The following is a 128,177-nucleotide window of genomic DNA, read 5'->3' as shown; positions in this document are numbered from 1 at the left end:
CATCATTACATAGAAAAGAAGAAGTACAATAATATTATCAAATATTGAATTAAATCATGCAATGAAATACATTTGTAAGTCTGTCTTCAATGATCATCATTGTATCTACATAGAAAAGAAGAAACGTGAGTAAAAACAAACCTCAAAGTCAGCCATAGGCTGGTTTTGGGGCCTTATAAAGTACAAAAAGAAGTGAAATCCACACAAAAACAGCCAAGCTGTGAAAAAATAGTGTGGCCTTAAAAAGCCTGGGTGAAAGAAGTTGTGAAATCAAAGGTGGCGGCCAAGAAATGGCTACAATGATGTTAATGATAAAAATTTTAATAATGGTTGTGTGCATTGTTAAAATTTATTAGCATTAACATCATTGCAGCCATTCTTGGCTACCACCTTTGATTTCATAACTTTTTTCACCCAGGCTTTTTAAGGCCGCACCGTTTTTTCATAGCTTGGCTGTTTTGTGTGGATAGACTTTTACCATTATGACACAGACCTTTGTCATTTTTGCCATTACGACATAGACCTTTGCCATTATAACATAAGACTTTTACCACTATGACAAAATGACATAAACTTTTGCCATTATGACATAGTTCTTTGCCATTGTGATTAGACTTTTCATAGACCTTTGCCATTATGATAGACTTGTAATAATGTGATATAGTTACAGTGGTAGATCTTGGGGGAACTGTTACTCCAGCAACCAATAAGCAGTGGTATTTACTTACTTGATAATACTATCTAATAGAGCAGTCAGGTATATATTCTCCAATTGCAGCAAACAATTAAGCCAAAATCTAGCTAAAGTATTTTTACTGTAGCAAGAGCAAATCAGATCTAGGATTTTATAAATGGGTGCTCACAATGGCAATTAAAATAGGGAGGAGGGAGTGGTAGCTGGTAAATGCACCTGGGTAGTACAGTATGCAAAGCAAAAACTTCTGATGCTTGTAACCATGGCAACCACAAGCTCTACACTCTTCTTAATTACCCACATTATAATCTTGACCCTAGCTTTCTTGCTCCTCCTCAAAGTGCTTGCCTTAACTGTCATCAGAAAGTTATATTATGTGCTTCATACTTGTACTGTTCTGGACACCACAGATAATAGGTGTCTATTTTCAGTTATACCCAGCCATACCCCCTCCCCAGAATCATATGGGACAATAAAGACAAATTATATTGTCAATCTCCCCAGTACTGGAGCAAAGTCTAATCCCCACTATGTTCCTGCCTCCTAAGAAGTATTTCTATAAGGAATTTGGTCAGCCTATAGAATTATTGAACTGTTGTTGCTCCAGGGGTGGAGTAGTCTTGCCTAAGGCCACAAGGATCTGGTGACATGTAAAATACAAGATCTTGGCAGTGACCACAATGACAAGAATTGAAGGGGTCAGTGGAAAAGGGGACATGTGCCATTTTAGATTTTTCATTTCTAATGGTTTGTTTTAGCCATGTGAATAATGTTGTCACTAAGTAAACAACAGAATTTACAAGTTCAAGGCAGTCTCAAAATAATTTTTAGCAAATATTACAATTCGATAATGTCCCAAAATTCTGTTTAATGCCCACCACATAGTCGCTTACTAGTAAGGCACTTGCAGTATTTACACCCAATGAAAATTTTCACCATACTTTTCTATAGGGAAGCTATAAAAGTGTAGTGTGCATTGCAGCCCCTTTCTGAACTTGTAATGGAACCAAACCATAGTGTCTGTTTTTTGACACCTTTACTGTCACCACTAATCATCTGGTTGGCTGAAATGTTAACTCTCTTGAGAAAAAATACATTTTTAATTTTTAGCTGTTCTTCAGGATCCAGCTCAACTTGTACATACTATAGGTAGGTGGCCCTATATTCTCCTTTCTCCACGTTTTCAAATACACTTATGTAACAACTTTAAACATGCTGTAGGACCAGGTGTCCTACAGACCTTCAGCACTTGTGCCGTAAAGCCTTAATAAATAAAAAATAAATATTGGGAAGTTTATTAAATGGTGTTAAGATCAATACTAGTACTCAACTATACTGATGTGAATGGGTGACCCAAAGTCATGGCAGTGCAGTGGAGTGTGTCTTGATGTCCGTCCAACTGTATACCATCCACCTTAGTAAGCTACCAACCTACATGATGCAACTACTGTACAACACCTTTGTTGAAGGAAAATCTGACCAGTCCATACATCATCAGGCTTTGATGAAACAGAACAGCAATCATGTTTTTATAGATCTGACAGGTACACATGTACCATACTTATAGCTATACTCACACAAACACAAACACATTCACACGCTACTTGTACACATCTCATTGAAAGTTGGATTGCCGATGCTATCGCTGCTGCTACTGGCATTACCACTATTATTGCTCATGCATCTTTCAGTCAGGTTACTGTCAGGAGGAAGGATTACATATACACACTACACCACACACAGCAATTTTGTATGTCTTAACTTGTAACTGTGAAGTCAGGAGTTCTTTTTTAACTACTACATATGTGAAATCCATAGCTATTAGGAAAATCATACTAGAGCTGAATATAAACAAAAACATATCCTTGTATATAAGGTATGCAAGCATGTGTGTGGTGTGTATGTGAAAGCAGCCCACCCAGCTGTATCATCAATGGGTACCTGGGGCTGCAAATTGATTTTCCATATGTCATAATTATAGTGGGTGAGGTTCAGGTGGGATTTCGACAGCCCACCATTCACCTATGAAACATATGGGTACATGCAGCCTACTGCAGGCTACTAGTCCTACCTAGGAGGATTTGCTTCCCGATGCTGACTCACAGTACCCGAGTAGTGAACAGGTGTCCCAATGCTGGTTCACTGGGTAGGTGTGACCGTGTCACTGAGTAGGTGTCACTGGTATTACTGGGTAGGTATGGTGTGACCTTTTTGGCAGTGCTTGGCTGCTTATGTAGACCCTTGATCACTTAATTGCATTTTGATCCTGGGTTCAAGCACTGGCACAAAACCTAAAGAAGTGACTACCCTTTAATTATTTTGAACTCTGATCCAAGAGACAACATTGCTGCTAAGGAAGAGAATGTCACACTAACTCTTGCGGTTTAATAGTTAAGCTTACACTGCAGTTGTTAATTGCATTAACCACTGATGAGCACTTAATGCATGGTGCATTACCTTTTATCACTGACCATCTTCATACAAGTACTAATAACTACATCTTGGATGGTTGCTTCTTTATATTGCTTTATTAAATTTTATTAGCAGACCAAAAATTCAATTTTTTGATGATTTAAAAAAAAATACTATTAGCATTTGTATTGGGTTTTGTGTAGATTTAACACATTAGATGATACAATCCGTTAGGTACTTTTTGCCACTGTGTGATGATCTTAACATCAAAATTGATGATTGGTTGATAAATTTCCTTGATGTTTATCAAAGTGACCCCATACATACTAACTCAGTTCCAGTTGGTAGACTAAGTGGAGTTATATTATTACAATGACTCACCGTCTTACACAGTACCAAAGGTGTCACGGTCAGAGCAAGTCTTGAAAATATACCGTATTCTTGATTTTGTGACTACACCGTGTTATTAGAGGGGTGAGCGCTATTCATTATTGGGGAGATCTCTACTAAACAATACTTGTTTGATATGTAGGAAGGTCAAAAAGTAGTCAAACAAGGAGTGTTAGTCCGGTAGATTTAGCTCAAAAAAGGGGTGAACCCAGAAAAAATTCGAAGAAAGCTAATTTTGGTATTGTTGGAAAGGAAATTTTTTGTAGAATAACATATCCAAAATCCCCAAAAATCCCCCCTTGGGGAAAACTTTTTATACCCAATTTACTTTAGGACATCTATAGTAGCTACATAGCTATTATTAACTCTTGCTATTAAGACCTCAAAATGCAAAAAACTTTTCACATAATAAATTAAATAAAACACAAAAATATTTGTAGCATCAATATAATGGACTCAATGCGACTGCCACTTATCCACAGATCATAGAAATCATATAAGTGGCTCTCACATAGAATCTGAAAAAATGGAATTGTCAATGTCATTGTAAACGGGTTCTTCGGCATTTCTGCAACTTTCTCCCCTGCAATCACCACATGCTGTTACACACTTTAGTCCATGCTTACGGCAAGAACATATATTACTACCACATGGATTTGTAGTAGAAAGCTTGCATTTACATCAAACAAATTTAAGTAAGCTCTCTGGTGCTGGCTCTAAATCTGTCATAATTGGCTGCAGCTTTGAACCATCTAGCTTCCAGCCCCATAGTAGGGGATTAAGAGAGTCAGTGGCAATCTTCCTTCCAGTTAAAGGGTGCTGTAGCGGATCGTAATCTCTTTGCCCTTGGAATTTCATCAGCAGCAACAGGATTTTGAGGACTGGGCCTTCTCTTGTCAGTAAATTTTTTACGGCATTCAGGATGTACTAGAACAGTTTCAACTGGGTCAGTACTGTTACATTCATCCAGATAGATATAAAGGTCATCTCTTCCATATTTCTCACAACACTCCATGATGGTTAATATTCCCTTCTTTGTTACACGAACTGATTCTTTATTTACAAACCCTAGCTTGCATATTACACAGTGATCCTTCCTGAAGGCACTAGTAGAGTGCCCTTCAGCCATTTGAATCTATACCAAAATGAGTAGAAACTATAGATAACCTAGTTGTAGCTTCAACATGATGTGTAACAAACCTCAGTTTCCAGCAGCTCAACACATGGCTTCCAAACCTCACAAAGGTACACTTTTCATCAAAGAACTGCTTAAGTAACTGAACACATGGCCCACAAACTTCAAGCAAGTTTTAACTTGTTCCCAAAAACTGCTGAGTCATTTCAAAATTGGTTAGCACATTTTTTACACAAGTATAAACAAAAATTCTGCTCATTTTTAGGGATTTCATATGCTTCAAACTAAATTGGGTATAAAATATTTTCCCCATAGGGGATTTCAGGGGATTTTGGATATGTTGTTCTGTAAAAAATTTGCTATCTAATGATACCAAAATCAACTTTCTTCGAATTTTTTCCAGGTTCAATCCTATTTCTACTGAACTATGTTGCCGACACCTGAAGATATACTAGTGAACATTTAATCCCTACTTCAGTCTATATACTCATGGCTGAATTAGGGAATAAATATCCACTAGTATAGTTTCACTTTCCTTGTTTCACTACTTTTCTTTCTATTATTCCTAATTGAACTTAAATTCCTAATTTATCCTTGTACTTGTTTGTTTACCTCCGGGTGAACACATGCATACCGCATCAAAGAAGGAACAGGACCACACTTAATATTTCGTCTGAATGTGTGCCGAAACTATCAGTTACTGAAAAATGACTCATGGCTGTTTCACTTTGTTTACAGTATTACAAATTAAGAACAGTACAAGATACATCTTTTCAACCAATCTAGTCACTTCAGAAAATACGGACGATTCCCTTCATAAATGTAGGGAAACTTACTACAAATTGACACCTTACATTGTCAGGAAAGAGAAGTGAGACACAAAGGAGGACAAAGGCAAGTCCACGATGGGCGCATTGTATGTACTGCAACAACCTGTCAGACTGAAGTGACATTTCCCCTAGTCTTTGCTATTAATGAGTTATGCTTGTCTGAAGGCATTACAGTCAGGAAGAAAATTCCATTAAATAGTTTTTTAAAATTGTAGCAACATATTGGAAGTATTTCAGGTTGTACTGAAGGTATTTTTGAGCTTGGTTATACCTAACCAATACTGCCAAGCCACCTTGAAGGTATTGTGAGGCTGGTTTCTGGTCAATATTATTTGTGAGAAAGTGCAAACCCCTAATATACAGTACCAGAGGAGGGTGGAAGCAGTTTAAGCAATGTTATGCAAAAGTCTTGATTTTTGGATGGGCTAAAATGTGTGGACGATGTACATAACAAAGTGTGGCATGTTTAGAATATACGTACATACTATATAGAATCACTACTGGTGAAAATATTTCATCATTTTGCCTACGGAACTAACCACTATTACAACAGACAGTACACCATCTTAATCATTATATGAAGCACAATTGAAAGAGCTACTAACAATTCCTAGCAATCCCCACCATTTACTGGTTTTTGTATTTGACTATTGGGATTCATGTGATAGTCCAAACAAACTATACAATTAACATTATATATTCAAGTAGCACCTAAAATGCTTCCCCCCTCCTCTAATAGTACTGTATGATAGTAGTAGAAACATATCGAGTGTCAGAAAATTGTATGATATAACAAGTTTTGAAAAGAGACTGTTATTTAATCATGCATTGAATGTAATTAATTACTTACAATGATTTTAAGAACTGTAGTCTTTCTGTAAAAGAGTGTTTAATACAGCTAAGCAGTGTTTGCTTTCTTCAGCTATACTTTTTAACTTCTAAAGTACCGTACGCAAGGAAATTTTGACGTCAAAAAAATTTGACGAATTTGACGAATCGGTTTAATTCGTCAAATTTAAATTCGTCAAATGTTTATAAGCGCCCTTAAAAGTACAGGTTTTGCCTACAATTTCTTGATTTTCGTCAACATTTTATTCGTCAAATCTGCTGAAGTCTGAATTCGTCAAATTTTTCTTATGTCAAAATTTCCTTGCGTACGGTATCATATTACATTCAAATACACAGCACACAAAGAATTGAATAGATTTCTCAGTCTTTACACAACATATGCCATATATTGGGAATCAATTGTGGATGAAAAAATTGCAAATTTCACAATGTTAGATACATTTGTGAAAATTTTCTCCCATCATGATAAAAATAAAACCTTTTCTATAGTAGCCCTATAGCTGTAACTACAACACAGAATCTCCAGCTCCTCGCACAATTCATGCCCTAGTTCAGACATAATATTGTGTACCACACTCTTTTAAAAGTCTGCACAATATCCGGCTGTATAATGATCCATATATGTAAATCCTCGTAAGACCACTATAGTTATATTTTGTTGCAATTCTGTTTTATCAGCGCTTATATGTAATTTGATGTCTCCATCTTTACTATAGGCTTGTCATAATAGCTAGCTACCTAATGAATGTGCACGCGCTGTGTTGTCAATCCTTATAAGTACACATTTCAATGCTAATCATTGGCTGCCACTGGCCTTAACACATGGATGATGATAATGACTGGAAAAACAGAAAATCAACAACTATGATGTTAAAACTTGTTATCATGATTGCTGCTCACTTAGCTACCATTTTCCTTAACTGCTTCAATGATTTTTTCACACCTGGCTGAACATAGTAGTCACTAAGCAGTGATTATATTTAATAGTTATAGTTAGTTACTATAATCTGCTTTTTTTGTTGTAAAATAATTGTCGTATGCAAAACTTGACGAAATTTTTACACAAGATCGAACTACTCTAATAGAGCAGTCATTCACAAAAATTTGCTTGCACGAAAATAAAGTGAATTACGGTAGTGAGAAGACTAAGAAAGTTGCTCTATGTCATGTGGGCTAGGTAAATTATATTGCTACAAGTTCCATCAGTCTGCTACCGCATATAACACATAAGACTGTATCTAGGAAAGTCATAATTATTCTAGTGTTAAAATCATTGAAAACCGCACCCTTTTTTTCAAAACTGGCTGTTTTGGTGTGATTTATCACCTACTGCATGTTGATAACACGTGGGCAAAACTAATCAATATAGATGAATAAATTAAAAATTTCAAAAGGAGAACAGGGATCACCATGAAATAAGAAGGCTTCGCTGGAGCGTGATAACTCAGGTTCTAAAGGCAGGAGCGACTCGTCGGGATCACCACGTTGATGACTGATAGAATTAAAGCATGTGACATACACTAGAGTACAAGCATACATACGCACGTGTTCTAACTAAAGTACATTACATAATTATTCTAAATATAGTTCACAGTTCTAGACAGCTGGGGTGGTAATGTAAACTGCAAACCCTTCTCCTCTGTCATAAGATTTTAGTTACGTACATGCTCCATAATTTTGAGATGAGTCAAAATAGGGACATTACCACCTCAGAAAACCCTTCTTGTTTCATGGAGCAATCCCTATTATCCTTTTGAAATTTAAATTTTTATCCATCATACAGTGTTTCGGTACACATGAAACTGATCAAATTGCAATGTGCATGCAGAGTCTCCTAATGCGAGTTAAAATTTATTATGCTAGTAATAGCTGTCGAATTCAACACAAACTTTGGTGTTATCAGATACACTTTACTGCATTATTAGGTGTAAGAATAAAATTTTAGCCCCTAGTAGAGGTCATAGTAAAAATGCGTCTGGTATGGTTGGTTGTATTCAGTAAACTAAGCTCAAGCGTGGCCTTATAACAACCTGAGATAAAATATCTGTGATCAAGTTTTCTAATTACATGACTGATTGATGCTTTCAGAAGGACTACAGCTATACCTATTCACTTTAACAAACATTTTCTTATTCGGTAGAGATGTACACCATGGTGTGTCAGTTGAATGTAATGTGTGTGCTATGGTCATTTATACCTGTTGCTTGAACTGTTTTCCCTTTTCATATCTACATTATTTACTTGTCAATGACATCATCTGATAATGTCCATGTAGAATGTAATTAATTTTCAAACATTTTGTAATCTCATGGAATACCCTAACAATTTCCACGATTGAGCATTATAAACAAGTGTCATGTATTGTAATCAGTAGTGGCTCAATACATGAAATTAAATACACATTTTATTTGGCGAGAACTCACCAAGTAACCAGTTACATAGGTTACAAGGTTACACAACACTATTAACAAAATATCACTTTTAAATAGGTGGTTAAATTAACATGACCTGTAACTATACTGTAGTACCACATTGTCTTCAGTATATATTATAATAAATCATGTTTTATTGTAAATGATTTTAATTGATTTAAGGTTATCAATAATAAGTTTACAACTGAAAGATAATTTTTGTGTCCTCCTCAGTCTAACAGAATGTTGTGTACTCAAAAGATAATGTTATGAAGTTCTACATAAAACTAGCCTAGTTAAGGTATTGTGCAACTGGATGTATTGCAAAATTACAAGGCTGTTGCTTGTTCATGATACCAGAGGAAAAGCTAAAGACAGAAGATAATTCAACAAATTACACCAGGGGTAGCTAATCATTGTTTGTCAAGACCATAAGTGGTTTATGTATTAAATATTTAGTTATATAAAGTACTTGAACAAGAGAATCAGGGGGGGTAGGTCATGACGCATTCAAGCCCACGTCCACTATGAAGTGTTAGTTGAAATAGTTTTATTAAACGCTGTGATACTACCTGTTGGAAGTACTAGATCGTACATCAACTAATCATCTATAATTTATTGTTACTGTTGGCGTGAAAACTGTGACTGCCATGCATGTCATTACCATAATGGCTGGGTTTATTTGATCAAGAATCACACCGTTGCAAACAACAATGTAGAACTGAAATATGTATCGTGCCCCATCGTGCCACTTCCTCTACTTTTTGTACAGAGGACTATTGACTCACATAATTCAGACATGAAATTCTTTCAGTGCTTGTACAATATTATTCACATGGGCTTGTCCTACCCCCTGCAAGAGAATCGTCACTTGAAAATCCTATTAAACATCATTTCAGGCCAACAGGTGCCTTTTCACATGCTGCAGTACACACAACACATGTATCATGGACACTAAACAAGTGTATGGGAAGTAAGGAAAAAATATAAGCTTGTAATGTAAGGATCTTTACACTAAAGGGTGCTTACACAAAAGGAAATCATCACCTGATGTCAAATTTATCCCTACTTTTGCATAATTAAATATTTGCAGAGTCAAGATTGTAGCACCAGCCATTATTGAGTTAGGTAATGTGTGCGTAGGTGATGCCACATGAATATATCACTTTTGCTTTAACCTATTAAGGATCAGCATCATGAGAAAAATGAAGAATACCGATTGTGAGTGTGCAGGAAAAGAAAACAAAAGGATCTATTTGACACCGTACCGGCATGTTTCATTTAGTATCCGTGCCAGATGCATCTAAGTGAGTGTCATGTTGGTGGATAGTGCATGTCTTTCTACAATACCACCACAAATTCCACATTGTGGTCAGCCTGTAAACTCACAAGTGTCCTCACCACCAAACATGTACATGTTGTGTGACCATTTCATCAAACCAAATAATGGATACTGCTTCAATCATTGTAATAACAAAATTTTAACATGTGTACATGGGAATGAGATGTATATACACAAATGTACACTTTAGTAGCTAACACTATACCACCATTTAGTCAATGTATATTATGTTGTCATCTCTTAGTAAATGTGACATTAGTTTCTTTGAAATTCTAATCAAGTGGATGTAGTTACATATTAACCAAATGACTTTTCTTATTTATTTGTGTTTGTTAGAATGTCCACTGTGTGATTGTATTAGTCTATAGGGATGTACCGATACCACATTTTACATACATCCAATATCGATATCCGATATTTATTGTCCGCCGCTATTTCCGATACAAGTTTTCTAATGAACCGATATCATATACACAGCCGATACTTTAAAAGTCAAACCGATATGCATTACAGCATAATAGAGTATGTAGCATGATCACTATGGTTGTGTTAAATTACTACAATTCATATGCTTTTCAATGTTTTCAACAATGTACTCCTTTTATTTGTTGGTACTTAGGACTGTTCATAAAAAGATTTTATGTCAGTGTAAATCGTAGAACAAAAAAACAAACCAATCACTAAAAGTGGTACAAAAAGCCTAATGTGGGATCTGAACCCAAGCCTCCCCATGCTAGGTAAGAACTTGACCATTTGCCACAACCTGACCATTTGACAACTAAGTCACTTTGGCCAATAAAGCACTTTTCATGGTACTTATACTACTTTTAATAGTGCATATAACTTGAGTGAAATGTCTGTATTGTAGACTTGAAATTGACCGACACCGATACTCGTGATACTCGTAATATTGGTATTGCTATATATTTACTGATTACTTCTCACCCACTAGTCCATTATTAATGGGATGTGACTAACTCAATTCACAAATTCCATTGTGGCATACACTGACACATCTGTGGTATGTAAATACAGGGAGCCAGAATATCTTCATATCAACTTCTGTAAAGTGTAAAAAGTCCCAAAGACCACTAGTGGCTTAATCCCACAGCAACATAAAGTTTAGGCATGTTTATTAAGGCTTCGAGTACAGCACAAGTGCTGAAAGTCTGTAGGACACCTAGGCCTGGTCATACAGTCTGTTTAAAGTTGTTACATAAAGTGTGTGTGCTGCCATGTGAACCTAAAAGGCACAAATTGCTTCCTTTTACAAGTTACATAAGGAAAAATATACCCTAGTTGAGGTCAAGATCTGTCAACACCCCCACACCACTCCATGGTGAAACTCACAAATGCCAGTCAACTATATAGACGTAGAGACCTTGGATCCTGTTCTCATCATCCTGAAGTAATTGAGACCTTGGAATTACAGTTTTTTAACTGTGACATAAGCCAGTACCCTGCTATAGCACCACCTTCTGTTAACACAACCTAGGTTATTCATTGCCACAAATTACTTTACCAAGAATATGACCGGATAGACAGTAGACACACTACCAGGAAGAACACAAGTGACCTGATACCAAGAATTCTAAATTATGAGATGAATATAATATCAACTCTTATACATGCCATGTCCTGACTCAACATGCTAACTTGCCAGTATTCATTGTGATCTGCCATGCATGTTGTAGACCTGTCTATAGTCAGGAGTCCATGAGCCCATAAGGAGCCCAGAAGTCCACATGTTGTGCCTTGCAGCACTTATAATTGACCCATACTGTAGTAAATGAATTTATTAACCGTTTTCACTTTAGAGCCTTAACTTGCTAGTGATTTTTCGTTTTTGTGTTGTTATGGGATACGATGTGTTGCAGTGGTTTACCTTCACCTTAATTTTGTACAGTGTACAATGTACATGTGTTTCTAACTCATGTATACTACGCAAAATTGAGCTGATCTACTTAGCAGGCATGACATGATGTGTCTCTGAGAAATACCCATTGGTTGTATGTATTTTAATGAAACCATCACTACTTTGCAATAACAAAGATCTATATAGTATAGATGAGGTCCACAATGCAAAGAACAGTGAAGAACATGTAGAACACAGTAAATGCATCATGATATTCTTTATGGTATTCATTTGTGTTACCACAGATTACTATACTACCACAAATATTACTACCAAGAATACAGGCAGAGTGGACTAAACAAACCATACCAAGAATTACACTTAATGGACAACAATAAGTTAATACCAAGAATTTTAAGCTATAGGTTATTAAATGAATACTATAATTATATTTCAGCTCATTGAGATGTTCACACTATTCGGTATAATTATTTGTCATGTCTATCATCATTCTATGGGCTGATGTCCAGTAATAATACATCTAACTTTTACTGCAAGTAACTTACTTATGAATTATTCTACTCTTTAATTCAGTACACTGGACACCTTAGTATCATGTACAGTTAGTTTATCAACTTGAATATAACGCAATGAAATATTACAACTACTCAAATAGAGTATATATTAAACATAGTTCTGTTTTTCTGTGTAGAAAATCAATATTAAACTTTGCCCAGAGTTGCAGGTGTAGATGCTAGTGTTGCTAAACTATAAGAACATTGAATTATTAAAGAATTCTCTGGTGCGTGTATACATTATTGTGGGAAGGTTGAATATGCTTCTGGACCTAGATTTCCTTCTTTTCACAAAAATCGCTATAACAAAAGCCCTTTACTCAATTACCTTGAAATCTGGCACACTTAAAGAACATGTAAATGTGAATTCACATACTGATCTGATAAAAAATTTGCAGCATGAACACTGCTGCTGACAGATTTTAAACATCAAAATGTAGTATATTTCAATTTCCATGATTCTATGGACGATACAAAGAACTACTCTAGGCGAGAGTAAATGACACTCCATTACTCTTAGTGATAGTACCAAGAGTTCATAATATACAGAGGGAGGGAGAATATCCAGCGTACACTGTATTACCTGGTCAAAATGCACTGTGTTCAAAGATTGTGCAATGACTATCAACCCTCCCTATATATAATGAACTCTTGATGAACACTCTACACATTGTATAAGTTAACACTGTATATGTAACAGCTATGTACAGTACATGCAAAAATACAAGAGGGGAACAATGTTACAAACCAGATTATTTACACTATATAAGCATGTGACTATAGGCTCTTAAAAGTAATAGCACACTTACATGTAGTTGTGAACCCACGTTATAACTCTCTCCACTTTACATTGTGGTTTATGTATGGTGATGATGTCTATAGGCATCACTATACAGAGACAGAGGAAGGTGAAAAGGTTGGGAGGGGGGTTAAAAATTATTTTAGCTGACACTTGTATGGAAACTGGAGGCTTGTTCATGGTTGCAGTGATTACAAATGTGTGCAAAGGGGGTCTGGGGGCATGCTCCCCTAGAATTTTTTTGAAAAACATTGGTGGCACTCTGCAAAAGTATAATAAATTAAAATCTTTCATGTATGACATACGTACATTCCACTATATGATATATAGCAGCCAGTTTGGAAATCATGGCGATATTTAATCACACGATACATTTGTGATGTCATACAAAGTAGATTGTTGGGGGAGCTCTGCCCCTCTCATCTGAAAGTTGGGTGGTTCTAGCCCCCACCTTCTGCTGCCACTGCTATACAATGATGCTGTACACTCAAATATCAAAAGAAGAATTCTGCTAAAGTACGAGTATTTGTGTGACCGTTCAATTAGAGTACAGTTTATACTGCTCTAATAGTGGATCATGATCTTTATACAGATTTTCTTCCTTGTAGCCAATTGTGGACACATTTATACTTGCTCCCCCTCTGGATATACCCCATGAGAAATCAAATGTGAAGTCATTCAAGTCAGTTACGCTATAGAGTACTTACACTACACTTTTCTTTATAGCTACTGCTAAAAATTAGACTGCAGTGTGCAATTGTGGACAGCACTCACTGTACGCACACAGATATTCCTATCATATAAGCTGCCAACCAGAGAAAATGGACATAATGAAATACACAAAACCACAAACAAACTTCTCAACTGAGATGGTTCTGTGAAACTGTTTGTTGGACAGGCTTACTAAAACAGCTACCCATTTTTTAGTAATCACTTGTCAACCACTAGTCGATTACTGATGGGATATAACCAAAACATTATCGTGTGGTGACAATCAGGTCACTAGAATTAATGTTAACTGTGGCAAAGCATTGCACATATTGTATAGTAGCTACGTATATGAGTTCTGCAAATCAGGAAGTGATAATGTTAATAAGTGTCAGTGGACTCTCCCACTATACCACATGCTGTGACATTGGTAGTACGCATTTAATATATAGACAGTAAAATAAATTACTTCTACTATGATTGAGAACTTGTGGCTGGCTTACAAATATTTGCAGGAGGCAGTGTATATTTGCCACTCTGTTCCTTAAAAATACCTCAAAAAATACTATCACTAATGTAATTTTCTTCTTTTACATATGTACCTACGTATATAGACCTTTACATGTACTTAGCACACGGACAGGTACAACGTGTATCATATATCCACATGCAGCCACATGTAGCTAAGTGATGTAGAGCTCAAAATAACAGCCTGTCATCTGTCATTTCTGACCCAAAAATTTGCCACAATGACTGACCAGTGGTCTGGGATTATGACCTACCAAAATCAGCATTTAAAAAGGCACTGCGTATGTAAACTGCTACTATTATGTACCAGTGGCAGACCATGTTGCATGTCGGTCTGTCATTTTGGCAGATCAAGTAAGAAACCTTATATTGAGCACTGGTGATGTATGCTAAAGTGCGTGTTAATTTTCTATATGACTATGTGATACTTGCACAGGAGTATATATTGATAGCTAATTTGCAGGAAGTGTGTGCATACACATATATAGTTAAGTTATACTGTAAACTTCCAGGATACTTATATATAGTTATCATAGCTATGTACACTTAGCTACTGTATGTATACATGTATACCGACTGATATTCATTTGCTGTAGAGTGCAGCATGCCGAGGTGCATGCAGTCTACAAAAAAAAAAAAAAAATGCTTCTCTTCTGCATGGCTGTGTCGCTCGTGCTGCGTTATGTAGATTTTAGGTACTGTAGCTAGTTAGGTCTATAGTACCTGCATACTAACTTGCATCTACGTAGCAGAGCCGGTCACTAAAATGCTTAGAATGCAACTACTCACATCACTAACATCAAGAGTAAACAGTGGAGGAAGGATTGAGTCCCATATATAGCCTATCTCACGCGGCATTCTCCTATGACTGAACAAATCAATCGTTAAGCCCCATACTCGGCCCCATAGCTACAAAAAGAAAGGGAAAAAAGCACGATGTCATATTAGTGGGTAACGTGACGTAATACGTAAACGTAGCTAACGTGTTTTTTTTTTTTAAATCGTGCTACTGACCGCACGTACGCATAAGCAGTGACCGTTATTTACGAGGCGTTCTTCCACAAACAGGTCAGGCACACGTATAGAAGCTGAAAAGGTGGACAATTATAGAGCCTAGAAGCAACTTGTTTTTATGATATTGTTGAGACTGCTCAAGAGACTCAAGTTATAGCCTTTGGAGCGTTCAGTATCAGTAAAACTGAGCCTGATAAGTTAGCTATATTGCTGTGATATAGCTATTAAGGTACGTAAAATGTATGCATAGCCTAGCTAGCACATATATAGCCTGTATGCATGTGAAATTGTCGTGTACTAGCGACAGTGTATACGTACGTATTCCTACATGCAATGAAAAGCATATATACTTAAGTCAGTTATGTGTGCCAGCCAATACAAGTCCCATTTACTAAACTAAGCTGTAGCTGCAATATTGAACTTATCACAGTCCGACATGCATACAGAATATGAAAAAGAAATAATTATGAACTACTGTTACTAATATGCTTTTGTTTTATGCAATGTCTGGCCAAATTACGCAGCTTCAGGAAATGATTGCTTTGCTTTAACTGAGCCACTGACCAGTAGAGAAGATAAGAAGATTTGATTGTGTTTGTGTGCGTGTGTGTGTGTGTGTGTGTGTGTGTGTGTGTGTGTGTGTGTGTGTGTGTACGTGTGCGTGTGTGCGTCCTGTGTGCGTCCTGTGTGCATGCGTTCTGTGTGCATACGTTCTGTGTGCATGCGTGTCAGTGCATATCTAGTAAATGTTAGCTAGGGAAACAAATGCATGTCTCACACAATGGGTGAAGGTCCAGGTGGGACTTCGAGTGCCCACACCTTCACCTGTGGGACATGTAGTCTTGCATGCCAGATGGTTTGTGTTGAGACGGCAAATAAATTTATTTGCCACCCCCACACAAACTGTCTGGCATGCGAGACTATGGGACATGGTACAGCCTCCTGCAGGTTACAACTTCTGTCCCAGGAGGATTTGCCCTGCGCTGACTCATAGCACCTCAGTAGTACACAGGTCCCCCAGTGCTGGTGCTGGTTCACTGGGTAGGTGTGATCATACTAGTATGGTAGCCAAAGGCTTTGCTTTTGGTGTGTGTGTGTGTGTGTGTGTGTGTGTGTGTGTGTGTGCGTGTGTGTGTGTGTGTATGTATTTGTTTTCTGATAATCTTTTGTAAAGTTCATCATACATGACAAAAGTCTATGATCATATAACTCTTGTAGCAAAAGAGAACTTACATACACCTGAGTAAGCTAGATTTTGTGCATCAGTAACAGTGTATGTGATATTGCTATACATATCTTGGTTTGGAGATTGTCTTCCTCTAGTGAAGTAATTGGGGTAGTAAGTTAATGACCATGTACAAAGAGCAGTGACTGCAGCTCTCAGTGCCATTTTATTACAAATTGAACTGATAGATATCTAGATACGTAAATTGGCCTGTTATTATATGAAGCATATACACTATTGGTGTAGCATTGCAGGTAGACATTGAATGGACACTCAGTAGCAATGCTGATTGCACACACACTTGGAGTTCCTGTGGAAATTGTGTACTAAAACTCAAGTATGGCGATTTACATAGCTAAATGTATGTAATATCCATCCATTGCTGTTGCTGATCTGAACTAAGAAACAGGATATAGAAATGGCTTGGTGTTGATAAGTGTAACAATGACTGTGACAACTTCTTACTTTGTAAACACTATTAAAAATCTGACAAAATGTCATGCGTAAAAATAGCATGCATGCTGTTAGTTTAGCATAAATTTTTTTATGTTTACTAATTGCGATCATTGTATTTAGTTATTGTGGTCAATAAAATTAATCTTGTCCAGTTTATTATTTTATTACTGCTGTGGAAACTCCTCCATGCCATCTGGTTGAAATGTCATTGTTTTTATTTTAGTGACTACTTTCTTCGATTATATAAAATTACTTTAAACATGATAACTACCGGTCAACGGCAAGTTGTGTTGTGGTCTCAGATCAGTGATTGGTGGCATTAACTGGTTCACATCTGAGGCAATGTTGGTGGTTTCCGGGTATTACTGCTGTGCATATCTTCATGATGATTTTCTCCAGTTAACTATATATATATCTATATAACTAACTGGGCTACCAAAGCATAATAATGATATATGTTGTACTGGCTTTGAACTGTGTATTAGGGATAGGTACGCATACATGTTGTATTTTTAACAGGCAAGAGTTCTAATGAAACTGAAGTATTTACAACATGGAAAAGGCTAAAGCTCCCACCACTGTAGAATCATTGGAAGTCGATGCTTATGTTGTAGATATTAAGAGTGAAGAAAATCCATTTGCTAAAACTCTTGAAAATTCTGATGATGACAGTAATGTCTTTTGTCAACATAAGTATCGAGGTACTACATCTAGAAGGATGAGGCGTACTGCCGATGAAAAAATAAGGTAGGTATGCAACTTGTGCGAACTGTATCCTGAATGTGATTAAGTTGTTATACTATTAGACGAAGAAGTTTAAAACAAGCACAGCTGGCACTTCACCAGGAGCTCCAACCCTACACACACAAAAGACCAATTCTAGGAACTATCCTGTGTACCGCAACAGAGGAGATAAAGGTTAGACCACAACATGGAGTAGAAGTAGGTGACGCAATGTTAGTGGCTGGATGTTATTGACCACACTAATTCTAATGTGGTAGCCCACAGTCATTCCTGTGGAACATAGAGAATTGTGATACAAAAATTTCTTTAAATACACAGTTAACTTTGGTAGCAGTATTCAAGGCTTCCAGTATATGTAGTACTTAAACCATATGGTACTATTTCACACCAAATACATTGCTATGTGGTGACTGGAATGATGTATGTAACTTATCACTGGAATGATGTAACTTATGACTGGACAGGGGCTTGGCCAGGATTTTCTGGAAGGGGGTTCAGATTTGAAGTGCATGGAATGTCTTTGGGGGAAGGCTTGGGACCACGTTTGAATGAAAATAATATATGCGCAAAATGTGCTCTTAGGCAGTGACAATAAAAGGTCCTTGCTAGCTATTTGTGCATCTAACTAAAGCTAAAACCTACACACTGCAGTTTACAGAAACTATAAACCTGTTGTAAACTATTACTAACTAATCTTCACTTCCTGACAGCAAAAACTAGCAGCCACTTCAATTTCCTAGCACATGAGAGCCCTCCACATTTGGTCTCTTAGTTGGCAATATTTGAGACATCATGTGGCAGCAACATGTGACAAACAAATAAATCATTCATTGTGAAACTATTTACAGTTTGTGCTAACCTGGCACACGTATAACACGACCACAGTTTATTGCAGCTGCTGCCTTGTAATGATGTCTCAACCGACTAGTGCAGTGCCATGAGTCCCTCTAATTGAGATAATTGTTCTTAAATTTCTTATAGTGTTTGTAGCATGTGTACTAAGTGATTTTAGGCACATAAAAAGTCCTTTGGAACCCTTTATTTGGACCTTGTCAATGCAATTATTTGGTTACATGGAAACCATTCAATACTCTATTAGTTTAAAGTCCGGATCTAGCTAGTATTAGACCAGTACAAAGCCTGCTGCAGCTGCAACAAAAAAACCATATGAAGCAAATTGTTTTTTCAGCCTGGCAGTAAACACAATGACTGAAAATGCTGTTAATATATCAGTGTCAATCTACCAAACAACAAGTTGTCTCTGCAATACTGATTAAATTTGATCACATTGCAAGGATAATTGCTTGGTTTATACATGGAGATTTCAATAATTTTATTTCCACCTGTAGCCAATTAAAACTTCATCATTCAATAATTTTTGCTATAAACAAATGGAACTGTGTGTAATGGAAATGTAAAACTTCAATGAAACCCCTTGAAAATAGCATTTTCAGTCATTTACTACCAGGCTGAAAAAACAGTTTGGCTTTTTGTAGGCTTTGTACTGGTCTAATACTGGATCCAGCCTTTAAACTAATAGGATATTGATTGTTTTCCATGTAAACATAGTTTTAATGACAAGGTCCAAAAATTAATTGCTTCCAAAGGACTTTTTTGCGTATGTGCCTTCCTTTCTAAAATCACTTGGTACACGTTCTGCAAACCCCATAAGAAATTAATTTAGGTGCTTTTGTCAAAACGTGAATGGTTTTATGGCTTAGGCACTGAACTAAACAGTCCATCACCATTCCCACCATGCATCACATGCACAATTGATCACGTGATGCATTACTTGATTCATCAATGATTCAGTGATGTGACCCTCAAAAGGTATGCAAGTAGCTACGTACCGGAGAGTTCCAGGGCTGTAAGATTTGGTGTGATTTTTGATTTTATAAGCTTCTGCCTCTGAAAGGGAGTTCATCCAAACAACCCCCCTGGTAGGCTACGCCCTTGCTGGAATGATGTAACATATGACTGGAATGATGAAACTTACCACTGTAATGGTGCAACTTTCTGTGGTAGTATGCGATTCAGGGGCGTAGCCAGATGATGCAAGAGCCTAGGTAATTATATTTATAGCAATTCGATATAGAAAAAATGCATACGTACCTTAGCATGCAAAGCACCAACCTCAGGGGGTCTGGAGGCATGCTTCCCCAGGAAATGTTTAGACCCTCTGAGATTGAATCTGAGAGTGATTTTAGCAGTCTATCACAGTATTAAGGTGACTGCTGTAGTAGAGTATCTCGATTTAGGATACCACCTTAAGAAACTTTAAACATTATTCTCTCTGTGAATATAAGGCTAGTTTTAACAGTTTATTAGATTAACTATTATTGCTCATATTTTCCTGATTGCTATTAGGGTGACTGCTCTATTAAAGTATCTCAATCTTGCTCTCTGTTGACACTATACAAATGAGTTGCCAAGTAAAGACATTATATAGGCTTGTAGTGTAGCATTCTATTGTTATTCCTATATTATAAGGCCATATGATCTGATCGACAGGTACAAATATGTGACAAAATTAACTACATGCATAAGAACAAATTGTTTAACTCATAATCCAACAAGTGAATGAGTTACAATATAATACTCTCAATAGCAGCTTGACGTATTATTTTGAAATACATCAAGTGATTAGCCAATAAAATTAGCATTACACTTGTTTGTCAAGGTCTCTTGACAAAAATCTGTAATACTAATCTTATTGGCTAAAATAGTGTGGTGTGTTTCTATTGGAAGTACATGTCTGATTTGACAACTAGTGTTACCATAGTGATAGATGCCCCATAGCATAGCAACAATATGGTTGTTTAGCAATGGTTGCTAGTTAATCATTGCTAAGGTAAATGTCACCTTGGGACCATAGCAATGGTTGCTAAGTGTGATTAGTCTTATTTATGTTGTTTAGTAACAGTTGTTATAGTTGTTGGATTAATTGTGACCCAGTCTGGGAAAACCGGTCTTATCGCCAATGTCAGCAGATTTGATTTTTCACCCAGAACACAAAGCTACATGAATAAACTATCTAATTTTACAATCAAAATCAGCTAAACTTGAGTGGTCCGGTTTTGCTGGCTGCTTTTCCCAAGCCCAGTGTTGATCCGTATGTGCGGTGTGGGGCTTTAATGGAGCTCAGGGGATGGCTGTATGTGGCTGTACAGCTCCGTGGTGTTGGATAAATACTTCTACTGTAAATTTCCTTTCATTTTAGCCAGTTTTGAGACCTCAATGCCCCATAACTTTGCCTAGTTCATCCCTACACCTTCCTTTTCAATTTTTTGAACAGCCTCTTGCCCTCCTTCCGGGCCCCCGCCTCCCTCCCCTTTTGTAGCTCGCCTGATACAGTCAACCTCGGTTCAAAAACTATCTAAAATGGCAGGAAACTTAGTTGTTGGCTACTTGCACAGTGGATGCTCTGGAAGGTAAGGAATTGGTGCAAAACGTGTGAAATTTTGGTACACACAGCTTCAACCATTGGTGAGCTACAACACACTAAATACTTAAAACTGGTATTTCTCGATACTTTTAAATAGGCAATAAGACCGGTTTTCCCAGACTGGGTCACAATTTGTAATAGGACGGATGGCTGTGGTATTCAGGATTAATAGTTCTTGCATTGTAAACAGAAAGGAAATAGTACTTAGCTGAGCACTGTTTCCTTCCTGCTTACAATGCGAGAACTATAGCTCTATTTCCCTTCCTGTTTACATTGCGAGAACTATTAATCCCGAATACCACAGCCATCCATCTCATTACATTTACTAATAGTCAATTAATCTCATCAGTGGATGTAGCATTTACTACTTCTTTGAGTAGGTTGTCATATGGCTCAACTAGTAACCTTTTCATGTGAAAAATAAATCAGATTTGCTAACTATATCCGTTCCTTGTGTATACACTACTGATTTCCACTGATATAATATACGTAGCTCTGCTGCCACACTGCTGGATCTACATTCTATGCATAGATTATTATCTTTTTGAAAGATAGTAATTACACAAGCCTTTTGTTTAAGCATGCACATTGTTATGATTCTTCATTAGATGAACACCCTTGTGAATGGTGCAACAATCATTATTTTTGGCATTATAGCATCACTCCTTATTCATTGAAAATTTCAATCCTAATGCATGCCTTACCTATACTGGTGTCTACCTGAAAAAGTACGACAATGACCAAAATTTCATTATTGTTTCTACCAATACAATGTAATAATGCTACATTCCTTTTTGTTCCTGGTTATGATTATTCAAGATGCTTTTAAGAACCTACCAATGAATTTGATGTACCATTTCAATGTTGCAACAATTTCTTGCCTTCAAGTGTATTTAATACAAAAACATTTTATATTGTGTATTTGCAGGAATCAGTGTTAACAACACTGATGCTTTTAATGTACTGCAAAGTTGTTTTCTAAAGTCAACAGCTAAGCTTCTTGCATGTACAGATGTCATTTTGTGACGTTGAAAATTTCATATAATAAGGTATGCTCCATTAGAGATTGTGTGTGTGTGCACGTTCAAGCGTGTGTGTGTGTGTGTGTGCGTGCGTGCGTGCGTGTGTGCGAGCGTGCGTGCGTGCGTGCGTGTGTGTGTGGAGCATCAGCCTTTTAATCAAAACTGAAGTTACAGGTTTGATGTCCAGTTATGTAAAGCCGTTGTTGCCAGAGGCGTAGCCAAGGGGGGGCAAGGGGAGGCATTTGCCCCCCATCACCATAGTGGTTTTTTTTTAAAAACCTCCATCACAAGCTTACCAATATTAAACTGACACGCAAATGACTATAAATTATGTGCGCTACTACGTGGTACTACCAGGGGTTGCTAGTGAATGCGCACACACAACATTCAACTCGCTCGTGAATCCACCGAACGAATATTAGAGACACACTTCTATATTTAGCCTAGATTACTCACGTGATAGAGCATTTTCGAATATAAAGAGTGACCCGCTCAAAGGACTTTGCTGCAGCAGGAGTCACAACTTACAAATGACAAAGGAGACCAGATGCTAAGAACCTACTGCCTATGAGGTCATAAAGTGTTAAATGTACCAAGTTTATTTTCTCGAGTCGATCACACTAGATCTTTGTACGGCAGTGCTGCCAGTGTAGTCGGCCTATTCCAAAAGGGCGGTTCTTCAGAGCCCCCTGGCTACGGGCCTGGATCAGTCACAAACTTACAATTTCTGCTAGCAAGAAGGACCGGTGGGATTTCATGCAATACGTGGCATTTGAATTTCGCCGAGTGAAGTGAGTGAAGATGTCATCCTGACAGCAGTGTGCTAGGACTGCAACACAAGCTGTGGCTAACGTAAAGTAACTTGTATTAGCACTAAAATATTAACAATATAGCTCTACCGGACTGTGGATGAATTTGTTGGAGTACAGTTGTGGCACGTGCGATGATGCTCGACGAATATACCTCCATTGAATCATTGATAAAAGATAAGCAATCAGTACTGAAGTAGTTACGTAGCTAGTTGTGTGAGCTGTAATAATACAACACCGTATGTTGGCTAGCCCACCATTGGGTCATTATCCCTTTTTGCAATCATGAATGATTTTGAGCGTTTCGTGGGGGCATGCCTGCCCCTCCATCACCTTCTGGCTAGCTACGTCCCTGGTTGTTGCTTCCTTGAGCAAGAAAGTTTACCCACATTCTACCCAGTTGTATAATGGGGAGCTGGTGCATGGCCTGGTGTCAACTGGGGAAGCAGCCCACCCAGCTGTAACATCAATGAGTATCTGTTGTTAACTGGAGAGGCAAATGCCTCATCTCACTAAGTGGTGTTAGGGTCATTGTGGAACTTTGGACTCCGGAGCCTCTCTCTGTAAGAACTCCTATGGGTTACTAGTCCTGATCCAAGTGGGTTTGCCTGCACAGGACTCAAGTGTTTGAATGGTGCACAAGTATCCCAGTGCTGGTTCACTGGGCAGCAATAGCTGTGTTTCACATGGCTGCGTTTCACATGGCTGCTGGAGGGTTTGCTTTTGTGTGTACGTATGTACATACGTGTGTGTGTTTGTGTGTATATGTGTATGTGCATGTGTGTGTATGTGAGTGGGTGGGTGGGGTGTGTATATATGTGCATGTATGTGTGAAGCAGCACAGCCAAGTGATTGGAGCATGCATGAGCCTGGAAATTGCAAGGCTTCTGCCCAGTGATGCTTGGTTACTGTTGTTTGCTTGAGCAAGAACTCCACTCAGCTGTATTAATGGGGGAAATGAGTAAATCCATGCAAATACAGCCAAGCTGTATAAAAAAGGATGTGGCCTTTGAAAAGCCTGGGTGAAAAAGTTGTGAAATCAAAGGTGGTGGCCATGAAATAGCTGTGAAAGGAATAATCTAAGTCCCCAAGCGCCCTAAATGAAGGAAAAAAATTAAGCCGATTTTGAAGGCTCAAATTTCACTATAATTGCATTTAGCAATCTTGCTCAAATTTGGTATGTGGAATGCTGAAAGTGGAGTATAAAAATGGTTCCAATCGGTTCCAATCCAGGAAGGGAGGATGGAGCTATGTATATATGAAAATTGTGTTTTTCTTCCTGTAAATATACTCACGGTGTGGTGTGCTGGCGAGCAGTGCACAGATGGCGCACCAGTAGGTGTTTAGCTACATGGTGGCCAAAAGCATTGCTTTGTGGGACTGGGATGTTCTTATGAAAAATTCACCAAATTTGAAGGATACCAAAAGCTTTGAATGTATTATAGTCCAGTGAAGCTGAAAGCAGAACATACATTAGTCACAGCCTTATCAAGACCACCTGCAATTGTATAATTTGCCACAGAGCCAGAAAAAAGAAACTTTGAAAGCATTAGTTTAGAGAAGTGAAAACGAATATCTGTTTGTGTGCATGGTCAGTATGTATTTATGATGAAAGATGTATAGTTTGTTGTTGACTTTAATACTTTAGAAACTGAAACATATCACCGAAGAAAATGAGAATTGCTTGTCTACATTGAAAAAAGAAAAAGACTGCCTTACAGAAAAACTTCAAAACTTATTGTAAGTGATTGATTGGAGTCATATACATGTAGCTAAGAGTGGCGCATGCCTAGACTGCATGTTACTGGGGATCAAGTCACCACTGAGTCTAGGAGTTTTGTCTCTGCATTCTTCATGTTTTAGTTCCATGTTTCTGACTTCCTGTATTCACAGGCTTTAAGCCCTAGTGGGATAGCATTCACAGAACAGAAATTATTTGGTAAAATGTGTTACGGTATAGTGTGCTAATTAATTTATAAGTTACCCATCAGCTTTTGATACATGATGTTGGCTTTGTGTTCATATATTTTCACTACAGAGAGAAATTTTCAGGAGATTCAGAAACACACAGCAGCAGTGATGGTAGGATTGGTAGCGATGATAGTCATGAAAATGATGAATGTGGTGAACATCAGTCAATGTGTACATGTGAGACGTCTTTAGATGACCTGCAGAGTAATGCTAGTGAGCAACATGTTGAACAAAACCAAACAAAAGATTGTGGTCGAATGGTGGTTGAAGATAATCAAGGCAATCAAAGTAAATTCTCTATAGGACATATCAATTGTTTTATATATGCTATCTGATATTTTATTAATATACTGTATGTAAATATTTCTAATAACATCATCATACAATAAACTCCAATTAAAATCTGCTTAGAATTTTTTGCCTTAAAAGGTAACCAGATTAGATGTGTAGATTTTACTATGGCTGCATGTGACCTGTTATTTCTCAGCATCTCCTAGAGGTATACAGATTTTGGCTGTAAAAAATATCTGTGATCCAGCTCAAAGCCAATATCTGGTGTGGCCAAGCCGGCTCAAAGCCGATATCTGGTGTGGCCAAGAATGAATGATAATGCAACTAATTGTGGAATATTACAAAGGACTACATTATCACAACACTTGCATACAAATGTATTTTGTTTACGTAAGGAAATAACTTAACACCCAGAATTATATATGTATATATTAGCGTATATTTCTCCAATAGATTGTTGACAAATACTCTAATAGAACAGCTACTCCCTACTGTTAAAGGTTTCATCAATAATTTTTTTGCTAAAAATCACTACAAGCAACACAAGGTATTATAGTTTCATGTAACAGTCAAAAATTGCAAAGTTTGCGTACAGCTGAAGCAGCAATATGTCTGCTTTGCACAGATGTTCATTTTATTTTCTCAGCTCAATACATCACTTAAGTATTGGAGTACAAAATGAATTTATGTAGAAATAGTAAATTCAATGGTAAATATTTACATAACTTTTAGCAGTTTTTATGTAAACTGTAGTCACCCATTTATTTATTAAGGCTTTACAGCACAAATGCTGAAGGTTTGTAGGACACCTGGTCCTACAGCCTGTTTCATTAAGTGTGTTTGAAAGTTGCAGAAAAGAGAAAAAATCCATGACTGTACCTAATTTATAAGCGGCCTTGATCCTGCAGCCATTCAATTTGTGTTCAAACGCTTACAGGAGTATGCCAGGTGGTCAGTATGTTTTCTCCTTGTCAATTTTATGTATGTAGTACATCCTGGCTGAGAATTTAAAACCCTACTTGAATTTTGTAGTAAATGGAGATTTTCTGCTTCCAATATCACAGTGCAAATCAAGCGGTGGTTTCTCATTATGAGTTTTACATTGGTACATGCCATATGGTGCATCCCATATTATACATTTCTGCTGCTGTTGAAATGTCTAATATGGGCAACACTAGCTAATCACAATACTCAAACTAAAGAGTGTAATAATTTATAATCTCCACATGTTAGATTTATAGACCTGCTCCATGATACAAGGATAAGAATATGCCTATGCCTTGATTTATGCTCTGAGGAACTGTCATTAAGCTCAATCAAATTGCTTGTAAGTTCAGCAAAGTTTTGAGATATTTTATGCTGCCAACTTAACCCAATTTCCAGCCAGTAGTACACTAACCTGACTACGTTTGGGATATTCTACTATTAGAAAACCAACATCATAATTCTCTTTGATATAAGTCATCAGTTGATCCCCAACTATCTTGTAGACATCCTGTTTGCTGGACTTTTGGATCCCTTTAATTTGGGGAAACCATAATCCTTTTACAATTTGTAGTGTAAATACTAAATTTGTAGCTACTGCTTGGAAATAACTTATTACTGTATGAGCGTAATATTTCTTTCTTAACAGAATATCCTGCCACTGATTCTAACCAGTTGCTGACTTCTACAAATCCTTTATTCCCTTCTCCACTCTACTGTGCAACTACAGCACAATTGACTGCATTGCAGGCTCAGTCCATTCAACTGGCTCAACTACAAACACTTACAAACCCCATATGGCTGCCACCATTTGTCTGGCCCAATCTAAACAGTTTATATTCCACTGCTACCGGAAATCAAGTGAATGGAACTAATAGTTTATATGAAAAACAACACTTACAGGTAGTCAATGGACATGAAGAAGGATCAGGAAAGTACTCTACAGCAGTTAAATGTAGTGTTATTAAAACAATAGGAAAGGTTGACAACAAGAGAAATCAGTCCTGCACATCACCAAAATCTAAGGCACCAGTTATGAATAAGGTGCTATAAAGTACATACAGTATATACCAAGTGCAGTTTTAGTGTGATTGAAGTGTATTTGTATTGTAACCTATTGTATTGGTCACACACCTTTTATTTACATAATGCATTTGTGTTTTCTTGGTCATATGGTTCACTGATAGAAAGTCAGCACTTACATAAGAATTTATCAAGCATTGTGGTTTGTATTGACTACTTGTTCCATGTAATGTATATAGTAATGTACAGACAGTATCTCTACTCTTTGAAATCTTGCTCGTGCCATTACAACTCTCACTTAGGGAGACTGAAACACTAGTAAACAAACTTTTACATACTTTTACTTTAAAGTTTGCTCCCTAGATGGAATTAGAATGTTGGTAAGTCGATCTTGCTTATAGTATTATATGCTTTTTCTCTTACGTGATAAAGCAAAATTGTTGACTGTGATTACTACTGCTACTCAAAAAACCAGGTGATGATAGTATGCAGTCTTTGCACAAGGAATTTATTACTTTTTGCAACACAGAAGGGAAAATTGAAATAGTGTAGAGTATCACATGGTTTCTTTAATTGACCATCCATATAAGGAATGGCAACAGTAAACAGGGAGTGAACTAAGCATGTTTGTGGCTAGTTAACATGTAAAAAGCCATACCATGCTCTATGTTTTTGACTCTCCAATGTTGCAAGAAGTAATAAATCTCCCATACACTAAATGCAAAATTTTGAGAAAGAAAACATTGACGAGTTGCAATGCAATTTGTCAAAATTTTTAAACTATACAATGTATAGGTGAGGTCTTTAATACACAAACACAATGCTCTACATTTCTTCACTATTGTATTCCGGCCTTGCAATGTATTATAAACCTCATCTTGTAAAATTTTCTGTAGTTACTGTAGGGAATTGCAGATTATAGGTTTTACAGGCGTAACTGTAAAAACATGTATTAGATTGCATTTCTTAGAGACACCGGACCACATCATGTCAAGCCTGTCATGTAGATTAGTTCATGCTTGCATTCACTGTAGAGAGTGGAGATATCTTGCAACACAAAACTTGGATAAATTAATTATTTTTGTGCTTAGGATTGTACATGTAAGTGAGGGTACATTACTGTAGAATGTCACTAGTACTAGTTACAAGCTTTGGTTGATAAAAAGCAAACAATTATTTCAAGGAGACATGCTGAATTGGGACCAGTTAAATGGTATCTGTTTAAATGTACTGTACACAGAAATTTTGATTATCTACAACCAGTCCTAATGTCATATAATGTGACTAACAGAATTACAATTAAGATGTACTTTACAGGTAAGGTGAATAACCCATTACACAACATTAAATCCAACAAATGTACAACAATTCTCTGGAGCACAGAGACAGCAAATTAAAGGCTGCAATGAATACTGTTAGCATGTTGAGTCAGGGCATGGGATATACAAGAGTTAATATTGTATTCATCTCATTAAATTTGAATTCTTGGTACCAGGTCATTTGTGTTCATTAGATGTTCTTCCTGGTAGTGGGTTGTTTAGCTGGGTCCACTAATGTCTATCTCAGTCATATTCTTGGTAAAGTAATTTGTGGTAACAATGAATAACTTATAATGGTACTAAGTTGTGAGGAGACACTGCTATAGCACAGGTACATATACACTTGTCCTTCGGTGCTTACAGAAAACTTGATAATGTGGGTACAATTTGATTGTGTCAGAATCTTTGACAGCCTCATCTATCTGTCATTGTGTGGGTTTCATCACTGATTGAGTGTGATGCTTGACCAGTAGCGTGTGACCTGCAAATTAAGTTAGACCTCACACTAGGGTATTTTCCTTGTACAGGAAAGCAACTTACACATGTTTGTTCCTTCAGTTCATGTGGTAACATATGTATAGACCACCAGAGGGCACAGGATCAAGTCACTACTGGTATCTTTTCACATCCAATAGTTTTCATTTGAAGATTCTTACTCCCTGTGTCTACAGGATCCTCATAGGGTATATAGGATAGTGTTAAGAGTGATAAGCCTGCATTACTCCTTATATACATTGCTTGTAACATCTTAGTCACTGTCATGGATGTTGTGATATATATATATATACACATACCACTCTGGAATGTGTTAATTGAGTTGGTCTCATCCTTTTAGGACTTGCGGTTACAAGTAATCAGTAAATACAATCATGTAGTGGGCAACTGCACAATAAACTTGGCTTTAAATTCACAACACTGCAAGGAGTTTTTCGTCAGTGAGTAACTACAACTACTTAACAATTTCAAGGAAACTATCAAATAACATGTTCCATAATTACAAGTAAGAAGTGACAACATAATTAATATACACTGACTAAATAGTGCTATACTGTTACCTAATAAATAGTGTATTTGTGTGTATACATCTCACATCTCAGTGATTCCCATAAGTACAGAGTATATTTGGTCTGAGGAAATGGTCACATGACATGTACATGTTTGGTGGTGAGGACATCTGTGAGTTTACAGGCTGACCACAATATGATCTGCTCACGTCAGAGTGAGTACTCACGGTGAATCTTGAGGTGGTTGTGACAGCTGTAAATATTTTGGTATGGATGCACTACTTCTCCCACGACATTGTCTACCACACTTTCTCATTGTAGATGTATCTAGTAAATTTACGCACCATCAAAATTTACGGATGCTAATTACTGTCTTCTGACCCTGTTTGATGGGCAGTGAGATGCAATCCCATGATAAAAAATGTCACAGAAAAGTATAGGACTTATAAATTAGGACTTATAAATTAGGCCAGGAAAACTGAAGGTGTTCTACTACGTATGTCGCAAAGAAAGTGTCGTTATCAGCACTAGGAATTGTGGTTATAATTGGTGCCTGTCATGGCTGATCATCGAACACTCCACTGAGCAACGCTACTACTTGAACTAACTTTCTTAGCACTGGAAATCTCTCCGTATTATAGATGCATGACTTAAATGTGTCACTGCATGACTTTTGGTGAAAACGACCTCTAAAGAAGTAATTCATTGATGCAGAACAGATAACAGTGGTTGAGGGCAGCTATAATAGTGAATGGTGAGCTGTGATAAGTTCAATGTACTCATCATGTGATATCACTGATGTGGAAACAGCTGGATACAACCAAATACTGGAGCTGCCAGAAAACTGATGGAATTTGTACCAACAAAACATGTGGGCAAGTAGATACACCCTGCAAAATGAAACACGCAACTTGCCTACATCATTTACTGTTTTCCTTTTTTTTAACAGTACCTTTATCTGGAATTGTGTGCCACATGATATACTCTCTGTACCTCAATGATCCCCTTTTAAACATGTCTTGTTTCTAAGTAGTAAAGCACTTGTTTTACATATATCAGTAAGTTTTTTTAATGTTATTATTTGTTTTGTACTGATGTGCTTGTAATATTTGTTGTGTGCTTTGTTCTTGTATCTTGTGTTTTTGTATATAGGCGATACTGTATCACCTATAGGCGTTTTCCCACCTTACCCTTTGTGGTCAAGCAAATAAACTCCAACAAGCACAAGGTACAAAGTTATAAACTGAAAGGAATTACATGTCCGCTAGTATATCTGCAGGCATAGGATCACCCACACTTTGTAATTCCTGAGATATTTATAGATAAGTCACGCTGTTTAAGTCAAAATTCCATATATGCTGACCTCTCATCAATGAAAAACAAAGCAAATAAGCCATCGAATACACTAATCCAGCACTATAAGTTGGCAAGGACATTCCGTGTTAGCCTGGGGGAAATTACTATGTGACCAGCTGAGCAAAACCCAATTGTTTTCACATATTCCTCAAATTCCGTTTATTACTTCTCTGTTATCTATAGTAACAAAGGAGCGGACAGCCAAAGTTTCAGCCTTTTATGATAAATTGCCTTGGAGTTATATAGCATTAGACAGTTTGAACTACGATCAATTCAATTTGTAAAGCAACAATATGGCAAGTAAATTACATCCACTTATTTAATCAATCATAACTCATGACTACGAAGACAGAACTTAGCTCAATCCATTCACCATGAACTGGCAAATCCATCAAGGTATAATGTTTTCCCTGCCGTGTGGACAAAAAAGGCCATTTAAATTAAGGAACAACAACAGTAAACTTAATTTGTACCGCATAATAAGTAAGCACCCATAACTCACAAGGCATTTGCTATACAAACATGAAACTAAAATGATCTTACTCATCTTCGTGGACAAGCAAATCTAATGGTGTATAGGTTTGTTGAATAGAGCTTTGTTTCAGTTCATACCAAAGGGATTAAAAGGTGCATAATTTTTTTATGCAGCACACATTTTTACCCAGTTTATTTTTATAGAAAAAACCAACTTATCAAGGCTCTTATTGTTTTCCACCATGACACACGTACCTCTTATAACCAAGAATCAGTTTTAATCAATTAAGCCATTCCAAACAAATTCTCTATTTTCTGTCCACAGTCCACATCTGGATACTGTCAGTTATAAATATTCCTGTATTCTTCCATTATTTTTCTGGCTATTCTTGCATTCTGTACAGGATCAGTAAAAGCCATCTTGTAACAGTGGAGTCAGCTCACGTGTCAGCATTGCTATCAAGTCGAAAATTCTTTCGCCCCCGCACAAAAAGAGAAAGGCGGACCTGACACACTCCGGGTACGGAGTAGTTCCGCCTCGGTTTCCGTTTACTACCTGTGACGTCATAACGACGACATGTATCTAAAAAACTTGCTTAGTCTCATTGAATAATACACATACACATTACCACCACACACTGCAACTTCTTCCTCGAACCTATGGCATTGTCCAAATTGGAGGTGTTTCAACCGCTCGGTCCTCGGCTCAGCTTGCGACTCAGTCAGTAACCGTAAGCTTCCTGGCGAACAATAAGAACCCACCAACTCACGCCACATCTAATGTCTAATGATAGTAAGATCTGCTACAGTAGGTTGCAATCCGAGCCCGAGGCAATTAAACGAGCACAATAAACGGAGTAACGCTCACAATATACGGAATAAAACACGGAGGATTACGGAAAAATCTCATAAACGATTAATTAAGAGTGCTTTCGAGGAAAAGCCATAATTAGTTTACAACCTACGTATTTGGACAAAATAGTCATCCACATGCCAGTGTCATTAATAGCATGCGTTATTCAAGCCATACAAATTAACGACGTACCGGCTCGCGACGTACTAGTCTTCATCGATACTGACAGGAGTTCTCCATCGAGATCCTACACAAATCCGTAAAGCATATAAACTATACGTTGGTCGCTGTAGGACTGAGTCATGAGTATATGTGGTGGCAGAGACAATTTGTTGCTCTTTGTTGAAGCTGCAAACATCTTGGAACAAAGGAGAACAAGCTCCAGTGAACTTGGTAAGACTGCATACGTCCATTATGATGTGACTATTGAACTGGTTAATATGGGAAAGAACTCAATGAGCCGTTCTCACTATCTAGGTAGCTAGTAATTTAAAGCTACTCAGACCTAGCTCAAAAGTCACTGACTTTAATTGTCACAGAGTTTGTTCTTATTATATATGGGAGTGTTTTAGGAGAAGACATTTCAGTCTAACTGTTTATTTTATGGCGTGGCCAAATCAGTTCCAAGAAATGAGGTGGTCACAGTCGCTATACAAAACAATTTACGCTAGTGTGTTGACATATTCATGCATTGATGTGTGATGGTGTGATGTGGCTGATTGTGTGTTTGTTGAATGCGTATGCTGGCTCATTGTTTGCGTGGCCAGTATAAAGTATGAACTTATGATTAAACCTTTTGTTGGTAAGAAGTCAATGTTGTTTAAGTTTGGGTTGAATCAATGTAGAGGAAGTTGCAGAATCCAAACTGTTGTTGCTTCTTTGATGCATGTCTTCAGATTGCATGTTGTTGGAGGATCAAGTCACCACTGGGTCTGGAATTTTTTTCTGTCACAGCGTTTAGCAGAGTTTTAGTATCAAGGTTCCGACCAGTCTTTGTCTGTACAGGCTTTAGTCTTCTTGTGGGTCCCTAGTGGTCATAAAAAAAGATTAGCTGGTTGTACTGATAGTAGCTAGATTCCAATAGAGGACTTGCATGTGTGACAACACCGGCTAGCAACAGCTATTCTTCAGGACAACCCTCCATGGCACGCATTGGGTCAGGATGAAGGTAATGACTTTTATTCACTAAGCACTGGTTATAGTGACACCGCATGGGAAGGTTCGAAATAGAACTCAATATTGGCCCTGTGAATTAAGTAGGTGGCTTATTAAAACCAGTTACTCACCAATTCTAACTTCTTTGCTGTTTCTAACGAGCTGGATGTTATTCATTCAACAACTTAATACTCATTCACCGCACTATGGACCATCACAAGTAGTGAGAAGGTGCTTTTTACAACATTATCCATAAGCTGATGACTGTGGTTGGTTAGCAATTACAATGAAATATGTCATCGTGCAAGTCCTCTTATAGTTTTCTGGGTTAAACAACTACTTTCCTAGTCATGCACCGTTTGTGTCACCACTTGTACCATCGCTGTATGGTCAGTGGCATCATTCATATTTGGTACACGTGACCAGTGGCTTGATCAAGCACTCTACACAGTGGTATACTGTCTGACCACAAGAATTACTGCTTTGTGTGTTTTACCGTATAATGCAGAACATTTGCATTATAAAACTTTGGCGAATTGCTAAAAAACGTGCATTGGTAAAAAAATAACTTTTGATGAATGTTGCACAATCAATCATATAACATTGATAAAAACAATCACTAATCACTATAAGAATAGTAAATCAAGTGTCATGACTTTTTTAAGTAGAACTAGAATGGAAAATACTGCGAGAAAATCTGAGCTATAATTTAATTGTGCTTGATTGGACATAGTAATTGGTGGGAAATAAATTTTCATGGTTTTTTGTTGTGTTATCCCATTTCAGAAGCTTGTTTTCTTACTTTAATTGTATCACTGTCCGTCCTTGTGGCATAAAAAACATGGTGAGTGACTATGCATGCATTGTGCTTCTGTCAATTCCAAGGTCACTTCACTGCTGTAGCTAACCAATGATCAGTTTGGCATTAATGAATTTTTTTGTTGAGTTGACCATCTGGGCTACGTAGATGACAATGTGCAGGACGACAGAGTTGTAATAACCATGCTATTATCAGCACAATCATGTGCTGAAACTTTGGAGGATAAAACATTGGCAAATGGAAGCATAATTCATCATTATTTTTCATCGCCAACGTTTTGTCTCTGTGGTAAAGTAAATCACCAAACAGTCATGTAGTATACATTAAGTCACACACTTACCGATTTAGTGATACTTACATTGTTGGTCCAAGTTGTTGTGTCACCCAGTCAAGCTTATAATATTAATGGTTGGCCATAGCAGGTACCAATTATTATTATTATTCCTGGTGCAATGGGGCGGCTTTGTAACACAGTTGAGATCCTTAAATCATGCAGTTGGTCCAACTGTGTGGTGTAAACACCCAAATGTGATGGTCCAGACATTGTTTCATATGTTTCTGTTTATTTAAACCTACCGTGAAATTCTATCATGTGAAAATTTATGTGTGTCCTATAAACTTAGTTAGTGTGACTCCTGGTGTGTGATACTGTTTGTACTATGTGCATCACGCAGAGATTGCCACTACTGTACTCGTGTTTACTGGGCTACTTGGTTCTGATGCGCTTTAACAATCTGTATGATGCTTAAAGTAAAAATTAGCCCAGTAGCTGTGTGGTTGAGAGCAAAAATCTTTGAATTGAGCAACAATGATCCATGAAATTTAAACACGAAAATCCTGGGCTAAGAGGCACCCATGAAATTTAAAACGTTAAAATCACATAACTGTGAAATGTACATTACTGCAAAAATTTCTTGGTATACAATATGTACTTATATGTGTGTAGCTGATTATTTTGAAGAAATGGGGTGGTCAAAATCCTGCAAGTGTGCCCAGATGTATAGATATATAGATCACTCAAGAGTTCATTATTTCAAATTTAGGCCATCACATTTCTGAGTCAAGTTATACCGTAAACGACGAAGGTTTGGCGAATCAGCATGGAAGCAGGTCGGCGGATAAAAGTTTGACGAACTTACCATGCAGTTAATATGGAACTATGTACTGAATAGCTGATTGGCTGATAAAGTTCCTGACTTCACCAAACTTTAGTCACTCCTAACTTTTGTTGTTTATGGTAGCCTGTTAAATAACTAAAAAAATGAGTCTAAAATATTTTGATTAATTTTTTCTTGGTAAAGTGATTGGTACTAATGAAGTGATTATTATTGATAACACTTTTGTGTGGTTAATATATAGTATGCTCTGTTGCACTTATAACAATACACCATGTATGATGGATGAGGTCTAGCAGTTGGTGGACATCAAGTTAATATATTGTATCAGTTTCAGGTGATATTTAAACATTTTAGTGGTATAATAACACCACTACAAGTGTTGTCTTTGTGTACCAGGAAACTTTCCCTAAGTTAGAATAGTTGTATGGCCTGCTAAATTGTAATTTAATCACTTTTGGCCTCAATTTATATAAATATTGAATATACTACATAGCACATTTAAATTTTATGTGAGATTTTAAATAAATTTCTTGTAGGGGATAATGTACTGAATGGTTCTAGCCAAGTTGGCTCAAGACTATTAAAAGGCAATAAGAAAACAAAATTACACAAAGCCCAAGCTCCCACTACTGTAGGGTCATTGGAAGTGGATGCTTATGCTGTGGATATTAAGAGAGTAGAAAACCCATTTGCTAAGGATGATTCAGATTCTGATTCAGACGATGTTTCTGATTATCTTAAGTTTCACAGTACCAAATCTGTTTCCCATGCTAAGATGGTACATAACGCCAAAGAAAAGAAAAGGTAGATGTGATTTGTGGTTATACACTAAATGTGATTAAGTTGTTTTACTATTAGACGAAGAAGTTTAAAACAAGCACAGCTGACACTTCACCAGGAACTCCAACCCTACTCGCACCAAAAGCCAATTCTAAGAACTATCCTGTGTACTGCAATAGATGAGATAAAGGTTAGACCACAACACAGAATAGAAGTGGGTGGAGTTATTTTAATGTTATTAACCATATATTTTCAATGTGGTAATTCTTGTAATCTTATCAAACAAACAGCATGTGATATGTTTTATGACATGTGCACCTGTTATTGACTTCCTTACATGGTAGTACAGTGAAACCTCGTTAATAGGGCCACCTATGGGACCCATGATAAGTGGCCCTATTACTGAGGTGGCCCTATTACTGAGGTGGCCCTATTACCGAAAACCTTATTAATGCAGCCATAAAACAAAATGGCGTTATTATTGAGGTTTTCAACAAACCAGCAACTGTAACATCAGTATACAATTGATCTAACTAAACACACTATGTAGAGTTTATCACAGAGAAAGATAGGAGCATACGATGTACCAATTATTCCAGCAATACTTGAGACATAATGGCTGGAAAAGCATGAAGTATACTGCCAGAATAATGGGTACTGCTTTCAGTAGTTAAAATGTGTACTTAAGAGCAGCAACTTTTGCGGTGATACCTTGACTGCCTGCTCAGCTGACCTCTTTACTGAGGGAACATTGTATTAGTTTTACCAGTTTGGTCCAGTGGTATGTGGCCACTGGCCTTTATAATGAGGTGGCCCTATTAACGAAAATTAAATAAATGTAACATAATGGAAAATACGTTTGGACTTGCTGGACCTGGCTACTATAATGAGGTGGCCTCATTACTGAGGTGGCCACTAAGTGAGGTTTCACTGTAATTAGATCCAATATATGTGCAAAGTTTTCTGGATCAGTTGGGTCACCTTTCTGGATTAAGTAAGTTTCATCCATAACATTCTAAATTCCATGTCAAATCTGGGTCACATCTATTGAATTGGTCATCCAAGTCAGTAACCATGACCTGGCTTCAATCCTATTACAGAGATATTCTTAAGTTCAGTGCAGTTCAGACTCATACAATGTGAACTGTTTACATATCGTAAATAACTGAATTGACCAGTCCACTTACACATATTACAACTAAGCCAGGAGAGTTGTGCAATACTATTGATGCTACCCAATAACATGATGCCAAGTGGCAATACTCTGTTACAAAATTTGGTATCATAGGTATTGTAATATAGTCAGATAGGTGATAATGTCAAGTCACATTTTCAATTGGTTTGAGTCAAACATTTTCATAGGATCCTATTAATATGATACGAAGTTTGCATCTTCATGGCGTCGTGACATTATACTACACAACACATTACGTACATGGTGTTGTAACAGCACATCACATCACATCAGTCATGTCCTAACACACATCGCGTCGTGACATCATACTACACACACACACATTATGCACATTACGACGTAACAGCACGTTACACTGGTCATAACACACATCGCTTAGTGACAACACGTTACATAGGTATTATATTACTTTGGTTATAACACACACTTTGCCTCTCAGTACATAATTGCCTTCTTTCATTTTTTATTCTAGCAGCTAACTGCACCCACCTTGAGGGATAAGCCCAGGAACATCATTCTATTGGAAGAACATGTATCTTCAGTCTGAGCTAGCTATCATCATTTGCTATCTTGCCACTGTCACTGTCTCACAGTTTGAGCTTGCTGTCAGCTTAGAGTCACCTCTGCTGCTCTTCTTGAAGCAAAGGAATTCCTATAGAAGAATAACTAAGCCATGAAGTGTTTTTTTTTTTAAATGTTATTTAATCAGGGAAAATGATAGCATCAGCCAAAAAGGATGTTTTTTAGCTATGCCCTGAGAGCACTATAAACAATACAATAAAAGTACCTACTTACATACACAACATAACAAAATTACAACATATAGTCTAATTTTTTAAAAATCTTTCACAGTTTTAGCACTGTACATGTACAGTGCTTTTGGTAAGCAGTTCCATATGGCCGTGCCCCTGTATGCCAAAGATTGTTTTCCGTAAGTAGTTCTAACACTGGGAACAAATAATCTTTGTAAATTTCTCACAGAGCAACCATTAACATCCACAGCATACAAAACAATTCCATGTAAATAAGGAGGAGAGATCTTATTGAGGATCTTGAAAACCTGCAAAGCTATATGAAAAGTATGCCTTTCAGTTAAAGATGATCATAAGCATATCAAAAACTTTGTTGCATTTACTGTACTTTTAATTTTTACAAATTAAAATTATGGAAAATAATACCGTCTTTCAAACAACGCATCATAACTTCCGCATACTTCAGTTTACGGAGATGGGGTTGCATTTATCAGAATCATTGATAAATTGCGCATCGAGTGATATGTAAGCTTTTGTATAGCGACCAATGGAAAAGAGAGGAGAGAGCTTTGTACAGTGAATTTATGCATCCAGGTATGAAATTGTACTGTGAAAAAACCTTGTTTTTTCGTATGTTTTGTGATGTATCTTTGTAGAATGGCCAGTTAAGCCATTCTTTCGGGTGGATTCTTAATCTGTACGATTCAACTGATCGAATGAGACCAAGTTTAGCGAATTGGATAAGGCAACCCACCATACTTTTGAGATTTGCGTACTGAGGTAACGAATTTCTCCTATAGAAAATTGTATGGAACATGCATTGTGGTGGAGTCAACTGTTAACAACTGCCGCTATGAAAGTGTTACAACAAATGTTCGGATTCCATTGTATAGAGAAATTCAAGGGCTTTGTTTTTATGTTTGGTTTGTTGGGAAAATTATGGATTCTAACGTGTGTACTTTTGCATTATTTGTATATAACGCAAATACATGTATTTTCTATTGGGCAAGAAACAATGGCTGTTAAGAAAATTTTTAACTGATCAGTGGGACCAAGGTAAAGCTACAAAAAGGACGTGATGTAGCTGTTTTAATGCATATTTCATAAGAATTAAGGTTAAAATTTAGTGCTTTGTAAAATTTTCTAAATGTTACAATTTCCATTAGCCTTTTTTGATATGGTTAAAGTTATCAGAAGAAGGAAATGATGACGTAAACTTAGAATGAAGTCTTTCTAAACAACGAGTGTCAGCAGAAGTTGATGGTAACCATACAGTATCACAATAATCCAACACTGGTAGAATATAAGCTTGATAAAGCCATTGTAGAACTCTAGAGGAAGCTGGGCCAACTTGTACTGCATTGTGTATAGAAGTGATGAATGGATACTAGTATGTATGGTAGGAACAAGTGTGTACTGAAATGAGTCCATGTCCTGTAATTGTCTTTAACCAGGGTGTGGTACAGGTACACAATGTGCTGTTGATAGCAGTGATGATTTTGAATTTTTCAATGTATAACCATAGCCACTGTATGTCGGCCAGCACCATAAATAATGTACAGAATATAATTTTGCTTTGCTATGATTTGTTTTGTTAATGTAAGATGCACTAGTGTTTAAGGCAGACACGCCCATACCAGTCTGTTTCTGGGATAACCGTGCATATGTATTATGTAAACTTGAAAAATTGTTGTTGAGGTAGGCTATACTTCAAGTTGAGAACTATTGTTTGTTTAATCAAGACATACTACTTAGTGGAATAATGGACATGAGTACACATAAACATGTGTGCAACACTAAAAATTGCGATAAATCACTAGGTTTGAAATGGATCACACTGGTGATGCCAAATGTTAGAGATTGTCATTTGTTGCGATTATTATGTAAACATATAGTGACACCCCAAAGTTTATAGTGCCACATTGTAAAATACTTTTAGTAAGTATATAGCAAAGATCCTGGCTGAGTTGGTATTTCTTTGTGTTGTATCCTATCATGAACAACCTGTGCCAGCCCAACTCATCTTGGCTTTCAGCATGGCTTAATTCATCCTGTGATATATTGTACCCTGTAGTGTGAACTGGGGGAAAGTAAAAGTGACAGTGTAGTAGCATGGAGAGTGTGTTTGCAGTGGAGTGGGCGAAGTAGTGTGTGTCTCGCTCAAAGATGTCACAGATAATCACTCCTTTTATACTGCTGAGTGTGATTGCTGGGAGATAATGTGCACACTGGTCATGTGATCAATTGATTATTTAACGTGATTAGCTGAAAATGGGAAAGACCAATATTTGATCCAATTTCATCAAAAAACATTAAACGAAGAGATAGTGATGTTACAACCCTGTGAATATGCATAAGTTTTCCTGCACTGCTTCTCTGAACATGTAGCACAAAGGTAATCAACACACACAGTAGCCCGGCCACAACTGAAGTACAGCCACTCTGTTACTGTATGTGCTTTATATATTGAAAATTGTAGAGCAATGTGTGTGGTGGCTACTCCATGGATCACACTGGTATGTCTCTTGTAACTTTTTGTACAGTTTGCAGAATGAATTTAACATTTTGATCAGACAGATGCACAGTAACGTACTGATAACACGTGTGCCAAACATAACAGACAATGAAAATGTGCAAGCAACTTATTATACTGTTCTTTGACCTTTTTAAAGAACTCACCACGGTATACTGTCTAAAAAAGTTAAAATTTCTAACCACGTAGAGACTTCATTGTCTCTGTTGCAACTACTGATCATTGAACATGCAGAGCATCTCTCCTACGCCTTGTTAGCTATAAAAACTCATGCTCGGCTTTACGTCTTATATAACTGTCATCCCATAGTAAGCCTCTAACCTACATATATATAACTGAAGATACTTACACGCTATCCATTTTAATTGGGTAGAAAGTGGCACAACCAATTATGTACACTGATGTTATCATAGTGTTCTGTGTGAAGTATATGTATAGTACAAATCTTAATTATTATGTATTTCTTATTGTGCTGTGTTTTTGTTTGAATGTAATGCACTTACATATAATATTTTTTAGAAGCTGAAAAGTATTGCTGAGGAAAATAAAAACTGTTTAACTGTATTGAGAGAAGAGAAACAGTCACTTACAGAAAAACTAGAGTTCTTAAAATCATTGTAAGTGATTTATACACAACTAAATTTATAATTTCATTCAAAACTAAATTTTCTGAGGTCTATATACGTTTACTTCTGATACCAAGAGTATATAATGGGGAGGGAGAGTATTGAACTACACTATATGCTATGAAAAATGAGCCCGTAAAGTAACCCGCATACTTTCGTTTCTTGTCGTAAACCTGACCGTTGTTGATTGTTCAGATTTAACACCTTAAATGTTTTAATGGGTGGTCCGTATGGAATCACAATGGCTGAAATTCCATCTAGATGTGTCACTTTAACTAGTACAACTGTCGAGGCATGGGATGGCGACCATGATGAAATCTCTACCATGATGAAATATCAAAATCTCGACCTCGCTCGACCATGATGAAACCTCGATGTTTGCTTTCCAGGTTAGCTGCTTCTGTCTTTCTCTTTGTACGGCGAGTTCCTCTGCGTAATGTGCCATACTTTTCTCGAGTACACCGTTCTTTCACTCAGTAGTCACATGTACAAAGTGCGCCCACTGCGCTTATAATTAGTCACCAATCAACACAAATCACCAAGTCGTTTGAACAATGCCATAGGACTTTACGGGCTCATTTTTCACAGCATATAGCGTAGTTCGATACTCTCCCTCCCCACCCTCCCCATTATATACTCTTGCTGATACTAGAGAAACAAAATTCAATCTTAACTTATCTTATGTGTTCATCACTTTGTGTATATACATCAGTTAAAGTTAAAGTTTATCATCTCTTCTGTATATTGTAATAGACAGCAGTTTCCTGGAGACAAAGAAAGAGACAGCAGTGATAATAATTATGAAGACAATGAAACTTCTCTACAACAATCAATGGAGTGTGACTCTGTGATAGATGTTACAGAAGATGATTCTAGTGAGCAATATGATGAACAAGACCAGTCAGAAGAACACAAGGATAAGAATAATATGACCAGCACAAGTAACACAGGTAAATGTTTACTTACTAGTGTTCTGAGCGTTACGTTAATGTGTCTCCTTGTTTAGAATATGTTGCCAATAATGGTAATCAGTCGTCACTTTTTGCAAATCCATTATTAACTTCTCCACTCTACTACACTGCTGCAACACAATTGGCTGCATTGCAGGCTCAGTCCATTCAACTGGCTCAGCTACAAACATTCACAAATCCTATATGGCTGCCACCATTTGTCTGGCCCAATCTAAACAGTTTATATTCTACTGTTACTGGAAATCAAGTGAATGGAACTAATAGTTTATATGAAAAACAACACTCACAGTTATTGAATGGAGTCAATGGACATGTAAGGAAAGAAGTAGGGTCAGAAAGTTACTGTTCAGCTGTTAAATGTAGTGTTGTGAAAACTACAGGAAATGTTTACAAGAGAAATCAATCTTCCGTATCACTTAACTCAAAGGCAACTTTTTGTGTGGATAATCTTGTAGAAACTTTGTAGTTTTAAATATGTAAATGTTAGAAGTAGCTATTTATATATAAAACGTTTTTATTTTATTTTCATTATGAAGCGAGTTTACTAGTTGTGTATTTGATTCAACATAGGTGCATCAAAACCTTCAAGAATTTCCACTAAGTTTTGTAATGAAGTATATATATTTACAAATCATCAGTTCAGCCTAGATGTATAGGCAAAAAATGTTGGTCAAAAATATTTGGCTGATTTAAACTATGTCACATTGTATTATGCCTTCCCAATGATCTCAATAATCTCTTCAATGTTCTCAGTGATTTGGTTGCTCTGACATGAGTTGGTTCTGTATTTAGAGCAGGGGAATATACCATTGAGGTATACACAATAACAATATTCTTGGAACTAGTTTGTCAGTAACTATTTCATAACTTCTTGGTATTCTGATGCTATGCCCATTTTGACTGGCCTGGTCATTTTCTCAGTAAAGCAATTTGTGGTAGGTGAATAATCTTGAACTGTAACAACAGAATAGCCATTAGCAGGTGAAGAGGGTTAAATGAGAGGATTGTCTTCACAATACTTGTGCTGGTCAAAATGTAGTTGTTACACTGAACTTCTCATACAATGAACCTCATTAATAGGGCCAACCTGTGGGACCAAAACTATATGATGTGGCTGCATTATTAATAAAGTCATGAAGTGCTCCTTAGCTGTGTTTTGGGATCTAGTGGCAGTGGCCATTTTTAATGCACAGGGTGAAGTGGCCTCCATGTGAGATTTCACTGTATATTTAAGTCTACAATCTTGAATGTTATGCTGTCAGGAGCCCCAAGCCTTGTGGCACTTATGGGCTCCTGATGCTGTGTATGTACTTAATTGTATTTAATAAATTTAGTAGAGCTTCTATTGGCTTTGGTAGACACTTCGCTGAGAGAAACTTCATTGGTGTTATTCTATGAGAGAATCTTTATTGGTGTTATGCTCTGAGAATCTTCACTACAACATGTCATCAGAGTTGTGTGATTGATATGAGCTATTGTGGTCAGTAATAGAGACTAGATGTCTTCACCACCAAATATGTACATGTTATGTGGCCATTTCCTCAAAGGGTATCACAGTGGGTATTGGTGAGTTTAATGAAACCGAAACACAGAACAAATAGACAACCACATGGCTATAAACTCACTCACTCCTCGCACAAGTCAATATCATATTTCCATGTATTTTCTTTAGTTCTACTGTGGTTCAGACACTTCTTATAAAACTGGTAATTTAGTGATAGCTGTGAAGGATGCACATAATAGCATTCACACACAACTCTGTACTGACTAATGTTATTTGATGACAACCACACAATTGATCAGTCGCCCACTATGTGATTGTATTACTGATTACTGTCACCATTAGTCCATTATTTATGGGATGTGACCAACAAATTCTGTAGTGGAACACACACAAACACACCTGTGGTCGCTTGGTGATGGCGTATGTCCTACTGTTGACAATATGAAGTGAACCATTATCATAACAGTTAGTGTAGTAAGTAGGAGTTTGTTTACAAAAACTTTTGGGCCAGACAATAGAATTTTATTTTTGAACACAACAGGCTTGAGGCATAGTTTTAGCAAACACTGTTCATTTGTTAGTAGTAACAAGTTGTTGTTTTGGAGACGTGTGACACAGGTGCGGTTAATATAGTTAAGGATTTAAACTGGATTTCAGATCATTTGTATATATATTATTTCAGATCATTTGGATATTATTTCAGATCATTTGGGTATTATTTCAGATCATTTCAACAGTAGCTATATGTCTTTATTCATATTCAGATTGATATTATAAACGCACATCACAACACTAGTTCTGGTTATTCTACACTTTTAAATTTTTTCTTGGGCTAGATCAGCTGCATGCCCTTGCCACTAGCTAGTCCTTGCCACTAGTTAGCACTTTCTCCAGCAGCAGCTTGAAGTTATACTCAAAGATACCTGAATTAAGGTTACAAAAAGACTAGATGTCTGATGGTATGCCTGGGGAGTTGTTATTGCATCTACTATGATTTGTTGTCACAGGCAAGTTTCTGCCTTGTGAGTGTGTCTACCTATGCTATCCAGTACCTACGTAGTACTGTGCTATGTATGAACTTTACTATATAAAATGTTTATAACGTAAACATGAATCGATCCATGACTAGCTACTCATGCAGTGAGCTACCTTAGGATTGTCATCCAGAGCAGTTCTCATACATAATAATTATATCAGCTACGTAGCTCTCTTTTTCTGCCAGTACACTAGTGTCAGCAATCTGCCATGGCCCAATGCTCACCCACTCAAGCTGTATTATGTGCAGACCATCTATAAACACAATTACACAAAGGCAGTCATATGGCCAGTCCTCGTGATATGGCAAGAGGGGTCACTGCACCAAATGGACCTTTTCTTAGCCACATCATACAAAAATTCATTTTCTCTTACGTAGCCAGACAGTAGCTATTCCTATGAACTAATGATGGACCCAACTTGGCGTGTATAGTGTATGACTTAGTAGACTTACTACTGAAAACCAGAAGCTTGACGACCGATGCTAGCTCATGTATCGTAGCTGACGTTGATTCTTGGATACGTAGACTAGCTAGTAGCTACGTACGTAGCTCAGTAGAAGATGAATTTAGAAATGAATTCAAGAAGGAATCTATTCGGTGGTATATAAAATCAAGCTAATGAAATTGGCTCAAAGCATGCTTTTCAAGCCATACAAGTTTATTGTACTACTGTACTACCAGGAGCTTACTCCTGGTACTACCTAGCTAGCTACGTGTGTATAGAGCCTGCATCGTTAACGTCGATTGCTTCTATTACAGGTTGTAAAGGTAGCTTAGTAAGACGTTTATCCAAGCGTTTATCACATGTATCGTTACCTGCAATTATAGCCACCAGCCGCAACTCATATCACGTCGAGGCAGTAGAGAAGAAGGAAATTTGTTGCTCATTGTTGAAGCTGCAAATATCTTGGAAGGAAAGAGAACAAGACCCAATGAACCTGGTAAGAATAAGACTATTCCTGAAACATGTAATGAACCAACTGACACAGTAAACAACAGAAATGAACTGACTCACATGCACTGAAGCAGCTATATGACCCATAACTATATAGAATGTATTCTTATGAAAATGTGCTGACCAAGTGTAGAAAACTAAGTAGGTGTTACTTGATGGCGTGACCAAGCCAGTTCCAAGAAGTCAGAGTGTGGATTGCTGGTTTGCATGCCAGAATTGTGGCTATATAACTCCCATGATCAACTGCTGTTGATGCCATTTGTCCTGCCTCTCTATTGCAGGATTTTATTTTAGTCTCTCCACTACATTTCTGAAGCATTGCTAGATTACTGCATCGTCAGACTACAGTACGTACCTGTAGTCGTGCAGCCATATTTGAATAGGTTGCCTATACAGTGCAACAATTCATATATGACAGCACGCTGGCTAGATTACAATGACTAGACTACAATGGTGTGTGGGAGATTCTATTCTCTGAATAGTCACACCAGCTAGACATGTAACTATAATTGACTGTCCATAATTGGCTTAGCATGTATATCTGCGTACATGTTTTGACTGAAATTTGTGTACAATCAGATCTCTGTATGACTCATGTGTAAATAAATAATAATGTTGTATTCAGCAAGTATTTCTTGTGTAGAATACACTAGTATGGGCATTTTGAAGTGTCATCTCTCAGAAACACCCTTATTATGTATCAGGGCCTCATGGCTTATAAGTATCTCTTGCACAGGGCTTGTGCAAAGTGTTGCTGATGCCTGCATGGTTTGGGTAAGAGTCTAGCCTACAATGTTAAGCTAAAGTAAATTAGCTGAATACGTACAACTCATAAAACAGATTTCTAGAGTAAAGGTCCAGTTTTCACTGTCTGATATATCATTCTTCATTCTCCATAGAAAACAATTTTCAAAGCACTATTGGAAGTAATCAGCTCATTATGTCAAGAAGTACAACTTAATCAATCATCAGTGTCATTAATCTATCATTGTCCGCCCATACGTTGCCATAGATCTATTATTGATGGGTTTAGAAACTTTTCTGTCTATCTTTCTGTGGAATTTATGGATTTAAAAAGATTTTATATAATGTGGGGATATCTTTGAAGAGTAAATGGCTCAAGTTTGGCTTTGTTGTGCTGTACCATCGTTCTGTAATTATGTTACATGTTTTTGTGGGTAGTGAAAACCACCAAACTAGTCGCAATTAATTTAAAGCTTGGTAACTAGTACCTAGGACTAGTAGAGTTATACAAGAAATAATTTCTAACACTTACCAGTAAAGAAAATCATGTATTTTGCTCCTTGTTTAATCCGTACACTACTATTCTCATTATATCACCATTTATGTTATGCATGCCTCAATATCGTTGATAATAGATATGTGTCAATAATTGGTTGTTTACGCTACATGTACAACATGGTCTATCCTTGCGTGATGTGCTAAAGCCTACCTGCTGCACATATAGACAAGCACTGTAATGATCACAGCTGGGACTGGAATTTGAGACTGACATAAAACAATGTAGGTACATGTATCCTGTTATTCAAATTTAAAAATATTTTAGAACTGATCTGTGTCTACATCCATATCTGTGTCTGTGTCTTTGTTGACGTCCATTCCTGACCATGTCCATCTTTTCCAACTACTTACGTATCTCATCATAGAAAACCTGTGATGTCAAAGGACTTACTATGACCACATTCTTTGAAATAGTATATAGCTATGCAACTGAGCTAAGAGAGTGGCCAAGAGATACTATTTGGTGTATGATATATATCCCAACCCGCAGAGGGCCTCTCAGCAACAACACTGCAGTAGACTTCTTTACTAAGGATTCCACCCACCAACAGTAGTTGGTATGAAGTTTCAGTTATGCTGTTACATACATAACTGTATTGTTAACAAATTTAAAACCTTTACGTAAAATTCAATACCATATTTCCTTATATAAAATCCACATTCAAATTAGCACCTGTCTTTGGGGTTTCTAGCACTTTTGGAGAATAAACATCTGGTCTCAAATAGAGGCCTTGGCTATTAATTGATCTATTGTTAGTGCTAATTAGTACTAATTCTTTCCCTTGCTGCTGCTCTTTCTTTAACATTTAATTTAGAGCCATCTCAGAGATGAAGATGCTACAAGTGATCATGTGAGTAGTATGTGCGAGTGTGTATGCATGCACGATATTCATCATACAACTGTTTTGCAATTATTTTAGGCTTCTACTATTATGTAATCAGCACACTGTGTAAGGCTGTCTATGCTTACTGTACCATCACAATAATGGCCTCCTACTATGATTTGAATTTGATTAAAATGCTGAGTGTCACTCAGGCCTATCCAAAATAAACACTGGGTCTCAAATAAAGTCCCTATTTGTTTGTAGGCCTGAAAGGTAATAAAATCCCGTGCTTTTATATGAGGAAATGTGGTAATTCTTTTGTACTATAATTGTGTGCACGTGTGATTCAGTGCTTGTATGGTGGTGGATGGTGGCTGGCTTTAAATTCCTCATGTACTGTAGTGTATATGCAAATGAATGTTATTTGCAGGGATGGTAGTGTGGGTTTGCCTTCAGTTTTTTCCCCAAGAACCATACACTTGTATTGAAATTTTTTACAGTATGGAGTAATTGGTTGTTAACACTTGTGTGGTATGTACTCTCCCATCTATCAAGATGCCATCTTTATTATTATTTTATCACAATATCAATAGCAGGCCTTCATTTAGGTAATGAAAATGACTCAAGAGGGGGCACAATGAGGCTTTATGAGTAAGGGGAGGAGGGCAATGGTGTATCTCAGACTTTTATTTAAACTTTTGCTAAAATTTATGGGGAGAGGGGGCAAGCGCCCTGCCCCCTGAAATGAATTCTAATATGTACTGAGATGCCGTAAGTGCTTGATTATTCGTGATAGTGACAGTGGCAGCTTTTAAATTTATTCATTGCTGCAATACCATTTTTGGTGACAGTAAATAGGCAGGTTTGTGATGAATCAAAAATGAGGGTAAGAGGGAATTGTGTTGTATACCAAGCTGTTTGTGACTTGCTGAATTACTTCCTACTATCAGGTTCCAGTGGTGTTTGATTACAGTTTCCGTTGTATAATTACACTACTACAAGTTTCTCATTTGCCAGAAACTTTCCCTAAAGTCAGAATTAAACTATATGGCCTGCCAAATAGTAATTAGTTCTGATGCACTGGCTTCAATATGATTAAGAGAATGCACCACATGGGGAAGTACTGAGCATTACATGTGGTTTGGTCATTATAGTAGGTACTACCTCATTGAATGGTTGTAGTGGCTTGAATCTGTTAAAAGGCAATAAGAAAAGAAAATTACACAAAGCCCAAGCTCCCACTACTGTAGAGTCTTTGGAAGTGGATGCTTATGCTGTGGATATTAAGAGAGTAGAAAACCCATTTGTTAAAGATGATGAAGATTCAGATGATGATGTTTTTTGTCACCTTCCTGAACTTAAGTTTCACAGTACCAAATCCGTTTCCCATGCTAAGATGGTACATAATGCCAAAGAAAAGAAAAGGTAGATGTAATTTGTGGTTATACACTAAATGTGATTAAGTTGTTATACTAATTCTGTTTTTGAAATCACATTGAAATACATTGGGTAAAAGACTAGTGCTACTAAAATAATTTATGCACGTTTTAATCACTACAGTAAACAGTGAAACAATACTCAAAATGGTGTAACTTATATACCAACAGACTTTCCTCTTCATGGAGAATAAGAATATCTTTGTTTCAGCTCCATACCATCTAGCAAACATGAGTTGTGTGTATGTTTATGTTGTGGTAAAATATAACTTTTACCGTATAATGGATAATTTTCGAATGGCTTTATTTACGAAAATTTCGAAAACTGCCAACTGTTTTCGAAAATAAAACTTTCAAAAATACTGAGCTAGCTAGTTACAAAATTAAAGCTGAGTAGCTCAATGGGTATAGCTAAGCCATTTTTGCACATTAGTTATCTAGCTCCGCTACACAAATAATAACATAATACAACCACATCAGTGATCCCTTTTACGTACTTGAAAACATAGCTAGCTAATACAAATCGCTACCATGCTTGAGAAAAAGTAATCTGGCCACGCAAGGCTACCAGTACCACCACTTTATGGTATACGCTGCAATCAGTAGCCCTTTTTATGTTTCTCTGCCCACAGTTTGTTAACTATAGTTTCTAGCTAGTGGTACTGAGCAGATTACGGCAGTGTGGCGGCGAGTGGACGAGATCATTAATTTCAACATAAAAAGCTCCTCTCCATGGGTCCAGATCGTCTCACCTACACATGATGTGCCCAAATCAATCACACAGAAAACATCGCATGATGGGAGAGCTAGCAATAGCGAACAATGTTTGGAGCCATGTAGTGCGGTCCATCTTAATTAGGAAGGTGGTGCACCATACACTGTGACATTTTCGAAAATATTTATTTGAAATGTTTGCAAGTTGATATTTTTCGAAAATTTAGCCATTCGAAAAATACCCATTATACGGTATCATTGTCATTTCTGAGCTTGAATAGATTTTTTAAACAAAAGTCAATACCAGTAGTTCAGATGATGTCAGTGGCTACTGATGCTTACAATGTACAGTGTTTGGTAAGAAGTCATGATGTATTGACAAACAGTACTTGTATTGCTCCAATTGATATTCTTTGTTTGTACTGGTTAACCAATGTCCTTTGCTCCTATAATGCATACAGTATGATGAAACGTATATATAATACACCCTACCACAAACACATGTACAAAGTTCACAGTGTATATGTAACTAACATGAAAACAAGCCTTGTTGCCTCTTCTTCACTACAATTTAATAATTATAATTAAAAGTTTCCCACTTTTTGATATAGTTACTGGGCATTTAAAAATTCAATAAACAAAGTTAACAAGAGGCCAAGATAGATTGTTACAGTAGAATTCTCTTCCCAATATTACAGTTGTCATGCAGTGCATATATCCACCTCCTTCACAAGGACAGCCAGCTTTACACTTAATATTGAAAAGAAGCTAGATATGGGAAAACAGCATCAGTGTTTTTCAACAGTGCAATACTTCTTAATGCCTCTCATTAGTATAAATTTATGACAAAATTTCTATTTTTCTTGGCATACCATATTTACTTGGTTAAACGCCGCACTTGAGTGGTGCCACACCCGATTTTAAAATTCCAAGCTTCAACATCGTTTTTGAGCATTGAGTGGTGGTCAATTCAAAGTCGCCGCATCAATTTTTAAAACTAAGATAATAAACGCCATGGCATTTAACCAAGTAAATATGGTATTTCATGTCATGGAAGAAAATGACATGTCATGGCACATTTCATGGCACATTTCATGGGGATCATTTTACTTTTCATGAATCCATAGGTATTTTATCAGAGGAGGGTGGAAGCAGTTAAGAGCCGTTAAAATGAATTATGCAAAACCCTCAGTTTCTGGAATGTGTGGATGATGTAACCAAGTGTGGCATCATTGTTTGGTTTAGAATATAAAACCTGGCTAGCACTAGAATTACACTATTTTTACATCTTGTGACAGTGCAGTACAAGCTTTGATATTAGCTGATGACATCAGTTTTGACAAGTCAAGTATGGTTTTGTGGGTACTTACAAACTTAAACATACCTTGATATTGATAAATTAGCATAGCTACATGTAATAATGCAAGGCTCACAACAGAAGCTGCCTGCTGCAAAACTAGTTGAGGAATTTGCATACAATTAGTTGGCGTGGCTCCATTTAAGCTTGCAGGTAAACAAGACTGCAATATACTCATTGATAAATGGGCGAGGCTCTGCGTATGCGTACAGACAGTAACAAATTATCTAGTATGGCTCATGAAAGAAACAGGGCTGCGGTAGGACTAGATTTAGCCTTTGCTACCACCCCCAGCACTGGCTGTCAAATGTTGGACAGCTGGAAATTACCAGCTACTGAAAAAATCACTTGAAGATTCCAAATGCAAGGCAACCCTCAGAGTATGTAGGCTGATTCAATATCACGTGTTATCAGATGACAAGTTGATGATCAATGTCGGTCTTATATCCCAGGGAGAAATCATGTGCAAGACTTGCAAGTCTTCAAGCAAGATTCTTGCACGGAAAATGTCCCTTTTCTTGCAAGTTTCTTGCAAGTCACTTGCAGTCTTGCAAGAATCTTGCAACTCATTTCTCCCTGGGTAGTAGTAGGATTAGAAGTTCCACCAGTTTTCTTTATTCAGGTCCACTGTGACCAGTTTGAATGGAGTGAGGTCTATCATATGACCATTATTAAGACTTTTGGAGCACTTGACCTTGCTGGCAATACCTGAGGGTCGCTGTGCTTCCATTACCGATTCCCCTATGATTGGAGCCCAGCACTTTACCAGACTTAGTGGTGGAGTGTGATGGCAAAGCCCTGGGAAAACCGGAGTTTAATATTTAGCCTCGCATTTAACAGTGCCACACCTGAACAATTGCAATCATCATCATCAACTGGCCATGGGCCTACTCCCACCACCGCCAGGTCCGTGTCAATCAATCTCTACCAACATCTTAACACGCCACGTCATGTGGCACAACCAAATCTTATACTACATACTAAAACTGTTTATTTTTGTGTTTTGTATGTCAAATTTTTTCTAAGTCAAAACCTTGTCCAAAAAAAAAAATTTGCCCGGGGAGGGAGGGATTGAGCGATGAGGGAGCGAGCAAGAAAGCTGGTTAGTGTGTGTGAGTTTGTGGTTAAATGCAGGGGATTCCTCTGATTTTGTTGTGTATTAGCTGATTAGCTGATTACGACCTTGTCCTAGCTTGGAAAGTGTAAAATGGCTCCTGCTATATTCCTTCGAGGCTTTATCCAGGGTTTATTATGCTGTTCACTGAAAAAATTGTGGCTTTAAAAATACAAGTAATTAAAATTTTCCAGCCTTTGTCAATATCAAATCAGCCAAATTGCAATATTATTCTGAAGTTTAAGTGACCACAGTATGGGTTAGAGGTTATTCGGAGCTTGAAATGTCTTTGCCTGTATGCAATGCAGTATCATTGCTTCAACCCATACAAATTGTATTGGAAATATAACATTTTTTATTAATTAAATTGCCAGGCGTAAACAGCATGAATATTCTAGTTTTTTAATGCTAAACCAGATAATATCAGGTGGCTGATAACTTTTGAGGTTATTAAGCAGCAGCAGTCTATTCACTGCCGTGCTATATTGCCTTACATTTACATTCCCATATGTCTCCAATACATTTTTCTCTCTTGAATAATAGCCTTATGACTACCGAAAGTTGGCATGATATATAATCAGGCTTAAACTAGAATTTTCATTTATACAGAAATTAGTGAGGTGATAGCAGCGGTTCAGTGGTTAAGGATGCGGGTGTTACGTAGGTATGGAGGTCCCTGGTTCAAACTCTGGTAAGTTTCAGTTTTTCCAACATATTTTGTGCACCTTTTAAAATTTTTACCCCATGGTGACTGCTCTATTAGAATAGTCACCCACGGTTTATAATTAGTGATTGTAACATACATACTATAATTTAATTAGTAATTATAACATACGCACTATAGCTAACTTTTTTTAATGTAACACATACATACTGTAACTTTTTGTTCACCATTAGTAATTATAACATACGTACTCTTATTGATTATAACATGCACTGCACTATTGTTGATTTTACATCCTAGGAAAACCAGCTGTGCTGTCTGCATAGTAATAAATAATAAAGAGTATCTCGATCATGCAATTTTACACATGGTTGGAATTTTTGTTATAACTCCATGACTGTTTGTGTGATTTCTTTCAAACCACAAAAGGTTTGCACTATGATGGTTACTCCATCTACAGACCGATTTTTGAGTCATTCCTTCAAGCGGATTATCCTGTGGCCATGACAAAAAAGTTCTATCACATTTTTTGAAAATCGCATATAAGTCCCTTGTTCTTTATCCAATGTGTATGAAATTTGGATTGTAAACATGCTGCATTATGTTCTTATTGCCCTCCGAATTTGAAGAAAGCGACTAAAGCATGCATGCGTTATAGCGATTTTTCTAAGTGTTGGGAAAAGAAGAATAAGAAGAAACAGAAGAAAAAATATGAAGGAACTAAGACAAATTTTGAAGGCGCATATCTCAGTGGTGGCTTGGTGGATTCAGCTCATATTTGAAATGGGAGGTGTTCCACCTCGAAGGAGTTTCAACAGCAAAAATTGTTAATTTCTGTCAAGCACTATCAAGCTACGGATGTGTAAAAACAGCATTTAATTTTAATTTTTTGTTATAATATATGAGTGTAATGCATAACATTATCAAGTTAACATACACTTAATAAGTTAATAAATGAACGTAAGTTAGGAGAATTAACTGTTTCTTCTGACAGAGAGTTCCATAGTCGAATAGCTGTGGGTAAGAAGGAGTGATAGTAAGTGTTTGTTTTAGCAGGAATAGTCATAAATCTCATTTGATGAGCTTGTCCTAGCATTTTCTTGGTTACTGTAAAATACATACTTGTCTGTCGTACTACTTGGCCGTACGACAGACTATCATGTGTCCTGATTATTATTATTACAAGTAGAAGGAAAAATTAGGAATTTTAAGGCTGGATTAGGGATCAAAGAACAAAAAAGCAGAGAAACAAGGGAACAGCTAAAGAATTGTGAAACAAGGGAGGTTGCCTATACCTGCAGATATACTATTGGACATCTAATCCTTACTCTTTAGTCTATAGCCATGACTGAATTAGGGATTAGATGTCCACTAGTATATCTCCAGGTATAGGCAACCTCCCTTGTTTCACAACTTTTTAGCTGTTCCCTTGTTTCCCTGCTTTTTTGTTCTTTGATCCCTAATCCAGCTTAAAATTCCTAATTTTCCTTCTACTTGTTTGTTTACTTCTTTAATAGCACAATTATCGCTACTGAATCCATGTGTACCACATTAAAAGAAAGAATGGTGCCAGACATTCCATAAAATAATTCTGCATCTGAACGTGCGCCCCAATAATCAATTACGCACTGAAAAGTGAGGTGGCCATTTATTACACTTCGTTTGTAGCTATGTTCTGCTCATTACACAGCGTTACAAACGAAGAACAGTACAAGAAATTTCTCTGCAATGAATCTAGTCGCTACGGATAATGCGGGCGAAAAGCATGACACAGCCAGAGGGAAGCCATATGCACTATCACAGCGCTAATCGACCAAAGTGGTTATTAACAGGAACGCAGCATAAGGAATGCAGCTTTGCCAAACTAAAGTCGCTAATCGCTATTGCTAATAGCTATCACTAATCGCTATCGCTAATCGACACCTTGCGTTGTCAGCGAAAAGAACTGGAACACAAAGGAGGAGAAAGGTAAGAACCAAAAAATGCCTTCAGAGTGACCCCAAACCCTTCCAACAAGTTTCTACGGAATTTTAAAATTTTCTATTTAACAGAATTTTATTCTGACTAACTAACTAACTAACTAACTGAAGCCTTCAGCCAAGCATAACTCAACAATGGATCAGGCTACGGGCTTGATTTTTTCACTGTTCGACGTCGCTTCATCCCGTGCCTTTTCGCCAACTATAGTACGTACAATGGACGTATCATGGACTGAAGGTCTGACAGCAACATGTGCTGTGGCCTTTGGATTACCTAATCTAACAGGAACTGGAGTCTTCAAATGATTACTTAACCTAGCTAACAATAAGGTGAAATAGAAAAGGGCCAAAGGAAGAAAACGAAAAGTTAACTTACTTTTCAGGTTTTCAATTACAAAACAACTGCTAGTGAGTCTTTTTTCTCAAATTAATGGTGTATACTAGCATATTTAAAATGGAGCAGGGATTTAAAAACTAGTTATATGAATGATGGTATCACAACGTAGCTTTGTGGGAAAATCCCTACATTGGCATAACAATTATTTTGTGAATGCCAAAGTATGTTGTAATACCATAATTTATATAACCTTGTCTCACTAGTTCTTATCACTTAATTTTAAGTATATTTTTAATATACTAGCTTTTTTTGTCTGTTAATGTGACTGTTTTATTAGAATATCGAACATGCCTGTCGTATTAGGGAGACTGCCTAATGAGAGTATCTCGAGTGGACCTCAGCCAACTGGACTATACACAATATGGTATAGCATGCCTTGTGTTTTTCATCGTGTTACCAACATGAGACATGTATTTTATGATCAATTGGATCATCAAGAGGTGTGTTCCTTGATCATTATTGGTCCAGGTAGTTCTTAATGGTCCTATCATGCAGGTACAGTGTCTACCAGCTGTCTACCAGTAATACCTCTAAAGCAGCATGGGTGTCGCTTTAATAATTTTGTGATGATATCTAATACAGAAGGTGTCGATATGCAAAATTAACTCCTCAATATGGTTTTGTTTCATGAAGAAGATGTACGACATGATTTGAAGATTAAAAGAAAGGCAAGGTACAGAGGGTAGACACTTGTCAAAATCCCTAAAGGCACATGCTACACGTAAGTTAAGTATTATGGCAAAAAATGGTGGTTGTATGATACATTGTTTAGGGTTTAGTCCTTAATCTTGCGACTGTGGTCAAGCAGGAAGGGAGTCAGTCAGTCAGTCAGTCAGTCAGTCAGTCAGTCAGTCAGTCAGTCAGTCAGTCAGTCAGTCAGTCAGTCAGTCAGTCAGTCAGTCAGTCAGTCAGGCAGGCAGGCAGGCAGGCAGGCAGGCAGGCAGGCAGGCAGGCAGGCAGGCAGGCAGGCAGGCAGGCAGGCAGGCAGGCAGGCAGACCAAAAATTCGATTTTGGTGATTTAAAAAAATACTATTAGCGTGTATATTGGGATTTAAGATGTTAGATATACTAAGACTATCCATTAAGGTACTTTTTGCCACTTAAGGTATTTCTAGGGTGGTGTTTAGAGGTGGTATTGTGGTGAGCGCCATTCATTATTGGGGTGATCTGTACTAAACAATACTAAGTACTGTATTGTTTGATATATAAGAAAGACCAAAGTAGTCAAACAAGGAACAATGCTGACACCTGAAGATATACCAGTGAACATTTAATCCCTTCTTCAGTCTATCAAACGGTACGGTCATACCGTTTAAGTGGGGATCGTGGTGAATGTTTCACACGCCGCCCAAAATTCTGCCTTTAAAAATCATCCTACAAACATTTTACGTGGCGAAAATCACCTTTATGGAATAGTACTACTCCATATAATACATAAAACAGCATTAAATACAGCAAAACACTTACAGGTGGCCGGATATAAAATTTTTTCAAATCGCCAAAAACTCCAATTTTAGTCTCACTGCCTCACTCACTGCCTGACCACGGTCGCAAGCCTAGAGCCCAAACGAAGCAGCACACGGTCACCATTTTACACCACAACAACAAACTCACCGGTGGGATGTGGCTTTTGGAGTTCCGACGGGTGTACGCCCTGTGTGTCTTGTCTTTCCTTTTATCTTCAATCAGGTTGGTTGTCTTCTTCTTCAAGCATCGAAACCATACCGAGGCATCAATTTTCTTTATCAACACTTTTCTGTAGACACCACAAAATTATTTCAGAAAGCGCTCTGGAAAGTGCTTATGTTGCTGAAAGAGCGGGGCACTTATAATTTCAAGAGTTGCACGTGAAACTTAGGCTGCTGAGATATCACTTCGACTTTTGCCAACATCTGGACTGCAATCGACAAAGCGATTTGAGATGGACTGATACTTGACGGCTTGTTCCTCTGAACACACTGACTCAGCCACTCAGTGCTGGACAGCGAGATCAGCGAGTGATTCATGTGATTGGATAGTACTCGAGTGGAAATTGTATTACTTCATCCTGTTAGTTGAGACAAAGCTCCAGACAACTGAAAGGACCTGTTCATTCGAGCAACTTCTGGCCGGGATGAATAGAACACAGACCATCGTACTGAGACAGGTCATAGATCTGTCGAGCACCACTGCTACTACGATCAAAGGTAAGCTATGCATGCTACTACGGGCATATGTACTTCCAATTTTGGCACAGTACGTACTTTAATAAGCTGTAACTAGCTAGCTGTGCTACAACAAAAAACTAAACAAACTAGTATTTTAAAAATTGTTATGAAGTAGGGATCTATGCAACAAAAAGTAGTGAAACAAGATATGAATGATGGTATTACAGCATAGCTTGATGGGAAAGTCTCTACTTTGGCACATTAGCTATAATTTTACTCAATGCCAAAGTAGGGACTTTCCCATCAAGCTATGCTGTAATACCATCATTCATATCTTGTTTCACTACTTTTTATTGCATAGATCCCTACTTCATTTTTAAATTAACAATTTTTAAATTACTAGTATATTCATGACTGAATTAGGAAATAAATGTCCACTAGTATATTTTCAGGCGTAGGCGATTTTCTTTGTTTTACTACTTTTCTTTCTATGATTCCTAATTGAACTTAAATTCCTAATCTATCCTTGTACTTGTTTGTTTACCTTCGGGTGATTGCATGCATACCGTATCAATAAAGGAACGGCACCACACTTCTGAATGTGCACCCCAACTATCAATTACTGAAAAGTAACTCATGGCCGTTTCACTTTGTTTTCAGCCTATTTATCACACAGTATTACAAATGAAGAACAGTACGAGAAGCATCTCTGCAACCTATCTAGTCACTTCGGAAAATACGGACGATTGCCATTATAAATGTAGGGAAGCCTACTACAAATCGACACCTTACACTGTCAGCAAAGAGAAATGAGACACAAAGGAGGACAAAAGCAAGTCCATGACAAGTGCATTGTACATATCCAAAAGGCACCTGTCAGACTGAAGTGACATTTCCCCTAGTCTTTGCCATTATTGAGTTATGCTTGTCTGAAGGCATTACAGTTGGGAAGAAAATTCCATTAAATAATTGTAGCAACCTATTGTAAGCATTTTGGGTCGTACTGAAGGAATTTTTGGACTTGGTTATACCTAACCAGTACTAGCAAGCCACCTTGAGGGTATTGTGAGACTGGTTATCTGGTCAATATTATTTGTGAGAAAGTGCAAACCTCAATGATCCGTAATATACAGTACCAGAGGAGGGTGGAAGCAGTTTAAGCACTGTTATGCAAAAGTCTTGATTTCGGGATCACACCTGGTTGAACATAGTAGTCACTAAGCAGTGATTACGTTAGTTATAGTTAGTTAGTAAATAGTAAGAGAAAACTAAGAAAGTTCCTCTATGTCATGTGGGCTAGGTAAATTATATTGCTACAAGTTCCATCAGTCTGCTACTGCATATAATTGGAGTAGTTGGAAAAGGCGGATACGGTCGGATGCGGATACGGACGCGGACACAGACATTTTCAAAAAGCACCTTTACATTTATATAACAGTTATTTTTCATACCTAATGCTGTTTTTACAGCAGTCTTTGCTTCCAGACTCAGGCGTCAATCTTGTCATAGCGCTTATCCATTTATAAGCACACGTGCAAAGGACTAGACCAGCACTCCACAGCATGCCAAAGACTATATAATGTTGTACACATGCTCTAAAGTCTAATACAGAGTTATATAGTTGTAGAGATTAGTTTGTAATTGTTGTATGCTCCATGCAACTTGACTTAGCAGGACAAATCCACAACCTTATGCCTTTTAGTATAAGACGCAGGTGCTTATATCGAGTATTGAGGGTTTCAAGGACCTGGCCTACGAGATTAGGTTGGGACATGTTAGATTAAATCTCTGTGACTCTGAATTAGATTTCTAGAGCACGTATACAACACTATATGGTCTTTAGAGTGCTAGTCTATCCTTCGCACATGCGCTTATATATGGACAAGCGCCATGACAAGATTGACGCTTGGGTCTGGAAGCGAAGACTGCTGTAAAAACAGCATTAGGTAAGATTATATAAATGTAAACGTGCTTTTTGAAAATGTCCGTGTTTGTGTCCGCCTTTTCGTAGTTATTTGGTTATTGTGGTCAATAAATCTTGTCCAGTTTATTATAATTTAATTACTGCAGCCGAAACTCCGTGCCATCTGGTTGAAACATCACTGTTATTATTTATTATTTTAGTGCATACTTCTTTCTTTGATTATGAAATTACTTTAAACATGATAACTACCGGTCAATGGCAAGTTGCGTTGTGGTCTCAGATCAGTGATTGGTGAAATTAACTGGTTCATACTGGAGGCAATGTCGGTGGTTTCTAGGTATTACTGTTGTGCATATCTCCATGATGATTTTCTGCAGTTAGCTACAGTACATAGATAAACATCCAACTTACTGGATACCAAAGCATAATTATGATATATGTTGTACTGGCTTCAAACTGTGTATTAGAGAGCATACATGGGAATACGTACATGTAACTGTTGTATTTTTAACAGGAAATATATAATGCTAATAAAACTGAAGTATTTACAACATGGAAAAGGCCACAGCTCCCACCACTGTAGAATCATTGGACGTCAATGCTTATGTTGTAGATATTAAGAGTGAAGAAAACCCATTTGCTAAAACTGATGAAAATTCCGATGATGAGAGTAATATTAGTCTGTTATCACCAGTCTAAACATAGGTATCAAGGTACTACATCTAGAAGGTTGAGACGTACTGCCAATGAAAAGATAAGGTAGATATAACTTGTGTGAAAACTGTATGTTAAATTGTTTTGCTATTAGACGAAGGAGTTTAAAGCAAGCATAGCTGGCACTTCATCAGGAGCTCCAACCCTACACACACAAAAAGCCAATTCTAAGAACTATCCTGTGTAATGCAACAGAGGAGATAAAGGTTAGAGAAGAACATAGAGTAAAAGTAGGTGACACAATGTTAGTGGTTAAATGTTATTGACCACACTAATTCTAATGTGGTAGCCCACAGTCATTCCTCTGTAACTTTGTAGAACATAGAGAATAATTATAATGTGTCAGTGAACACTGAATTATGGTAGAAAAATTTCTTTAAATACACAGTTAACTATGGTAGCAGTATTCAAGGCTTACAGTATATGTAGTACTTAAACCATATGGTACTATTTCACACCAATTACATTGCTATGTGGTGACTGGAATGATGTACGTAATTATCACTGGAATGATGTAACTTATGACTTGACAGGGCCATAGCCAGGGAGTTCGGATTTGAAGTGCATGGAATGTTTTAGGAGGAAGGCCTGGGTGCTTCACGTTTTAATGAAAATAATGCATACACAAAATATGCCCTAAGGCAGTAACATTAAAAGGTGCTATTTGTGCATCTATTCCATCTAAATAGCTAAAACCGTACACACTGTGTGCCGTTTATGCAACTTATAGAAACTATAAACTAATACTAACTTCCAGACTGACAACAAAAGCTCGCAGCCAACTCCAACTTCCTAACACACGGGAGCCCTCCACATTTGGCTCCCTTAGTTGGCAATATTTTCTTCCGAGTACACATTATTCTTGGCCAGTCCTCCTGTTGATGGTCAGTAACTTCAGACTTGGCTTGCAGCTACTCCAGAGACATCACGTGCAAGCAACATGTGACAAACAAACAAAACATTCATAATGTAACTATTCACAGTTTGTGCTAACCTGACACACGTATAACACAACCACTCAAGTTTATTACAGCTGTTTCCTTGTAATAATGCCTCAACCGACTAGTGCAGTGCCTAAGACCCTCTAATTGAGATAATCATTCACTTTTTGATAAAAGCACCAGGTTTCTTATAGGGTTTGTAGCATGTGTACTAAGTGATTTTAGAAGGGGAGACATGTAAAAGTCCTTTGCAACCCTATTTTTTGGGGTAGGTAAAAACAGTGGACCAGGGGACCAAGGACCAGGGGACCGAGGACCAGGGACCAGGGGACCGAGGGACCTGACCCTTCTTGCAATTTTATTCCCTTCACAATATTCTATACTTGTACTAGGTAATTTTGCAAGTAGTCTTACATGGCCAACCCACTTTTTCCCTGTCACGGTGTATCGCACGATGTTTAAACCACTTATAAGGATATCTGAAAAAAAGGATCTGAAGCTGTAGGTCACTCGCATGCTGCATAATTAGCCGTACTAATCTATTATTTCAACTTGTTAGAAACATTGTGCAAACAAATAATCAGGGGAAATAGCGATTAATAGCTAAGCAAGCTGCTCTAGCTAGCTACATCGAGGAGCTACATTCAACCAGACTTCATACATCGTGGTGCATTTGCACAAAATTTTAGTAGCGAGTCAACATAATAGACTAGTATGTTCATTGACTAGTGTGCTTATTGTGCAGCAGGCGAGTGGACTATAAATCATGTAAATGCAGTCAGCTTTAGACACTTTTTTCAGAGGCGCTTATAATTTGTAATTGGTTTAAACATTGTGTGAGACATCCTGACAGGGAAAAAATGGATTGGCCATGCAAGACTACTTGCAGAGGTACCTAGTACAAGTATAGAATGTTGTGAAGTGTATAAAATTCCAAGAAGAGTCAGGTCCCTGGGTCCCCTGGTCCTCGGTCCCCGGGTCCATTGTTTTTAACTACCCTATTTTTTGGACCTTGTCAATAAAACTATTTGTTTACATGGAAAACAATCAATGTCCTATTAGTTTAAAGACTGGATCTAGTATTAGACCAGTACAAAGCCTGCAGCTGCAACAATTAGCCTGTTAAAATGCCATATAAAACAAATTGTTTTCTCAGCCTGGCAGTAAACGAAATGACTGAAAATGCTATGAAATTTTAGTTGGTTACAGGTGGATATATCAGTGTCAATCCACCAAACAACAAGTTGTCTCTGCAATACTGATTAAATTTGATCAGCACTGCAAGGATAATTGCTTGATTTATGTATATAATAATCAATTATTTATTTATTAATGCTTTACAGCACAAGTGCTGAAGGTCTGTAGGACACCTGGTCCTACAGCCTGCTCAAAGAATTTAACTACATAAGGTGTGTTTGAAAAGTTGGAGAAAGGAGAAAAAATCCATGACTGGACCTAGGTAGCCTTAAACCTGCAGCCATCCGATTTACGCTCGAACGCTTACAGGAGTCTACCAGGTGGTCAGGATGTTTTCTCCTTGTTATTTTCATGTAATTATATCTATAGGAAATCTAGAGAGTAACTCATTATCTCTAAGTACCCCAAGTAGAACCAAATGGACACTAGTTTATTTATTAATGCTTTACAGCACAAGTGCTGAAGGTCTGTAGGACACCTGGTCCTACAGCCTACTCAAAGACTTTAGCTACATAAGGTGTGTTTGAAAAGTTGGAGAAAGGAGAAAAAAATCCATGACTGGACCTAGGTAGCCTCGAACCTGCAGCAATTAAAACTTCAACAATTTTTGCTATCAACAAATGATACACATCAGGATGATCCTTGTACATGATACTACAGAACTGCCTGTAATGGAAATGTAAAACTTCAATAAACCCCTTGAAAATAGCATTTCAGTAATTTTGTTTACTACCATGCTGAGAAAACAATTTGCTTCATATGGTCATTTTTGTTGCAGCTGCAGGATTTGTACTGGTCTAATACTAGATCAAGCCTTTAAATAAGAAAATATTGATTGTTTTCCATGTAAACAAATAGTTTTAATGACAAGGTCCAAAAATAGGGTTCCAAAGGACTTTTTATGTGCCTCCAATTCTAGTACAAACCCCATAAGAAATTTTGTGCTTTTATCAAAAAGTAAAATATGGTTTTATGGCTTAGGCACTAGACTAAACAGTCCTTCACCATTTCCACCATGCATTACATGCAGAATTGATCATGTGATGCAATACTTGATTCATCAATGATTCAGCATTAATGTGATGTGACCCTCAAAAGTAGTACAGAGCCGTGCAAGTGGCTACCAGACTGTAAGATTTGGTGTGATGTAAAATATTCTGCCTTTGAAAGGGGGTTTGTCCAAACCACCTGAACCCCCCTGGCTACGCCCTTGCTGGAATGATGCAACTTATGACTGGAATGGTGCAGTAGAATGCACTCAGGGTGTAGCCAGACTTTTGGTGATGCAAGCAAGAGCTATAATTATATTTATAGCAGTTCAATATAGAAAAAAGAATACCTTAGTGTGCAAGGCACCAACCTAAGTGGCATGCTCCCCCAGGAAATTTTTAAAAATTATTAAACCCTCTGAAATTGAATCTGATAATGATTTCAGCAGTCTGTCACAATGTAAGGGTGACTGCTGTAGTAGGGTATCTTACATCATCTTGAACAATATTCCCTCTGTGAATGTGAAGCTAGTTTTAACAGTTTATTAAAGTAGCTATTATTGCTCGTCTGCATGACTGCTACTAGGGTGACTGCTCTATTAAAGTATCTTGATTTTGATCTCTGTTTGCACTATACAGATGAGTTGCCAAGTAAAGACATTATGTAGACTTGTTCTATGGTAAATTATAAGCCATATTATCTGTTTACATCTGATCAACAGGTACAAACATGCAAGAAAATTAACTACATAAGAACAAAATTTTTAACTCATCCAACAAGAATGACTGTGAATCTGTTACAATATAATCCACACAAAAACAGCCAAGCTGTGAAAAAATGGTGCGGCCTTGAAAAGCTTGGATGAGAAAAGTTGTGAAATCAAAGGTGGCAGCCAAGAAATGGCTGCAATGATATTGATGCTAAAAAAATTAATAATAACTGTTTATTAGCATTAACATCATTGCAGCCATTTCTTGGCTGCCACCTTTGATTTCACAACTTTTTTCACCCAGGCTTTTTAAGGCTGCACCATTTTTTTATAGCTTGGCTGTTTTTGTGTGGATTTCACTTCTTTTTGTACTTTATAAGGCCCCCAAATCAGCCTCTGGCTGACTTTGAGGTTTGTTTTTACTCACATTTCTTCTTTTCTATGCAGACACAATGATGATTATTGAAGACAGACTTATAAATGTATTTCATTGCATGATTTAATTCAATATTTGATACTATTATTGTAATACTCTAATAGAGTGCACATTTTTTTGAGGACTTCTAATAGAACATACATAGAATGTTCTAGAACAATCTAGCACTTCTATTGGTAGATCTATGAAATTACAGACGTTTGATTATAAGCAGTCTAGAAATTTCATTTATAAAGCAGAAATTAAGTGAGGTGATCAGCCAAGGTAGCAGTGGTTCAGTGCAGGTGTTAGGTATGGAGGTCCCTGGTTCAAACTCTGGTAAGGGTTTTTTGACATTTTTTGTACACTTTTTTACCCTGTGATGACTGCTCTATTAGAGTATCTCGATCCCGTGATTTTACATTTGTTTGGTTTTTGCTTTATTACTTTGTCGCTATAACTCTATTGCTATATTCAAACTATCAAGAGGCACTGCTATGATGATCAGCCTATCTACACACCAATTTTCAAGTTATTTCTATACTCGGTTTACCCTGTAGCCGTGACAGAAATTTGATATTTTTTAAGTGAATAAACACTCATAACTCCTTGGGTATTCCACAGATTCACAGCAAACTTGGTACGTGAATCCACCGTTACATGCTCTTCATTTGTACCAAAGATTGAGGCAATCAAGTTACACGTTTGCATTTAATAGCAATTTTTACAAAGTGTGCAAAAAGAAATCAAAGTCCCCGTAGCCGCCGTACGACATAAGAAGAAAAAAATGAAGAAGTTAAAATGAAACTTTGAACGCCCATATCTCACAAATGGCTGTTGCGAATTTAATCAAATTTGCTGTATGACGTACCCTACCTGGCGGACAGCTACTGTATAATGCAAAAATGGTGTGCTTTGGAGAAGGGGCCATGGAGCTATGCACAAATGAAAAAGCTGTTTTCTTTCTTCCTGTCAATATATCCACGGTGTGGTGCACCGGTTTTCTTGGCCACATGACACACTACTGTGTGTCTTGATACTCTCAATAGCACCTTGTTTTGAAGCAATTAGCAAATAGAATTATTGTTTGTCAATTAGTATTACATGGTCCCTTGACAAAAATCTTTAATACTAATCTGATTGACTTAAATAATGATGTGGTTTGTTTTTATTGGAAGTACATGTCCGATTTGACAATGTCATAGTGATAGATGCCCCCTAGCATAGCAACAATATGGTTGCTTAGAAATAGTTGCTAGTTAATTGTTGCTAAGGTAAATTCCACCTTGGAACTATAGCAATGGTTGCTAGGCAACAGTTGCTAAGTGTGATTAGTCTTTTGCAGTGGTTACTTTTTTTGAAATTCTGTTGCTTAGTAACAGTTGCTATTGTTGTCGGATTAATTTGTAATAGGACGGATGGCTGTACAACTAGTGATAATTTGTTAGTAGTTATGTGACCAAAGTTTGTAAATAGTAACCTTTATTATGTGCAAAATAAATCAGATTTGCTAACTATCTGTTCCTTGTACACTACTGATTCCACTGATATATATAGTTCTGCTGCCACACTGCTGGATTTGCATTCTGTGCATAGATATATGTTTTTGAAAGATAATGAGCCCTTTGTTTAAGCATGTACATTGTTATGATTCTTCTTACAACAATTTCATGCCTTCAAGTGTACTTAATACAAAAAGAGCCTACAGCTAAGTTTCTTGCTTGTCACAGTACAGATAGCATTCTTATGAGGTTGGAAATTCTATATAATCATTAAAAATGCTCCATTAGAGATGGTGGCTGTGTGTGTGTGCGTGCGTGCGTGCGTGCGTGCGTGCGTGCGTGCGTGCATGCGTACGTGTGCGTGTGTGAGACAGCATAGCCAAGTGACTAGAGCATCAGCCTGGTAATCAATAGGTTCCAGGTTTGATGTCCAGTTATGCAAAGCCGTTGTTGCTTTCTTGTGCTTTTTGGAGCATGCACGAGCCTCGAAATTGCAATGCTTTTGCCTGGTGATGCTTGGTCACTGTTGTTTGCTTGAGCAAGAGCTCCACTCAGTTGTGTTAATGGAGAAGTGGTAGAGTAAATCCATGCAAAAACAGCCAAGCTGTTTAAAAAGGGTGCAGCCTTCAAAAAATCTTGGTGAAAAAGTTGTGAAATCAAAGGTGGCGGCCATGAAATGACTGTGAAATAAATAATCTAAGCCTTCTGAGCCCCCTAAATGAAGGAAAATACAGAGAAATTAAACCAAATTTTGAAGGCTCGTATTTCACAATTGCATTAGGCAATCTTGCTCAAATTTGGTATGTGGGGCGCTGAAGGTGGAGGGTATTTGAAGTAATAAAAATGATTCCAATCCAAGAAGGGAGGATGGAACTATGTATGTGTGAAAATTGTGTATTGTTTCTTCCTGTAAATATACTCACAGTGTGGCACACCAGCTTTCTTGGCCACACGTTGCATGACACACTCCATGTGTCTTGATGTCACAAATATCTCACATAACGAGGTGGGATTTATGGTACCCTCACCCTTCCACCTGTGAATTTGGTAGATCATCTTGTGGGGTACTAGTATTGTGAATAGAGTATATTTTGTAATTGCCTGTACATAATGAAATGTAGCAACTGATCTGAGTAGTGCACAGATGGCCTACCAGTGTTCCACTAGGTGTTTAGCTACATGGTGGCCAAATGCTTTGCTTTGTGGGACTGTGGGCTGGAATTTTCTTACAAAAAATGGCAATATTAACAAATTTGAAGGATACCAAAAGCTTTTTGTATTATGGTCCAGTAAAACTGAAAGCAGAACAGACATTCCTTATCAAGACCACTTGTAATTGTATAATTTGCTACAGGGCCAGAAAAAAGAAACTTTGAAAGCATTAGTTTAGAGAAGTGAAAATGAATTTTCTGTTTGTGTGCATGGTCAGTACGTATTTATGATGAAAGATGTACAGTTTGTTGTTGACTTTAAATACTTTAGAAACTGAAACATATCACCGAAGAAGATGAGAATTGTTTGTCTACATTGAAAAACGAAAAAGACTGCCTTACAGAAAAACTTCAAAACTTATTGTAAGTGATTGATTGGAATCATATATGTAGCTGAGAGTAGTGCATGTCTAGTGTATGTTGCTGGGTATCAAGTCACCGCTGGGTCTGGGAGGTGCATTCTTTATTTTTAGTTGCATGTTTCTGACTCCCTGTATTCACAGGCTTTAAGCCCTAGTGGGATAGCATTCATAGAATAGAAATTAGTTGGTAAAATATGTTACTGTACAGTGTGCTTTTGTTTTGTAGATATTTTATAAGCTTATAGTTACCCATCAGCTTTTGATATGTATGTTGGCTTTGTGTTTATGTATAACTATTAACACTCACCACAGAGAGAAGTTTTCAGGAGATTCAGAAAAACACAGCAATGATGATAGTGATGATGGTCATGAAAATGATGAAGGTGCATGGTGGACATCATTTAACGTGTACATCATTCAACGTGTACGTGTGACACCTTTTCAAATAATCCGCAGAGTAATGTTAGTGAGCAACATGTTGACTAAACCAAACAAAAGATTACGGTCAAATGGTACTTGAAGATAATCAAGGTAATAAAAGTAAATTCTCTATGGGACATATCAGTCGTTTTATGCTATCTGATATTTCATTAATATACTGTATGTAAACATTTCTAATAACATCATCGTAAAATAAGCTTCAAATACAAATCTGCTTAGAAATTTTTGCCTTGAAAGGTAACCATATTAGATATGTACTTTATGTAGGTTTTGCTGTGGCCTGTTATTTCTTAGCATCTCCTTAAAATCAGGAGTGTTATACAGCTTTTGGCTATAAAAAAGTATCTGTGATCAAAAAGCTGATGATTGTCTGGTGTGGCCAAAAATGAATGATAATACTAATTATGGAAATATCTAAACAAAGGACAGTGTGACCAACATTATCCAGAATTATTAATAGCATACATTTCCCAATAGATTGTTGACAAATACTCCAATAGAACAGCTATGTCTACTGTTAAAATAACTAAGGGTTTAATAATACCTTTTGCAACTAAAATATCACTACAAGCAGCACAAGACATTATAAAGTCTAAAGCCAGGTTCGTTGAAATAAGGTGTGTGTTGCAGCTGAATTATTGTGAAACAGCAACAGTTTATCTGCTTTGTTACAAATGTTCATAACATTTCATTTTCTCAGCTCAATACATGTGGATACATCACAAAGTATTGGAATACAAAAATGAATTTATTAGAAATAGTTGGTGTTATAATTATTATATAGAACATTCCTGCTGCTGGTGAAACTATAGAACTGTGTAATAAAGTAGTTGTTGGCAACACTATAGCTAAAGAGTTAAATATGTGCATTTATAATCTATTCACATGTTAGGTGATTGAAATGAATTTATTGGTTGATATAGATCATGTTGCTCCATGATACAGGGATTAAGAAAATGCCTGTTGTTATTCCATGAATTCTACCTTGATTTTTTTTTCTGAGGAACTGTCATTAAGCCTGATCATATTGCTTGTAAGTTCAGCCAAGTTTTGAGATATTTTATGCTACCAACTTACAGCCAGTAGTGCACTAATCTGACCATGTTGACCACAACTTCACCTATTAGAAAACCAATGCCATTCTCTTTGATAAAACAATAGACATAAGTCAAGAGTCTATAACTAGCTAGTCGGCATCCTGCTTGCTGGATGTTTTGGACCCCTAATCGGGGAAACCATTGCTACTGCATAGAAATTACCTATTTACATATTATTTCTTTCTTAACAGAATATCCTGCCACTGATTCTAACCAGTTGCAGACTTCTACAAATCCATTATTCACTTCTCCACTCTACTGTACAACTACAGCACAATTGACTGCATTGCAGGCTCAGTCCATTCAACTGGCTCAACTACAAACATTTACAAACCCCATATGGCTGCCACCATTTGTCTGGCCCAATCTAAACAGTTTATATTCCACTGTTACTGGAAATCAAGTGAATGGAACTAATAGTTTATATGAAAAACAACACTTACAGGTAGTCAATGGACATGAAGTGGGATCAGGGAAGTTACTCTACACTGTTAAATGTAGTGTTATTAAAACAATAGGAAATGTTGACAACAAGAAGAGAATCCAGTCTTGCACATCACCAAAATCTAAGGCAGCAGCTATTACTATGGATAAGAATGTGTAGATTGTTGATAGAGTATGATATACTTTTTTCACATCACATTTGTGTATTTGAACATATTATTGCAAGCCGTTGTATTGGTCACACATTTTACTTACATAGTGCATTTGTATTTTCTTGGTCATATGGTTCACTGATATAACGTCAGTAAAGAATTTATCAGGCATTGTGGTTTGTATTGACTATTTGTTCCATGCAATGTATATAGTAATGTACAGTATATCTCTACTCCTTGAAATCTTGCTCGTGCCATTACAACTCCCAATGCTTGGAGACTGAAACTCTAATACACAAACCTTTGCACACTTTTATTTTAAAATCTGCTCCCTAGATGGAATTAGAATGTTAATTAAGTTGCTCTTGCTTGAGTCCTATAATGCATGCCTATATGCATATTCTCTTACGTGACAATGCAAAACTGTTGCCTGTGATTACTAATCCTACTCAAAAACCCAGGTCATGATAATAGCATGTACCAGAGAATACTGTCAGACCTTCAGTGCTGGTCACTGTAAAGTGCTAATAATAACTTCTTGCAACACAGAAGGCAAAGTTCAAAAGCGTAGAGCATCACATGGCTTCTTTAATTGATCAAAGAATGTTGTTCTACAGTCCATGCAAGGAATGGTAACAGTAAACAGGGAGTGAACTAAGCATGTTTGTGGCTAGTCAACATGTAAAAAGCCATACCACATGCACTTTACGCTTTTCACTCTCCAATGCTACAAGAAGTAATAAATACCATGTACACTAAATACAAAAAAAAAACATTGACGAGTTACAATGCAATTCGGTAAAATTTTTCCTCTGTTAAACTTTGGTATATACTATACAGTGTATGGGTGAGGTGGGTTTCTGTTGCATTCACAAATGCAATGCTCTACATTTTTTCACTATTGTATTCCCTTGCAATGAAAACCTCATCTTGTAAAATTTTTCTGCAGTTATTGTAGGGTAACGCAGGGTTTTACTGGAGTAACTTTAAGAACATGTGAGTACTGAATTGCGTTTCTCAGAGACACCACATCATGTCAAGCCTGTCCAGTAGATCAGTTCAGTGTTTGCATTCACTTGATCTAGAGAGTGCATGGCGGTATCTCGCAATACAAAATTTTCTGATACATTGTTTTTGTAGTATAAATTTTGTCTTGGATTGTGCTTGGGATTGTATATGTAAGTGAGGGTATGTTACTGTAGAATGTCACTAGTACTAGTTAAGCTATGGTTGATAAAAGCAAATTATACAATGATTTCAAGGAGACATTGGTTGAAAACTTTATTAAATGGTATCTGTTTAGATGTACTGTACGCAGAAATTTTGATTGTCTACAACCAGTCCTAATGTCATATAATGTGACTAACAGAATTACAATTAAGATGTACTTTACAGGTAAGGTGAATAACCCATTACACAACACTAATTCCAAGGTATACATGGACAAGAGTACAGAGAATAGCATCCTCCTGAAATGGTAAATCATCAAACTGCTATATATGACTATTTGATGTTAGTACCCTCTAGACATGGCAGATCACAATGAATATATTGTGTTTATCACAAGTTAGCGTGTTGAGTCAGGACATGGGATGAAAAGAGTTGATATTGTATTCATCTCATTAATTTTGAATTCTTGGTATCAGGTCACTTGTGTTCAATAGATGTTCTTCCTGGTAGTGGGTTGATTAGCCCACTACTGTCCATCCCAGTCATATTCTTGGTAAAGTAATTTGTGGCAATAATAATGAATAACTTAATGGTGCTAAGCTGCTATAGTACAGGTACATACACACTTGTGTAAATCCTTCAGTGCTTACAGAAACTTGATAACGTGGGTAGAATCCATCAGAATCAGAATCTTTGATGGCCTCATCTATCTGTTATTGTGTGAGTTTCATCACTGATTGAGTGTGTATAGTGCTTGACCAGTAGCGGGTGACCTGCAAATTAAGTTAGACCTCAGACTAGGGTGTTTTCCTTGTACACGGAAACAACTTACACAGGTTTGTGCCTTTAGGGTCTTATGGTGACACATGTATACATTGTCTGTTACCGAGGACACAGGATCAGGTCTCTACACTGGTGTGTGGGATTTTCTAGTTTTCACTTGAAGATTCTTACTCATTGTGTCTACAAGTTCCTAGTAGGGTATACAGGATAGTGTTTAGAGTGATAATTTAGTATACTGTACCTGAATGGTACACCTGCATTTCATTACACATTGCTTGCAACATCATTGACACAGGTGTTGTGTTATGCCACTCTGGAATTTGTTAATTGAGTTGGTCTCATCCTTTTAGGACTTGCGGTTGCAAGTAATCAGTAATACAATCATGTAGTGGGCGACTGTACAATATACTTAATTGGCTTTAAATTCACAACACTGCAAGGAGTTTTGGTCAGTGAGTAACTACAAATACTTAACTTAGATTGCTATTTCAAGGAATCTATCAAATAACATGCTCCATAATTACAAGTCACATTTACTAAGAGATGACAGCACACATAATTATACATTGACTAAGGTGTGGTATAGTATTACCTACTAAAGTGTACATTTGTGTGTATGCATCTCATATTTTACTGGTACAAGTATACATGTTAAAATTCCATTGTTATCACAATAATTGCCATTATTTCGTTTGAGGAAATGGTCACATAACATGTACATGTTTGGTGGTAAGGACACCTGTGAGTTTACAGGCTGACCACAATATGATCTGCTGACATTAGAGTAAATAGTCATGGTGAGTCTTGTGGTGGTTGTGACAGCTGAAAACATTTCAATATGGATGCTTTTTTTTTAACTTCTCCCACAGCATTGTCTACCACACTTTCTCATTGTAGATGTATCTAGTAAATTTCCACATCAAAATTTACGGATGCTAGTTACTGTCTTCTGACCCTGTTTGATGGAAAGTAAGTTGTGTAGACATGCAATCTCATGATGAAAAATGTCACAGAAAATTAGTATATTAATAAATTAGGCTGGGAAAACTGTGCAACTTACTATGTCATCATTGTCAGCACTAGGAATTATGGATTATCATTAGAATTGATGCCTGTCATGGCTGATCATTGAACACTTGGCTGGGCAACACTACTACTTGGACTAACTTACTAAGCATTGGAAATCTCTCCATAGTTTAGATGCACGACTTAATGTGTCACTGTGTGACTTTTGCTGAAACTTAATGTGAGCCCTCCCTTCCCATAAGACCTCTGCAATCTATTGATGTGGAACAAATAACAGTGATTGAGGGCAGCTATAATAGTGAATAGTGAATAATTATGAGCTGTGAAAAGTCCAATATACTCATCATGTGATATCACTGATGTGGAAACAGCTTGATATAACCAAATGTGACCGGATCTGCAAGAATCCCATATGTTAGAACAAGCCTAATTTTACAGTAGAATGGAATAAACGCAATGGGTGAAATATTTACAAAATCGAAAAAAAATCTATATAAATTTTTTGAGTGCTTGTTTCACAATGACGGAAGGTGACAACAGCAAAAACTATGGTAGCATCGTGATCCCAAAACAAGAGGAGTTCAAAAATATTTGTTTCGTGTCAATTCTCCCAAATAGAGAGAAGATATGAACGTTAGTTTGCCTTATGTTGGATGAGCAGTTTGTTATCATTTTCTCTCTCATGTTTTTGCCTTCGCCCTGAAAGGCCTGGAAGACAAACTTATCCAGCAATGGATTCGCCTGTTAATGGAGAATCTGATGGTGTAAGTTGCATCTCCGTAGAGGACTGCATTCGTAAGTTATGACCATGTATTTAAGTGCCTGTAGCTTATTTTCCCTATTGTCACTGTACAAATCAATTTTTCTGCTGTTGCCAATGTTTGTTGTGCACTTTGTTTGTTCTTGTATCTTGTGTTTTTGTAGGCAATACTGTATCACCTCTAGGCGTTTGCCTTTGTACTCACCTTACCCTTTGTGGTTAAACAAATAAAAATAAACTCCAACAAGTACAAGGTATAAAGTTATAAACTGAAAGGAATTACATGTCCACTAGTATATCTGCAGGCATAGGATCATACTTTCTAATTCCTGAGAAAATTCAAAATAAGTCACACTGTTTACATATAAGTTAAATGTATCAAAATTCCATACATGTAAATTCAAAATAAGTCACACTGTTTACATATAAGTTAAATGTATCAAAATTCCATACATGTGACCCAGTCTGGGAAAACCGGTCTTATCACCCATGCCAGCAGATTGCATTTTTCACCCAGAACACAAAGCTGCATGAATAACTACCTAATTTCACAATCAAAATCAGCTAGACTTGAGTGGTCTGGTTTTGCTGGCTGCTTTTCCCAAGCCCAGTGGTGATCCGTACATGCGCTCTGGTCAGCCTGGGGATGGCTGTACAGCTCTATGGTGTTGAATAAATACCTCTGCTGTGAATCTCCTTTCATTTAAGCCAGTTGTGAGACCTGAATGGCCCATAACTTGGCCTAGTTCATCCTTACGCCTTCCTTTTCAATTTTTAAAACAGTCTCTTGCCCTCCTTCCAGGCCTCCGCCTCCCTCCCCTTTTGGAGCTCGCCTGATACAGTCAACCACGGTTTAAAAACTATCTAAGATGGCGGGAAACTTAGTCGTTGGCTACTTGCACACTGGGTGCTGTGGAAGGTAAGGATGTTTTAAATAGGCGATAAGGCCGGTTTTCCCAGACTGGATCACGTATGCTGACCTCTCATCAATGAAAACCAAAGTATATAAGCCATCGATTACACTAGTACAGCACAATAAGTTGGCAAGGACATTCCGTTTTAACCTGGGGAATTACTACAATTATGTGACCAGCTGACTAAAACCCAATCGTTTTTGCACATCCCTTAAATTCCATTTTATTTTATCTATGTATAGTAAGTAACAAAGGAGTGGACAACCAAAGTTTCAGCCTTTTATGATAAATTGTCTTGGAGCTATAGCGCTAGACAGTTTGAACTGTGATCAATTAGTTTGTACAACAGCAATATGGCAAGTAAATGGCATCTGCTTATTTAATCAATCATAACTCGCAACTGAAACAAGCTATGAAGACAGAACTTGGCTCAATCTGTTCACCATGAACTGGCAAGGTATAGTGTTTTCCCTACCGTAAGGAAACAGAAGACCAAGAAACAACTTAGCATTATAAGTAAGCGCCCATTACTCACAAGCCGTTTGCTGTACAAACATGAAACAAAGATTTTCTTACTCTCCATGGACAGGAAAATATGACGGTGTATAAGTTTGTTGAAAAGAATTTTGTTTTAGTCCATACCAAAGGGGTTAAAACGTGCATAAATTTTTTATGCAGCACGCATATTTTTATTACCCAGTTTATTTTTATAGAAAAAGCCAAGCTCTTATTGTTTTTCACCACGACACAACCAAGAATCAATTTGGCAAATTAAAATAGCTTGATGATCAAGCTCCACTGGAACCTGGTTGCAAGTATTTAAAATGCTAAACCCTGTTTTTGAAATTCTTCCGCCCCCGCACAAAAAAGAAAAGGCGGACCTGACACATTCCGGGTACAGAGTAGTTCTGCCTCAGCCGGTTTCTGTGGATATGAAGTATTTTAAAACCAGGCGCGTGCCTGGTTTACTGAAATTGTTTTCGTAAAAGTTTGTGTGTGTGTGTGTGTGTGTGTGTGTGTGTGTGTGTGTGTGTGTGTGTGTGTGTGTACCTATCTATCTACCTATGTCTGTCCGCACGCACCCACGTGAGCAAAATAGTTAAATCAGCTTTTACGTAAGAAATAAAAGCAAAATGAAGGTTGTACTAAACTTCCGTACAGGTAAACTTTGCTCTGAGGTGGTTTCTTTTCAGCGGTCTGAAATACAGGTGTGGTGAGTCTCCTCAGACTTTGTGAATTACCTTCCCTTTGGGTTTACAGGCGTTTAACAATTGAGAAACAACAGTGCTAGCCTCGTAGACTACCAGGAATAGCCTATCTCTTCGAGTCGGGGAAAGGGGCGTGTCCTCTACGTACGCAAACGAAAATGAAGGGCAACTCTGATGCTTTGTCAAGAGAATTTGTGTGAAAAAACACAATAATCAAACTATAAAACAGTTTAGAAGATACTTCTGTGCGTAATATGTTGTTAAAAGCGGTTTGTTTAACAAGCGCTTCTTTAGCAGTGCATAGCAACGTAATTGAAGAATTACGAAATTTCATGAATTACATAATCCGAGAATTACAATAAAATAATTATGTATTATTGCACACCCAAAAACCTATTGGTTATTGGTTAAGTTAGCTAGCTGCATGGCGCCTGGTTTTCAGAAGTAGCACAACATCAACTTGTTACTATCTGTGACGACATGTATCTAAAAAATACTGATTCCCCTTGCACTAATTGGTGCTCAAATAATACACATAATAACTATATTTAATACCACTACACAGTGCGACAACTTATTCCTCGAACCTATGGTGTCCAAATTGGTGTCCAAACTCACGCCACATCGGATGATACCTGCTAGGCCTACTTACAGTAGTTTGGTAGAAGACAATCAAACGCACGCAATATACGGAGTAAAATACGAAAGGATTACTGACAAATATCATAACGATAATTCAAAGAATCGAAGTACTTTCGAGGAAAAGCCATAATTAGTTTACAACCTACGTATTTGGACAAAATACTCATCCACATGCCAGTGTCATTAATTGCATGCGTTATTCAAGCCATACAAAATTAACGATGTGCTAGACTAAAATTAACGATGTGCTAGATGTACATGTGTCCAGTTTATATCATCGAAAGTTCTCCTGTCGAATCTTCTCGAGATCCTACCACAGATCCGTAAAGCATCTAAACTATACGTTGGTCGCTGTGGGACTGAGTCATGAGTATAGCTGGTGGAGACAATTTGTTGCTCTTTGTTGAAGCTGCAAACATCTTGGAACAAAGGAGAACAAGCTCCAGTGAGCCTGGTAAGACTGCATACGCCTACTATGATGTGACTCTTGAACTGGTTAATATGGCAGCTGTCATAGCAAGAAGAACTCAATGAGCCATTCTCACTATCCTAGTAGTTTAATGCTACCCAGAACTAGCTTAAAAGTACTTGTCACAAAGCCAGTTTGTTCTTATTGTGCGATGTGCCGGTTTTAACATTTCAGTCTAACTTGTTATGGCGTGGCCAAATCAGTTCCAAGAAATCAGATGGTCACAGTCGCTATACAAAACAATTTACCCTAGTGTGTTAACATATTCATGCATTGATGTGTGATCATGGACATGGCGTATAGCTAGTATGATGTGGCTGATTGTGTGTTTTGTTGAATGCACCAGTATGCTGAATTGTTTGCGTGCCCGCTATAAAGTATAAACTTATGATAATACCTTTTGGTTGAAGTATGGGATGAATACAGAGAAAGTTCCAGATCCAAACTGTGTGGCTCCTTTGATGCATGTCTTCAGATTGCATGTTGTTGGAGGATCATGATCAAGTCACCACCTGGACTGGAATTTTTTTTCTGTGTTTAGCAGAGTTTTAGTGTCAAGATTCTGACCAATCTTTGCCTTTACAGGCTTTAGTTTTCTCGCAGGCCCCTAGTAGGGTAGTAAAAAACATTAGCTGGTTACTGATGGTAGCTAGATGTCAATAGAGCACTTGCACGTGTAATAGCAACGGCTGCCAAGCAGCCATGCTTCAGGATAACCCTCCACGGTACACAGTGGGTCACAACGAAGGTAATAACATTTATTCACTAAGCGCTGGATATAGTGACACTGGGAAGCAGGGCTAGGTTCAAAATAAAACTCGCTTTGGCAAAATAAAGTTAAATCACCATTTTTTTAATTCCTTTGCTGTTTCTAATGAGCTGGATATCATTCATTCAACAACTTGATACTCATTCACTACACTTATGGACCATCATAATTAGTGAGAAGGTGCTTTTCAGTCACAACATTGTCCTGAAACATGGCCAACAGCTGCGCAATTGCAATGAATTATGTCACCGTGCAAGTCTTCTTTACCAGGTTAGCAACTACTTGCCTTCATCCACACAGTTTCACTTTTAGCTCCTGCAAATTAAGCCAAGAATTGTACTCCTGTAGAGTAAGGGACTGTAAGTCACACACCTTTTGTGTCACCACTTACGGCATTGCTGTATAGTTAGTGACATCATTCATACTTGGTACGTGTGACCAGTGCCTTGATCAAGCACTACACAGTGGTATACTGTCTGACTGCAAGAATTACTGCTTTGTGTGTTTTATCGTATAATGCAGAGAACATTTTGCGTTGTAAATCTTTGGTGAATTGCTAAAAATGCGCATTGGTGAAAAATAACTTTGATGAATGTTGCATTATCAATCATAAACATCGACAAAAATGACAATCACTATAAAAATATTAAAGCAAGCATCATGACTTGTTTAGCAGAACTAAAATGGAAATTACTGCGAGAATTTGAACTGTAATTATTAATTTAATTGTGCTTGATTGGGCGTAGTAATTGGTGGGAAATAATTTTTCAGGCATGCTATAGTTTTTTTTTTTGTGATACAATACCTCAGTAAACATTTCAGAAGCTTGTTTTCTTACTTTTAATTGTATCGTTGTCCATCCTTGTGAGATAAAAAGCATGCTGAGTGACTATGCATGCATTGTGCTTCTGAGGTCATGTAGCTAACTCAGTTTGGCATTAGTTGTTAATAGTTCAATAGCTTTTTGCTGGAACCCTTTTTGCCAAGTGGACCATCTGGATAAGGGTAGGCTACGTAGATGACAATGTGCAGGACAACAGAGACTATGACATCATCAGCACACCCAATCCTTCCTTCTTATGTGGTAAAACTTTGGAGGATAAAACATTGGTGATTGGAAGCGTAATTCTCATCACCAATGTTTTGCTCTATGTGGTAAAGTAAATCACCAAAATATAGCCTAAGTCATGCAAGTATACATTAAGTCACATACCTACCGATTTCTGATACTTACGAAGTTGGAGTCAAGCATATATTATTAATGGTTGGCCATAGCAAGTTTTATTCCTGGTGCAATGGGGTTCACTTTGTGACACAGTAGAGAACCTTAAGTCATGCAGTTAGTCCAACTGTGCGCGTGTAAACTTGAAAAAAAAAAGCTTAAGTGTGATGGCCCAGACATTGTTTCATATGTTTCCATTTGTTTATCATATAATTTTTTTATGGTACATAATCTTCACGGTTTAAAGTAAAGCTATTGTGAAAATTTATCATGTGAAAATATATGTGTGTCCTACAAACTTCAACTCGCCTTACTGATAAATTAGTGTGGCTCCTGGTGTGTGATACTCTTTGTAGGCATGTTATATGCTTACAAACGGTATCACGCATTCCCAATATTAAAGTGGACGTGGCTCACAAAAGAAGCTGTCTTACTACAAGATTAGACTATGCATCGCACAGAGATTATCACTGCTGTGCTCGGGTTGACAATGCTACTTGGTTCTGATGCGCTTTTGCAATTTGTATGATGCTTGAATTAAGAATCAATCCAGACCCTTAGTAGCTGTGTGGTCAAGAGCAAAAATCTTCGAATCGAGCAACAGTGATTCATAAAATTTAAACACGAAAATCCTGGGCTAAGAGGCACCCGTAAAATTTAAAACGTGAAAATCCTGACAAAGCACATAACTGTGAAATATATACTGCCGGGTATACCGTATATACTGTGTTCTGTGTGCGGCTGGTTATTTTGAAGAGATAAATGGTGTGGGCTAACACAGTAATTAAAATACTGGAGTGGTCAAATACCTACAAGTGTGCCCAGGTGTATAGATACTGATGAACCCAAAGGGTATATAGATCACTCAAGAATTTCATGACTGTATTTCAAATTTGGGACATCAAATTTCCAAGTCAAGTTATATCACTAAAAATGAGTCTGAAATGTTTTGATTAACTTATTCTTGGCAAAGTGATTGGTACTAATGATAACACTTATATGTGTGGCTAATATATATTATACTCTGTTGCACTTCTAACAATACACCATGTATGACCAATGGTCTAGCAGTTGGTGGACATCATGTTATTGTAGTATATCAGTTTTCAGGTGATTTTTTGCATTTTAGTGGTGTAATTAAACTACTACAAGTGTTTTCTTTGTGTACCAGAAAACTTTCCCCAAGTTAGAACTGAGTTGAGTTGTATAGCCTGTCAAATTATAATTAATCACTTCTGGAATATAAATATTTAAGAGAAAATACTACATGGGAAAAGTACAAATAAATTTTATGTGTAAGTTTTAATATTTCTTGTAGGGGATAATGTACTGAATGGTTCTAGCCAAGTTGGCTCAAGACTGTTAAAAGGCAATAAGAAAAGAAAATTACACAAAGCCCAAGCTCCCACTACTGTTAACCCATTGGAAGTGGATGCTTATGCTGTGGATATTAAGAGGGTAGAAAACCCATTTGCTAAAGATGATTCAGATTCAGATTCAGACGATGTTTCTGATCATCTAAAGTTTCACAGTACCAAATCTGTTTCCCATGCTAAGATGGTACACAATGCCAAAGAAAAGAAAAGGTAGATGTGATTTGTGGTTGTACACTAAATGTGATTAAGTTGTTATACTATTAGACGAAGAAGTTTAAAACAAGCACAGCTGACACTTCACCAGGAGCTCCAACCCTACTCACACCAAAAGCCAGTCCTAAGAACTATCCTGTGTACTGCAATAGATGAGATAAAGGTTAGACCACAACACAGAATAGAAGTGGGTGGAGTTATTTTAATGATCAGGTGTGATTAACCACATATTTTCAATGTGGTAATCTTATAAAACAAACAGCATGTGATATTTTTATGACATGTGCACCTGTTATTGACTTCCTTACATGGTAGTAATTAGATCCAATATAATTATTATATGTACAAAGTTTTCTGGATCACTTGGGTAATCTCCATTGAATTGGTGGGTCATCCAACCACGACCTGGCTTCAATCCTATTGCAGAGATGTTTTTGTTCATACAGTTCATCATAGTTCAGACTCATACAATGCGAACTGCATGTTTACATATCATAAAAACTGAATTGACCAATCTACTTACATGTATTACAACTAAGCCTAATGTATTTCGTGGACTGGACTCACGAGCTGTTGTTGTTGTTATTATCTACTTTACCAGTTAGGCACTGGAGGGTGTACACAGAAGGCAGAGCCTGTTCGAGGTGTTTACCCAGCTGACCTGAAAACAGCTTCTTAACAATAATCATGGCATTATCTTTCTCTTGTGATGCTGGAGACATCATTATCGAGCTACAACTACTAGTATTGCTCTTCCTTTCAAGTCACTAAGGTCATGCGTGTACTAATTTAGTTGCTAAACTTGTGTACTCTTTTGTGTACTTGTACGGACTGGTGGTGACAGAGGCTATTGTTGTAGCACAGATTTATTCCTTTGTTGCTCCAGTATTTAGCACTAACATTTAGGCTTTGTGATGAGCCAGTAGTTGGATAGTTACATAGTCTCATCCCTCCTGCCTACTCAATATCGAATAGTAATTATACCAATCTGCTGGTGTGTATTTACTATAATTATGGCTAGACTGTGCCATGCCACCGTACCCCACAAAACTGCTGTCATACATTTTTGAAAATTTAGTGCACACGCAACCTTTTTGGCTTGTAAAGAAGAGCAGTACCAGCAGTTTAAGCTTGATAATGGTGTCTTCAGTGATACAAGTGATAGGTAATGCCTGGATTATTGCTAAGAAGCTGTTTCCAGCTCAGTCTGTGAGTCCAGTGTACAAGTCCAGTCTGTGAGTCCAGTCTGCAAAATACATTAGGCCTTACAACTAAGCCACTAAAGCCAGCAGTACTATTGATGCTACCCAATATCATGATACCAAGTGGCAATACTCTACTCCAAGATTTGGTATCATAGGTATTGATTTTGCAATATAACTACATAGATAGTTGATGATGTCAGGTCACATTTTCAATTGGTTTGAGTCAAATGTTTTGCATGGATCTTATTAATATGTTACAAAGTTTGCATCTTCGTGTACTAAATTTAAATTATTAAGGCCAAATTTATGTGCACGTTAGCTTGGTCAATTAGGTAATATCATGTGTAGTATCAATACCTAAAGTATATTGTGAAAAGTATCATGATACAAGCTTAAGGTGGTATTAAAAATGGTAATTTTATCGAGTTGGCACATTAAAACTGTATATTCAAGCTTTTGTCACCTCAAACTACAATAGCTGACAGCAAGTTCAAACGGTGACTGGCTTGTTACCTTGCCAGTCACTGTCTCACAGTTTGAACTTGCTGTCAGCTTACAGTAATCTCTGCTGCTCTTCTTGAAGCAAAGGAATTCCTATAGAAGAATAACTAAAGCCATAGAGTGTATCTACTTTTATTCAGTGCACTATAATCATAAATACCTTAAGAGTACGTGAGACTGTGAGGTATGAGCAACAGTTATTTCCAAGGCATATCACACAGGGTCAAAGTGAAGTGTGATTGTAGTATCACCTGGTACTAGAAACATGTATGTAGTGTGCTTTAACAGTAGTGTGTAGTAACTTGTAAAAAACATGTCATAGTATCAGATTTGTGTTGTCTTATTCTTCTTCAGTTGATTAAATGATAAGACCTTGGCGTAATATTCTTCTTTGTTTTGACACAACAAGTAGTTGTGCCTATGGTGAAAATTAATTTTTTCATTTGACGTTCTATTATACCATTCATGTACTGCAACGTGTATAGAACTGATGAATGGATACTAGTATGTATGGTAGGAACAAGTGTGTATGAAGAGCAACTTAAATGAGTCCATATTCTGTATGTGTTTTATATTGTTTGTATGTTGAATGAAAGTGGTCTTTGATGATTCATTGAAGAATATTCTTTAATCATGGTGTGGTATAGGTACACAATGTGCTGTTGATAGCAGTAACGATTTTGAACCTTTCAATGTTTAATTAGTCCACATATAACCATAGTGACCATATGTCGGCTAGCACCATAAATAGCTTACAGAATAAAATTTTACTTTGCTATGATCTGTTTTATTAATGTAAGATGTGCTAGTGCTTAAGGCAGATACACCTGTAGCAGTCTCATTTCTGGGTGTGCATGTGCATCATATAAGCTTGAGAAAATTGTTTTAAAGTATGGCTGTTTATATAGTGGACACAAGTACACATAATCACATGTGCGACACTAAAAGAATCGCCAAGTGTGAAAATGGATCACATTGGCCATGCCGAACTTTAGAGATTGTCGTTCACTACAATTATTATTATAAACAACATAGTCACGCCCCAAAGTTTATAGTGAGTATTAGTGTATTGTAAGGTTGCTACATATCCATACATCACCAGAGTGAAACTACTGCAGAGTCTATTGGAAGCATAGCACATTATGGCTATATTGTAAAATACTTTTAGTGAGTAGCAAAGATCCGGGCTGCGATAAAATTTTTATTGAGCATCCTGGAATCTATTGTGTTGTATCCTATCTTTGCCACCCCACCTCATCTCAGCTTTCAGCATGGCTTAATTCACCATGTGATATATTTGAACTGTGCTGTGCTGTGTTGTACCTAGGTTAGAACGTAGTGTGAACTGGGGGTAGGTCAAAGACAGTATAGTAGCATGGAGAGAGAGCGTGTCTTGTAGCAGACTCAGTCTTGCTTGCAGTGGAGTGGGTGTGTATCACTCAAAGACTTGTCACAGATAATCGCTACTTTTATACTGCTGGGTCTGACACGCCAGATCATGTGATCAATCGATTATTTAATGAAAAAGACCAATAATTATTTGATCCTATTTCACATAGGTAAGGAGGTAGTTATGTTACAACTCCATGAATATGCATAATTTTGCCTGCACTACTCTGAAAGTGTAACGTAGCACAAAGGTAATGTGATTGCTCCATGGATCACACTGGTATGTCTCTTCACTTTTCATACAGTTTGCAGAATGAATTTAACAGACAGATACGCAGTAACATATTGACCACACATGCACCAAACACAACAGACAATCAAAATGTACATACAACTCATGACTACTGTTCTTTGACCTTTTTAAAGAACTCACCAAGCTATACTGTCTAAAGAATTTAAAATTTCTCCCTGTTAAAACTACGTAGAGACTTCATTGTCTCTGTTGCACCAACTGAATTGAACTGATCATCGAACTGATCATTGAACGTGTAGAGCATCTTGTTAACTCATACTCGGCTTACGTCTTTATATAATTGTCACCCCATAGTAAGTCTCTAACCTTTGTATATGTAACTGAAGATACTTTTATGCTATCTAGGTTACTTGGGTAGGAAGTGGCACAAGTGACCCCAACAAATTACATATACTGATGTTATCATAGTGTTCTGTGTGAGGTATATGTAGTACAAATCTTATTGTGCTGTGTATATATATTTCAATGTAATGCACTTGCGTATAATATTTTTTTAGAAGCTGAAAAGTGTTGCTGAAGAAAATAAAAGCTGTTTAGCTGCATTAAGAGAGGAGAAACACTTACTTACAGAAAAACTAGAGTTCTTAAAATCATTGTAAGTACTTTATACATATCTAAGTTTATAATTTCTTTTCAAGACTGTTCTGTAATTTTCTGAGATCTTTACTTAGAGGATCGAAATTCAACAATCTTAACTACATCACAGTGTGACACACGTTAAAGTTTGCCATCTCTTCTGTATATTGTAATAGAGAGCAGTTTCCTGGAGACAAAGAGAGAATCAGCAGTGATAATAGTTATGAAGATGATGAAACTTCTCCACAACAATCAATGGAGTGTGACTCTGTGATAGATGTTACAGAAGATGATTCTAGTGAGCAATATGATGAACAAGATCAGTCAGAAGAATATGAGGATAAGAATAGTATAGGGAGCAAAAGTAACGAAGGTAAATATGTACATACTAGTGTTCTCAACATTAGCCATAGTGTATGTATCTCCTTGTTTAGAATATGTTACCACTGATGGTAGTCAATCATCACTTTTTGCAAATCCATTGTTCACTTCTCCACTCTACTACACTGCTGCAGCACAATTGGCTGCATTACAGGCTCAGTCCATTCAACTGGCTCAGCTACAAACATTTACAAACCCCATATGGCTGCCACCATTTGTCTGGCCCAATCTAAACAATTTATATTCCACTGTTACTGGAAATCAAGTGAATGGAACTAATAGTTTATATGAAAAACAACACTTACAGGTAATGGATGGAGTCAATGGACATGTAAGGAAAGAAGTTGGGTCAGAAAGTTACTGTTCAGCTGTTAAATGTAGTGTTGTGAAAACTACAGGAAATGTTGACAAGAGAAATCAATCTTGTGTATCACCCAAGTCAGAGACAACTTTTTGTGTGGATAATCTGGTAGATACATTATAGTTTTAGATTTAGTGTTACAGGTAGCTATTAAATATAGAGCGTTTTATTTTATGTTCATTATGAAGCGGGTTTACTAGATGTGTATACGTATTATTTGATTATAGCTATATTAGCTGCCATAACAGGGAGAGGCTATTACTGACTGCACCGCATACTACAATATGTTACATTGAGGGATGATGTGAGGGGATCCCACAGCAACAAAGGTGCATCAAAAACTTTGAGAATTGCTACTAAGTTTTGTAATAAAGTGCATACATATGTACAAATCACAGTTCAACCTAATTATATAAGCAAAAAGTTGGTCGAAATATTAGGCTAATAATTTTTATGTTACGTCACATTGTATTATGCCTTCACAATAATCTTTTCAATGTTCTGATTTGGTTGGTCTGACATGAGGTGGTTGTGTATTTAGAGCAGGGGAATACACCATTATGTCATAGTGAAAGTAATAAAAATTATAATAAAGTGATTTGATTCAATATTCTTGGAACTAGTTTGTTGTTGTCCATTACAGGGCTTCTTGGTATTGAGTTGCTTTGCCCATTTTGACAGGCCTGGTCATTTTCTCAGTAAAGCAATTTGTGGTAGATGAATAACCTAATGACAGTTTAACCATAATAACAGAATTGCCATTAGCAGGTGTAGAGGATGGAGAGGATTTTTGTCTTCACAATATTTAAGCTGGTCAAAATTACTAGGCTTAGCTGTGAAATTTTCATACAATGAAACCTCATTAATAGGGCCACCCTGTGGGACCAAAGCTATATATGCCATCAATACATTATTAATGAGGTCATGAAGTACACCTTAGCTGTATTTGAGGATCTAGTGGCAGTGGTTGTTATTAATGCATGAGGTAGTCTTATTTAAAGAGGTGGCCACGTTTCACTGTACATTTAATTCTAGTCTGCTGATGGCATATATAGCAAAGTGCATTCTGCTGTGTATGTACTCCAAAGTATTTTGTAGTTAAGCTTCTTGGTAGACACTTTGCTGAGAGTAGTCTCGCCAGCCAGACCAGTATATTTTTTCTTTTGTTATTTGATTGGGAGTCTTTTTCCCAACCAAATGACAAAAGAAAAATACTGGCTGGCTGGCGAGACTCTGCTGAGAGAATGTATATTTATAGGATTACAAGAAGCAGGTCATTTCCCCAACAGAGTCACTACAACATTTCATCAGAGTCAGTTGTGTGATCATGTTGATATGAGCAATTGTGTTCAGTTATAGACTAGATGTCCTACATGTTATTTGACCATTTCCTCAAAGGTTATCAAAAACAATGATTAGTGGGTTTAATGAAACCAAAACATTTTGTAATTATTTGCAGAACAAAGAGACAACCAACATTCAACTCGCACAAGTCATATACATATTTCTACTTTCTATTGTGGTCGACACTAAAAACTGTAGTTTTATTTATTTATTAAGGCTTCACAGCACGAGTGCTGAAGGTCTGTAGGACACTGGGCTATGTGAAGTACGGACATATGTAGTAATAGCATTTTCACACAATTCTGTACTGACTATAAGGACAACAGAACTACACAATTGATCAGGTGCCCATTATGTGACTGTGTTACTGATTACTGTCACCATTAGTCCATTATTAATGGGATGTGACCAACAAGTTCTGTAGTGGAACACACACAAACACACCTGTGGTCGCTCAGTGTAGACATTTAGACGGTGTCCTATATACTGTTGACAATGTGAATTGAACCATATATGTTATCACAACAGTCAGTGTAGTAGAGTTTGTTTACAAAATAATTTGGTCCAGACGATAGAATTTCATATTTGACCACAACAAGCTTGAGGCTTTAGTGTTAGCTTGACAGGTTGTTGTTTTGGAGACCTCTGGTAGTAATTATATGCACACAGTCACAAGTGAAGGATTATAATTGGATTTCAGGTCATTTAGGTAGCTATTTCAGATCATTTTAAAATCAGTAGCTATGTCTTGCTTCAGATTGATACTATAGACGCACATCACAATAACTGTGTATGGTTGCACTAGCTAGCACTGCAGGGTTGGAAAGCTTGAATGTACCAGCAACTGAACAGTTACGAGAAGATACATGTAGGACTAGACATTTGATGATGTTGGAGTTGTTACTGCATCTATTTGTTGTTACAAGCAAGTTTCTGCCTTGTGACTGTGCCTACATACACACCTATGCCATCCAGTACCTAGTTACTGTGCTAGAATAAGTTAACTGCATAAAATGTTGTAAATGTAAACATGACGTATAACTATTATTCACGCAGTGCATGGGCTACTTTCATAGAATCAAAAGTTTATCATCCAGATCGAGTTTATACATAACTTTGTATACAACAAGCTATACAACTAGCTAGCTCTCTTGTTCTGTACACCAATGTTGAAATAGCAATTTCCCATGACCCAATGTTCACCCACTCTCTATTATGTGCAGACCATCCATTTGAACAGTCATGTGGCAAGAGGGATGACCAAATGACCTTTTAGAAGTAGCTAGCCTCATCATACAAAAAATTCATCTTCACTTAGCTAGTTATTTCTATGAACTAATGATGGACACAACTTAATGTATAGCTAGTAACTATATCAACAGTAGCTAGTAACTATATCAACAGTAGCTAGTCTATGACTTACTAAAGCGGCTAGTAACGGCCGGTGCTAGCTCACGCATTGTAGCTGACGTTGCCGATAGATACTTGGATACGCCGTGTCGTCAGTAGCTCAGTAGAATATGAATTTGAGAAATTAATTCAAGAAGGAATATATCTATTCGGCGGTATGAAATGTTCAACGAATTGGTTGACCCCACTTCAGAGAAAACCCACAGTTATGTTTGCCCACGTATTTGGGCATTATTACGCGGTCACATCCACATGCCAATGTGCTAATTGAAAGCATGCGTTTTCAAGCCATACAAATTTATTGTAGTACCTAGCTACGTGTGTAGAGCCTGCGTTGTGAACGTCGAGAGCTTCTATTACAGGTTGTAAATCATAGCTTAGTAAGACATTTAATATCACTTTATCGTTACCTGCATTAGCTACCACCACCCGCAACTGGTCACGATATGAACAACACTCTAGGCAGTAGAGATGAAGGAAAATTATTGCTCATTGTTGAAGCTGCAAACATCTTGGAAGGAAAGAGAACAAGACCCAATGAACCTGGTAAGAATAAGGCTATTACTGAAACATGTAATGAACCAACCGTCATGGTAAACAACACAAGTGAACATGGAAGTGACTCACAATATTAAACTGAAGCAGCTAGCATTGACCCATAACTAATGTATTCTTACCATGGAAATGCTGACCGAGTTTAGTAAACTAATTTGGTTGATGGTGTGGCCAAGTATAAGTTCCAAGAAATCAGAGCCGTGGATTGTTTGCATGCCAGAATTGCGGCTATAACCCCCCCATGATCAAGTGCAATATTCTCACAAGGTTTATGCCATTTGTCCCTGCCACTCTGTCGCAGGACTTAGTATTTTAGTCTCCACTCTATTTCCTAAGATTACTGCATTATGCAATTGCATTGTCAGACTACGTACCTGTGGCCATGCAGCCATATTTAATAGTTGAAGGTTGTATACTGTGCATCAATTCATATGACAGCACACTGGCTAGATTATCAATGACTAGACTACAATGATGTTTGTGACATTCTATTCTCTGAATAGCCACATCAGCTAGACAGGTAATGTGACTGTCCATAATTGACTTAGCATATATGCCTGTGTACATGTTTTGACTGAAATTTGTATACAATCAGAGTCAGTTCTGTATGATGTAGTAATTAACAGTATGGGCATTTTGAAATATCACACCCTTATTTATATTAGTTTGCATACAGGGCGTTATGGCTTATAAGTATCCCTTACACAGGGGTGCTTGTGCTGAAGTAATGAGCTTGGTTTGGGTAAAATTCTGGCCTGTAATGTTAAGCTAAAGCACATCAGCTAAATACCTACAATTCATGTAACTCTGATTAGATTTCTAGAGTACATGTACAACAGTATGGTCTATCCTTCTGTAATGTACTAAAGCTTACCTGTTGCACATGTGCTTATAAATAGAATAGACAAGTACTGCAATAATGACATCTGGGTCTGGAAGTGTAAAACAATGTAGGTATGCTGTTATACAAATATAAAGGAACTTGTTCATGTCTGTATCTGCATCTGTGTCCGTGTCTTTGTTGATGTCCATTCCCAACCATGTCCATCTTTTCCACCTACTTGCATATCTCATTATAAAGGAAACCCTATGATGTCAAAGGACTTACTATGACAACATTCTTTAAAATGACTATATAGTATATAGCTATACAAAAGAGCTAGGTCCAGAGTGATACAAGAGAGTGGCCAAGAGATACACTTTTTGTATATTAATATATCCCAACCCACAGAGGGTCTCTCAGCAACAAAGACTTCTCTACTAAGGATTCCACCCACCAACAGTAATTGGTATGAAGTTATACTGCTGTACATAACTGTATTATCAACAAATGTAAAGCCTTTATGTGAAATTCAATGCTGCTTTGTATAAAAGCCACATTCAAATAAGCGCCTGTCTTGATTATAAGGTGGAGGTTTCCAGCACTTTAGGAAATATATACCTGGTCTCAAATAGAGGCCCTGGCTATTAATTGATCTACTGTTAGCGGCTTTAATTCTTTTCCTTGCTGCTGCTCTCTCTTTGAACTTGTTAACATAAAGTTTAGAGCCATCTCAGAGATGAAGACGCTACAAATGATCATGTGAGTAGTACATGTGAGTGTGTATGCATGTAGAATATGTAGGCCTTTACTGTATTCAACACACTGTATAAAGGTGCGCTGTCTATGCTTACCATTACAATAATGCCTTCTACTACGACTCAGATTTGATTAAACGCCAGGTGTCACTCAGACCTATCCAAAATAAACGCTTGGTTTCAAATAAAGTCCCTATTCATTTATAGGCCTGGTAAAAAATTCTGAGAAGAAATAAAAGCCCAGGCTTTATACGAGGAAATACGGTAATTCTTTTGTACTACAGTACGCAAAAAAATTTTCCACTAGAGTAGGGACTGAAACCAGCTGGAATAGTACACGATATTAAATCACAGTAAAACAATAAGAAGTGTTATATCTCTACTGTGCTCAAGATACCATAACAGAAATGCACGGTAGGGATATGGCCCTTCTTAATGTTTTACTGTGACTTAATATCGTGCACTACCCCACGTATACTTTTTATCAATGTGCTATGGTCCCTACTCTAGTTGAAAATTCCAATTTTTCTTGTAAAATAGAGTTTTATGATTGGTGAACCCACACATACCGCATCAAAAGAAAGAAATGGTGCTGTGCACCTCAGCTATCATCTGAAAAATGAAGTATCCATTTTTCAGCTATGCCCAACCCGTTACACAGCATTACAAATCAAGAACTGCTCGAAAAGCACCTCAAGTAGCCACTATGAAAAATACAGACAATTTCCATTATGAAAGGAAGCTATCACATGCTACCACCAAATCGACATGTTTCGCTGTCATGGGACACAAAGGAGGACACTGGTAAGTCCATGAAGAATGCATTGTACGTACTGCGGTATGCCAAAAGGCATGTGTCTGGCTGAAGCGACGTCGAACAGTGGAAAAATCAAACCCATAGCCTTAGCTGTTATCAAGTTACGCTTGTCTGAAGGCGTCAGTCAGTCAGTCAGTCAGTCAGTAGAAAATTTCATTCAATAATTTTTTACAATTCTGTAGCAACTTGTTAAAAGCGTTTTGGCTTGATCTGAAGGCTTGTCTGGGCTTAGTTTTACCTAACCAACACTGCCTCATCGTCATCAGGGAAAATTGAGGCTGGTTTTTGGGTGATTTTTTTGTGGGCCATGCCTACTCCTTTGTGGTCCCTACTATACAGTACTATCGTACTGTAAAGCTAAAACTTTGCCAGAATCCACATGAGGTTATCTAAAAATGTAGCTAAATAATTCTAGCTATACCTCAGTATACAATGGAAAAGTTGCACTCATGAATTCATAAAATCTGGTCAAACTTGAGGCATCACGAATACTAAAATAGCTACATCTTTTGGATAAATCCAATTTTAATACCTATCCCTTCATTGTTGTGAGGAAAAAATGAGGCAGGTTTTTTGGTGATGTTTTCATGTACCATGCCCATGCCTTTGTGGTCCCTACTATAGAGTACTATCGTACTGTATGATAACTGTATGCACATGTGATTCAGTGCTTGTATGGTAGTTGATGGTGGCTGTCTTGAAATTCCTCATTTATTGTATAATTATGTAATGTGTGTTATTTGCAGGGATGGTAGTGTGGGTTTACCTTCAGTTTATGAACCATCATATGAAGCCACACAATATATTAATGCATTTTGTACGAAATAATAAACCTCTACTTATATTGTTTTAATGATAATTGAAATTCTTTACAGTATGGAGCAATTAGTGGTATGTACTCCCCCATCTATCAAGGCGTCATCTTTATTATTATTTTACCACTGTGACAATACCATTATAATAATTCCATCATGTACTGAGATGCCATAAGAGCTTGATTGTTAGTAGTAGATCGTAAATTTCATGATAATGACAGTGACAACTTCTAATTTTATTGATAGCTGCAATACCATTTTGGTGACAGTAATTAGGCAGATTTGTGATGAATTGAAAATGAGGATAAGAAAGTAGTGGAGGGTGTTGTGTAGTATAACAAAACCATTTGTAACTTACTGAATTCCCTAATGTTTACTTCCTACCTGTGATATATAGTATGTATCAGTTTCCAGTGGTGTTTGATTACATGCACTGTCTGTTGCATAATTACACTACTACAAGTTTCTCATTTGCTGCAACCCTTTCCCTAAAGTCAGAACTAAACTAAATAGCCTGCCAAATAATAATTAGTTCTGATATATTAGCTTCAATGTGATTATAAGAAAATACACCACATGGGGAAGTACTGATACCTATAGCATTACATGTGGTTTGTTCTTTGTAGGTACTAACTCATTGAATGGTTTTAGCGGCTTGAATCTGTTAAAAGGCAATAAGAAAAGAAAACTACACAAAGCCCAAGCTCCCACTACTGTAGAGTCATTGGAAGCGGATGTTTATGCTGTGGATATTAAGAGAGTAGAAAACCCATTTGTTAAAGGTGATGAAGATTCAGATGATGATGTTTCTGGTCACCTTCCTGAACTTGAGTTTCACAGTACCAAATCTGTTTCCCATGCTAAGATGGTACATAATGCCAAAGAAAAGAAAAGGTAGATGTAATTTGTGGTATACACTAAATGTGATTAAGTTGCTATTAGACGAAGAAGTTTAAAACAAGCACAACTGACACTTCACCAGGAGCTCCAACCCTACTCACACCAAAAGCCAGTTCTAAGAACTATCCTGTGTACTGCAATAGATGAGATAAAGGTTAGACCACAACACAGAATAGAAGTGGGAGAAATGATATTAGTGGTAACATGTTAAATTGACCACAGTAATTTTAATCTAAGTACAGCCATTTTTATATAAAGTTAATAAATTCTGTTTGTGTGTGTAGTGACGTCCCCATGTAGGATAGTCACCAGAAGACCTTGTTATTGTTAATGTGGTCTGGTAATGTTTATTTGCTGACTTTATTATTTGCAGTATGCATTACCCTCACTGTTGGCCGCTTCACTACAACTACTTAAAGAGCTGCACCATTATGACATACACTGTAATGTGTGGCTAATAACTCTACAGTGCATGGATATATCTCTTCATTGCCTACTCCGGTAGACACCAAATCTATATACTTTTTGAAACCTTGGTCAACTTTCATTTTCGGAATCTTTGCATGTTTTGTGCAATGGTGTAGCTAGACTATTTCCAAGCACTTTGCAAGCAAGCTATTCACCCATGCAGCACACATGCACATCTTCATATGGAGCATTTAAAACTTGTTATGCAGTGTCTATTATTTTACCTTCATTGACTGTATATTATAACCTTGCTCAATGCTAACTAGCTATTGGTCTTCTTAGTACATATGTGATCGGATCTGCAAAAACCCGACATAATCATGCAAGCCTAGTTTACAATGAATAAAATACTGGCATATTATGTAAAATTTTGAATACTTTATTCTTAGTATATACACCTGGATAGCATCTTATTTGCCTACTCAAGAGGCTTTGTTTCATTGCAGTGGACAAAAGGATACATAAGTTATGGGAATGTGTTTATGTCCAGTTGAAACGATCGATAATACACGATCAATCTTTCTTCACTGAATTCACCTTTGTATATAGTGAAGGAAGATGATACAAGGAGTGGCAGCAATTTATTCTCCTGGCCCGTTCATGGCAAACACAGTGGTGCAAATTTACTCTGTATGTTACTAACTTTGTGAGTTATGGCCATTTTAGTAAGCACCTGTAATTTGTTTTCCCTATACTTGTTGTACAAATCAATTTTCTGTGATTGCTATGTGTAGGAGTGTAACTCCAAAAGTTATTGGCATATGAAGCTGAAACTTTGCCAGAACATACACTTGGCTAGTAGATTATACAGAATTCAAAATAATGTGTGATTATGTCGGATTGTACAATACAGCAGTGTATTAAAACCTGACTAAGAAAAAACCACAAGCTACTTTTAGTTTTTCATCACATGATGACTTTGAATTGGAGTTGTCAGCCTACAAACTGAAAAAAGAAACAAAAGTTGATCTCCATACCATTTGAACTATCACTAAGCTGTATCCATCTCAACTAGACAGGTGCTCATGTCTTAGGCTGCCATCTGATTTGAGTTTTGACCATACTGCAACACATCTTAACACACTAATGGAGGTTCACTGCTAATTTTCTATCTTTCATGATGTTGTGCGAAGTTTATAATCACATGATCTCAGTTCTATTTACAGAGCCTGAAATAATGGTGGTCAGACATCTGCCATTTTCCGACCATTTCTGGCCAATGTCTGAACGCTTTTAGAAAGTTTAATTTTGTACAGTACTATATTGAGTATGTCCGACCACGTAACAGGATTTATCAGATCATTTCTGAAACATAATTTCAGGCCCTGTATTTATCACCTCCCATTAGTGGTACCGCAATCACTGTTGTGTTAGCTATTCTTGTACGATCGTAAATGCAACTGGTCATCAGTGGATTCGGCCTACGTCTTTAATTAGTCTGGTAGCTGATGGTAGCCTGACGTGTCCAGTCAGTGTCTGGGATTGCCCAGCTATGCCAAATAACCAAAGTGTTAGTTAAATGGTAGTCAGCAGCTCCCATACACTTACACTCTACAATAGGACCACTATCTATATTTGTTGCCACCTTTGAAACTAATGTCTTTTCCATCATGTAATGACATGGATGTGGCATTCTTTGTACTGTTTCAATTTCTCACAGCACAAACTCCAGTTTAAATTTGGAACAACAAGATACTACGTTCCAGAAATAAAATTACAAGCATTTTGGATAAAAATAAAAATAGTAGATACATGGCTTTTTATCTATGTATGGCTTCTTGCAGGGTTTCTGTGTATACAAATAGAAAGCTCATTTTATTTCAGTCTGAGCTACTTGGCCACAAAGTGTGGGAGCCAAAACTTTCTTTTCAAAATAGTGTGGAAGTTACGGCCCCCCATTTCCGATCCTCCTGTAACTTGTGTTCTAGCCTGTAGTTGTTATCAAACGAAATTTTACAGTCCAAAATTGAATAACAATGACATCTCAAACTGTGCAGCTTCAATGTTTTCCTGGGGGCATGCTCCCAGACTCCCTAAACTAAGCACTACCACTTTCACTTTTACTCTGACACCCCTGTATATTAGCTATAAAATTACCAATCCCAATACCGATACCAATATTTTTAGTAATGGGTTGCATCTGAACATAAAAGGCTTTAAATATGGACATTACAATAAATGTTAAAAATTATGATTAAAAAATGTTTGTAAAAATGTTTTTGTAGAAAGGAAAAAAATTTAGGTGTGATGAAAAGGTCTGTGCAAAGAAAGAAAATCAAACTGCTAGCTATTATTAAACAGCTAACATCTCAAGCATCATGCTTTAAAGTGCTACAAGACTAGCCATACAAAAGATCGACCAAGTTTAAGTGAAATATATGCTAAAAGTCAACTTTTACCGATTTCCCGATATATCGGTGCACCTCTACCAATAATAACATTGATTTCATAATGCTTACTAAGTGAAATGGTCTTCTGTAGCATGGAAATCATGTTTCACATGAGATTTGCACAAGAATTGGAATCCAAATATCAGCACATGTACATGGTGCACACCACAAAGAGAGTTAGTTAATCCATGAACACTCACGATGTTAGGCACATGAATGCATAACAACTTCATATTAATAAAATTTTTTGAAGTTTTATTAAGAGTGTGCGTCTAACAACCAGACTCTACAGTATATTTGTTAAAGCCTACTTTCTGGAGAAGACAGTTGTCATTGGCAATGATGCACTAATGTCACATGTGACACTAACACTACAAAGTTGAACTAGATACTAGCTGCCATTCTCTCACTTTTATTTGCATATTTGCTTTGCTCAGGGAACCTTTTAAAGATTCCGACAAGGTTTATGTTATTTAGAGCCCCAAGGTGAGGGCTACCTACGTACCAATTAAGGCCACATATAATTTGGCAAGTTGTGTTAACTGTGATAATATAATATTTATGAGTAATTTCCTTGAGGCTTAATGAGTTTGATATCATACAGTACAATAGTGCTGTACAGTAGTACTGTATATTAGGGATCATGGAGGTTTGGGTTTTTCTGGCCAAAAATATCACCCAAAAACCAGCTTCACAATACCATCCTTGCACCCTGGCAGTATTGGTTAGGTATAATAATCAAACCCAAAAGTGCCTTTAGTGCAACCCTAAATGCTTCCAATAGATAGCTACAAAATTAAATATATATATTTACTTGATTTTTCACATTCGACGTTGCTTCATCCCGAGACATGCCTTTTGGCATATCGCAGTACATAAAATACATGCAACGTGGACTTACCTTTATCCTCCTTTGTGTTCCATTTCTTTTTGCTGACAGCTCAAGGTGTCGATTCGTGGTAGTGCAATGCACGGCTTCCCTACATTTGTAAACAGGTATCATCTGTATTTTCCGTGGTGACTGGATTGATTACAGAGGCACTCTAATATACTGTTCTTCATTTTTAACGCTGTGTAATGGGTTGAAAATTGGTGAAAGCGAAGCGTAATGGCCACTTCACTTTTGAGTTAGTAATTGATAGCTGGGGTGCACGTTTAGATGAAAATATTAACTCCAGCACCATCCTTTCTTTTAATGTGGTAGGTGTGGGCTCACCAGTCATAATAATGTTTCAAACAAGTAAACAAACAAGTATAAGGAAAAATTTAGGAGTTTTAAGCTCGATTAGGGATCATAGCAAAATAAAGTAGGGAAACAAGGTGTAGTCACCTACACCTGCAGATATACTAGATGACATTTAATCCCTAATAAACATGACTGAATTAGGGATTAAATGTCATCTAGTATATCTGCAGGTGTAGGTGACTACACCTTGTTTCCCTACTTTTTTTTTCTATGATCCATAATCGAAACTTAAAATTCCTATTTCTTCCTTATACTGTACCTGTATAAGATAAACACTTATGGTAGAGTAACTAACTTGTGGCTTTACTGCTAACTGCTGTAGTTATTAACTTGTGATGTGGGAGTAAAACCTATTACTAGATTTATTGTGCTCTATAATAAAATAATTATGTCGTATGTATTATAATTATCAGTAGCCCAGACACAAAATAATAGTTAAGAGCTCCTGGTACAATTTAGTGTCAATAAACTTTTTACTATTTATAGAAACTAAAACGTACTGCTGAAGAAAATGAAAATTGTTTATCAGCATTGAAAGATGAAAGAAGTTTTCTTGCAGAGAAATTGAAATTCCTTAAATCATTGTAAGTCATTGGTGATGTGTAATTATTAAGTGTTAGAATGTAATACATGAAAATTATAATTCATGCAAAAACAGACAAGCTGTGATAAAAGGATTAAAAGTGTGGCCTTGGGGTGGTCAAGAAATGCTGGATGGGCTGCATTGATAAAAGTTGTAGTCACCACTTTTGATCTCCCGACTTAAACTTAGCAGATTTGTTTTAAAGGTATGCCATTTATCGCAGCTTTGTCAAGGCATGTACGTATACGGATTTAGCTTTGGGGCTTGCTTTATTCTTCTCTATAGACACAACACAATGATCACTAAGAAAGAATGTTACTGTTAAAATTATATTGTATCGTTGGTTTGATGATATGTGTTAAGTTTTATAACACTATCCTAACCACCCTTCTCCCTCCTCCCCCATCACTTTTAGACTTCCAATACAACACACATAGAATTTCTAAAAAATTGACAACTTCCACACACTCTGGTAACTATTTAGACTATATGTGGTCCACTGAACAAAAACCCTTGCATAATTCTGTTATATATCATTTTGAAATACATTGGGTAAAAGACGAGTGCTACAGAAACAATTTACACATGTATAGCTTGTATACCAATAGACTTGCCCCTTCATGAAGTATGAATGTCTTTGTTTCAGTTCTGTATCATGTAGCAAACATGAGTTATATGGTTATATGTGTTTGTTTACATTGTGGTAAGATGTGTGACCAGATTTGTAAGAATCCCACATGTTAGTGCAAGCCTTTAAGTGCTCAAAACATTTATGGATTTTTTTCAATTTTGTAAATAATTTACCCATTGCGTTTATTACATTCTACTGTGTAAGATTAGCTGTTATCCCCTTCCTTTATCATGAGTTTCTTGTTTCATGATGAAGGAAGGGGATAACAGCAAAAACCTTGGTAGCATTGTGATCCCCAAAGCAAAAGGAGCTTAAGGGTGCTCTGTACAGTTTGCTTATATGGCTTCCCATGAAAATTATTTTGTTCTATAACATACAAATGGTTTTAGCAAATGTTCTGTACTTTTTTACTGGATATAAGCTATCACTAGTACACAGTTTAGTCCAAACCCAACTGCTAAATTTGCTTTAGAACATGAGTTACAGGTTTTCCCTTTATAGTAGAACTAGTCCTACAGTTTACGCACAAGAGCCTTGATACTTTTATGATACACCATGCTAAACAGCACAAACCATTGTGCATTTTTATTTTTGTTTTTTAGCTTCTCAATCATCACATATTTATCTTTCGGGTTGACACTCCCAGAAATCCTTTTCTTTACATCCATGTTATTCATCATCTAAACTTGCTATTTCAAAATGGCAAACACTCGTCTTTGGCAAAATTACTAAAGTAACTTGTGTGAAAATTTCATGTCTATTGGATTAAAAATGATTAAGTAGTTCTAATTTAAGTGAGAGGGTGTAGAATAGCAAGATGCGTGCACTTGTTGCTATGGGATACCTAATTTACAGGTACTAAAATACGTCAACATGTCACAGACTAATTAAGTCACCATAATATTCATGGAGAACCTGATATGGTGTAAACAGGGGCATAGCTACACCCGGGTCTGCCCGGGAACAGGCCCGGGTAATCACTGCTGGTGCCCGGGCTGCGAGCATAGCAAACTGCGGTGCCAGCACTGGTGCGCCCCAGCTGAAACGAACTAAAATACATACATGCTCTTTTTGCGCATCTGTGACACTTTTGAGTAGTTGCAATCATCAAAGATCGCCTATTCTGAAGATTCCTTTGTCAATTAAGTAAAGTCCTATATAATGCACAGCATCACGTGATTACATTTTGAAATTTGAGTGGTTGCGGATTGAGCACATGCGATTTTGGTGAACTTTCTTAGTTGAAAACAGTACTTGATGTAATGGTAGACCGATGAAAAACTGACAAAAGTCGTGGCTACCGTCGTCTTCCAGGTCATGGTGGGAAGAGCTGTGGCCATGTCATCGTTGAGGATTCTGGAAGCAAGACTAAAATCTCGGCTAAAATATTAGTGTTGGACATATAAAATACTTGGATATATGAAGTACGCCTAAAGAAAAGTTGTATCACAAGTACGGAAAAGTGCAGAAGTTGTTACTGGATTAAGTCAGTTGCTTCTATAATATTCATGCAGTAACTTAGCTGCATAAACAGCAGTGTGGTAGTAAGCTAGGTACACGTACGCACTTTTAAACAATTTTTCAAAAGCAAATGTGTAATAAAGAGTCCACAAAGATGGGTTCACATTTTTACTAAGTAGCTTGCATGGGTACTTAGTGCCCTGGCAACCTTGAAGGCTAGCTATGCCCCTGGATGTAAATGGAATCTCAGTAGAGGACTGCATTTGTAAGTTACAGCTGTATTTGCCTGTAGTTTATTTTCCATATTGTCACTATACAAATCGATTTTTCTGTTGTTGCCACTTTGTAGTGCTGTATCTTCAAAATGTCATGGTTTCCAGAGCTGAAAGTTTAGTTGACCATTCTGCTGGTTATCTAGATAAAGAAACTATAATATAATTTGAAAAATACACTTAACAACACTTATCTTAAGGTTACGGTAAACCGGAAATAGGTAAAATACCGCATGCCATACTTTAGGTAATACCTCACCTTTGCTAATCAGCACACATCTTTACTTACTGGCCCATTACAGTCCATAGACTAGTCTAATAGGTTGGGAGATTTGAAGCCGCTGGTGTTAATTGTTCAAGAGTTATAGTGTGGTTTGTGAAGGGCTTCGAAGCATTACTACACGTCAAATCGCTGGGAAACTATTACCATTTTTGCCAAGATGATTAGTGAAAACCAGCCAGCAGACACATGGGCAGGGACAGAAAGCCATTAAGAAAGGCTTGCTGTAGCAATCCGAAAACAGTTATTTAATTTTCAAAGTTTCACACAAATCCTTCCTGTATCGCTAAGAAAATGCAATTAAATGCACTTTTTTGGTATCTGTCCCTGTGCCCACTACTACTGAACTGTTCTAAGTCACAACAACTAGCCTATCTAGTAGTATACTGTAGAAAACTGACGTGTAGTAATAGTATACTTTAGTGAAATGCCACAAATAATTAGTGATATCATTCAAGCGCCATGCGCTAACAGAACTGACAGTGTATCAAAGATATAAGCACCCAACAAGCTTTCTTTCACTAAGCTGATGTTTGCTACAAGCTTTACAGGACTAATTACAATGCTAACCTTGATCATGCCATACTACAATTAAACCATTACCAAATATATTAACAAGCTTTTATCAACTCATTTACACAACATTTACGCTTTCCTAGTGGTAAATAGCACTAAAAAACCAAACACAAAATCTAGCCTTGGCGCAATCGCCATTTAAATTTTATGGATTATTATGCAATGTGGTACAGGTAATGAAATTTTTGCAGTGCACACTTTGGCTTCCCTTGGCTTCGACTTTACCGTAACCTTAATGCACTGTGGGGTTCTTGCAGATCCAAACCTTATCATTGCCATTTCTAAGCTTGAACAGATCTCTTGCTTGAAAGCATGGGTGGATATAGAATGTACCTTAATCAGTTCTCCAGTTCATGGTAAACACAAGGAAGTAAGTCCCAACTCCATAGCCTGTTGCATTTATTACTTATGATTGATTAAATGAGCACCTGCAATTATATGTAGTAGTCACTGTACATTGCTCTTTCTATTCTCTATCACAACACCAAGAGTATTCACTAGATAAGGCTGAAACTTCAACTCCCCATAGGGTTTTCCCTCTAGACAACGAGGAATCATAAAAGTTTGAGAAATTCAGATTTTCACTCAGCAGGTCACATAGAAAAAAGCACTCCTATGATAATGAATCTGAATGCAGACTAGGGCTGGGACGAAGCTTCAAATGCTTCGTGGGTTTGAAGGTAAAGTAAACTTCAAATTATAAAAGTACCCTTCGAAGCTTTGTAATGCACTCATAGTCTACGAAAGAATTACAAATATATGTTGTTATCTTTATTGCAGCTGCTTATTCCTCTTGCGTACCATAGCACCAGGGGCGTAGCCAGACTTTTGGTGATGCCAGGGCCTAGCTGTAAGCTAAAAAAGTTAAGTGGAATGTTCTTGGGGGAAGTCCTGGGTGCTTCCCCCTAGATCACGTCTGAACGAAAACGATGCATATGCACAAAATGTTCCCTTAGGCAGTAACATTAAAAGATGCTGTTTCTGCATCTAGCTAGCTAAAACCTACACACTGCTGTTTGTGCAGCTTATAGAAACTATAAACCTATTGTAGCTAATACTAACTTAATCTTCACTTCCAAACCGTGATAGCCAACTTCAAATTTTCTAGCACATGGGAATCCTCCACACTCCGAGTTGGCAATACTTACTCCCGGGTATACATTATTCTCGGTCGGCCCTCCTGTTGATGGTCAGTAACTTTAGACTTCGCTTGTACTCCCATGTATTCGAGACATCACGTACCCGCAACATGTGACAAATAAACAAACCATTCATCAGATAAATATACATCAACTATTCACAGTTTGTGCTCACTTGACACATGTATAACACAATCACTCAAGTTTATCGCAGCTGCTGCCTTGCAATATGTCTGCCTCAACCAATCCACACTCGTTCGCCATTTCCACCATGCATCACATGGGCTACTGATCATGTGATGCAATAGATCTCAATGATCTGTTCAGCATTAATGCAATGCGACGCTCAATAGTATAGAGGAGCGCTAGTGTGCAAGTAGCTACCGGACAGCTCCAGGGATGTAAGATTTGATGTGATTTTTTAGTTTTAAAAGATTCTGCCTCTGAAAGGGGGGGTTCGTCCGACCCTACCACCCCCCCACCACGCTGCTTCTCTGAGTACTGAGACTGGTTTATCTCATTCTGCATGACTGCTCTATTAGAGTATCTCGAATTATTGATGCCCGGGCCTGGGCCCGGGTGACCCGGGTTCTAGCTACGCCCCTGCATAGCACATTGATAAAAGTACTGAAACAAGTTGGAGTAGTGCACGATATTAAATCACAGTAAAACAATAAGAAGTGTTATATCCCTACTGTGCATTTCCGTTATGTTATCTTGAGCACAGTAGGGATATAACACTTCTTATTGTTTTACTGTGATTTAATATCATGCACTACTCCAGCTTGTTTCAGTACTTTTTATCAATGTGCTATGGTTCCTGTTCTAGTTGAAAATTTGAAAATTCCAAATATTTTTGTGTACTTGTTTGTTAACTTTTTTTGTAAATAATATTATTATGGCTGGTAAACCCACGCATACCGCAAAACAAATGGTGCCGCGTGCCCCAGCTATATCAATTATTGTTGGAAAAGTGAAGTATCCATTACGCTTCGTTGTCAGCTATGTTAGCTCTGTTACACAGCATTACGAATCAAAAACTGTTTGAAAAGCACCCCTGCAATCCATGCATACCGCATCAAAGGAAAGAAATGGGCACATCCCATTATTGTCTGAAAAACAAAGTATTCATTACGTTTCATTGTCAGCTATGTTCAACCTGTTACACAGCTGTACGAATCAAGAACTGTTTGAAAAGCACCTCTGCAATCAAAGTAGTCACTATGAAAAATACAGACGATTTCTGTTACGAAGGGAAGCCATCATGTGCTACTACTGAATCAACACTTTTCGCTGTCAGCAAAGATGAATGGGACATAAAGAAAGACACTAGTAAGTCCATGAAGAATGCATTGTATGTACTTGCGGTGTGCCAAAAAGGCACCTCTCGGGCCGAAGCAATGTCGAACAGTGAAAAAATCAAGCCCGCAGCCTTAGAGTTACACTTGTCTGAAGGCATCAGTCAGTCAGTCAGTTACTCAGTCAGCAGAAAATTCTGTTTAATATATATATGTATATATTTAAAACTATGTAGCAACTTGTTGAAAGCATTTCGGGTCAATCTGAAGACTTGCCTGGGCTTAGTTTTACCTAGCCAATACCGCCTCATTGTCATCAGGGAAAACTGAGGCTGGTTTTTGGGTGATATTTTATCATGGGCCACACCCACTCCTTTGTGGTCTCTATGATACACAACATCAGAGGTACAAACTTTTCAAATATTAATACTGTCTACCTGCATATATATATACACATGTTGTCCATCAGCTATTGATGTTGGTTTTATACTCACTATTTTGCCTTTGTATCACCTGCTTTGTCACAGAGACAACTTTCCAAAGGACAAAGAAGAGTACAGTAATGATGATAACAATGATAGTCACAAATGTGGTGATAGTACTGGACAACAATCAGTGAAGTGTGAATGTTTATTAGATGATGAAGAAAGTGATTATACCCAGAACAGTCCTAGTGAGAAATATATTGAGCAAAACCAATTGGAAGATTGTGAGCAGATGGTGGTGGAGGATAATCAAGGAAACAAAGGTAAATGCTCCATAAAGTATCTCACAATGCTATTATAGAACTTTTGCGTGTACAGCACAAACAGAAACTGTACTTTTGAGGTTTAAATTGTACTTTATTGCCCACCAACTGTACTTACGAAATTTAACAAAGTACAGTTATGACAATAATTAAAACAAAGGCATCAACGGTTTGTTGTCAACAATGCTCAGGACAGCTGAATGTAACCAACATAATCAGTAATCAGTAGCTTTGTTCACAGAAAGCCACTGAAAATATATAAAATAAATAAATGTGCTACTATATCCAGTAAGGCTTGTGTGAGTTATGACAATTTTTATAAGTGGTGTGAAAAGAAAACTTAATGGAAAATGAAGAAGGCACCTCAAAGACATCTGGACCAATTTAGCACCCCAAGGGATATTCCACAGAAAAAAAGGGGCTATTTTTGTTTAGAGGTACGATTGTGTGAATGCACTTTTTTTGGGTTCTGTAAAATAGACACTTGTCTGTCATGCTCCAGATGTGTTGACTTTTCTTGGCTGCATGACACTATCGTATATCATGACATATCATATAGTACAATAGTACTGTGTAGTGGAAACCATGAAGGTTTGCATCTTCCCATAAAAAATATTGAACAACAAGTGCTATGTTACCTCTAAAAACCAGCTGCCCAGTAAACACTATTCCTTGGCTTAATCAACTCAATAAATAATACACAACGTATTCTTACTTATTGTCCCTTTGTTTTGTAACAGTACATTAAATTGGACATATTTTGTAATTCACCAATTATGTCATAATTCATCAATTATGTTGCTATACATCACTAAGGAAGTGTAACTCATTGCACCCAGAAGTATCTTGTCAACTGTGTCTATCGTATTTTCATACACAAATTCTAGACAAAGCTTCATGGCTGCTCTTAATTTTTATTTGCGTACAAAGGGAACATGCCCCTTTCAACTCAAAAGGTTACACCATTCCTGGTAGTTTACATGGCTTTTATGTTGTTTTCAATCGTTCTAAGCCTATTACAGCACATACAGTGGAACCACTCTATTACGGACATTTTGGGACCCAGAATTTTTGGCCATTTTTTGCTGTAATATAGAGGTTTTCCCCTTTCAAAGGTACAAAATGTATTAACCAGACCTGTTGGGACCAAAAATTTTGTCCTTATTATGGAGGTTTTTTCTATTGTGTCCTTAATTCGGGGAGTTTGTTAAGAGAGGTTCCACTGTAGTAGGGGTGGGTGTGTGATATCAGGATTTTGGTTTCGATACAATATTGATCGATAATCAGTAAAATATCTTGATATTGAATAATTAATTAAATTGTGTGGGTGGATTAATTGCGTGGGCAGCCGACATTTATTACTATGCTTTAAATACAACAGATTTACTAAAACCCTTACATAGCACTACTAACAAGCCTAGGAAACTGGTAGATGAGCTTTTAAAATGGCTAAATTGCACAAAACTGACCTTCATTTCTAGCGTTATCAAATATTTCTCGATATACCGATTAATCTATAATCGAAATCAGAATTCGCAATATCGAATTCGATACGATAATGATATCGAAAAATTATCACAATATTGAAAAATTATTGCGATACGATAATTTTTCGATATATTGCATACCTCTAGCACATAAGCCCCTACTAAACTTTTTCACATGGTTTCAGTGACTAGCCACACCCCCTTCAAGTAAACATGATAAAAACAGAAAACTAACCTTCAATACAGTATGCAGTATGTAAATGAAACCAGATTCACAATATCTTTCAGCACTTCGGCAGTGTACAATTAAGTCCAAAGTGCAATTCTGTGCAACCAGAAATGCTTCCAACAAATTGCTACAAAATTATTAAGTGAAATTTCACTTACTACATAATTAACTGTTTAATTTCTTCAGACAGTATACAGGTAAAAAAGGAATGAAACAAGGAAGGTCTCCTGCACCTGTAGATATATGAGTTTAATCCCTACTTCCTGTATATGGTACCGCTCAAATGCAATGTCGTCTCATGAGAGTGCAAGTGATTAAAAAACTTGCTAATTAAAGGGTGTGGCACCCATTTTGTTCTCGAGCATTCATCCTGTTTCGTTTGGGATGAATACTAGTGAGGAAAACAATGCCATACCCTTTAATTAGTGAGATTGTAATCACTCACACTCTTGCATGACAATGTTGCGTTTGAACGGTAGTATAACTGAATTAGGTATTAAATGTCCACTTGTATATCTGCAGTCAAAGGCGACCTTCTTTATTTTTTCCTGTGATCCCTAATCAAGGTCTGTGATCCCTAATCAAGGTTAAAATTTCTAATTTTTCTTTGTACTTTTTTGCACTTAATTATACCTACTGCATTAAGAAAGAATGGCACCAGATTAGTTGTTTTCATCCAAACATGTGCTCCACTTACCAATTAATAAAACAATGAAGTAGTCATTACACTCTGTTTTCAGCTACATTTGTATGTTCAGCCTGTTACACAGCATTACAGTTGATCAATACACCTCTGCAATCAATACAACCACTACGGAAAATACGGATGATTACTGTTACAAACATAGGGAAGCCATCATGTGTGCCTACCGCAAATTTGAACCCCAAGCTGTCAGGTAAAAGATATGGGAAGGACAAAGGTGCATGCATTTGTGCGTACTGCAGTGTACCAAAAGTCACCTGTTGGGCTGAAGGGACATTAATTTTTAGCAGTGGAAATATCAAACCCATAACTTAACCATTATTGAGTTATGCTTGTCTGAAGGCATCACAGTCAGTTAGTCAGAAAATTCCACTGAATAAAACATAATTTTGTAGCAATGTATTAGAAGCATTTAGGGTTGTACTGAAGACACTTTTGGACTTGCTAGCCAATACTGCCAAGGGACCATGAAGGTATTATGAGGCTGGTTATGGGGGTGATGTTTTTGGCCAGAAAAGCCCAAACCTTCATGATCCCTTATATTCAGTATTATCATACTGTATGATAGGGGGCACATTTTGTTATACAATTATAGTGTAATATATCAAGTAGGGATTCAGTTATAAAAAGTAGTTAAACAAGATATATGATATAGTGTCATACGGTACTGCCTAAGTGTAACGTCGCACGCATGCAATTACACGCAATTTAAAACTCGCTAGAAAGTGAGCGTGGCACCTTTTTCGATTGCGAGTCTTCATCCCTTGAATCAACGGATGAAGACTTGCAATCGAAACAGGTGCCATGCCAACTTTTTTAATTGTGCGTAATTGCACGCGTGCGAGCAAGTGTGATGTTATACTTGAGCTGTGCCGTACATCTGGTACCATTCTTTCCTTTGATGAAGTGTTATAAAATATATTATGTTACAGAATAGTACCACCGTTGTCTCGCGAGAGTGCAATCTTGCTAGTTAAAGGGCGTGGCACCCATTTCGCTCACGAGTATTCATCCAGTTTCGTTTGGGATGAATACTTGTGAGGGAAATGATCATGAGTGCCACGCCTTTTAATTAACAAGTTTTTAAATTGATTGCACTCTTGCGAGACGACGTTGCATTTGAGCGGTACATACCGTGAGTTAACAAACAAGTATAAAGGAAACTTTGGAATTTTACAAGCTAGTAGGGATCATTACAATAAACAGTACTTAACCCTTTGGCCCTGAAATTAATAAAAAGTGTTTCATTTAATGTGAACGTCACTATAGTGGCTCTCGCTACACTCATGTGTTCAAAGGCTAATATCTCGAAAATGGAATATCCTATGAGTAAACAGTTTGGACCACATTACTCTGTGGTTAACAACACGGCCATTTTTGTAAGCAAGTTTCATTTTAAGAAGCGAAGCTATTATAGTGGTGTTTGGGGCCAATGGGTTAATTAAGCAAGGGATCATCATCTGAAGTATAAATTTATTCTCTATGTTAACCACGGTAGCTTATTTGGAGTAAAGTAAAATTTCTACTGACAAACAAACTACCTGACTGACTCAGTCTGATTATCTAATATCTTTAGACATGCATAACTCAATAATGGCTAGGCTTAATTCCTTCGCTATTCAACATTGCATGAGCCCAAGATGTGCCTTTTTCCACTGGTAGTGGCTATAATGCATAGGGCTTACCTTTGTGTCCCATTTCCTTTGCTTACATCACAAGGTGTAAGTGTCTGACATTAATTCGTTCATAGCACATAATGGCTTTTTGTGTTGCCTGTCCGATCGCATAAAACAGTAATTTTACATAGTGCCTCCAACATTCAAAGTATAAGTAGATTGATTCATAGTAGGATAGCTCCACATATTTTTCTCCATGAGTAGTGCTTGATATCATACAGTATGGTATTAGGTATCATAGTTTTAGACTATGCGTACATTATGACTGGAACAATTTCAGGAATAATTAGTGGTAACAAACCAGGAATAATTCTGGAATAATGGGGTGACTTTATTTGGAATTCATGTATTTTTGATAAAGGCACATCCTTCAACAATGCTTAGCAAGAAAAAGATCAATATACTCTAATAGAGCAGTCAGTTACCTTAATATAATGAGACACACAGATGTTGAGTGACTACTCTATTAGAGTATCTTGATCTTAAGGTAGTGTTTTTATGCTTGCAATTAACTATATTTTCAGCTGCTGGCTGAGCTGCAGAAGAAAATGCACATAACTTGTATTATTATCCAGGAAGGTAAATTGTCAGAAAGTAGAGATAACCAATAATCAGCTTGCTGATCAGATGGGTTGCCGATATGGAAATTTCTGCCATATTGGTAATCGGCACAAACACTCTATGAACTGATATATAGTTTGCATGGCAAATACCATTATTTGCATTGTAGTTGTAAAAAGCCTTCTTGCTCAGTACAAACCAATAGAAATCCCTTATTTCTATGCTATATAGCACAAAGCTACGAGAAGCCATATGAGTACATGCAAGCATGGTTGTTATTGCTAATGTTCTTACCCAGATCTTCTGAATACAGTGTAGCTGTTACACTAAGAATATAGAATTGCACCATAGGATGAACCTATAGTCTTTGTGGGAGCATTAATTATATTTTTTTTGTGGTTCCTAATTGTCTGGGTAGTGTATTTGAGGCCACACCTTGTTAAAATTTCTGGTTTACTAAAATTATTTTTGTAAAAGTGTGTTTGTGTGTGTGTGTGTGTTTACCTATCTATCTACCTATCTATCTATGTGTCTGTCTATGTTTGTCCGTACGTACCCACGTGAACAAAATCATTAATGGTAAAAGCAGCTTGCACATAAAAGTAAAAGCGAAAATGAAGTCTGTATAAACTTCAGAACAGGTGAACTTTGCTCTGAAGTGGTTTCTTTCCGGCGGTCTGAAATACAGGTGTGACAACTCTTCTGAGGCTTTGTGAATTACCTTCCCTTCGGGTTCTACAGGTGTTTAACAACTGTAAAACAATGGTGCACGTCTTGTAGAGTATCAGGAATAGCCTATCTTTTCAAGTTGGAAAGGGGGAATATCTCCTACGTACATGAACGAAAATGAAGAGCAGCTTTGAGGTTTTGTTGAGAGAATTCATGATAGTTTAACTATAAACAGTTAAGAAGATACTTCTGTTCATAATATGTTGTTTAAAGCGGTTTGTTTAACAAGTGTTTCCTTAGAAATGCAAAGCAATGTAATTGAAGAATTACAAAAATTTCATACGCAATTGATTAATTGTGACCGGATTTCATATAACCTGGCTTCCACAGACTCAAAACCAAACTTACCAGAAATGGATTGCACTATCATATTCCACTCTGTATTTCCTCAGGACTGGCAGGTCTGGTTTCTGCAGCAGCTTTCTTCCGACCCTGTCAAAACCACAAGTAGAAGATTGGCACCATTAAATGGCCATGGCTTTGTTGTAATGGTGTGTAGTTAGCTGGGATTTCACAGAGAGCTCGCCAATAGTGTTCTCAATCAATTTGGAGTGATTTAAGGGCCATAGAGGGCCCAAACTTGGCCTCTGGATTCCATTTGTCTTCTTGCTCCATTTTATACTCCTATATTAAGCCCACCCTCTACCCCCCACCCACTGCCCCTATTACTACCACCTGTGATATTATTACCTGTTCAAAAAAAGCTGCCCAAAACAGGGCATATTTTGGGTATCAGAAATTTATACATCCACACAGTGATAGCTAGTAAATAGATGAATAATTGGTGCAATTTTGTTTGTACCGCTGGGAAGTTACTACACAATGATTACTTAAAATCGCCATATCTCCTAATGAAGCTTTGTGCATTGAAGCCGGGTTTTGTCAAATCCAGCCACAATTGTGAGTTGCATGTACCTGGTTTTTAGAAGTAGCACAACATCAACTTGTTTTCAGTACTAAAGATGCAGTAGCTACACCTGTACATATACATAGTACTATTTGATTTACATTTTACAAATATCGGATCAGTATAATCGGTATCTCTCTATTAACCCAATAATGGCCACTGCTGCCATATGGCGGCATGGCATCTTAACTCACTCACAGAATAAACTTTAGCCTCACTATAACTTGTAAAATGCATTTCATAGCAAGATGTGCTAGTACTGAAATGGACATGCTCATAGAGGTCCCGTTTCTGGGATAACTGGATCCTTCCCGGATTAGTGTGCATTTGTGATGTAATAGCGTAAAGTGTAACCTTCTATAATCGGCAAATTAAATCATTCCTTGAGTTGAAAACTGGTAGTTAATAAGAAAGAAAGTGTTATACATCGATGGAGACAGGTAAAGTCATTAGTCGGCTGCTTTATCCCAGACATGGCATGGTGAACATGAGTGCAGATACGCATGCACAACAGCAAAAATTAGACAAATCACAAATAAACCAGCTGTGGAATGGATTGCACTGTAAGTACACTGTATAGAATAGTTTTTTGGAGTGCAATGTACCTTGTAAATAGTTAGTTGGGCTTCTGTTGCTTGTTTGGGCTGCTTTTTACCAAAGTTTAGATTTTGTTGTTTGATAACTTTGTTGTAGTTATTGTTATTTAGACTCTTTTTGGGTGGGTAATAAATCTCATATACTCCACGCCTTCAGGCACATGCTCAAAACTAGGTTTATCCAATCAGTATGCATTTTTCATGTGCAGTGATGTAACGAAGGTGCTTAATTTTGTTGTGTGAGCATGCATAGTTGCCATGGCGTTAGTATTATAGTAAGGAAACCAGCCGCTTTTGCCAAGCCTACAGCAGAAACAGCCGTGGATGAGGTAAGTAATCTGAGTGTAATGTGAAATAGAGTCTAAAGCAGTTATACGGGCACAATGTGGAGTCTATGAAATTTATAAACCCTCAGGCCCTTAGTGGCGTCCTCGCTTCGCTCGTGCACTACAGCCCAGGCCTTCGGGTTTATAAATTTCATAGACTCCACATTGTGCCTGTATAACTATTATGTAAACAAAAACAAAATAACCTCCTTAGTTTATAGTGAGTATTTAGATGTATGGTTACTACTGTAAGTAGTTCTGTGTATTTATGATGCAATTCGGCAATTCGGCCAGTGAGAATTTGGCTATAGATGGGTTATTAATCAGATATCGGTACAATTGAAATATTCTTGTCGGTACATCTCTACTGGAAAGAATAATAGGTAATTTAAAAGGTATATATAATATATACTTAGGATTAACTCTGTCACAGAAAAATATTGACCAGAAACCATGCAGCCTCACATGGTGCCTTGGCAGTATTGGTTAGGTATAACCAAGCCCAAAAGTGCCTTCAGTATGACATGAAATGCTTTCAATAGGTTGCTACAACCTTGTTTAATTGTTTAGTGGAGTTTTCTATTGCTTGCTTGCCTGCCTGTCCACTCAACTACCAACCCACCCACCTTTATAAGTGTAACTCAATAATGGTTATAGTCACTGTTACAGGTCAATTCAGCCTGATAGGTAGGTAGGCGCCTTATGGCATACCAAGTGCATGCATCATGGACTTACCTTTCATCTCATTTGTGTCCTATTTCTCTTTGCTGACAGCGCAAGGTATCTATTCACAATAGTATGTGATGATTTCCCTACATTTGTAACAGGAATTGTCCATGTTTTCCATAGTAACTGGACTGATTGCAGAGGACCTTCTCATACTGTTCCTTGTTTATAAACATAATTTACCACTGTAAATAAGGTTAATAGACAAGGAAGCCTCGGATATAGTTGGTATTGAATCAAAGTTAATAGAACTGGAATCCACTATTGTTAATACTCAACATCATTGCATGTACACACAGCGATCACACGATCTCTACTTGTGGCAGAAGAGGCGCTATTTGGAATTGCTCATACTGAATTCAGATTAAAGCTGCCGCAAACATGCCAAGAGCTGTCAGCTGTGGATAAGCCTGGATGGCTGCAGGGACCTCTCGAGAGTGGCTATCATGGTTTGGTGGCCGTGGTCCCATGAGTAACATCGAAAATTGGTCAGACAAGGGATGCTGATGGACAGTGCAGGGAAACAAGGTGTCTCAGGTGTTGTTGGTGACTTCTATAACCGGTGAGCTTGTTCCTTGCGATGTCTTGTATGTATGGGCTTTGTTTAGATTTTACAATAATTATGTTCTTTTATTTTGCAACTGATTGTGCAATTGCGATAGGACTAAATGCCGTCCTGGCTTACTTCATTATTATAGCTGAGCGTTTATATGTTTTCTAATAAGTTGATTGAATAGCAGTATAGTGTGTCACTTGTCCAGGTGGTTCTGTGTAAGTTTGTCAGCCACCCCCACTACTTAATTACATTTGTCAGGCACTTCTTGATGCTGCTGTTTAACATAAAATAGATGGGACAGAGCGAAGACATCTGCTTTAATCATGCACACATTGCTCATTGTTGCTTATCATGCAATGCTCTTTATTGTATGGTTGCTCATCAAGACAGTGCTCTTTGTTGTTGCTCCTTTTGCTTTGCTTGTTGTCTGGTGCTTATCACACATTGCTCGTTGTTTGTTGCTCATTATTTGTTGTATGCATCACTCATTGTTTGTTGCTTATTGTGTGTTGCCGTTTATTGTTGCTTGGCATGCTTGTTGATTACTGCTTGTTATGCATTGTTCGTCGTTGTTTGTTGCTTATATTACATTGCATTGCTCATTATCTGTTGACTATCACGCATTGGTCATTCTTTGTTGCTTGTCATTCATTGATAGTTGTTCGTTGCTTATCATGTGTGCCTATTGTGTATTGCTTGTCATGCACTGCTCATTTCTTCGTTGCTCAGCATGCATTATTCATTGTTTGTGGCTTCACTCATGGTTTGTTGCTATTTGCATGCTGCTGCCGTTTCATTGTATTATGCTTCTATATGCCATGCTGGCAGAGTTTGGGGGAAATTGGGTGTAGTCAGGCTGCTTGATATGATTAAATCTATAGCAATAGAAGTACAGCAGCTAACTTCCTCACTAGGGCAAATGCAGGTGCATCTAGCACCTAGCATCTAGCAATGTCCTGGGCTACCCCATTTATCCCCAAACAATGCATAGCTCTAATGCATGCCTTTATACAGTAGTGCATGCAGGCCAGCTGACGTAGGATGTTAAACACAATTTACCACTGTAAATAAGGTTAGCAGACAAGGAAGCCTTGGGTATAGTTGGTATTGAATCCCAGTTAATAGAACTGGAACCCACAATTGTTAATACTCAACATCATAGCACGTGCAAACAGCGATCACGGGATCTCTACTCGTTGCAGAAGAGGCGCTATTTGGACAGCAAGCTATGAATATAACCTGGAAAGAACTATTTGGAATACTCATGGCAGTTCACACCTCGGGTATTCACTGGACCAAACAAAAAAATTATTTTCCATTGTGACAACCGGGCAGTGGTGGATATCTGGGGAAAAGGGTACCACCCACGATCCCTACATCATGGCTCTGGTGCGCCTATTATACTTCAGAGCAGCCCAGTATAACATCAATGTGTGTGTAGTGCACGTACCTGGTACTCACAATAATATAGCTGACGTTCTATCTCGCTTTCAGATGACAAAGTTCTTACTACCAGTTCATCCCTCTGGCAAAGCAAACTCCTGATCCCATCTCTGTTTGGCCTCCACAATCATTCGTCAACGCTTCCTGCAATGCTGTTATCATGGAGCTGCCACCTCAACTAGATGCTCATACCAATCAGGCATGTCAGCCGTCCAACGCTTCTTTGTCGAATATGCTTTTGTACTATCACCAACATCATCACTAACTCTCCAATACTTATGTGCCAGCAAATCGTAACATGTCTTGCACAAAACCTTGTACTTGTGGTTTCTGTCAATAGAACATTGTTTTAAGACCTGACATCTGATCAACTTTCACAACTAGTTTGCCGGGGCACTACCTACCAGCTGACTGACAACACTGCAAGTGCTTTTATTGCTATATGCCATTTTTATGCTCTTATACCATGTATGCCATTGCTGTCTATATGTTTATGATTACAACTAATAGATCATAACATCATTCAATCAGTAATATACCTTGTGTTACATATAGAATTGTTGGGTACTGATTTGTGTGTGTATAATTATATAGGTTACTTTGTAAGTATGCCTTATAATGCATGCATACTGGTGTTGAGCCTATCTATGCATGACAGTGACAAGGGGCAGCCATTCCAAAAGCATCAACAGTTAAAAATAATAATATTAAAAATCTGGGGAGAAATTGGGCATAAAATGTTGCTTATTGAGACATAAATAAATAAAGTTAGTTTGGTACCTATTCACATGTTGCTGTGGTCTATGTTACCATAGCCTAGATGGCTCTACTGAGGATGTCAAATTGCGCGAGTGTCACGCTGGATGGCACGTAGGCTTCAAATTGCTATAGTCACTGCTGCATGACTGCTTTACCCATCCCGCGTAGCTGTTGTGTACATACGTGAGTTCCTCACGCTACTGCCGCTGCTACCATCGCTTTGCATGACTGCCTTACCTACCCCACACAGCTGTTGTACACATGTGAGTTCCCACTGCTGCTGTGATTATTGCTTGCATGACTGCCTTTTACCTACCCCACATAGCCACTGTACACATATGGGTTCCCAGTGCTGCTGCTACTATTGCTTGCATGGCTGCTTTACCTACCCCACATAGCTGCTGTACACGTGCAGGTTCCCACTGCTGCTGCGATTATTGCTTGTATGGCTGCTTTGCCTACCCAACATGGCTGCTGTACACATGTGGGTTCCCCATGCTTAATCCAATCCAATAAACGTATAATCCATACCACGTGCCGTCAACTGCACAACTGAATAAATAAAGCAATTCCGCCCAATGACTCCTCAGTTGCCCTTTGTCACTCCAAAGTTAGCACAGCAGGCTAGTAAGCACTAGACACCACAACCTGAGGATGAGAAAGCATGCTGTTTAAGCTTCATTTGGTAGATACTTAATATAATTGTATGGTATGTAAGGTTAAGTAGATGTATGTGTTTATGGTGGAAATAACTTCCCTCCTTCAGGGGAGGGTACAAGGAGTCCAGCTCGCTTGCATTTAGTACTTTGGGGTGGTTGGGTGGCTGCAAACAAGGGCTCACACTTAGCCCTCCTATTGGGGTGGGCAGGGGACCTTGCGTATGTTAATTCCTTCACTTTTCAGTAATTAATAGTTGGGGCACTTGTTCAGACAAGTCTGGTTCTTTTCATGTGGTATGCACAGGTTAACCAGTCTCTTAATGTTTTTGTCTGAACGTGTGCCCCAACTATCAATTGCTAAAAAAAAAGATAAAGTTACATTTTTACTTTCAATATGTTCAGCACATTACACAGCATTAAAAATGAAGAATATTATACTGTAAGAAGAGCCTCTGCAATCAGTCCAGTCACTTTGGAGAATAGAGATGATCTCTGTTACAAACATAGGGAAGCCATAATATGTAACCACAAATTGACACCTTGCACTGTCAGCAAGAATAAATGGGACACAAGGTGGACAAAGGAAAGTCCACGATGCCACTACTGCAGTATGCCAAAAGGCACCTGTCGGACTCAAGTGACATCTAACAGTGAAAAATCAAGCCCACAGCCTTAGCCATTATTGAGTTATGCTTAATAGACTCTTTCCAAAAGTACGTCATCGTCATAGTAACAATGTTTCCGCCATTTTGAATGGGGCCACTTTTCCAATAGTTGTGTGCTTTTGGTTACATTCCATGGCGAGTAATTTAACGGAAGCGGATATTCCTGGAGCTGCCTTAGGAAATCGTGATCCTGAAGCGCTTAAAGTAGCTGAGTTGAAGTTTTGGTTGCGTTGTCGAGGGGCAACAGGGTTATCCAAGCTGAAAACGAAGGCGGACTATGTTAGGCAGTAAGCAAATTAAAATCGCTATAGCTAAATTAGCTAGTCGTAGCTATTATAAAAAGTCCCGTTTCTTGTATACTTGTAGATGAGCTTGTTTAGCCGTAGTAAGTGTGTAGAAACATGTGTTTATAGTTTTATTGCTGCGTGGTAACCCACCTGCACTAACATACTCACAAGCTGTAAACTTTATTGTATTCCCTTGTGCTAATTTAGAGTGAAAGCTTATATTTCTAATGGCTGGGACAGCAGAATTGTTGATCCTGATCCGAATAAACAGTACACACGGAGGAAGGCTGCTATTGAGCAATGTCAGCATGATGAAGCAGAGGATTCAGTTTTTGAGCTGAGTACTGGCAAGTGTTGGCCGAAGGGTCCTTATACACAACAAATTGAGGGTGTACTTCCAGCTGTGCTGACTGAAGAAATTGTTGTGACTCACTTGCAGTCATCTGGAAAGTGTTTAAAGAAGAGTGAAAGCTTTTGCAATGTGGATTACTCCAATCTTCAGAGGGGGCATCAATACTTTATGGAGTCCTACATACCAGGAAGACATATTCGGTTTTGCTGTAAAGATAACCTGGTTTGGATACAAGCTCGCTGTTATCGTAGTCAAAAGAAAAATGACTCAATGCATGAATTAAAGGTTGTAATTTCGAGCCATGTACCGCATCATGTGGTGCTGGAAGTGCAGGCATGTGTAGCCACATTGCATTGTAGCCACAAGTGCAGGCATGTGTAGCTTTTTGCTCATGCAATGCTGGAAGTGCAGGCATGTGTAGCCACATTGTTGGATTGCTAAAGCAACTGATCCATTACGTATTAATGAAACTTAATCATGTAGCTGTTGACCTCACATGTACACAAATGCAACAGTCGTGGCACAAGCCCCGGCCTATTGAAATAGAACCAGCCCCAGTTATGTCGATTACATATTGTAAAGCCAAACAATCTGCAAGTCAAGCAAAAAAACACCCAGTAATCTGTAGTCTTTATGAAGCCCGTGCTAAATCAGTTCAAGACTACAATTTTCAACAACAGCATGGCTTCAAGAGTGGCTTGTTGGACAATTATCCCTCCTGTGCATTTGCTCAGTTATTGCCTGATAACCCTCCAGAAGAGCTTGTAAGCACTCCATTTGGCTGTACCCCTAAAGGTAGTATATTATCTTATCAAGCATTGGAATATGAGAAACCAAGAGCACATGGCAGTACAGAAGTGACCAGCCAGGAATTTCCTGCTTTGCCAATTGGCTTATTAGACAATGCACCTTGTGTATTTCAAATTGAATGTGAAGAACAACGTGCACAATTGTCAAAACTCACTATCACATTAGATGCAGCCCACTCTTTGGAACGATCTACATGCAAGCAGTCCCAATCTACAAAGTGGCAGCAGTCCAGAGTGGGAAGGGTTACAGCATCACGATTTGGTGATGTATTACTAAGGCAGTCACTACCCTCTGAAGCATTTACCAATTCATTTTTTAATAACAAGGAATTTACTACAATGCCTGTACAAATAACTCATGGTATTCAAAACGAAGTGAAAACCAGAAATGCATACTGCTACAGAACCGGTTTCACCGTACACAGATGTGGATTAGTTGTCAACCCCTCAGTACCTTGGCTAGGAGCATCTCCTGATGGCCTGGTTAAAGATTCAGCAGAGCAAAATTCATTTGGCGTACTGGAAATAAAGTGTCCTTATACACAACGCTTCTCTACAGTAGAAGATGCTTGTAGCGACTCAAGCTTCTTTGCTGAAATCAAAAGTGGTTCAGTAACCTTGAAAGAAAATCACAAACACTTTTTTCAAATTCAAGGACAAATGGCCTTGTCTAAGTTATCTTGGTGTGACTTTGTTATTTATACACATTGCAACTTCACAGTTCAACGAATAAGATTTAATGAAGACTTTTGGAATGACATGCACCTGAAGTTGACAGAATTTTATTTCAAATACATTTTACCCAAAGCATGCACGCTCAGCCAAGAAACAAATGTAAATAGTGAATAGGTAAATATCATTCAATAAATACTGTACTGTACTATATAATATTTATGAACATGATATTAATGGATTTTGTAAATTTGTCAATAAGCAGCAAACAGTCCAAATCTGATTGGCTGACCCTGCAAGAGATGCAGGCATTACTCCTGCAAGAATGTCGTATTCTTTTACTCGACGAATGGCACGTTCAACATGAATTCGCAGTGAAGCAATTTGCTGCATTTCTACCACCTCAAATGCATCCATCTGCTGTCTTCTGCCTAGAAAAGGAGGAATATTTAGACCAACTCCCAGTGAAGTTAATGAATCTTCAATTGTAAAGCCACGATCTGCCATTATTTCATCTCATGGTCGAAGTAATCCCAAAAATCCACTCCTGCTTACTAGTTAATTGTCAGAGATAGACCCAGTGTACAGTGATGAGGCAAAAATTACATGGCCTGCTGGACTAATAGCTAACAGTGCTTTAAACGTATTTGTAGACTTGTAGCTACTATAGGTCTGTGACTGGAGTAGGAGAGAAGATGGAGTGTGGACCTTGATTTCCATTGCATCTAGAATTGCTGTTGTGTTTGGATATTGATCTTTAAAAATAGCAGGCATGGTATCCTTTATTGTATCATGGCTGGGCCAACATGGTAACATACTTAAACGGAGGTAACAGTAATTGATCCAGGTGGAAAATATCCATGAAACCGATGATTGTGACACTTCAAAACGTTTGGCCAGATCGTATATCTTTAAATCAAGTCGCAATCTCACTAGCATAAAAAACAATTCATCTGCCTGACTTAAACTAGATGGACGACCTAATTGCAAATCTGACTCCCTCCATTCAGCATTCCCTGGATCTGCAGCTGATCCTTCTTTCATCCAGTTTTGGGCTGTAGCATTGTATACTACATTAGATCTCTTCCCTGATGGACTAAGATATTCTAACAACTGATAAAATACACCAACAGAAGGTAAGCCAGTATAAAACTGAATATCCTTATCAGAATCTTGACAAGTTTCAATTCCAAAACGTTTTCTACTAACTCCTTTCTGTAGTTCAGTTATTTCCATATTTGCATCACTTAGCAATTGCTTCAGCCTAGCGATCTCATCATTTGCTTTCTTAAGTTGTGCATTAATCTCCGGTGCATCTTCAACTTCTTCATTTACACTCAGTTCATCATCTTCACAACTGGATGGCTCCTCACTAGCTTGAACTCGATTAAGTTGTCTTCTAGCTTTACTGACCTTCTTAGAGGGAAAAGGAAACTTTGATGGAACAGCATCTTCTTTCAGAGTACGCCGGCAGGGGCCCCAGAAATTGTAAAAATCTGCTGGCTCGAAATGGAGGGAGCAAATCTTTGTCCATTTTCCGGGTCTAAAATTCTTGCCTGCAAAGTGAAAAATTACTTTAGATGCGACTTACACCCCTAAGCTACTTGTATTCATTTATAAACAAGTACACAACACAGCGCTTTACACACAATGTAGTTGTTCTACATGGAAACATGGCCATGACGTACTGACATCTCGACGGATTGCGTGAAGCCATTTAAGTCTAATGTACTTCTGGCTGGCATCTGGTAATTTGTGAAATGACACTGTTACTTCCTTTTCATCGATAATAACAGTCCTATACCCTTTTTTACGGCACAAAGGAACACAACAACCATGTGGCATTTTTGAACTGGCCCCATTCAAAATGGCGGCCGAAAAGTGGGCGTGGTTTTGGAAAGAGTCTATTGTTTGAAAGTATCCAGTTAGTCAGTCAGTAGAAAATCCTGCTAAATATTTTAGCAACTTTTCAAAAGCATTTTAGGACACTCTGAAGGCATTTTACTACCAAACCAAAAGTATTTTGGGGCTGGTTTCTCATGGTCACAAAAGATTGAGATACTTTAATAGAACAGGCATTCATGTACACGAAAATTTTGATCATGACAATTTTTGTACAAAAATAAAATGAATTTTACAAAATTTAGCAATTTTACAAGTTAGCAAAAGTGTTAAGCACATAAAACATATATCAATGTTGTATAGCAAGATTGTTGTCATCAATATTCTTTCTTTATCCTGCAGAACATCCTGCTAGCAGTTGTAACCAGTTACCAATATTCACACGTCCATTATTCACTTCTCCACTCTACTGTACATCTACAACACAATTGGATGCATTGCAGGCTCAGTCCATTCAACTGGCTCAACTACAAACATTTACAAACCCTATATGGCTGCCACCATTTGTCTGGCCCAATTTATATTCCGCTGTTACTGGAAATCAAGTGAATGGAACTAATAGTTTATATGAAAAACAACACTTACAGGTATTGAATGGAGTCAATGGACATGTAAGGAAAGAAGTTGGGTCAGAAAGTTACTATTCATCTGTTAAATGTAGTGTTGTGAAAACTACAGGAAATGTTGACAAGAGAAATCAATCCTGTGTATTACCCAAGTCAAACGTGACAACATTTACTATAGATAATCTTGTAAAGACTGTGTAGGCAACTGTTGTGAATACATAATGTTCATTAAATTTTATTGTATGGTTTTTGCTACCCTTTTTATTGCAAAGAAAATATTAGCAGTTGCAGAAGTATGATTACGTATAGTAAGTCTGAGTTTGGAGGAATTTTATTTGGCTGAAATGCTGCACTGGCCATGCCTACTGTAAGTTATTGCTTCTGAAATGTGTGTGGGGAGGTTTTTATTTATTCTTTATGACTGATCAAATAGACTTTTCAAGCCATAAAATAAATATCAGAGATTGTGTATGGTGAATTTTCTACTACTTACCACAGTAGCTATTTATTTATTTATTAAGGTTTTACAGTGCAAGTGCTGAAGATCTGTAGACACCTGGTCCTACAGCCTGTTTTAAAGTTGTTATATAAATTATGTTTGAGAAGGAGAAAAAATCCATGACTGGAACTGGGCAGCCTTGAACCTGCAGCCGTCCGATAAACACTCGAACGGTTACAGGAGAGTCTGTCAGGTGGTTGAGATGTTTTCTCCTTGTCAATTTCATGTATATGTATCCATAGGAACAGAAAGTCACAAGAACTATTCAAATATATATATATATAGCAATCCTTCAAACTCTCCACCAATGGTAATCTGCTAGAACGACTAAATAAAAACAAAGAAAACATGTACAGTTGATAACTGCTATTGTAAGCATTATCAACAACCCTTACCAATCATCGCAGTGACAAAAACCAAGTTATCATTAATTTTGTAAAGCTTTTACTATTACAGAATTGATCTATAACATTGATCTTTGCAGTCAATGGTGAAACACTGGTGATCAAGATTATCAATGATCACAAAATACCAATAAAAATGGATTTATCAATTTAAAAGAATTTATAGCAGAGTCTTATGATTCATTAATAACGTTGACACTGAACGTAGTGTAAGCTTGCTCTATGTATGCTGGTCTGCAATTTTTTATTCATGGGGATAGATCATAGACCTTCTGTATTTGTGTAGCTTTTATACCATGCACTTAAATTGGACGTACAAGACATCATACTGCAAGACACACTTTTAGCTGCATAAATATAGCTATCACCAGTCTATCATATAAATGCTGTACTCCCAAGACCCCCAACACTACGTGCTACATAAACCCAGTGAATCCGTAATTAAATATATATGATTGATTGTGGTATAAAAGTACACAGCTAGCAGTCCATGTGTATATGTATGCTAACAAAGTTTCTTTTAACGCAGACAGTAACTTTCCTTTGATTGTTGTCTAAATAGCTATATAACTACACTTCAAAATCTGTTAAGTGTATAAACCTTTCAGTATTCAAGAGTTTGTCAGCCAGGGGAGCAGCAGTATAAGATCCTGTCTAGCTACTACCATTGTATTGAGTGCACTTAAGTGTGTACTGTGCAGAATTGCTGTACAGACTGTATAATTTAGTTCAGCAGGGTAGCTGAAAATCCTGACTCATCAACAATTGCAGTACACTATAAGAAACATCAAAATTGAGATACTCTAGTCACCTACATACAACGCTGTGTCAGGCAAGTATTCTAACAGTATAGCTATTCTATTAACTGCTGAAATCAACCACACATTCAATTTCAGAGGGTATAATGTTCAATAATTTTCTGGGTGGCATGTATTTGACAATAGCAACTTTGTTCAGTAGTCAAGAGCTGATGAAGATCGAGATACTCTAATAGAGCAGTCACCTCGAATACAACAGTCGAATAAACAATGTGATGAACCCATGATGAAATTACTCTCAGATTCCATCTCAGAAGGTCTAATTTTCAAAAGCTAGTTTCCTGGGGGCATGCTTAAAGACTCCCTTAGCTTTGCATGCTAGTGTGCCTTCCCTGTAGTGTCATTTCATTTTGACTCTCCTTTCCAAAAGTCTGGGTCTGCCCCACTGTACTTAGGAATTTAAAATGTTTGCCAATGGATTGTATATAAGTCTTTACTTCTTGATCAATTGATTCATGTTGCATGTGTAACTCCACTGGCCAGGAGTCATACAGATATATATAATTAATTAACACTATTATAGTGTAGCTAGCTACTAACTCCTTTATGAAATATAGCAATATGTTGAGTTATGCATGGACCATTAAAATATTCAGGGTCACTCAGCAGCTCCAGGCTGTACCACCAGACCCCTGCTGCTGGTAACTTCTGTCACTGTTGGAAACCCTCTGACTATTCCCCTGGTTATATTGTGAATGCAGCGCATTACCAGTTTAAGGTTACGGTATAGTCACGGGCAATCATTCAAAATTTTGAATGCCTATCAATTCTTTTTGAGAAGCCCATAAAACCAGTCTAGCTTCGTGAAAAGTTTTAAATGAAGGTGAAGCCATTCATATTTAATGTTTTTATGTAGCTACAGTGTAGTTTGAGGCAGGTGGAACACTACAAGTTGTTGTAGTAACACAAGTAAGCCAGCCCGTACATCGCCGCGGCTCAGCTCCAGCTGTTACTACCATGTTTTTCCGCCGCCAAATACAGCAAAAGCTGTAGGCTCTATTGGCATTTCTGGGCATAGTGATACTGTATATTAAATTTATTAGGTCCTGTGGAAGTGTTTTTGGCGTGTTTCTTCCCAGTGACTCAGATACAAGCCTTCAAAGAGCTTATCTTTCACTCGAAAAAACTACTAAAAGTTCAGAAAACGTCTACACAACCACAGTAACTTAAAAAATCGCTTCCACAGGACCTAGGTATTTTAATTGTTTAGTCACTTGTGTTGAAATTATAAGGATTCAGTAATCTGTTTGTCTGGTTTTTGGTGGCGTTTTTATAAAACATCGCTCTATTGTGGACCACACGCCCAAGAACAGTCGTTGTTCTGTAGTAAAAACAAACAAGCACAATTAGTTATATTGCTAACACAACACAGTTGTTGAAATTATTTATCCCTGCTTGGTTTAAGCAGATTTTGTAATTTGTTCCGCCCACGCATTTAAAACTATATTCCGTAACCTATAATAGTTTTGGGAATCATTAGATACATAATATAACAATTCATGATTTGAAATAGCATGACAAATAATTATTATATTACATAGTGTTTGTCCTACATTCAAGTTGGCAATGGGAGTCACATATTAGCAATAAACTGAAGCAGTATTCATTTTGTAACCCATGACCTAAAAAATTCCAAGTATATTGGGCTTTTGGCATTAAATATAATTCTCAGTATAGAGTTTGTTCAACCTAGCTACCCAGTACCCAGACTATATTCTTGGTAAAGTTGTTAGTGGTATGGCTAACACAAATTAATGGGATTATGAATATCATATCTGATGCAAGAACAAATTGAAGGGGTTCCTGAAACTCTCTTCTCTACAACCCATTATACACTATACCACAGTTAGACACATGCTTTATGCACATGAACTGCAATGCAGATCTTAAAAAGTGCTGATTCGACAACTATTGTAATCTTATGATTCATAAGCCAACTTGTACAATGAGGAGATGATTTTACTGAAACTAGTTATTAACCTTGTGAAGAATAGTGATTGATAAAGTATTTACAGGAACCAATTGCAAAAGGTATAGCTAGTTCTGTAAAATTTTGATCATAAATGGTGTCTTCATTTGCCATTGTTGTACTGAAGTAGTGAAAGAAATCCTTTAAAAATTCAAAATAAGAGATATGGACTCGAACCTGAATCCTGTAGCTAGAATATTACATGTGTGTTATGAACCACTTGGAGTTGGCTGGTCGCCCCAGCCATGCATGTAATCAAGCCTGCTAACATACATTCTGTTATTACAGTAAAATTACATTATTTACTCATCTACATACAGTACCAGAATATGCTTTACTGAGAGAATGACCAGGCCAGCCAAAATAGACAAAGCAACAAAGTTACTGTTAGCAAACAGCAAGGTTCTAGGAATTATTGTGTCAATGTTATCAACGAATAAATGTACTAAATGACCAAGATGAGTCTTAATAAAATTACTTATTTACATAGCTACTGATCAATGCAGGCACAATCTTAGCTAACATTTAAAGAGTTGAGAAAAGCATTAATTAGAGAAATACATTTATGTAACAGTTGTAGCTTGGTATATATGCAATGCAAATGTGACGAATTTTAGCAAATTTTATATTAAACAACTAGATATATATACTCTGCTTTTAAATCCATTTTGATTAGTATTTTGTGATCAATGCTTAAGTAGCATTGATAATCTTGATCACCACTGAGTGTTTCACCATTGATTGTATAAAGATCAATGTTTACAAATCAATTAAAAGCTTTACAAAATTAGTGATTACTTGATATTTGCTACTGCAATGATTGGTAAGTTGATGAATTACACTAACAGTTTAAGTTCTTTACCCCAAGTCATTATAGCAGATTACCAATGGTGGAGAGTTCTACTATGTCTAAATTTGGATCTTATGGCCAATATTCTATTTATATAGTTGAAAAGTCACCATGCACACTTGATAAATTATTATTCACTGCATGGGATATTTATTTTATGCGTTAAAAAGTGTATTGGATAAGTCAAATCTAACAAAAACATGTAATTTCAGGTTGTTTATTCCTCACACATACTTGCTAGAAGCAATAACTTAGGCATGGCCAGTGCAGCATTTCAGCCAAATAAAATTCCTCCAAACTTCTTTCATTTTAGACTTACTGTACGTAATCATACTTCTGCAACTGCTAATATTTTCTTTGCAATAAAAAGGGTAGCAAAACCATACAATAAAATTTAATGTACATTACGTATTCACAACAGTTGCCTACACAGTCTTTACAAGATTATCTATAGTAAATGTTGTCACGTTTGACTTGGGTAATACACAGGATTGATTTCTCTTGTCAACATTTCCTGTAGTTTTCACAACACTACATTTAACAGCTGAATAGTAACTTTCTGACCCAACTTCTTTCCTTACATGTCCATTGACTCCATTCAATAACTGTAAGTGTTGTTTTTCATATAAACTATTAGTTCCATTCACTTGATTTCCAGTAACAGTGGAATATAAACTGTTTAGATTGGGCCAGACAAATGGTGGCAGCCATATAGGGTTTGTAAATGTTTGTAGCTGAGCCAGTTGAATGGACTGAGCCTGCAATGCAGCCAATTGTGTTGTAGTTGTACAGTAGAGTGGAGAAGTGAATAATGGATTTGCAAAAAATTGGTAACTGGTTACAACTGGTAGCAGGATGTTCTACAGAATAAAGAAAGAATATGGATGACAATTAACAGTCTTGTTATATAACATTGATACATGTTCAAACACTTTTATTTTGAAAATCCCTACTAGCTTGTAATTTTCCCTTATATTATAACATGCTTTATTTTTGTGCAAAAGAGTTTCATGATAAAAATTTTTAATAAATCTTTTCACATGATTTATGCAAATGACTGTTGTATTAGAGTATCTCAACCTTTTGTGACCAAAAAACCTTGGCAGTATTGGTTAGGTAGTAAAACTCCTTCAGAGTGGCCTGAAATGCTTCTGATAAGTTGCAACGGAATTTTAAAAATATTTAACAGAATTTTCTACTGACTGAATAACTGCCTACTTGATGCGTTCAGACAGTTTAGCATAACTCAATAATAACAGCTACATGTAAGGCTGTGGGCTTGATTTTTTGTCTGCTAGATGTCACTTCATCCTGGACAGGTACCTTTTGTCATACTGCAGTACAGCATCATGGACTTATGTACCTTTGTCCACTCCATTTCTTCTTGCAGTGTTGATTCATGGTAGCACATGATGGCTTCCCTACGTTTGTAACAGAGATCATCCCTATTTTCTGCAATGACTGGATTGATTGCAAAGGCTCTTCTTATAACATTCCTCATTTGTAATGCTGTGTAATGTGCTAAACATATCTGAAAATGAAATGTATTGACCACCTCAAATAGTTGGGGCATGCGTTCAGACGAAAACATTAAGTCTGGTGAAATTCTTTCTTTTCATGCAGTATGTGCTGATTCACCAGTCATAATTATGTTACAAAATAGTAAACAAGGGAAAATTAGAAAATTTAAGTTTGATTAGCGATCACAGACTTGACTTAAAAGTAGTGAAAACAAGGGAGGTCACTTGCACCTGCAAATATACTAATGGACATCCGTGACTCACTGAGCGAAAACTAGTCTCGCGGCGCCCGACCCTAAAAGTGGGTCTGGTGAAACTGTGTACAAAAAGTTTGGCGCTGCTGGAATGTTGGAAGCTCCAATCAGATCGCTCCATTTCAAATTGATTATGTAATGCGTACATTTCAAAAGATTCGCGGCTTACGGTTAATTACATCCGGTGACTCTGCCGCTTAAACTCATTGAGAAAACAGCCAAACAATTCTGTTGGGTTCGTTTTAATGTTGAATAAATAAAGTAGTGCTATTAGTTTGGTGATGCTGTAAGCGGATCTGGTTGAATGGATGTCGTGACGTAAACAGTGCACTTACGTAACACGTAAAACGTCATCCAATAAACATTCCAGAGCTCAAACTTTTGTACACAGTTTCACCAGACCCACTTTTTAGGGTCGGGCGCCACGAGATTAAGCGAAAACCCGACTTGTTTGCATTTTCATTTTATGACATTGTTGTTGTCTAGAGGGAAAAACCAAAGGACTGTTAAAGTTTCAGCCTTTTTTGGTAAGTGCTTTTGGAGTTACAGTGATAGACAACAAGAAGAGCAAAACAATCGATTTGTACAGTGCCTATATGGAAAAAAATTTACAGGCACTGGTTTAATCAATAATACCTCTCGAGTGCAATGAGCTATGGAGTTGGGACTTGTGTCATTCTATTCACCATGAAGTGGGACATTCATCAAGGTATAGTTTTTGGCTTAAATACACCCATGCTATCAAGCAAGAAGGCTATTCAAGTTTAAAAACAGCGAGGGTAAAGTTACGTTTTACCGCAGTGTAAACAAACACACATAACTCACGTTTGTTCCATGGTATAGAAACAAAACAAAGATATTCCTATTCTCCATGAAAAGGCAAATCCATTGCTATATTAGATTATTCTTCCTTCACTGTTTACTGAAGCGATTAAAACATTGCATAAAATTATTTATGTAGCACACGTTTTTACCCAATGTATTTCAATGGCATTTATCTCTAAAACAGAATTATACAAACAAGTCAGGTTTTCACTCAGAGGGTCACATTTAATCCCTACTTTAATCTAGGTGTAGGTGACATTCCTTGTTTCACTACTTTTTATTTCTATGATCCTTATTTCTTTTATACTTGTTTGCTTACGCTTGTAACATAATTACAACCTTGTGGATATCACATGAGTAGAACGCCCTAACTATCAATTACTGAGAAGTGAAGGAATTATTATGCTTCATTTTCAATCCATTACACAGCATTATAAACAAAGAACAGTATGAGAAGTGCCTCTGCAATCAATCCAGTCACTATGGAAAACATGGACAATTCCTGTTACAAATGTAGGGAAATCATCACATGTTACTGCAAATAGATACCTTGCGCTGTCAGCAAAGAGAAATGGGACACAAAGGAGGACAAAAGTAAGTTCATGATGCATGAATTTTGCATGTAATAAGGCATCTATCAG

At 37.3% G+C, this 128,177-nt stretch overlaps 5 protein-coding genes and 2 long non-coding RNA genes across 36 annotated transcripts in view; 5 read left to right on the top strand and 2 right to left on the bottom strand.

Annotated features, from left to right (window-relative positions):
* Positions 1-15,565: 15,565 nt before the first annotated feature.
* LOC136266949 (uncharacterized) lies at positions 15,566-27,698 on the top strand. Of its 4 annotated transcripts, XM_066061995.1 has the most exons (7): positions 15,566-15,771; positions 17,014-17,104; positions 17,743-17,970; positions 18,030-18,141; positions 24,892-24,983; positions 25,282-25,502; positions 27,139-27,698. In XM_066061995.1, the coding sequence occupies exons 3-7, from the start codon at positions 17,777-17,779 to the stop codon at positions 27,540-27,542; spliced, it is 1,023 nt and encodes a 340-aa protein (XP_065918067.1). In that variant the 5' UTR covers positions 15,566-15,771; positions 17,014-17,104; positions 17,743-17,776; the 3' UTR covers positions 27,543-27,698. The 4 variants fall into 4 exon arrangements, with proteins under 4 accessions (XP_065918067.1, XP_065918068.1, XP_065918066.1 ...); XM_066061996.1 differs by lacking the exon at positions 17,014-17,104 and having other exon boundaries at positions 15,566-15,739; XM_066061994.1 differs by lacking the exon at positions 17,014-17,104.
* A 1,132-nt stretch (positions 27,699-28,830) lies between these two features.
* On the bottom strand, positions 28,831-32,572 carry LOC136266953 (uncharacterized). 9 transcript variants are annotated; one of them, XR_010706397.1, is made up of 5 exons: positions 32,110-32,571; positions 31,921-32,061; positions 30,788-31,601; positions 29,372-30,725; positions 28,831-29,312 (listed from the first exon to the last, which is right to left on the bottom strand). It is a non-coding gene; the product is annotated as an uncharacterized lncRNA (long non-coding RNA). The 9 variants fall into 9 exon arrangements; XR_010706402.1 differs by having other exon boundaries at positions 29,372-31,601; positions 32,110-32,221; positions 32,288-32,571; XR_010706400.1 differs by having other exon boundaries at positions 29,372-31,601; positions 32,110-32,248; positions 32,295-32,571.
* A 23-nt stretch (positions 32,573-32,595) lies between these two features.
* LOC136266947 (uncharacterized) lies at positions 32,596-43,033 on the top strand. Of its 3 annotated transcripts, none has more exons than XM_066061989.1 (6): positions 32,596-32,911; positions 36,148-36,415; positions 36,470-36,581; positions 41,391-41,488; positions 42,251-42,447; positions 42,504-43,033. In XM_066061989.1, the coding sequence occupies exons 1-6, from the start codon at positions 32,821-32,823 to the stop codon at positions 42,932-42,934; spliced, it is 1,197 nt and encodes a 398-aa protein (XP_065918061.1). In that variant the 5' UTR covers positions 32,596-32,820; the 3' UTR covers positions 42,935-43,033. The 3 variants fall into 3 exon arrangements, with proteins under 3 accessions (XP_065918061.1, XP_065918062.1, XP_065918063.1); XM_066061990.1 differs by lacking the exon at positions 32,596-32,911 and adding an exon at positions 32,924-32,995; XM_066061991.1 differs by lacking the exon at positions 32,596-32,911 and adding an exon at positions 33,196-33,320.
* A 2,365-nt stretch (positions 43,034-45,398) lies between these two features.
* LOC136266950 (uncharacterized) lies at positions 45,399-70,145 on the top strand. Of its 15 annotated transcripts, XM_066061999.1 has the most exons (13): positions 45,399-45,777; positions 45,838-45,950; positions 48,082-48,117; positions 49,273-49,515; positions 50,522-50,597; positions 56,055-56,191; positions 56,247-56,336; positions 57,515-57,938; positions 60,338-60,582; positions 60,632-60,743; positions 67,774-67,865; positions 68,177-68,395; positions 69,594-70,145. In XM_066061999.1, the coding sequence occupies exons 3-6, from the start codon at positions 48,095-48,097 to the stop codon at positions 56,154-56,156; spliced, it is 444 nt and encodes a 147-aa protein (XP_065918071.1). In that variant the 5' UTR covers positions 45,399-45,777; positions 45,838-45,950; positions 48,082-48,094; the 3' UTR covers positions 56,157-56,191; positions 56,247-56,336; positions 57,515-57,938; positions 60,338-60,582; positions 60,632-60,743; positions 67,774-67,865; positions 68,177-68,395; positions 69,594-70,145. The 15 variants fall into 15 exon arrangements, 5 of the variants coding, with proteins under 5 accessions (XP_065918071.1, XP_065918072.1, XP_065918070.1 ...); XM_066062000.1 differs by lacking the exon at positions 57,515-57,938 and having other exon boundaries at positions 56,247-56,472; XM_066061998.1 differs by having other exon boundaries at positions 56,247-57,938.
* Positions 70,146-72,437: 2,292 nt separating this feature from the next.
* LOC136266954 (uncharacterized) lies at positions 72,438-77,205 on the bottom strand. The gene is made up of 2 exons (XR_010706405.1): positions 76,447-77,205; positions 72,438-72,906 (listed from the first exon to the last, which is right to left on the bottom strand). It is a non-coding gene; the product is annotated as an uncharacterized lncRNA (long non-coding RNA).
* Positions 72,825-85,477, top strand: LOC136266945 (uncharacterized). Of its 2 annotated transcripts, XM_066061985.1 has the most exons (7): positions 72,825-72,920; positions 73,029-73,772; positions 80,280-80,547; positions 80,602-80,713; positions 84,456-84,553; positions 84,711-84,907; positions 84,969-85,477. In XM_066061985.1, the coding sequence occupies exons 2-7, from the start codon at positions 73,631-73,633 to the stop codon at positions 85,397-85,399; spliced, it is 1,248 nt and encodes a 415-aa protein (XP_065918057.1). In that variant the 5' UTR covers positions 72,825-72,920; positions 73,029-73,630; the 3' UTR covers positions 85,400-85,477. The 2 variants fall into 2 exon arrangements, with proteins under 2 accessions (XP_065918057.1, XP_065918058.1); XM_066061986.1 differs by lacking the exons at positions 72,825-72,920; positions 73,029-73,772 and adding an exon at positions 76,680-76,955.
* Positions 85,478-88,271: 2,794 nt separating this feature from the next.
* LOC136266946 (uncharacterized) overlaps positions 88,272-128,177 on the top strand; it is a 71,274-nt gene continuing 31,368 nt past the window's right edge. The window contains exons 1-7 of one of the 2 annotated variants that reach the window (XM_066061987.1): positions 88,273-88,392; positions 88,450-88,576; positions 92,422-92,689; positions 92,738-92,849; positions 97,286-97,383; positions 103,567-103,787; positions 120,174-120,696. In XM_066061987.1, coding sequence (XP_065918059.1) covers positions 88,477-88,576; positions 92,422-92,689; positions 92,738-92,849; positions 97,286-97,383; positions 103,567-103,787; positions 120,174-120,598 — 1,224 coding nt within the window. In that variant the 5' untranslated portion in view covers positions 88,273-88,392; positions 88,450-88,476 and the 3' untranslated portion in view covers positions 120,599-120,696. Of the gene's footprint in view, positions 88,393-88,449; positions 88,577-92,421; positions 92,690-92,737; positions 92,850-97,285; positions 97,384-103,566; positions 103,788-120,173; positions 120,697-128,177 lie in introns of those variants that run through there. The other variant, XM_066061988.1, reaches the window with a different exon arrangement.

The sequence above is a fragment of the Dysidea avara genome, chromosome 9 (assembly GCF_963678975.1).
Source record: "Dysidea avara chromosome 9, odDysAvar1.4, whole genome shotgun sequence".
Lineage (NCBI taxonomy): Eukaryota > Metazoa > Porifera > Demospongiae > Dictyoceratida > Dysideidae > Dysidea > Dysidea avara.
This window is presented reverse-complemented; position numbering and strand designations above follow the sequence as displayed.

Bases quoted from the DNA above. Each gene is read 5' to 3' on its own strand.
- LOC136266949 (XM_066061996.1), top strand. From the start codon at position 17,777: ATGGAAAAGGCTAAAGCTCCCACCACTGTAGAATCATTGGAAGTCGAT. The intron at 17,971-18,029 runs GTAGGTATGCAA...TTATACTATTAG, and splicing joins ACTGCCGATGAAAAAATAAG to ACGAAGAAGTTTAAAACAAG. The intron at 25,503-27,138 runs GTAAATTCTCTA...CTTTCTTAACAG, and splicing joins AGATAATCAAGGCAATCAAA to AATATCCTGCCACTGATTCT.
- LOC136266947 (XM_066061989.1), top strand. From the start codon at position 32,821: ATGAGTATATGTGGTGGCAGAGACAATTTGTTGCTCTTTGTTGAAGCT. The intron at 32,912-36,147 runs GTAAGACTGCAT...AATTTCTTGTAG, and splicing joins AACAAGCTCCAGTGAACTTG to GGGATAATGTACTGAATGGT. The intron at 36,582-41,390 runs GTTAGACCACAA...AATATTTTTTAG, and splicing joins CTGCAATAGATGAGATAAAG to AAGCTGAAAAGTATTGCTGA.
- LOC136266950 (XM_066061999.1), top strand. From the start codon at position 48,095: ATGAAGATGCTACAAGTGATCAT. The intron at 48,118-49,272 runs GTGAGTAGTATG...GAATGGTTGTAG, and splicing joins AAGATGCTACAAGTGATCAT to TGGCTTGAATCTGTTAAAAG. The intron at 50,598-56,054 runs GTAAGAAGTCAT...CTGTCGTATTAG, and splicing joins CTTACAATGTACAGTGTTTG to GGAGACTGCCTAATGAGAGT.
- LOC136266945 (XM_066061985.1), top strand. From the start codon at position 73,631: ATGAGCAGTTTGTTATCATTTTCTCTCTCATGTTTTTGCCTTCGCCCT. The intron at 73,773-80,279 runs GTAAGTTATGAC...TATTTCTTGTAG, and splicing joins CTCCGTAGAGGACTGCATTC to GGGATAATGTACTGAATGGT. The intron at 84,554-84,710 runs GTAAGTACTTTA...ATATTGTAATAG, and splicing joins CTAGAGTTCTTAAAATCATT to AGAGCAGTTTCCTGGAGACA.